At 38.7% G+C, this 144,179-nt stretch overlaps 5 protein-coding genes across 11 annotated transcripts; 2 read left to right on the top strand and 3 right to left on the bottom strand.

The window, feature by feature from the left end:
• Positions 1–2,404: 2,404 nt before the first annotated feature.
• mpl (MPL proto-oncogene, thrombopoietin receptor) lies at positions 2,405–22,127 on the bottom strand. Of its 2 annotated transcripts, none has more exons than XM_023954335.1 (12): positions 21,713–22,127; positions 21,350–21,470; positions 21,064–21,230; positions 18,631–18,785; positions 18,367–18,511; positions 17,081–17,195; positions 15,868–16,037; positions 15,386–15,528; positions 4,825–4,978; positions 4,660–4,741; positions 4,397–4,484; positions 2,405–4,262 (listed from the first exon to the last, which is right to left on the bottom strand). In XM_023954335.1, the coding sequence occupies exons 1-12, from the start codon at positions 21,795–21,797 to the stop codon at positions 3,795–3,797; spliced, it is 1,893 nt and encodes a 630-aa protein (XP_023810103.1). In that variant the 5' UTR covers positions 21,798–22,127; the 3' UTR covers positions 2,405–3,794. The 2 variants fall into 2 exon arrangements, with proteins under 2 accessions (XP_023810103.1, XP_023810102.1); XM_023954334.1 differs by having other exon boundaries at positions 2,405–4,265; positions 21,713–22,123.
• Positions 22,128–30,575: 8,448 nt separating this feature from the next.
• tie1 (tyrosine kinase with immunoglobulin like and EGF like domains 1) lies at positions 30,576–55,491 on the bottom strand. Of its 2 annotated transcripts, XM_023954331.1 has the most exons (24): positions 55,216–55,491; positions 53,952–54,248; positions 53,702–53,812; positions 53,417–53,572; positions 49,052–49,183; positions 46,910–47,056; positions 46,705–46,833; positions 46,288–46,433; positions 45,133–45,277; positions 43,910–44,068; positions 43,640–43,777; positions 41,832–42,134; positions 40,479–40,769; positions 39,789–39,982; positions 39,551–39,697; positions 39,400–39,463; positions 39,181–39,291; positions 36,602–36,792; positions 36,269–36,382; positions 35,264–35,334; positions 34,537–34,577; positions 32,807–32,903; positions 32,632–32,731; positions 30,576–31,261 (listed from the first exon to the last, which is right to left on the bottom strand). In XM_023954331.1, exons 1-24 carry the CDS (start codon positions 55,259–55,261, stop codon positions 31,190–31,192), a joined length of 3,402 nt encoding a protein of 1,133 aa, XP_023810099.1. In that variant the 5' UTR covers positions 55,262–55,491; the 3' UTR covers positions 30,576–31,189. The 2 variants fall into 2 exon arrangements, with proteins under 2 accessions (XP_023810099.1, XP_023810100.1); XM_023954332.1 differs by lacking the exon at positions 41,832–42,134.
• A 15,616-nt stretch (positions 55,492–71,107) lies between these two features.
• c4h1orf210 (chromosome 4 C1orf210 homolog) lies at positions 71,108–82,493 on the top strand. 4 transcript variants are annotated; one of them, XR_002289985.2, is made up of 5 exons: positions 71,108–71,246; positions 78,246–78,496; positions 78,617–78,714; positions 78,787–78,972; positions 79,428–82,493. XR_002289985.2 is itself a non-coding variant. In XM_011474159.3 (5 exons), exons 2-5 carry the CDS (start codon positions 78,494–78,496, stop codon positions 79,628–79,630), a joined length of 468 nt encoding a protein of 155 aa, XP_011472461.1. In that variant the 5' UTR covers positions 71,111–71,246; positions 78,246–78,493; the 3' UTR covers positions 79,631–82,493. The 4 variants fall into 4 exon arrangements, 1 of the variants encoding a protein (XP_011472461.1); XR_002289986.2 differs by having other exon boundaries at positions 78,246–78,547; positions 78,639–78,714; XR_002289984.2 differs by having other exon boundaries at positions 78,246–78,547.
• A 366-nt stretch (positions 82,494–82,859) lies between these two features.
• LOC101157045 (AP-1 complex subunit mu-1) lies at positions 82,860–119,228 on the top strand. The gene is made up of 12 exons (XM_023954330.1): positions 82,860–83,082; positions 91,143–91,299; positions 91,725–91,792; positions 92,234–92,364; positions 107,106–107,253; positions 108,296–108,422; positions 112,485–112,627; positions 113,613–113,684; positions 113,874–114,032; positions 115,157–115,282; positions 116,132–116,207; positions 118,111–119,228. The coding sequence occupies exons 1-12, from the start codon at positions 83,041–83,043 to the stop codon at positions 118,131–118,133; spliced, it is 1,272 nt and encodes a 423-aa protein (XP_023810098.1). The 5' UTR covers positions 82,860–83,040; the 3' UTR covers positions 118,134–119,228.
• A 3,229-nt stretch (positions 119,229–122,457) lies between these two features.
• On the bottom strand, positions 122,458–138,233 carry tmem125 (transmembrane protein 125). 2 transcript variants are annotated; one of them, XM_020702487.2, is made up of 4 exons: positions 137,973–138,233; positions 132,048–132,992; positions 129,508–129,649; positions 122,458–124,399 (listed from the first exon to the last, which is right to left on the bottom strand). In XM_020702487.2, the coding sequence occupies exon 4, from the start codon at positions 123,980–123,982 to the stop codon at positions 123,290–123,292; it is 693 nt and encodes a 230-aa protein (XP_020558146.1). In that variant the 5' UTR covers positions 123,983–124,399; positions 129,508–129,649; positions 132,048–132,992; positions 137,973–138,233; the 3' UTR covers positions 122,458–123,289. The 2 variants fall into 2 exon arrangements, with proteins under 2 accessions (XP_020558146.1, XP_011472460.1); XM_011474158.3 differs by lacking the exon at positions 129,508–129,649.
• Positions 138,234–144,179: the final 5,946 nt, after the last annotated feature.

Raw genomic sequence — 144,179 nt, 5'->3', positions numbered from 1 at the left:
TTGTGATCTCATTTTTTTTTTTGGCTTGGATGCTCTGTGTATAGGCTTGACCTCTGTAGACTTTAGTCCAAACTTTAGTGGGTGTGCATTTCAGGCTCAACAACTTTGCAGAAACCTGCAAAAATGTTATTTCAAATATGATTTTGTTAACAATGGAGTCTGTGTTAGGAGTTTGCTTTGGGCATTGCATTTCCTTGCTTGCTTGTACATGAAGTTAGACTCAGTGAGTACAAAAATGCCTAGGCTTTGGAAGTAACTAAATCATCATTCCACCACCACCATGCCTGACCATTGGTATGAATAATTTCAAGTTTAGAATTTAAAGCTTACCAAACATTGTTACTTATGGGTCTGTAACTTAAGTGTCATCTGTTTAAAATGTGTGCTGTTGGGATTAAACAGGCTTTCTTCAGGCGATCTCTCCATGTAAACACACTTTGTCATTAGAATTTTTGATATTTCACTTTTTAATCTAGGCTTGTGAAGCCTGAGATGAGGCTCTTCTCTTTTTTTGGGTGAAACCTTTGTCACTTCTCCCTATTGACATTAAAATTAACAGACATGAACTATAAGCAGTTTTGATTTACTTTTAGTGGCCAATTCCTCTTGATAATTACATGTTTGTAATTTGTAACAACACAAAAGGGTAATTTATTAAAAAAACAATTTCACACTCACTCAGGATTTTTCAGCTTTAGACCTGTCAAACATCAGTGTCTCTAAATCATGTTTGAAATCACCGTGAAACCTAAGGAGGGTGTTCATTCTTTGATACATGACTGCATAATTTAGTGGACAATTATCCTCGTTTTATTTTTATTTTTACAGTTTATTCAGTTTGTGCTGTCAGGATTTGACACGACCCAAGTTAAGAACTTAGTTAATATGGTTGCTGGGAGTTTTAAATTCCAGAAGTCACTTGGATAAACTCAGTTTGGGAATTTTGAAACAATACTGCAGAAGTTGTAAATGCCCTTGTCATTATGTGTATCAGTATTTTCCTTTACATCATTAGTTTTGCCTTGGGAAGAGCACTGAGAAAGTGGGTTAAACTTTCATTGATTACAAAATGACCTTTGACAAAAAAATCAATTTGTTCAATAGAAACTCTGACAGATTTAGAATTTATGTAATGTTACTTATTTAAACCCCCTATATTGCCAAATCAGCCACTCGGTTGTGTCTATACGCCCTGCACTCCAGTCATGGAAAGTCAAACCCTAAATGGAGCTCTTGGCTCATTAGTCTAAATATAACAACGTGCATTCTTGTGTGATGGCAAAGACACAAACCTGAGATAAAAACTGTCAAATAACTCTGTCTTCTTCATCGAAGCTTCAGCAGGAGGGGTTGTTGGAAAAATGCAGATGTGAGTCATTCCACTGAAACCAGGGAACACACAGTAAACAGATGAGAAGCAATAGATGGAGTAATAAGGGAATGCAAAAGGTTTAAAGTGTGCAGGCTGCAACATTTCACGGATGCAGCAAAGAAGAGAAGCAGCATTGTCACATGTTTTTGTTTAAAAATTGAAAACAGTATTGATGAATTGGCCAGTGATTGCTTTTTATTGTTACTAAAATGATTAAACTCCTCACAGTGTCCCCCCTCTGGTACTGACACGACTACTGCTGTGAAACTGCTCCACAAACTCCTCTGGAGACAAAGCTGTCTGCTGTTTGCTTGCACACAGAACAAGCTCTTAACAAGCCCCTGTTTGATCTGTTTCCAGAAGGACTTGGCAGCCTTTTCTACTGCTTTAGTGCCCTTATCTCTGATTTCTGGGAGTTCAACCTAAAGGCCAGTAAACAGGTCAAACAGCTGTGCCATCACGCAGCGACTCCCCCCGTTACACTCCATCACATCTGAGGCCGTTCTGCTTTCAGTCCAACTGCGTCTAAAAGTTGAGGAAATGACATCATGAGGTGACTCAACCTACCCCCATAGACATTAGCGTTTGGGCAAGTGGGCAGTGATGAAACATGGAAAGAATTCATGTCGAGAGGAGAGGCCTGAACGCCAGTAAACACTCTTTAAAATCTGTTCCTTTCTTTTTCTCATTTCGCCCAGTGAATGCTCCCTCCATCTCCTTTTTTTGTCTCATGGGTGACTGTGGGTTAATTTATGGCCATGATGTCATGCGCTCTGGTGAACGCAGTAGACGTGATGACCTGTCGTAAAAGTGTGACAGCGGTATGCTTTACTGAAGGTGGCAGACAGGAGCTGCACTGACAGCAAACAGTATATTAGTTCTGATTTCTGAAGAAATCAGAACTAACATTTCTTCAAAGTTTTCCTCTAATATTCACAATCATTCATTGTTATTAGGAAAAAAGGGGAAAGTGTTGAAACATTTAACATCTTTCTGACATCTGAACATTTACCAGCATTATAAAACCTCCACAAAAGTGCATGTTTTTATTTTTATTTTAGTTTAACAGATATATGTACATTTAAGTGATAAAGACCCAGATGCTCACTTTATAGACCTTGCTGCTCATTTCTCCTAAAAGCAGGCAAAAATATAGACTGGTTAAACATACAGCAAGTGTCTGTCTCTTTGTCCATTTGAACAAAGAGATATGTTAACCCAGAGATATGTGGCTTTCAGCTCATGTAATGCAGTTTTTATTTCAAAGTGCAGCAGGGACCTCTGATGAGTAGAAAAACTGCAATGTAGTATAGCTCAAGTGTCATCTGTAAATCCCTGATTTGAATATTTCTACACTATAGTATACAAATATTTTATGCAACAGTAAACCTTTTTAATGTTTACTTTACAGAAGACAGTGTACTAGATCTGCACTGACAGCAAACAGTAAATGCAGAGCAGTTTTGATTTCTGCAAATCTTTAAAATTTCCCCCATTTTTCCCATTTACAATCATCAATATATGCCTTCCATGAAGATGAAAACAATCTTGAATCAATATGAAGCCTGGAATTTCTTCTAATGATCCTTTCAGCAACAGCCATGATGTAACTCTTCCATGGGGTCTTATTTTAGATTTTGCAAGTTGTGATAATTATTGTTATCACCCTAAATTAGGCATTTTGACTGTTATTGTTTGTTAAATAAACAATTTAACGACTCAGTGTTTTATTAGATTTATATATTTATGTTATCATGACACAAAAGTCACTATAATCCAGGCTCACAAACAACTCAAGAACAATTTACGTCTATTCTTTGTTAATCTCTACTGCCCTCTGGTGGTGCGAAACGCGTAAAACAGATTTCAGGAGTTGGAGCAGGAGAAATATTACAATTTATTGGAAAATAAAAGCTCAACATACATGTTTTAAAAGTTAAGTAAAACATATAAAAACGTTATACAGTGTATATTTATTTATATATAAATATATATAAATATATAATATTTTCGATGGATAACCTTCTCATCTTCCTTTTTTCCTTTACATACAAAAATATCCTCAGTTGGTTTAAACATATATCAACAATAAGAAAATCCTCTCTAAAGTTTTGTTTTTAGAATATATGATAAAAAACACTGATGAAATACTACATAAAGTATTACAAAAACAATTTGAACTAATTATGTTGTGTTTAAAAGCATCTATATTAAGGAATGCTCTCAGAGCGCTGTTTAAATGCAAAAAAATAAACACTTTTATGTTTACATCAAAATTGTCAATAGTCAATTTTTTATTATTATTTTTTAAATGAGGTTTAGAGTTTTGAACAGACATCTGCATTTATATGCAGTGAGGTATGGTGTGTTTCTTTAAGCACTCTGTGTGAACTGCATGCTAAGTACTTTGATTGAACTGCTTTTAGGTGTATGACACATCTGTGTAAATGTTGCCTGGAAATTCTCTATCATCCATTCTGCCCTTGCTGCTCTCCAGAGGGTCAGCCATTGGCAAATAGGAATCATTCAGAAAGTAATTTTCTGCATAAAGGCTGACGTAAGATGAGCCATCAGGGCAAAAGCAGACACACCTTTGGGGATGTTTGGGACCCTCATCAGGACCTCCTTTCTCCGTAACCTGATCATACAGGTAAAAATTTACACCGAGGCAAAGAAGGGGCAGCTCTTTTTCAAGGGTCACATAATCCATGAAGACTTCTGTTGCAGGACTTCCAATGACCTGCCTTTCAGTGAAAAAGCTTTCGGTAGATGACAGTAGTTTGGAAGGTTCTTCTAACAACTTCTCCGATTGGAGGGCATCACTTTCAGACAGTATCTCCACCACTGATGAAGTGGTTTCTTCAAAGCACTGCTTTACTGTGAGGGGAGGCTGCTGATATCACAGGAAAACATTTATTAGCAAATAAATGTTGATTCTCTTACAGTTAAAGTGAATACATTTGAAAATGAACTGTTTTGTGTGTCAAAATAACACAAATAGTAATGTGAAATAGTGTCATTTACCAGTTTCTGCCCGCTGATTTCTGTCAGAAAGCCTTGGAGAACTTTTTCCAGGTTGGGCACAGGGGGCCAAAAATACTGCTTGAGTTTACTTAAAAAAAAAAAAAAAAAAAAAAACATTTGTATGGTTTAACATAAAAAGTTATGTCTCAGGAGATGGTTAACAAAATTCGTGCAGGAAACACAAAATGCTCCCAACTTGGCTTGTTTCACCCCACAAATAAATGTGTCCGGAAATCGTTTGACTTAAGTTTTACAAATATTACCTGCGATAAAGTAAAAGGACTGAGATGAGGATGACTCCTGTGATCAGTGTAGGAACAAGGATCCACCAGACAAGGAAAATGTCTGGAAAAGGCACAAGGATTTAAAAAGAAAGATCAGCTTTGAAATGTTTTTTGTGTTTGTATACAATTTTGTTTAAAGCTTACTCGTGTCTGGTGTCATCTCGCCAGTGAATGCATCTGACCAGTCACTCCAGTTTCCAGAGTATGTCAGCCCATCTGGTTTAGCTCTGATCTTTACTATGAAACGACTGCTGCCTGGAAGCTTCATGCATGTGTGGGTCTCTCTTTCTTTAACCTTCTGGAGACACAAATTAAAAGAAACAGACAAATTTGGGTTTAGTGTCCCATTACATAAACACATTGCATAAGTTCAGACTAGCAGGACTTTAACCCTTGTGCTATCCTAGGCACTTTAACATTGGGGGTTGGGTCATCTAGACCCACTAGACAGGGCTCTGAACCTTTTTTCTTCAATGATTTGTGATCTTCACTGGTGTCCATGGATTCCATGAAATCTTTCCACCTTTATCCACCTTTGTCATGGTAGGGAGAACACGTCAATGTATGGGTGGGGTCATCTAAGATAGCACAAGGGTTAAATCATATCTATGAAACATTTGGAATTCCATATTTTGGCTTCATCTAGTGGTGAGTTGAAGAAGTACATCATGGACAGCTTTTGAGAGAAGCCTTTTCTATTATATAAGTGCTTAAAGTTTTTTGTTTCAATTAAAACTTCCTCAGTGTTGATTATTAACCACGTCTAACTGAAGCCACTGTTTCCAAAATCCCTTCTACATGGGCGTGGCCACTGGTGCTGACCCGAGTAGCCCTGCCCTTGATCCCCCCCTTTCTGCAAGCTGTGTATTGCATAAGTGAAGAGCTTGACACAAGGGGGAAGGGGGGTGGGGGGCACAAACGTCTGACAGTCTCTTTTCTCAAAAGTATGAGGGGCCGTATAAGACATTATTTATTCTGAACCATTCACATTCATACATTCTTGCTCTCACAGTCATATATACTCTCTTTCGCATACATATATTCTCTTACGCATCCATATATTCTCTCTCTCACATTCATACATTCTTGCTCTCACAGTCATATATACTCTCTTTCGCATACATATATTCTCACTTGCACATTCATATATTCTCTCTCTCGCATGCATATATATTACTTTACACATACATACATTCTCACTCTCATTGTCACTCTTAAAAAAGAATGTATGTATGTGAAAGACAAGTATATATGAACGTGTGAGGAAGAGTTTATATGTGTGTGTGAGAGAGGAGTATGCATGAAACGGAAGTGACTTTGGATGAAAAGGAAGGCACTTTGAATGAAAAGGAAGGCACTTTGCATGAAACGGAAGGCAGATGATTTCTCGTGCTCTGATTGGACGAGAGGCCGCCACCTCCCATTTTGAACACACTCTAAACCCTATCACTTGTACTGACTCATAACTATTAAGGTTACACAACTTAAATGTCATTTTGTAGTTGATTCAACTATAAAGTATTAAGCTCTATCAAGATTTTTTCAAATTTAACTTAACAGTGCTAAATATTTTAAAGCTTATTTGTATCTAGCACTCAAAAATTTTAAGATCCCTGAAGTAGCGTCATGACGTCATCACGTACTGGTGGGAGGGTCTTTCGTTTTCTCTACGTTAGCTCAGGTGGCCATGTTGGATTTGCCGAATGCGAGTATGCGACGTTTGAAATTGAAAGTCGAGCATTTTATTTTTCTGCAAAGCGTTGCGATTTCGTCCCGCTTCAAGACGCCCCAACCTCGGGTTTTTTTTTTCATCCGCCTCATCGCTGATGGTGCCGTCTTGTCTTCAGCCCTGATTTAATTTGGTAAGTATCGTTCATGGTTTATTTTGAATGAATGCTTTAAGAATGCTCTTATACTACCGTAAATGTGGTTTACTGTTGTTTAAACATATGTGTGTTACGATTGTTTTAGAGCTTAATGTGGCAATGCATACATGATTAGAATGTTGATGGAAAAGTACAGAGAAGGTCAGAAGGAGCTGCATTGTGTGTTCGTAGATTTAGAGAAGGCGTATGACAGGGTGCCGAGGGAGGAGCTGTGGTACTGTATGAGGTCGTCTGGAGTGGCAGAAAAGTATGTCAGAGTAGTTCAGGACATGTATGAGAGAAGTATGACGGTGGTGAGATGTGCTGTAGGTCAGACAGAGGAGTTCAAGGTGGAGGTGGGACTACACCAAGGATCAGCTTTGAGTCCTTTTTTGTTTGCTATGCTGATGGACAGGCTGACAGACGAGGTAAGACAGGAATCTCCCTGGACAATGATGTTTGCGGATGACATTGTAATTTGCAGTGAGAGTAGAGAGCAGGTGGAGGAACAGCTAGAGAGGTGGAGGTTTGCTCTGGAAAGAAGAGGTATGAAGGTCAGTCGTAGTAAGACAGAATACATGTGTCTGAACGAGAGGGATCAAGGTAGAAGCGTTAGGTTACAGGGGACTGAGGTGAAGAAGGTGCAGGAGTTTAAGTACTTGGGGTCAACAGTTCAGTGTGATGGGGATTGTGGAAAAGAGGTGAAGAGGCGAGTGCAGGCAGGTTGGAGCGGTTGGAGGAAAGTGTCAGGAGTGTTGTGTGACAGAAGAGTGTCAGCAAGACTCAAAGGAAAGGTGTACAAGACAGTGGTGAGACCAGCTCTGCTCTATGGGTTAGAGACGGTAGCAGTGAGACAGAGACAAGAGGCTGAGATGGAGGTAGCGGAGATGAAGATGTTGAGGTTCTCCTTAGGAGTGACCAGGTTAGACAGGATAAGGAACGAGTACATCAGAGGGACGGCTCATGTTGCCTGTGTCAGCGACAAAGTCAGAGAAGCCAGACTGAGATGGTTTGGACATGTTCAGAGGAGGGATAGTGGATATATTGGTAGAAGGATGTTGGAGATGGAGCTGCCTGGCAGGAGGGCAAGAGGACGGCCAAAGAGGAGATACATGGATGTCTTAACAGAGGACATGAAGTTGGCTAATGTTAGGGTAGAAGATGTCCATGATAGAGTGAGGTGGAAAAGGATGATTCGCTGTGGCGACCCCTGATGGGAAAAGCCGAAAGAGAAAGAAGAAGATACATGATTAGTTTGTCATATTAGCAGACCGAGCCAAACCCAAAATGCATTTCTGCCCGTAAGTTACGACAGTGATGAGGTGTTTTTTTTTTTCAGAGGTAGAAATGATCTGTTATGCTGCAATCACACTAAACATGATCCGCGTGTGAAATTCGCGTTGGAGGCCTCTGTCTGTGGCTAAAGTTTGCTGCTGGACATTTGTCCAAAAATGTCACTCAAAGCCTCTAACGGTTGTGTGGGAGGAGCTACCGCCAACAGTTTTAAGCCTGGTGGCTACATGGAAGCATTGGGTTTTGAATGCAGCTTTAAGCTTTTATAAATCACTGATCTCCGTTATAAAAAAGGTTTTTGTAAAAATAAATTAATCAACGTGCTCGTGTTGTGTTCAGGTACCGAACTACAGAGTGTTCAGTGTTTCACCTCCAGGTAGACGCCAAGGCCAGCGAGGTAACTTGTCTCAGTTATTTGTCTAGAGCTATTTTAAAAAAACAAAAAATGCAATAGGTTGTGTAGTGCAATAAATGTTTTTTGATCAGAATATAATTGAAACATTTTTTAACATTGAAAAATCTCTCTTGGACTTTTTCAGATACTGAACTTCAGAAAGTTCACCAGAAAGTCACCATTTCACCAGAAAAGACCTGTCAGTGGGTGAGTTTTATACTTATTTAATATATTCATCCTGAACTATTACCATTATTAGATTTATACGGCAGCATGGAAACATATATGCACATTTTAACTAGCCAAAGGTCTAAATAGAGCTGAAATTATTTACATTTGAACTAAACATATTTAGATTGCAGGCTGAAGGTGGCACAATGGAATGGAGGTGCAAGTTGTGTTCTGCTACTTTGGCACTATGCAGTACTACATATAATACTGCAGTACTACATAGCAAATATTCCAAAGTGTTTCCACTGCCATGTATGTGGAAACACTTTGGAATATTGTCATGTCTTTATGACAGTATATTACAATAATAAAATGATGTTGCATTAGCACCATTCCATCATTTGAAACCATGAAAACTCATCTGTCAAGATCTGAAATGGATTTATGTAGAGTAGATGCAGTCAGAGGAAATTGTGCAGTTTGTGTAACTTAAAGCTGCCCTTTTCTGAGACTAAGTCCACCAAAACAGACAGGAACTGGCCAGCTTGGTTAGGATTTATGACCTCTAGGTGAATTTCTAATGTGCATAATTCAAAAACGGATAACAGCTGTAAGAAGCCACGGTGTAACTTGCCTTCAAATGACTTTGGGTCTTTGACCTGAAGTGGATCATGCCATGAACACTGTATTGTACTCTCACTAGAAATAGACATCTAGAAAAGGTATCATTTTATTATTTCTTAAAGTTCCTTAAATAAATATTGGAAGTGTTTGCTCTGCATTTGCTTCAAAGGTAATGGATATTTCTTTTTATTCTTTTAGGACCAGCGTGACGTGAACATGAGACGGGCACTTGTCCTCCTTGCACTTCCTGTTTATCTGCATGAAGATGCCTCCAACTTCTTCAAGACCTGTACAGTAAGTGCAAACGACTCCCTGTCAATGGTTTTCACTAATCCTTTAATATTGATTGAGATTTTATTGAGTGACATAATAAATAGGCAATTGTTTGTAGTTTGTAAACTGAGTGATATTTTTAAATGGTTTTAAAAATGAGATGGAAGATGAGACGAACATCAGGGACTCCTGATTGGAAGGAGTGGGAACATTTTCGTTTACCTTTTTCTGCTCCTGATCCATCATTATTTGAATAAAGAAAAATGAAGCTTTAGTCTTAAATTATTTTATAAATGTCCTCCTTCAGAAAAATGCTAAAGAACTTTTTAAAAACACAATTTTAATTGGAGTTGGTCCTTAAAACATCATAGCCAGTTGATTAAAAGCTAACAGAATGTTAGCATGAAAAGATTCCCATTGACAGATGGCAGGAATGTCAGTTTTGGACATTAGTGTGATGAATATCTTTAAGGGTCTGAACTCATCTGTGTTTTTTGTTTTGTATTTTCCAGAATACCAGACCTCACAGACACTGCTGTGGGTATCTTCTCAGTTGTCGTGGTGACGCTCCTGATGCTGCCGTCAGTGGTCCCACACATCTGGCTGACTAATCTCTTCTACTCTTTGGGGACATCTATGCTCTGGACCTACAGCACCCCAAAAAACTTGAACTTGCCTTCATATTTATTCAGAATGCTGTCTTGAATCTTGAGGACAGCAAACCACTGAAAGGACATTTATTGACGCTGAAGAATGTTTCGTTGAGTGAGTCTTCCAGAATGGACTATTTGTTGGTTTAAGTGTTATGTAACTAATGTGTTTTGTTGTGATCATATGCTTTTTCTGCCATACAATACAAAACCAACTCTTTTTGTCAATATGTTGTGTGGCACTCTTATAATGCAGTTTTATTGCACTTATTGTTTCTTCATCCTCTTGATATTTGTGCTTTTTTTTAAAGAGCAATTAAAAAAAGTGTATTATGCAATCACTATTGTGTGGCCTTCACGTTTGTTGGTTTTTATCAATGTTAGCCTTTAAAATGTAGTGGGGCAGTATCAATATCTCTGTTTAGAATACATTTTAAGCTGAAGAATTTTAAATATTTTCAATGCTACACATTTAATGAGTTAAAGAATTTATAAAGCATTTGAGTGAATTTTACATATTTTATGAGTTGAGTAATATAAAAATATAGTTAGTTAAAGCGTTTTTTAGTTGGAAAATATTAAAAACTTTAAGTAAATAATCTCTCTTTTATAAGTTGAGGAATCTTAATATTTTTTATATGAAATAATACAAATGTAAGCCAACTGACAATATGAATTTTAATAAATGTTAACTTAAAAGTTTTAATAATATAACTTAACTGTTGCGTAATCTGTTACACAATAATTTTTAAGTTCAGTCAACTCGCTAGGGATTACAGTGCAGACGCTAACATGAACCAGCAAGAAATCCCAAATTAACAGACTTGTGGTGTGGAAAGGTATGTTTTTCAGCTAGCAGGAATAATCAAAGTATCCGTTCTCTGTTTCAAAATGAGATTGCCACAAAACCGTATGTTATCTCATACTGGAACAGCTTTGGATGTAGAATTCACTGGGAAAAGGTTTGGACCCTGCCACAAAAGTATTTCATCACCAATAAAATCAGAGAAATTTCTTTCAAAATTCTTCACAAATTTTATCCAGTGAAACATTTCTTTACTAAGTTTAAAAAAGATCTGGACATAAACTGTTCATTCTGTCATTCCTCACCAGAAACTGTGCCTCATCTTTTTTTGGTTTTGCTCTTTCACTCAACTATTTTGGAAAGATGTGATACATTTTATAAGAACTCATCTATGTGAAGATTATAGATTATTTTACGAGCATATTATTTTTGGATATTTTACACAAGAAAGACTTAATGCAGAAAAGATATATGTAGTTAATTTACTTATAATTATGGCTAAATACTTTATACACAAGTGTAAATATGCCAACAAAAAAAACGTGTTTTATGTTTTTCAGAAAGAAATGGTTTTGTATGTGAACAGTATTAAATCTTCCACTAACAAAAAAGCTGTCAGAACAGTTGAAACATGGTCTCTCCTGAAACTTTAACAGATTCCTTTGCCTTATTATTTTTGTTTTCTTTTTGCATAACCTGTTTTACATGGTTATCATTATGTTTTTTTTGTTCATTCTCATGGCGAACGTGAAGATTGTATTTTGCACACAGTGGAGTTTTGTGTTTGGTATTTTGTATGTGCAAGATATTGTTAATAAAGTTTATTTTAAAAAAAAAACGAACCGGCAAGAAGTAGCCACGGGGGTCCTGCAGCCATCGGAACCTTAACAAATATTTCATCTCCACCTCACCGTTGCCTTTTTTAAGAAATGACAGCTGGTTTTTCCCACATTTATATGTAGTTATGGATCGAAAACAAGAGGAATTTGTTTTAATGTAAATGCGTGTTCCAGCGTCTACAGGAAGTGTCGCCCATAATTCACGCAAAGGCTCATGGGGGCTAGGAATAAGGTGGATACGGATTTTCTGTTTCGGTGGCACTTCTATTACCATTATTGGTATTTGAGACATTCCTTTGTGTCTCTAGAGATGCAGACAGATTTGTGACCACTTGAGGTGAAGATAAAATATTTCTTAAGGTTCCGATGGCCTTCTTATTGGTTCGTGTTAGCGTCTGTTCAAAATGGGAGGTGGCGGCCTCTCGTCCAATCAGAGCACGAGAAATCATCTGCCTTCCGTTTCATGCAAAGTGCCTTCCTTTTCATTCAAAGTGCCTTCCTTTTCATCCAAAGTCACTTCCGTTTCATGCATACTCCTCTCTCACACACACATATAAACTCTTCCTCACACGTTCATATATACTTGTCTTTCACATACATACATTCTTTTTTAAGAGTGACAATGAGAGTGAGAATGTATGTATGTGTAAAGTAATATATATGCATGCGAGAGAGAGAATATATGGATGCGAAAGAGAGTATATATGACTGTGAGAGCAAGAATGTATGAATGTGAATGGTTCAGAATAAATAATGTCTTATACGGCCCCTCATACAAAAGTGTGTATCTTTAGCGATAAGGAAACTTTTTGAATAATGTGCAAATGTTTTTTGCCAGACCCTGCTGTTCAATAAAATTTCACTTGAAAAAGAACTTTGATAATCCAATGAAAAATGCCTTGAATAACATTATAATTTAATATTATATATTATATATAATATTTATATTCAGGCTGCCTATGAGCCCAGGCTGTGGCTCATAACTGATTTGATGCCAGCACATGCAGATTGTTGGATTAACTTGCACAGCAAATAAAATGAAACGCCATAAAGAAAGTGACTATTCATATGGAGCAATCCTGATCACTATGGAGGCGATCTTAACATAGCAAATGCATTCTCTCCTCTCACTTTAACCATTCTCAGGTCCTCGTACATCCATGAACCTCCTCTTTGGTCGTTCTCGGTTCCTCATAAATGTGTCCTAAACATCTCGATCTGCTGCCCTGCATTTGTCTCTAAGATATGGAGAGAAATTAGACTCAGTTTGATTTGTGCGTGCGTAATTCTTGATTTGTGCGTAAATTAGGATTTGTGTATGCATATTCTTGCTTTGTGCGTGCGTAAATTAGGATTTGTGCATAAATTTGGATTTGTGCGTGATTTGTTACTCACATAATACGTTTTGTGTATAAGTTAAAAAAAATATAAAATGAAAAAAATACAAAATGCAACTTATGTGTGCACAAATTAAGATTACAACAGCTTGAAACTACTTACACACACACATCTTTAAAAGACACGCACGAATCCCTTGTTACGCACACACGAAGCCAAAGTTACGCACGGATCTACCGTGAGACTGTTTTCACTTCTCAAAAATTCGTCCGTAAGTGCTGCGTTTAAATACCAGTGGAATGCTCGGTCATTAGAATTTTCCTATCAGCCTTCCCTTCTAAACGTATTTTCTTCAGTGGGTGTAGCAGGGCTTAAAAAAAACTGTAAAGGAAAATAAAAACTATTATCTGAGAATATGACGTTCACTTTTAAACGCTAATATATATATTAAAAGTATATTATTCTCCGAGACACCGAATTAATACAAAATGCGTAACAGGAACGACCAGTAGGGGGCACTGTTTTTTTTCTTCCGGAAAAATCAAAGGCAGTCAGACTGAGAGAGTCACGGAAGAATGGCGGCCCGTCTCGGTGGTCAGCGCCCCGAAGTAAGTAGCCTCTATGTTCAACACTAACATCTACTGTCTTCATGTATTGATTGAGTCATTGTCTGGATACGTTTAGAAGGGAAGGCTGATAGGAAAATTCTAATGACCGAGCATTCCACTGGTATTTAAACGCAGCACTTACGGACGAATTTTTGAGTCTCACGGTAGATCCGTGCGTAACTTTGGCTTCGTGTGTGCGTAACAAGGGATTCGTGCGTGTTTTTTAAAGATGTGTGTGTGTAAGTAGTTTCAAGCTGTTGTAATCTTAATTTGTGCACACATAAGTTGCATTTTGTATTTTTTTCATTTTATATTTTTTTAACTTATACACAAAACGTATTATGTGAGTAACAAATCACGCACAAATCCAAATTTATGCACAAATCCTAATTTACGCACGCACAAAGCAAGAATATGCATACACAAATCCTAATTTACGCACAAATCAAGAATTACGCACGCACAAATCAAACTGAGTCTAATTTCTCTCCATACTAAGACATCTAACACGAGCTGTTCCTCTGATGGATTCATTCCTAATTCCTGATCCTCTCCATCCTCATCACTCACAGACAACCTCAACATCTTCACCTCTGCGACCTCCTACTTAGGGATGGGTATCGTTAAGGTTTTAACGGTACTACTACTCTTATCGATACTGCTTATCGATCCGGTATTTTAACGGTACTCTTATCGATACTTTTTAAGGACGAAAAATAAATAAATAAATAACAAATTGAGAACATAAAGTGATTTATTTCCTCATTTTGCAACATTGTTTTTTTAACAAAACATTTTACTTTATACATGAGAATGTTCCAGACAGGATATTTATTTAATTATTTAATTCATTATTTTTTTTCTTTATAAGCGTGATATTTCCTTTAATCTTTTGTCCATTTTCCACAACCTTGAACAGACTTTTCTGTCTGTCAAACACCAGAGTTCAGTTAAGTGAGATGATGGAAACAAATTCACTTTGATGCAGATTAGCTTTTATTTTTTTATTTTTCTTTAAATCCAGTAAACCCAATAAATTATATTAACTTTATATACGATGAATATCATTAGCTATTAAGTATTATTAAGTTCTAGAAAGCAGCCGTTAGTTTGTCGCGGGTCTGGAACGGTTTGTCGCGTGCAGCCCCCCCCCCGCGCAGCGTGTTCACAGACAGCTCAACATACGGTCATCGTAGCAGCAAGGTGACAGGATGGTGGGGACTCCTTGACGCAAACTTCATTAATTTTACACGGAAATGGGTGTTCTTAGAGTAGAGGGGGATAGAAGGATTTTTTCGGGGGCGCTCACGTGTCCCCTACAAAACCACCACTGATGAGTTACTTGATGAGTTACCTATGCCAGATAACGTTTCTATTTTGTGGGACACAAAAAATAAAGCGACTTCTCCAGTACCGATAGCAGAACCGTTGAGGTCAGATCTTAACGATACTGCGGTCTTGAAGAATGTGGCCCCGGGGCTCGTTCAATACCGGGGCTCGGTACCCATCCCTACTCCTACTCTGCCTCCTGTCTCTTTCTTAGTCTCTAAACCAACAACATGGCTGCTGTCACTGCAGTCTTCTACACCTTTCCTTTCCACCTTTTGTCACACATCACAGTCTACATCTATTTGATACCTTCTGTTCTCACCAGCTTTTACACGCCTCTTCACCTCTTTGCAATAAATATCTTTTGAAACAATGAAACCACAGCTTCTCTGTTTTCACCCAATTCAAATGGTCAAAGAAAAACAAGAAAAAACACAACATTTTGTCTTCACCAAAATGCTGCTTTAACCACACAATAATGTGAGTCAAAGGCTTCATGCATATTCTGGAACTCACCTTCCATCCTTCACCTCCTCTGATCTTAATGTCAACTTCATACTGCAGATGGGTTTCCAATGCAAAACGAGGAGCTTCCCAGTCCAAACACAGCTCTCCTTTCTTCAGCGTTCCTCTCAGATGGCTCGGTGGAAACGTTTTGACTGCAAACAAAAAGGTGCCCAAAATATTTTGTAGAGAAAGTTGTAAAACTCTATTGTTGGTTAAGAACATTGAGTGTTCAATAGTGTTTTGACCGCTTGGGGAATACACCATGAAACAAAGTCTACCTAGTTCAGTCATTATAATTATAAAATAAACCACTGTATGAAAATTGGTTTCTAAAATTGAACTAAACTTGCCATTTCTTATTGTTTACAAAAAACAGAACATTGTTTGACTCTGGTGCATAAAATTAATATTCCATTGAGTAAATTAGAAAGAAAGAAACTTAAGACAGAAAAATGTTGATATTTCTGACAAAAAAAAGGACGATCACTCACTAGAGTTTTTGACCTTGAAGGCTTCGGTGAAAAAAGTTCTGTTGGATGCAGCTGAAGTGCTGACGAGCTTGACCATAACTTTTTTAGACTCATCTCCATGAAAGTGACACACATTAGTTATGTTCCCACTCCAAACACACTCAGACCAGGGCGTCCAGTATGGAGGTTCTCTGAAACAGGTACAGAAAAAAAAACAGAAAAATTCATAAATATATGCCTCTCTTTAAACAGAAAGTCATTTTACTGCCACACATCCTGGCAATACATTTAAAAACAATTCAATAAAAGACGATATTTTTGAGTTTACTTTTAATACTTTTACGTTTTTAAAGTGATGGTAAAAGCAAAAAGTTTAAAAAAAAATATTTTTAAAAGAATCTTTTAACTAAACCCCTTTCTGGTACAATTTTGAGGTAATTAGCAAATCATTCATGAAAGACTGAAAGCACAAAGATTGAAATCTTCTGTGATAGATGGAGGTCATGTGATACAATTCACCAATTTAGGATTATTTTTTTTCTATTTGGCATCAAAATCTTTTTGTCTTCACTGTTAATGTTAATTTAAAGACCCACTCCGATGAAAATGTTTTTTTTTTGTGTTTTTGAATTGTTCTTGTGGTATGTCTCTCACGATGGAGGGCATTAAAAATGCATTTCTGAGTATTTCTTTATTCAAATTATTTTAAATCAGGAGCAGACAAAAAAATGCAGTTTGACAAAGCTTGTATCTGTAACATAGGTACTACAATTGGCAGGCCACAAGCTCTCTGCTCCGCTTCATTCTGATACATCCACTTGTACAACGACTAGATCCATGTACGTCTTTGTTTTCCTCGCCTGAGCTGGCATCTCTCTCTCAAAACTGTACGGCTGAAATGTTTGCCACTTTTGTGGCACTGGTAATACTAGGTTGGGGTGTGAGGAGCTGTAAGCCAGTAGGAGAGAGTGTTAACAAATAAGTGATGTGGGGGCAGGCTTACTCCGCGCCAAGGGTCCTCTGCCGCTCTGCAAAAACTATGTCCTAGAGAATGACACGGGCTTTTTGATTTTGGCTAAAAACAGCACAATCATAGCACAAAGTCCACTTGCAACGCTTTTACTATTGCTCAAATATAGTTTGAGTGGGACTTTCAGAAAAAGAACTTTGCTTCTGCCTTTCTTAAGCAGAGTGATAAAGATCAGTGTTAAAAGGAAGCAAACAAATGTGTTACTTGATATCCATCTTGTAGAACAGTTTGTTTTCACTTTCTTCAGAAGCCATGACGTCATTCCAATGACAGGTGACACTTTTCAGATCAAATGTGCTGCATGTTAGTGAGATGTCATCTGCAAAGAAACAAAACTTTATCAATAGAATTTCACATTTTAATATTTTTGTGATCCTTAAATATACAGCTTGCATTCTATTTGTAATGAATACTGCATAGGTATTCTAATAATACATGGCAAGTATGGCATATGGTATGAATGTTGATGGCACTGTGCAACAACAGTGGATAGCCTACAGGACAATGGCACACAAAAAGAAAGATCTGGAAAACTATTTCATAAGTGACAGCTAGTTTTTTCTTCTATTCCCATAAGGTGCTTACCACAATATCCTGGATGTTTATACGCATCTATCACTGCGCAGCTGTCATTTCTTTACTGTAAACGTTTTCAGTTACTATGAGTTAAATGGGCGGTAGTCAGGGAAAGATTATGGGAATTATGCTTCAATTGTATGGAAAAATTTAGCGAACATTGCTGTGGATAATGTGCAGAATCAGGTGTCCTTCACAGGAGCGCTTAAGGTCTGTCTTCCACCAGCAAAAAGACCCCCCACACACGCACACTCCCGATCCCACTGCTGGCAACTTGTCAGTTATTCAATCACTGATAAAGTACATCTATTTTTCTCAGGAAGCAGCTTTTAACCAGCAGAACCATTCGTCATGATGGCCCTGAAGTGCTCTATATATCCATCCATCTATCATTCTCAGGAGCTATCCAAATAGCAGGGAGACCTCACAGTGCAGCAAATCAACAGTTAAGTTAAATGCTCTACTTACTAGGTTCAACCTGTTTTGAACCTGCGTTCTGTTGACCTACATCCAACAGAACAAAGGATGAACACATTACCTAGATGACTGTAAAAAAATCACATGTAAGTGGAGTCTTTGTAACATTTTATGGGCAGTAGAAATCAGAGTAATTGGGAGTAATGACTCATGCAGTTAAAGGGTAACTAAAGGTTTAAGGGCTATGATCTAAAGCAGATCCCCCAGTAGGTAAAAAATAATTAGGGTGGAGACCTTCCATGTACTGTCTTTTTTGTCAACCGCCTCTTATGCACTATACCTACAACATTCTTACCCCGCATTTTAAGTACATCATAATTGCAAAATAATGTCACCATACCAAGCAGTGATCATTGGGTAATGTGTGTATTCCAAAGCATAATAAATCTTTAATTGTCATTTTTATATTCATTCATTTGGTCTGAAGGAGGCCTCACCTGCACTTTGGGGAACTGTGGCATGGACAGGTTGGGTCCAGCTGCTCCAGTGTCCTACATTTTCATCATAACCACATTTAACAGCAAGCTGGATCTCAACCTCCTCACCTGGAACCAGAGAAAGCTCCAGACTTGTCTTCTCAATCTGAAATCATTAAAAAGAGATAGTCAGTCATGACTGTTATGCTCACATTGTGTCAGAATAACTCTGTTTGCTTCCAAACAAAGAATTTTTATTTAGCCTTTCTGAAAAAAAAAAATCACCTCTATTGTTCTTTCTTTTTGGGTTCTGGTGAAGTATCGAATTTTGTAAGTCGTATACTCGGGGTCCAGCAGCTTTCCTTTTGCCAACCATGAGACCTGCAGTTGTCCTGGGCCATTTGGTTGCAATACCACACTAAATCGGGGATCTGGAAGATCTATAGAAAAAGAAACAATTCTTATATTTCATTGCCCCTACTTTGAGAACGACCCGGATTGTGACCATTCTTTCTTTTTTGGTGTTTATGAAACAAATTTTCCATGAACCTGAAAAAAGCAAAAATCTGAAATCCAAAGAATTTTCTCAGTCAATAGTTCTTACCATACATCCAAACATCCAGCTTTATCAAATGTGATAGAAATACTGCCTCTCAACTGTCTCTTTTGTTACCACAATGGCCTTCTAGAGTCCAATCCTTTTCTTTTGTATTCTCCAGTGGAAAAAAAACAATCTACCCATCGCAAAATTGATGATGATTTCCTGAGGTAGGACCATGTGGCCTGATAGAGTTTACTCCTTATTATAGTTTTAACCAAGAGGTCTAGGACCACACATACTCCACTGCCTATGGTGGCTTAACCTCTAAATGTAGTTTTATGGATTCATAAATATGGGAATAGTGTTTACATGTTTGGTTTTACATTTCAGACGTTGTTGCTTTTTTGTGAGGATATGTGTGTTTTAATTTGGTTTTCTTGACTACTTGAGGTTTGCTGGATTTATGCTAAACCCCTGTCGAACCACATTTCAATTGTGATTATCCACAACTGTTTTGTTATCCTTTAAGTCGGTTTAAGTCAATAATTATATGAAGTTATAAGTTTAGGTGCCTAAAAAGCCATAGAGGAAGTGTGCTGTGTTGCTTTCCAGGAGGAGCTGAAACATGCTTTGGGAGATCAGGAGATTCTTCCAGACGACTTAACAGTTACAGTTAAAGTGAACAGAGAGACTGGGAGGTAGGTATTGGTGAGCCAAAAGAAATGAGAAAATCGGGTAAGAAGAATTAACGATGGAATGTAAAAGTTCAGGAGAATGTTAAAAGGGAAATGTTAGTAAAGAAAAAGTGAGACTCTAAAAGGGCAGAAGACAGGAGAGCAGAGAGATGCAGCACAAGGTGACAAGGGCCAAACAAAGGGTGACAACTTGAATAATGGGTCACAATTGTGTGATAGAAATGTGTTGACAGGTTCCACATGTGTGAGAAAACTTGAAAGAGCTGATGAATTAGAAAAATGTTCAAGATCACAAAATGGAAGTGGTGGATGTGGTTGGAGCAGGACGTTGAGTAATGATGATGATGCAAAGAGTGGGGTGGTGTCTCCTGGTGTTTGTGGGGACCACCCGTTCAAACACAGATTAGACTCTAGGTGGGGCTAAAGCAATTCTTATTTTGCCTTCTCTTTTAAAAAGGTTGCTTATTTTCACAAGCACTTGGTACAAAAATCTTTTTTTTAGTTGATGAGCCCCTGCTCCCTGCCCTGCTAACCTAAAAAAAGGTTCTCATTGATAAAATTATAAACATTTTAGAGTGGAGTAAAAATCCGAATAAAACAAAGCTGTTGGTGCTGAATTTCTGTATTTTGTCAGAACACAAAGCACACCTCATTTTAGCCCATTGTTTGCAGAACACACTATCCTCAAATGTATGTGGCTCCAAGAGTACAGCGCTGGATTACAATGTTTGCTATATCTGTAGCACAACTTGTAGCCCTGCTGGCCAAAAGTAGCAGTTCAGAGTGCTGTTTATTTGGTGAGTCACACTTTAAGGAATTTACTAAAATGTAAAGTGGCGAGTTTGTTTTGGATCTGGGTTTTATTTTTTGAAAATGAGAAAAAAAAAATTTACAGAGCAAGCTTCAGTTATGAAAATTGAAAATTGATTAGTTCAAAACAATAAATAAAGGAGCCGGGCCTGTTTTACCATCTTTATGAATTGCTTTCCTGATTATTTAAAGTATCTTAAACAAGTTTCAAACAAGAAAATAACCTTAACTTTTCAAAGTATTGCAAGTTGTTTCTTGCCTTGCCTCTGCCAATTAGTTATCTATTTGTTTTTTCAATCCATCATTTTTTGTCATTGTATGCTCATTTCTGATAAATGCTTTACCCTGACTTGTTTTTTAAATTGATAATTGTGTTTTTTTTATTTATTTTTTTATTAAGTGCCTGTCGGAATAATTTTCTGTTTAAGCACCAATTCACAGTTAAAAGGCATAACATGTCATCAGATAATAATTCAGGTTCTTTCAGCACCAACAGATCTTCATAAAAACACTTTGAGTTTATTTTGATCCCCTCTTTTGTGTAACCCTTGTGCTATCCTAGGCAGTTTAACATTGGGAGTTGGGTCATCTAGACCCACTAGACAGTCAGCTGAACCTTTTTTCTTCACAAGGGTTAAAGCATAAAATAAGTGACAAATATGAGATTCTTACAGTTGTCTTCCACACAGACAGTCCGATTGTAGAGAATGGTGTTTTTGGCAGGTTCTACCACCATGATGTCCATCTTAACGTATACATAGACATCGGAAAATGAACATATGTGCAGGAAAGACCCGTTTTGTGTCCTCTGGACTGACATAGCACATTTTGAGGGATTGCTTGAACACATAGAGAAATAAACAAAAACGGATAAAGATGTTAAAAAGTGAAAACAGACGACAAGACCACAACATCCTGAGTGAAACAAAAGAACTGAAATCAATGTTTCCATACATACCTATCATAACTGTAGAGCAAATCATAAGTTTCATTGTCAAATGTCTCAAAGAAGCAGGTGAAATCATTAAGGGTTCGAGTGAAACACTTGGGGTCCTGCACATCCTTCAAGAGGAACATATCTGCCCGAGAAAATAATGAGAATAAGAGAAATGCTTACCCCCTTTTCTCCACAAACACAACATTTATTTTTTTGAAAGTGCAACAGACCACGAAACATGTATTTCACACATTCCAATATTGGCAAGCACAGTATTTGAAACGCCAACTGCTTTTTTTCTGCATTTGCAAAAACATTACAGCTACAGAACAAACAATGTTCATTCTGCAGCAAATCAAAATATGTAACACTGGCATGTCATACCTTCCTCCGATACATAATTGACAAGTCCACTGGAACAATGAATGCACAAAACAACAGGCACCATCCACCTGCACAGCAAACTCATGGTAAACAGCAGTATTGTGCTCAGGAGCACGGCGGCAGTTGAAAAGCAACAACACACGCTTGTGTGTTGTGTTTATCACATTGCATATGCATGGGGGGTGGCTCAGTTTGACTAATTATGCTCAAAGAAGGAAGTGAGTTCTACGTTCAGTGGAAACTGGCACCCAAAAGGACTAAAAGGGGAGTGGTTAACATCCAATATTAATTTTAGACTTTAGATTTTGTTTTGTTTTTTCCCTGTAAGTTGAAACGATTCATCATCGTTGCTTTTATCCAATTGTGACTAAATTCATCTGCATTTTTCAGTACAGCTTCATTCTCTGCTCTGTCACATCTGGATCATTGGATGTACACACCTGGTTTCTGTTTTTACTACTGAACTAGTTTCCAAGTTTCAGCTGCTGCTTGTAAAATCTTCATGAAAAAGTTCATCTTAGGGTCGTACGTTATTACTTCCCCTATTCCCCTATTACTTCTAGGTCGTGTCCTCTTTGAAGTTATTCTACACTCACGGACATTTTAGCTTTCCTGGAGGAAAAATCTCTTCTCATCCTGTATGATTTCAAAGCTTTTGCTTTTTTTCATGTCATTTTAGACAAGTTTAGAAAACAAAAGTAAATAGTTACTGTCTTAAATGGGGAACTGCACACCATGAATAGCTGTGTGATGTAATTATGAACCAAAATACAGGACAGATACAGTATTCAGTCATTATTACATGCACATAAACCTCTCCACAGGCAAATGAAAAAATAGTAAAAGTATGAGTCGATGCTCAGAATGTCCTAATTATTGTTGCCTCAGTAGCAAACAGTCCATGTGCTGATTTATCACATCTCGACACAGTTCAGCAACATGGGCAAACAAAAACAGTTGTCATCCATTAAGGCTTTTTTAAATGAGCTAGTTGACAGTTTACTTTTGAAAGGTGCAAAAATTGACTGACTGCAACAAACACCATAATTTTAGCATGTCATTTGAACCTTATAATCAAATGTATAATACTTTATCAAATTCATTCAAAGTAAGTCATGTTACAAACACCTGCCAATTCCGATTCTAGCAGATCTGCTGTTTAGACAAATATTAAACACTTTATACTATTCTGTTCATCCCTTTTAAATTTGTTTAAAACAAAACTCAGTAAAAAAAAAAAAAAAAACTATTTTAATGAATACATGTAATGTATCCCCTAAGCCAGGGGTGTCAAACTAATTTTCACCGAGGGCCACATCAGCATAGTGGTTGTCCTCAAAGGGCCAGATGTAACTTATACATGTAACTAAATGAAATGTAAAATAAATGTAGCTACTCCTTAATGTTAAATAACTCTTTATTTGTTCATCATAACTTTTTGAAGTGACAATGACAGTTGCATAGAAAACATATGTTTGCTTGTTACTCTAGCATAAATCCTTTTAACTCTTGGGCTATCTTAGATGACCCCACCCTTACATTGACGTGTTATTCCTACCATGACAAAGGTGGATAAAGGTGGAAAGATTTCATGTAATCCATGGACACCAGTGAAGATCACAAATCATTGAAGAAAAAAGGTTCAGGGCACTGTCTAGTGGGTCTAGATGACCCAACTCCCAATGTTAAAGTGCCTAGGATAGCACAAGGGTTAAATTTGATTCTGACAGGTTAGATTATATGGACAGTGTTTAAATCCTAATGTATTGTTGCCCAATCCGATATTTCAAGTCTGATTCCCCCAAGATATGAATAAATACAGAACAATTTTTCTTTTTTCTTATAAGAAATTAAAAACTTTTATGCTCTCTCGGGCCACATAAAATGACATGGCGGGCCTCATTTGGCTTGAGTTTGACACATGTACCCTAAACAGTTTTCTTCTTTGTGTCTTACCTATTTAGTACCAAGGAACAAATCATAAAAAATGTTGATTATTTTCAAATGAATACATCAAAAATGCCCCGTAAAGGTTCATTAGAACTATTCTTTATTATGTTTGAAGCATTTTTATAATCATACATGAGAAAAGGGGCTTTTATGCTGTTAACATGTGGTTTCTTTCTTTTTCTATGCTTGCTTCTATGCTATCTTCATCTGTAGATAAGTCTTTATCAGCGTTTGGTAAATTTACTGGAGGTACTGAAGCTGTGCGCAGGGCACGCTAACTTCTCAGAAACCTGTAATATTTCAGTGTGTGCAATGCAGGTAGAGCATGGTCTGATGTTACTGCATGAGACAAAGATCTATTCTTTTGTGAGATAACCGATTCTGTCTGATCTGTGCACCCATGTGAACTCTAGTGCAATACATTTTTGCAAAATAGATTACGAACTTTTTGACCTTATCTGTAATGAATAACAGTCTACACACCACTGCACGTCTACTTTTACAAACTGTCTGTAAACAGGACATTGGCACAACCACGCCTGACCATGGTATAGACTTTGACAAGCATAAAAAAACTGTCTATCAGGACAACAGTTCAGCTTTACTAAGCTAACCACTCCACAAAACAACATCTACAAGGTAGGAAGTAACTTTTGGGTTTATGAACAATTTTGTTTTTGTCTTTCTTTCTTGCCTCAAGGGCAATACCGTCAGTTCTCACCAACAAGACACATTTTCTTGTTATCTGGGCTGCATTCTGCCTGTGTGGAGTTTGCATCTTCTCATGGTGCATGCACAAGTCGTCTTCAGGGACTCTTGCTTCCTCCCACAGTTCAAAAACCTCCTTCACAGGTTAACCCTTGTGCTATCCTAGGCACTTCAACATTGGGAGTTGGGTCATCCAGACCCACTAGGCCAGGGATGGCTAACCCTGGTCCTCAAGAGCCTCAACCCCTCAGCAACCCCATTACCCAGCACACCTCGTTCGTTTTTCCTCAAATACAAAAAGGGTTTATATACAAATGTATACCTCATGTATCCGGAGATCCATTATCCTCTTTTCTTGTAACAGTAAAATCTGTCCAACAAGAGGCCTTCAGCTCTCGTCTGTTTGCTCAGCTGCTGCATAAGAAAAGAAAAGAAAAGAAAACTTCTGCATTTATGGTGCATTTATCTCATTTTGCAAGATATACATTTCAATGCTCATAAAAACACTATTTAGATTTTTTTTTGTTGCAAATTTGCATTTGCACCAGAAAAAAAGAACAGCTTATAATTCAAATCTATGAAGTGCCACATACTGTTGAATCATCCACTGATGGTTTATCAAGATATAGAAACTGTTACTCCCCCAAATGGGATACAGAGGGTTAAGAAAATGGATGGAAGGATAAAAACTGTCTCTTATCTGGCCAAATTACCTGGTTGGGACAAATTGTTGCAGAAGCGGTTTATTGATCCAACAATTTTATTAAAATCTAATAAATGAAGGATATAAATATCAAATCAGTAAAGCTTCCATTCTCGTGAAGCAGATATCAAGACTAAAGGAAATCTTCAGCTTAGGCTCCATAATTCGACCTGCTTTCAAACCTTTATGGATTTTGAAAATCTTATTTGAAAACTCAATTAAAAAGTATAAGTCCTCCTGGTGGAAGTAAACTACATTTTGAAAGCAAAGCTGCCATTTTTAACCCCCCTGTACACTTCCACCCCAATGACTGAAACATCGCATGGCAGTTTGTAAGAAAATAAGTCTGGGAAGGGTCTGAACTGCTTTCTCTTTCTAAAACACAGTTTCTTTAAACTACATGGGCTAAAAATATATTCAAGTGCCCCCATCCTGCTTCCTTACCACAAACGTAATAGAGACTTCAAAAAGCTGGCTCACTGTGTCAATGTTTGACAGACAGTTCCAGGCCTGTGGTTGGTTGGTGGAGGAAATCCAGTGACAGATCAGCTTCATGCAGCTGGACAGATCAGGAGCTCCTTAAGCCCCCCAAGTTGCACAAAAGATATATTTCCTCATGAAAGTCAACACATTCTATAAAAAACAACAACAACAACAACAATTAAACATAAATTCGATAGAATTAAGTGTTTACCGAGTAAAAAAAAATATTTTACCAACTTAAGAAATACCATATTATTCAGTGGTGTGATGGTAATATGTAACAGCCAGCTGGATCAGTTTAATCACCAGGCTTGTTCTGTGAATTTTATCTTTTTGAAATTTGATTGAGAAATTAGCATTAAATTAGCCCGTTGCAAACCAAAGTATGAAGTCATCACATGCACTGTCTACTTATATAAAATGTTTGGTTTTAGCCCATTTTTTATTATGTTTTTTCCAATAATAAAGATTTTTGGGTAGGTTGAGCATGGAGGTGTACCTATTTGAAATGTAGTCTTTATACAGATATACAGATGTATGTAGTCCCTCTCCAATCATCTTTTGATCGATTGTATGAGTGTTCCCAGAGGTCTGTAATTATGGTTATGGAGTTTTTAGCAACAACAAAAAAAAACAAAAATTGAAAACTGTGTTGTTTTCGAGGACAAAGTTTCTGCAGAGCGGCAGTAGTTCAGAGTTTACCCCTGTTGAGTTGTGGGTGGGATGGGTGGGAGTGTTGATGTGAGGTTGGCCCACCTCTACTTCCCAACATCCATCTGTTTACACTCTCTCCCATTAGTTTACAACCCCAATATGGCATAACTATTGCAACAAAAAGTGGAACGCAATATTGGAGCTATCCAGCTGTTTAGAACCAGATGTCAGCTCAGACAAGCAAAACGAAGACGTACATGGATCTATTTATCTGCAAGTGGACGCATCAGAATGAAGTGGAGCAGGGAGCTTGTGGCCAGCCATTGTACCTTCTACTAGGGCTTGGTTGATGAAATTGATTAATCAATCTGAATCGATCCAAGCACTATACTGTCCATAAGCAGAATGTTTGTTTGTAATATGGAAAAAAAATAATAATAATTTCGTACAAAGTTTTTGTAAAGCAGCTAAGTGGTTAATTCAACTAAACTGGACATCCTGCCCTTAGACCCCCCTTCGCGGTAAGGAAAAACTCCTAAAAAAACGGATTCCGGAAAAAACGAAGAAACCTCAGGGGTGCCCACATGAAGGAGGGATCCTCCCCCAGGACGGACAGGCGATTTACCAGAACTCATAGAGAAGAATTAACTTATCAAGCTCTACAACTACATATTTAAAGTCCAGCAGACGAGCTTCATCCAGATGAAGTTGGGGGACGGCCGGGGTGCGAGTCGAGCCGGAGACAGGATCCACAGCCAGGTGTAGGAGCAGGAGCAGAGACGAGGTACACGGCCAGGTACAGAGCAGAGACGAGCCAGAGGCAGGATCTAAAGCCAGGTGTGGGAGCAGGAGCAGAGACGAGGTCAGTGGCGGTTCTACACTAACTTACTCCCTGGGCGAGTAACCCCACCAGCCCCCCCCCCCGCACACATACAAAATTTGACATCATCCTGTTGTGTTCCCTATCTTCTATTTAACCATTTTACTCAAAAAATGCATGAATTTTCTAGACTCATATTACAGGGGGGTCAAACTCAGTCACACAGGGGCCTAAGTTAAAAACACGCTTAAGGTTTTGGGCCGAAGAAGATAAACATTTACTGAACACACTAAAGCTAAAATTTTAAACCTTTTAAACTGAACTTTTTGAACATAAATATGAATAAAAACAGGAACATTAATCCAGTATAACTCAAGTTAAACCTTAAATAACTTGTAATATTTTGTTCTCCATAGAAATATGTTCTGTCAAAATTATACAAATATGAACATGCTGCAGGACAAAACAAAGAAAGCCTGGAAATATTAATAAGAAATTACATATCAAATAATTTTTTAGCAATAATTTCTTAATGTGTGACGTCCTGTGTGTGTCTTTGTGAAACATATCAGAGGGATTAGATCTAAAAAATAAAACTTATTGTGATTAATATGTTTAGGTCTTATAAAACATTAAAGACTAAATCTTAGAACTCATCAGTGGGATTACTCCAAAAATATTTGGCATTTCCCTAAATTTGTGCAACACCAACAGTAGAAATCCTCCAAAAAAACTCAATCCATAAAAAATGGTCTGCGCTCATCCCCCCTCCCCCTCCCCTTCCCTCTGACACACGCGGCTCCGTCTCTATGACGGGAGGCGCAGCTGCGGCTCAGAGTTGATTGTCAGATAGAAAAAGACTCCCAATAACCTGTTAGTGTGATTCAGCCAGCCACCGGAGAATTGCGCTCCCCTCTCGAGTTTTTTGACTTATGTTCCAAAGACTACCGCAAAGAGGTGTGGCCGCAAGCGTCTTGCAGCAGAGGGCGGTGGTCACGTGCGCATCGTGTCTGCTGTGTCGGAGCAAAGAATTGTGGGAAATAATCCCCATTGCCTGCTTTTTTCGAAATTGGGTTGAGCACGAATGTTTGTTATGCCTAAATCCTTTTCATGTGCCTGTTTTACGTTGTTTCACTCTGAATTATTCTTTTTTTTTTTTTTTTTTGCACCATAAGTGTGAAGAGGAAATAGGAGGAAGACATTATTAAGAGTCTGATGTGTCAAAGTAAAAGCATTAAGTGTCGGCTACTGAAGCAATTTCATCTTAAAAGTTTCAAGCTACCTCGTTGAATATAGTACGTACCACATAACGCATCGGGCACGGCAAATGCCGCCCCCTATGCAGTGCCGCCCTGGGCGACCGCCCACATCGCCCATATCAAAAACCGCCACTGGACGAGGTACACGGCCAGGTACAGAGCAGAGACGAGCCAGAGGCAGGATTCAAAGCCAGGTGTAGGAGCAGGAGCAGAGTCGAGCCGGAGACGAGGTACACTGTAGAGCCCTGCGCGGGACTATTTTCTTCATCCCGCTCCCGCCCGCGCCCGCTGAATTTCTGACCAATCCCGCCCGCTCCCGCAACGTATGCGTTACACTCCCGCCTGCTCCCGCAATATGTATGTCCACTCCCGCCCGCACCCGCAAAACTCATAGAATTAAGTCCCGCACAGTAATAGAGATGCATTGATTTTGTATCGTCTCCCGTCCCGCAGGAAAAAAACACGTATTTTGTTTTGATGATATTAAAGTTTAATTAAGAGATTCGTGTCCCTCCTCCAGCCTCATATTTTCATGCATTCCTCTTTTTTGAAATTTGCAACTTAATTATTAAATATATTTTTACAAATTATGTTCGGTTAAAAGTGTGCGTGTGTCCGCGCGCAGACAGACGGCCTGAAGCGCGCTGAACCAGCCGGTAAAGATGCAGGTCAAAGTCATTTGAATTTATGGAGGAAAAAAACATTAATGGTTCAACAGATCTGAAAATCTATGAATTATATTTTTCCTGACAGAAAAATACTTTTAGCTTCAGCCTTTTCCAGTTTTGCTGATTCGCAGATCTGAGAACCATGCGTGACTCACGATGAACCTCATTTGAGGTTCTTTTCTGCTTCATCCATTGACATCATGTCACTGCCAGGTAACCTGATCCATCCTTATCCGCGCAGTGTTGCCGGATAGATTGACAGCTCTTTCATCCGTGTGCTGCGCTATCTACCCTGACTATCGTGTTAACCTATGATGACCGTATTTTGCGCTCTCTCTGTAGAATACACTGGGAGCGCGGGGAAAAACAACTGTCAGCTACAGAGTATATGAACAGGTGAACAGGTAGAGAGGAAAAGCAGGTAAAGAGGCGGAGGAGGGGCTTTGGCTTCAAACTCTGTCAGAGAGATGGAAACACGGGCGTCAGATTCAGACGCAGCTTTCACTGCGGGAGTTGAAGCAGACTTTCGCTGGGATGATTTTATAAACCCAAACATGGAAACATGATTACCAAGTAGAACTCTTCAAAATTATAAACCTGATCTCTCCACATTCTTGGTGTCTATCATGCATTTTTGCACACATCGCTCCATGCAGCGATCAGACCAGAACCTCTAGCTGGTAGCTCCGCCTACACGGGACCGCGGTATCAGGCTTTAAAGAACACACTAAGAGGCGGGGCGGGGCGTTGCACACCCCCAACAACAGGTTAGATGACAGAGGCCATTGGGCGTCTCTACCTGGTGCGTTCACGGAGCTTCAGTACATAAGAATCCAACAGCCGCTCAGCCTAACGTAGTCTGCTAATATATATTCACGAGATATTCATGGCAGCACTGATCCCGCGGGGTTTTTTTTCTGCCGCCCGCTCCCGCCCGCAGCACAATTGAAACCGCCCAATCCCGCGAGATTTGGGTTGGGTCCCGCGGGACCCGGCGGGACCCAATCCCAATGCAGCCCTCTAGTACACTGTCAGGTACAGGAGCACAGATGAGCCAACTGGGATCTGGAAGCACTCCCACTCCCCAGGAGGGGGGAGGGAAAGAGGGAAAGTACATGAATCGCACTGCACCAAACAGCGGCATGGAGAACTAAATGATGAATCAAGAATAGAGAAGAGAGGAAGGGTAGAAGTAGATGAGAAAAGAGAAAAGATGACAGAACCCTAGTGCACCATAGCTACCCCAGCTTCAACTTCTAGCAGCCTCCTAAAAACAAATAGTTATTGTTATTAAGTTCAATTTAAACACATTAACATTAAGTTAAATAATTTCTGAATCCTAACTAGTCTGACAATAAGCCTGTCCAAAGAGGAATGCTTTCAGTCTAACTTTGAATGTAGAAACTGTGTCGGCCTGTCTTACATGAGCTGGGAGCTTATTCCATAAAACAGGGGCTTGGTGGCTAAACCCTCCACTCCCAACCGTACTTTTGCTAATTCTAGGAACCACACTACTACTTGACACCTAAAACATTAATTTGAATGAAAACATTTACTATCATTGGTTATCTTCAAGTTTTTTGTGCTGCTAATATCTCGAACCGGACATCACAGAATATTTTGTTTTAATACATTTATTTATATCTCAAAATAATTTTACATAAACTCATTGCTGTTCTTTACTGGCAGTGATAGGCAATTTACACATGAAAACAATTGTAGACAAATATGGCACAAATGAGGCTACTTTTAAGTGCTATACTATTTAAAAGATGATCAACTTGATCGGAAACAGTCCAAGACTTTATCCAGTCTGTGTCCTTTACATTCTCCTTCAGATAAAGGCATTTTCCAAAGAAATGAAAGTTCTGGCTCTGTTACCCCACAGACCCTGTGGTTTGTCTGCATGTCCCACAGCTCCATATTTGGTAGATCCTCCAAACCAGTACTGAAATCTTTTTGGAGGAAATGTGTTTGTGTTTCTTATTCCTGGGGTTGCTACATTTGATAGTGAAAGCACTCCAATTGATGGTCCAGCCATACTCCAAATGTCTTGATATCTTTAGCGAGTGTCCTTTCATCATCCTTCATCTATAGCTGGGTGGTTGCAGTGCGGCGTCCAGGTCGCCTATGCCGTCTTTGAGCAGCAGGGAGGCGGCAGTAGCGCGACGATGCCCTGCGAGACTTTCTCCTTGAGCTATGTGGGATGCGAGGGTCTGGGGGGGCTGGTAGTCAGGCCTTCTCTGCGGTGGCATCTATTCCAGCATAGGTGAAGTTCTCAAACAAAGCCATGTTCACATAAGCCTAAAGATGGATAAACATTTGCAGTTTAGAACAAAGAAATAAAAACATTATTCACATGTGTAAGAATTTTCAAAGCCCTAATTCATAGTCAGGATTCAGTCATTATTTCCCACTCATAAATGTTAATAATGTCAATAATTGCAGAAATGTTCATCACTTTATTTCCGTGTCAGTGTGAAAACTTATAGTTGCTGCTTTATTAGCGCCATTTCTGATGTCTTTACTAATTCCACTATGGGCTTTTTGGAGATTCATATTAATTATTATTTGTAGCAATAGGATCTTTGCACCCCTGAGATTTCTTTATTTTTTCTGGAATCCGTTTTTTGTCTTAGGAGTTTTTCCTTACTGCAAAGGAGGGTCTAAGGGCAGGGATGCCTAGTTTACTTTAGTCTGTTTATTTTAGTTTAGTCATTACTTATTGAACTGTATGACTTTATGTTCTTTATGGTTCATGTTTATTACCCAACTACCGGTTTGAAGCCCCTTGAGATGACTTTTGTTGTAATATTGGGCTATATAAATAAAATTTGATTTAATTTAATTTAATTTAATTTAATTTAATTTAATTTAATTTAATTTAACTTAATTTAATTTAATTTAATTTAATTTAATTTAATTTAATTTAATTTAATTTAATTTAATTTAATTTAATTTAAGTTATTAAGGTTAAATTATTATGTACCGATGGTTAAGGTTTAGAAATGGCAAAGCACATGAACAACCCTGGTCATCAAGATCTACCACTTAATTTCCATAAATCTTTGTGCCTACTGATAAACTACATCCAATAAATCAGATTGATCAGATTGATTAAATGGACCTAATCCAGGTATCCACAAGTTTGGCTTGGATAAAGCTGTAGAAAAAAATCTTGGTGTGATTGTGTGTGTATTATTTTTTTTGTTGTCTTTTTAAGACCTGCTCTGGTACAACCCCAAGCTTTTTTGGGCCGAATGGTTTTTATGAGACAAAGGGCAAGTCCTAATAAAATGTGTGTTCAGTGCTCCCAGTGATGAGTCAGCAACCAAGTTGGTAAAAATTAGGCCAAGATCATAGTTTTTAATTGAATATTTACAAAAGAAAAGCAGATATATTATCTAGAAAGAAGACTTTTCTTTTTAGATTAATTGCAGTAGCAGGCAACAAAGGTCAGTTTGTTTCATTTTTGTGAAAACACGATCTCTTGCATATCCAGAGATAAAAAGACAGGAAAAAAATCACTTTGTACTTTTGGAAAAAATTGTGTTTAGCTCTTAACTAAAAAGAAAAATAAACTACTAAAACAGAAAAAAAAACTATTTTCTTAAAATGCTAAGAACTCAACAAAATAGCATTCTTTCAACAAAAATAATGAACTGAATTCACACCTTTCTTGCTTCTTGCATCCGGCTGAGTTGAAGGGAGATTTGGGAAAAGGGGGGTCTCTCATACGGACGGTCTCTCCAGCATTGCTTCATCAGCTCATAGCTGGACAGTCAGAAGTTATTATTGGCTAAAATTCAGTAATTAATCAATCCCACTGACAAATGAGAGAATACTTACACCTCATCATCACAGTTTTTGGGTTTCTCCATTCTGTAACCCTGTGGCAGTTTTTCATAGAGCTCAGCACAGGTCATCCCACAGTATGGTGTGCCACCTACATTCAAAATAGAGGCAAGAGTCATTAACTGGGCACCTTTATTCTTCTTCCATGTTTAAGCATCCTTCCATCATGTATGGTTACATCCAATCTGATGTAATCATAAAATGTGTATGTGGAGACTAACAACCTTAACATCATTTAAACAAACATTTTTGAGAACCTGGTGGCACATCAGGGGCCTTTTTTCTTCTAGATTCACCTCCATGCTACACTGAGGCTCATGGAGAACTTGAGTACCTAGAGAACAATGCTCTTTTTAGCGACTAATGTGTACTGTATATGTAAAACAGGATGACTTTCCCATGTAACCCTGGTGCTTTCCTAGCCACTTTGACATTGGGAGTTGGGTCATCTAGACCCCACAAGACAATGATTTGTGATCTTCACTGGATTCCATGGACTACATGAAATCCTCTCCTCCTTTATCCACCTTTGTCATGCTAGGAATAACACGTCAATGTAAGGGTGGGTTCATAGGATAGCACAAGGGTTAAAGAGCAAGCTGTGAAGATCATTGTCAATTTCACCTCACCCAACACCCACAGCACAGTTCCGAGTTCAGTTTCCAAACCTCCAGCACATGACTATAAACAAACTCAATTCATAAATTATAAAATATAAATATATAATCTAAAAATGTGAAATACAACACAACGTTGTAGGTAAGATGATATTGTGTTCAGGGGTGTGACACTTTAACACTATTAAGAGGGTGAAGTCATCAGCTGATTTTGTTAACATACAGGAGCATTCAGGTTTTCAGAGGTTGCAGCATGAAAGTTAACTGACCACGAATTTGGACATCATTACTCGCTGTGACACAGTTGTAGCCAAATGTTTTTCATCCAACATGGTGACACAAATAATTAGCATGTGATTTGACTGTTTCTTAACATCTTACGCAAGTTTTTAAGCATGATTTCTTTGGCTCTATGTGCAAAACGTGCAGTCAAACCAGTTGAACTTCGATCGATTAGAAACTCTTGATTTGGTAGTTTTTCCAAACATGGGAATACCGATTGTTGAAAATAAAATAAAAATAAAAAGTTTGTGTCTGCCAGAATTATATCATATATTGGACTAGAATTGTGGGGGAAAAAAAGCCTGAAGCAAGATTTGCATCACTTCGACATTTTGCACCAAGCTTCTTCCAACTGTGAGTACATGCTAGTATTGGGTAGCGACAGTCCAGTGACAGTGTGAACACTGTATGCTAAAAGCAAGTTCACGAATGCCAGTTTAGCGCATTCTTGAATGCGCATTACAGACTGAGAATTTTTTTAGTAATGAGAAGCGTCATTGCTGCAAGTAAGTCATTGAAATATTTGACCACGGTTGTCTTCATGGTATCATTTATGTATTTATAACTGGTTACATGCAGCACTTTGAAAGTTGTTGTACTATATATATTATAGTTAATTTCAACCAAACAAAACTCAGAGGAAAATTTGACACGTTCTTCTATTTATTGTTATGTTTCCAGATGTTAAGAATAAACCTTAATGTAAATCGTGACTATTCTGGGCCTCGTACTGAAAGACAGGGTGATGTGTGATCTAAATTGCAAAACAGTTTCAAAAACATTTTAAAACATTTAAGACATCGTTTTGTTTGCATAAGAACTTACCTAAGCTTACAATTTCCCACAGAAGAACACCAAAAGACCACCTGGGGGGAGGGCATAAGAAAGGAGACGGAAATGTTAGTGAGTACAAGTGAGCGCAATCTGATAAACAAAATTCTCTGAAGAGATATACCCGCACATCACACGCCACAGTCTACTGTGGTAGATAGCAAGCATGTCACTCATGCTTAAGGCTTGTTGTTTAGTCTGACTTTATCTTGTTCTGCACTTTGTTTTGCACATCTCACTTGCTCGGTTCCTCCTAATGTTTACAACTTTCTCACTTCTAATTGTAGCTCCACACTTCTTCTGTTAGCTGTTCTGTTCTCGTTTGTGCAAAAATAGGCTGCAGTTGACACCACATCAATGTCTGTCCGCTAAGCTGTACCCAGGGCTTCCTGGCTGTGCTTATCAGTCACCCTCCACACTGTGAGCACTCCAACTGTGACAGTGGGATGATTTGTTGTTCTCTGGGAAAAAGCAATTTGTGGCATTCAAAGTGAAATCTGCTCAGGGCATTTACTATGGTTAATATAAAAAAATAACAGAGAAAAAAATGGAATTTGTTGTTAAAAACAGAAATTTGGTTAAAATGGTACAAATTTGGTGAATACAGTACATCCTGAAGGATAAATAATAAAAAAGTTTTTTTTTGCAGACAGAACAAAAACATTAATAAGATTCTTTCATTTGTGTTTTCTAAAAAATAAGAATCTATTGCGTAACTCACACATCACTCTTGGTTGTGTATACACTGTAATTTAGGGATTCAATGGCCATCCAGCGCACTGGTAGCCTCCCCTGGAAGTAAAAAAATATGCAGTTATTTGTTGAATGGGAATTCAGTGTTCCCTCATCACGGGGGTTACCTTAAAAAAATTACCTGTAATATGTGAACTCCATATATATATATATATATATATATATATATATATATATATATATATATATATATATATATATATATATATATATATATATATATATATATATATATATATATATATTTACGTTTTAAGGCTTTATAACTCCAAACTTAACACTTTGTACTTTCCTTTGACAAGTATGAACATTATTTTCACATTTTCCTCTTTTGTTTGGACTCTTAAAGTTCAAACCTTTACAGGAAAATCATTCCAGCATTATAGAATAAAATATCTGCGAGGGATTGAAGATTTATCTCAATTTGGCAAGCTGAATGCATATTATGCTGTACATGAGACATGGCATGGATTAATTGGCAATTTTCACTGCCAGTCGGAATACAGAAGACAATGTACTATTAAAAAAAAAAGAGAGCAAAGTTGTACTAAAAATCAGTGAGACAGCAAAAGGTGAACCACAATAAAGCGAGGGACCACTAAACAGCATTCTGATTATTTTTTGATTACTTATGATTGAAGAAGATGGAGTTTTTGTTGTAAGACCTTCCTTAGGTAAAACTTAATGGAAATGCCCAAACAAAAATGTGGGCCTATTGACACGAAAGACATCAACAGCATAATGGAGTTAAAGTCTCCAAGTTCTTGAAGCCAAATAGTTTTGGAATTGATTTAATTTTAAACCAACTGAGCTAAGTAAAAAATTGCTTTGAAATATTTGCATATTTTTTCCCCCCAAACTGTTTAACTGCACTTTCAGAGAATCGTTTGAAATTTGCTTTCTATTACCACAAAGTCAGATTCACTTCCAAACAAACACTGCCCCCTGTTGTTTGGATCTTTGACTTGCTCACCATTGTCTTCTTCACATAAACTTCCTCACCGCGGGACAGACCAAAATCCGCTATCTTTGCCACAAGGTTGTCCCCCACAAGAACATTCCTTGCTGCCAAATCCCTGTGGATGAACTAATGGGAAGACAACAAAAGGGAACACAGTAGCAAACTCATCAACAAATACAATAATATTGCATCACATATGTCAAACTTATGGCCCTAAAACTATATTTAACGATTTAATTAATTCTGTAAATCTGGCATCTCAGATTAATCCACCAGAACACTGAAAAGGTAAATTTGAGCCAAGATCTCAAGACCATGATCATATTTTCAGGTTTTTCTACTCACCTGTTTATCACTGAGGTAATGCATCCCAGTAGCTACGTCCACAGCAAACTGTAGAAGCTGCTGAGATGTAAGTGTGGAAGCTGTCCCGTGCTCTTTGGCAAAAGCAGGGTCAGTCTCCAGCACTCTGCTCTTCCTTAGGAAATCAAGCAGGTTACCGTAGGGAGCATATTCTATAGCGATGTACAGATAGCCTGGAAAAAACATGGAAAAACATCCAGCTTCAGCATCTGCTAAATATAGTTACTTTAACAGGATGTTTGGAGGTTAGACAGAAGTGATACTTATGCATCCAAATTTCTGACTGGGCTCAGAGATGAGGAGAACCTTGGCTCATTTCAACTGGAACACCAGAACTTTAGATTCAGTTAAAGTATGGACATTTTTAGCTGTTAGGTCTTGCTTTGGTTTAGAAAACATTTGACGTAACCCATCCATAAAATGGTCAAAAAGATTTAAATGTGGTGCTTAGTCTCCTGGTAATTAAAGTAAGTGTAACCAAAATATTAAATGTATTCAATCATTTTATCCATGCTAGAATTGAGAAAAGCATTTTACATTTCCTTGAGCTCTCTTTTTTATCCCATTCTCATCCAAAACATTTAATTAGTTCCAAACGTATTGTTAAAGAAAAAAAAATCAGTTCTCAAGATTTATTCAATCCCATTTAGGGTCAACGGGTTGCTGGAGCCTGTCCCAGCCACTGGTGGCAAAAGGCAGGGTACACCCTGGACAGGCTGCTATGCCGTCATAGTGTCATACAACAACACACATCATCCATCACACCTAACAGACAATATAGAGTGACCAATTAACTCATGATGCATGTTTTTTGGACTATAGGAAAAAACACACACAGACACAGGGAGAACAAGCAAACTCCACATAGAAAGGACCCAGCTGGGATTTGAACCAGGTGCATCTCTATGTGAGAAAAATGTGGTAACCACTGCACAGCCTCTTAACTTTTATTTTTGCTTTTGATAAGAACATTCATCAAAGCAAGAATTTTCAAAACTTAACAATTTAAGATATGGCCAACCATTAGAAACATCCTATTTCTTAAGATTTATGGAATTTGTTTTTATAAAATGTGTTTTTATTGTGTAATTACTAAAATATCATGCTAATGAGCCTGGGAGGTAGCCCAAAAGACAAACATGATCCGCTTCCAGATAGCCTTCAACAAACTTTTGTTTTTCTTGTCCTTTTCTAACATGTTTAATTGCCTGCTTTCCCTCTTCTATTTTCCCACCCTTCACTTCCTTCCCCACTGCTCACCCTTTCCTTCCTCCATTGGTTTTCAAAAAGTCAAAGTGAAGTGAAGGTTCTCTGATGCTGAACTGCATTGATGTCCAGAACTGTTTTATTCTGCCTGTAACAAAATGCTTGATCTCAAGCGGCATCTTATTTCTCATTTAAAAAAGAAGTATGAAGAAAACCAGGTCAAGGTTGAGAACTGGCAGAGCACCAAAAACTCAGAATCCGCCAAGTGTTTGATTTCAGTTTGGCATTAAAACTCTCAAGTACTTGCAACACAACATTTCCTTTGTCAGATGTTTTTCTGCTCTGAGCGGAGAAAATTAATTTATTCATTTAATTTAGAAGGCATCAGATATAACAGATGGAAACTGAAACTGCTTAGTAAAAACGGACCTTAAGGAAACCTCGTCCAGATACATAAACACATGTCACAGCAGCTTGACTTAAGTGCTAGGACAATTCAAACAAACGTCATAAAGGACAAAAATCTGTCAGGCTATGATTATTTGGTATGGGTGCTGTTTTTGTCTTTTTAGAGACGATTAAAGCCTAATGGGAGGTGGTTTGTTTCAGTTTCATTCAAGAATCTTACATATGCAAATAAAACTTCAAGGTGGGGTGTTTTAAATGCACTAGTAATTACTTTGACGTCTTGAAGCTTGACAAAAAAGATTGATATTTAGGTGACAATGTACTGAGATCTATAGTAAAGAGCGTACAATTCTGAGCACGAGCAGATAGATTGTCCATGATGTGTAATTAAGATTTGAGAATGATTGGTCTACAGTATACAGCAGAATTTACATGAGGACATGGCATTGTCTATAGTTTGCAGCACATTAAATTAGTACAATGATGAGTAGAGAAATAAAGCAAGTGTCGGAGTTCTTTTGGATTAAAGGAAATCAAATAAAGATGCTCTGACATCTATTAGACCCGAGATGTTTGCTGTTCAAAGCCAATGACTGCGACTAATCTGCATAAAGTCGGGCTCCTATCTGTCTTTCAGACATTGTTAATACAGAAGCAAAACAGACAATCGTATTTCCCTTTTCAAAAATATAATTGTGCTGCTACATTGACCAAGTTGCTTCTGCTCCAACAAAAATAGCCACACAAACAATTTGAACAGATTAATAGGTGCAATCCTTAGTGTATCTGGATTTAAAAACAAGTCCAAGTGTGCTATCAAGCTTGCCCATATTTATACTAATTTCAATATTTAGTAAATCACACCTTTAGGGCATAGTAAGCCATGACCTACCACTATTTTCTAACAAAACAGATACATTGAAGGCCACTAGATGTTGCTCACTCACCCCTGTTTTCACAGGCTCCAATCAAATTAATGATGTTGGGATGATGTCCTAGTTTGCAAAGCACCTCCAGCTCTCCTGCAAAGTCTCTGTGGTCATTCTCTGAAGCAAACTCTGTAGTGGAAGCACAACCCAATGTTTAAACAAATTCCAGGTGAAGCAAGCTTGAACAGCAGTTGCTGAAAATATGGGGTGTAAAACCTTTAGTAAAGTGTAACTTACCCTTTAGCATCTTGATTGCTGCACTTATTTTGCTGCCATCCTTTTTAATCATGGCTTTAATGACCTGTTGCAAAACAGTTGTTAGCCTAAATATTGAAATTTAAGCAAAGAAGAATTTGAAAAGAAGGAATCAAATGAAAGATCTAAGTACTTGGCCAAAATTGCCCTCCCCAATGACATCTTCAAATTTTATGTCCTCCCACTCAAGAATTGGATAGGTGAGAGGTTCCGGCGTTGGCTTAGGCCTTCTGGAGAGGGTCAAAGTTCCTGAGTTAAACTGCAAAATAGTTTCTTCTCCCTGGTGATAAAAAAAATGTCCGGATTCAATAAAAAATGTTTCAAATGTTTAAGGCTCGAAATTTCTACAGTGAAGCAAAAAGCATCCTCACCGATCCAGACTGGTAGGTGAACGTACGCCGGCGATTGACCAGGGTTTTCCTGATGAAGAACAGAGCTAGCAGTACCAGCATTATGACCGCGGAGGTAACAGTCACCGAGCCCACCACTGCCAACAGCAGCTGGTAACCATCTCCAGCAGGCTTACCAGCAACACCCTGGGTGGTGGGAATTGAATTCTCATAGTCTATCCAGCAGCGTGGAGAAAAGAATAGAAAAAAGGAAAATGGGGAAAGAAGGAGAAAGCAACTATAAGACAGATAGTGATGATAATTCACTCAAGACAAATTTATTAGTTGAGTTATTGAAATCTTTCAGTGTGGGTGGTCCTGTTTAATGCCATCTGGGAAAAGCCAAACACTGGCCACAACTGTGGAAATATTACAATCTTATTCCTCCTACTCTTTTTAAATTGAAAAGAAAATACATATGACACATAGGAATGCATCAATATCAATGATCAATTTGGTTGAGCAGAATAATGTAAGTCTGCAGTCCTATTGGCTGGTCTAATAATGCAATCAATCAATGAGGATTTGCCAGCTTTTCAAGATTATTTGGTTAAAGATTTGAGATTTGGTCAAAGTAAAAAAACATGTCAAGTTAATATCAAATGTTAATCTGTTCTCTATATTGTATTGGTGGCCTGTCAGATTCCACCACATCAAAATCTTATAACTCACCATCCCCTTGAGTTGTTGCTTTCACAAACTTGCTCCACTCTCCAGGCACTTTGGAGAAAGCCCTTACTCTAAATTGATAGACCGTGCTGCTGTTTAGGGCTGTCACATCCTTGGTGGTCTTGTTACCATCATCTGTATCCACCCAGGGGTGAGGATTTCCTTGACCAATGGCCTGGTACTCAATGATGTACTTAATGATGCCTCCGTTTGGATTCTCAGGGGGCAGCCACTTCACCTGGATGGAGGACATGGAGAGGGGCAGGGCTTCAACGTTGCGTGGGGACGACGGTCCTGGGACACAGAGAAATCAAATATAACATCAAACACACATTTATGTTACATTCAATAAAGTGTTTTCAGAATGCTTGCACTGAGAAAGAACAACTACCTAAAAACTACAAAAGGGGGTTACATTTTTTTTTCACAATTTAGTTAGTTAGTTACTACATCCAAATGCAGTCAGGTGTAGACATTGTTTTTGTCCATTTTGAAATCAAGAAACACTTATAAAAACTGTAGAAACAAAACATCCCCAAGTCATCATTCTTTCATTACTGTGCTTCATTACAGGAAATGTTTTCAAGTCTTTAAGCTTCTCTTTTCTTCCAACACCTATGCAGTTTTAGTCTAGTAAAAATGTTTTAATATTTCAAATATGTGACTTTTTACACATATGTATATATTTTTTTTTTTGCATAGAAATTCTTAAAGCATTTACACTTATTACTAAACTCAATAATATATATTTCATGACCTTGTTAACATGTTACAATAGCAGTAAAACATTTTCTTTCTTTTTTTTTTTTTTAACAATATCTTGTCTATGAAGACTCTCATTCATCCAGGTTGATTCCATCGTAGTAGTAGGTTTAGGGGCTGAACTAAGACCAGATGACGGCCTCTAAACCTACTACTACGATTAACAATATCTGACATGACTAAAACTTAGTTATAATGACTGGAAACCATGTGAGACTGGCTTTTGCCAAATTTGAGCTGAGATTAGCCCCAAGTGACTCTTAACTGGTGGGTTCAGAATTAAGTGGATCCAAAGAAATAAATGAAATGAAAATGTGACCATTTAATTTTGAAAATTTTTTAAATTTGGCATATATGGACTGACTATTTCAGGTTTTGAAAACATTTTGTCATCTATTTCAAGGAAATGTGCCATAGCTCCTAGGGGCTGGTTATTTTGTTCTACTTTAAGTTTACTAGAATTACTGTGAATATTTCTCCCAATTATTGGAAAAACCGTGGGCATTGGAAAGCCTATTAAATATTAAATGGTTACATGTTTAAAAGAAACTTGTCTGGCAGTTTTTTCCCCGTCTATCGGGAGATGTCTGTTACCCTGGCTGTTGATGCGGAAGCGGTAGGGCTTGGAGAGTGGCCCGTGGCTGCCACAGTTGACGAGGCGCACCACCACAGTGTAGGTTTGATGATACTCCAGGTTGTGGAACTTGGTGGAGAGCACCTTGAGCAAAGTGGTCTCCTCCAGCAGTTTCTCATTGTGGGGTGGAGGAGTGGAGAGCTGCACTAAAAAGCCGGTTGCTGTGTCGGAAGTAATGACGGTGTTGGGGGGAAGTCGCCATCGAACAGTAACATTGCGGCCCTCCACTGAGCTGGTGTCAATCTCAGGTTGAATTGTGGGCTCTGCAGCGACAGAGAACACAGAATTAGCTTGATGGAGTATCTGCCTGTTGCAGCCCACTCTAATTGTTTTTTTCTTCCAGTTAGCATTAAGCTGCATCACATAGAGCAGGAATGGTTAGGATATTTAGCTTACTAGTTGTCTCAAATATAGTTCACTGTCGGATCAGGCAGAACCTGCATCAAAATATTCAGGACATGTTGAATTTTATTAAAATATGCTGAACTGTCCTTAGCCAATTTTTTCCAAGGTTATAAACATACTACATTTGAAAGAAATTTTGAATTTTTTTCATTTTCCTGGATTTTTGGGGGGATATTTCAACTTTTATCACAGAGAATTTTGAAAAGTAAATCATCAGATGTTTTTAAAAAAGCTTTGATAAGTCTGTTGTTATGTTAATACCGACCTCAGCAATAAGCATTCAAGCGACTAATTTAAATCAAAAGTCTATGTAAATGCGTGTTCCGGGCTTCTGCATACAAAACTCCAGCGTTGATGTGTTGCTACTTACATTTTTATGACTGGTTTGGGCTCTACTTGCCATTGAACACATGTTGAAAGTTAAACCAGTTGATCTTTGACCAATCAGGGACTCAGATTTGGTAGTAATGTATGGATGGCATTCTTTTCAATTCACAGAGGTGCCAACCCTTTTAATTCATGGAGAAAGATTTTTGAGGTGTGCACCGCTTCGATTTTTTGCACCAAGCCTCTTCCAACTGTGAGTACATGCGCTAGTATTGGGTGGAAACAGTCCTGTGTGAACATCTTGCTAAAAGCAAAGCATTCTGAAACGCGCGTCACATGGGTGGGTACGTAGCATAAAACTTAGAGCATGTCACTGGAACTAAATTTTGTCCCATTAATGGTTCCCAGATCATCAGTTTTTTATTTGGTACCCCTTGACACAAAACAAAAAAGAAAGTAGTTCCGTCAAATTTATCTGCAGCTGTTAACACATAACATGTTGTTCATGTTAAATCACATGAAACAATTAAGGTATCAATGAGGGAAATTGAACTATTACTAGATTTAGGTCCTTAGGTTACGATTTGGTGGAAATATTTCTATTTCATGTTTAGCAGTTTTAGCTTTAGCCTGGGGATTTATTCCAGGTTTCAAAGCCAGGTTGGATTTTAAACACGACAAAAAAATACATTGTACTAAACCGTCAAAGTTTATAGGTTAGAAATCTTACTTTTACTTAGCTGTCATATTTCATTTCTCCCTCTGCGCCACAGTCAAAGTGCCTTAACATCACATTCTAACCTTGACACATTTTATGACTCCTGGTCTGCTAGCAATAAATCGCTATATTTTTGTTTGCAATGTCTGTCTTTATTCAAGCCAATAAAACTATTTATTTCATCACATATCTAAATACAGATCTCTGGGCCACAGTTTGTTTCTGTTAAGCACAAACTTGTACTTTCTTTGGCACCAAAACAAGCCCTAAAGTCCAATAGTTGTGTTGTGTTTCTAGAGCAGGTGTTGGTGATCTCACCGGGACAGTCCGTCTCCATGGTTTCCTCTGGCCCTTCAGCCCCCTCTCCTCCAGCCCCAGGACGACTCAGCTGGACCCGAATGCGGTATTTTGTGGAAGGCTCCAGATTCATCAGCGTGATGGGCTCTTTGTTATAAACTTATAGAAAACGTTGGCAAGACAAGATGATTATGAATCCTATTATGAAGGTTTTTGACCAAAACAGGCAAAGCGTTCTCAAGTCTGGGAAAAAGCTACACAATTATAACAGTTGTCTTTCAGTCTGCTCACCTATGACTGAGGACCAAGAGTCTCCATTGGTGTCCGGCTTGTAAAGGACTCTTGTTGAGATTATGGGGCCATCTCCTTTGTGGGATGTTGCTGGCAACACCAGCAGCTGCTTACTACCCCTCTCTAACAGTTTGGGAGGACCAATAGGAACTGGGGGCTCTGTGTGGGACACAATAGTTGCACTCATTAGTGTCAAAGAAAACTGTCTCTCTACAGTCACCGGCTACTGCATTAGGTACACCTGTCCAACTGCTCATTAAAGCAAATTTAAATTCAGCCACTAGCATGGCAGCAACTGAATACATTTAGGCATATATAGACATGATCAAAACGATCTGCTGCAATTCTAACCAGGCATCAGTATAGAAAAAAAAAGGTTTTTGAAGTGACTTTGAACGTGGCATGGTTGTTAGTGACAGACGGGTTGGTCTGAGTTCTTCTGAAACTGCTGATCTACTGAGATTTTCATCCACAACCAACTCTGGGGTTTACAGAGAATGGTCCAAAAAAGAGAAAATATCAAGTGAGTGGCAGTTCTGTTGGTTGGAAATGCCTTGTTGATGCCTGAGATCATAGGAGAATGGCCAAACTGGTCACAGTTTATTGAAAGGCAACACTCAAATAACCACTGGTTGGAACCGAGGTCTCCAGAAGAGCATCTCTGAACGCACAACAAGTCCAACCTGGAGGCAGATGGGGCTACAGCAGCAGAAGACCAAACCAGATGTCACTCTTGTCAGCTAAGAACAGGAAACTGAGGCTACAATTCACACAGGCCGGTGGTAGGGTCAGAATTTGGCATCAACAACATGAAAGTGTAGATCCGTCCTGCCTCATTTCAATGGTTTAGGCTGTGGTGGGGGTGTATCCCTTTATGACCACAATGTTCCCATCTTCTGATGGCCACTTCCAGCAGGATAACGCATCGTCATAAAGCTGGCTGTACTCAAATGGCCTCCACAGTCACCAGTTCCCAAATCTAATAGAGTACCTTTGGGATGCAGTGGGACGGCAGATTGGCATCATGTATGTGTAGGCGACAAATCTGCAGAAACTGTGTGATGCTATCATGTCACCATAGACCAAACTGACTGAGGAATGTTTCTAGTACCCAGTTGAATCTATGCCCCCAAGGATTAAGGCAGCTCTGAAGGCAAGATGTACCGAATAAAGTAGCCGGTGACCGTATGTTTAATTATTTCAAACAGAAATCACTCTGGGACCTTTAATAGTAAGATTGAACTTTAGTGAGTCTTGACCCCCATTGGTGGAGACCCTACACTCCCACAGGCCTTGCTCCTTTGCACTCAGGTGAGGGATTTCAAACAGGGCTATGCTCTTGTTTGAGTCCATGGTTGTTCTTGTTGGCTAAGAGAGAGAAAAACATAACAGACAGGAAAGGGGAAACAGACTGTGAAAAGTAGTTTTATTTCCTGTATTCAATTACTGGACAGCAGTGCTTGAACTTTGTCCAAAAATTGTCTCATACTGATAAATTTATTTGTTCTTGTCGGAAACCCTGATACAGTTCTTTATCAGATTGACTTCTTTTTTTCCTCAATGTAACAGCATAGAAACAATACACAGAAAGTGAATATATCACTTTCAAGCATTGCATGGGAGCCGGTGCACTGTAGAGTGATGCAGCCTTATCTGGATGGACCAATGTGGCGTTGACTTCCTTGAAATGTTTCTTAGCATCTCAATCATGCAGTTTCATACAGGTTTTGTAAACACACTCATGTAGTCTGAGGCTGCAAAGATTACAATGCTGTGATGGGAGGGTCCACTCCTGTGGTGTGTCTTGGCAAAGAACAAAGAATATTTAACATGTATTCAAAATTTATAACTTAGTTTATAACTTAGGGAACCAGATACAGCAGTTTTGAGTCGCAAAAAACAGCCCAAATGTTTGGATGTAATAACTACCTTTAATTGCAATCTACAGATCACTATCTGAATTTCTATTACTCAAAAAACTTGGATTTGTGCCATGTTTTGTGATGTGTTGCGATACTGTGGTTTTTTTTAAAACCTAAACTTCAGTTTTCTTTATTTGAGGCCCAACTAAGGTCAGGGTCTTGGTTGGGCCCCCAACTTTTCATTACCTGCCTCCATTCACTTAGCTTTATTTTCTGTAAAACTGATATTCATTTAAATGGAACAATGATAAAACAGAAGCTTCAACTTTCATTTTTTGCCATGTTTGGAAAACTGAAAGTCAAAACATTACCTTCACATTCATAAGACCCATTCCTCCTATGTGGTCTTGCAGTCAAACCTTTCCTTAACTACACAGACATAAATTATCACTCCCATTGTTTAATCTACTTTGTCTCTTTTTTTACTCTGCTTCCTGCAACTTCTCGACCTCCTACCTTGAGCACAATATTGTCCGATCGACGCAGCTCAATGCTGTTGTGGCTGGGCGGTGGGTTGCCTGTGGCCAAACAAGAGATCTTGGGGCTGGAGTTCAGATTCCACTCCGGATCAGAATCCAAGCCTAAAATCTGAGGAGCCCGGTCTAAAAAAAAGTATGGAAATGAGAAGAAAACATCTGCTTTTACAGATAGACAGGATAGACAAAGTAGCAAAAAGAATGATTGAGGAGATGGGTTACAAAAAACAAAGAAAATGTATGAATTTTTAAAAGGTTGTCAGGTAAAAAATGTTGATAAAAATTGAAAGTTGCGATACTTTTTGGGGTATTTGAGTGAGGAACAAATGAATTTTGAAAAAAAGGGTTAATGACAGGAAAATGGAGGGCCAAAATGATTATTGCGTATCATACACACCTGACTTCTCACAGTTCTGCCCTCGCCATCCTGCCGGACACTGACATCCTCTAAAACGACTGCAGATCCCTCCGTTCTGGCATTTGCAACTCAGCCTGCAGTCTGGTCCATACCTGTCATTAAGACAGGCTGACCAAAGCAAAATACATTACTTAGTTTACAGCATGTTGTTAATATTTTTAGTTCACATGAAAAAGAAGTTCACCTTTTTCACAGCGGTGTCCAAACCAACCGCTGGCACAGGAGCAACCATATGGATCTGGTAGGCAGAAACGAAGCCCTCTGCAGTTATTGTTTGAGTCAGACCTGCAGGACTCCTGGCAGTTTTGACCAAACATTCCTTCCCTGCAGGCTGTAACGGATCAGAGAAAAACAAATCCACTGAGCTTTGTTTGAGTTCCTAGAGTTTTGCTGCATCATCTGCCTTCCAGAACACTCTCCAGGTTTTTATTTAAAGGAGTGTGACTACGTTTTAAAATGGCTGAAAATCCTTTAGTGGCACTAAGTTTAAAAAAAATGGTCCATGCCAACTGTAAAGGGACTCAAACTTCAGTTGTGTAGAATTTGGCAGATTGTAAAGATCTACAGTTAGACGCAGAAATGATGGAAAACTCATGGAATAGAGCAAAGCTAGCGTTTGGATTGGAAAAAAAGTCACACATTCGCATTTTTGCTTCTATGAAAAGAAGCAGTCCCACGTGTGTACCACTAAAAAAAAAAACACTCCCCTCCAGCAGAAAAACAACCTGGATTCTGGATTAGTGGGACAAATGTACGTTAAAACAAATGTAAAAGTCAACACATAAGATACTGACTGTCTCAGATTACAGCCTGTATGGGGTGGGTTTTTTTTGTCTTTTTTTATCTTTATAAATATCTTTTCTGACAATTGAAAAAAATGCACATCTTCTGTCAGACTTTTCAAATAAATTCCTGTGTGTGTACAATCTAGATTTTTAATTGTAGCTGTGAAAATTATGAAGAAACATTGATTTTTCGCTGCATTCTCATGCCAATATGCATATACTGATCTGGTTCCTTGTGAAGTCTGCCCCAATGACTCAGGAGTCATATAGAGCTTCTAAAAAAACATGTTTTTCAGTGGATGACAGCAGATCGTGTTAAACTATCTGTACGATAACAAATTGAGTAACTGAAGCAACTGTCATTTGTATTCTTTTGTGTAATTACATTAGGGTGATATAATGTATTTCCACCCATGGGTTATATGGTGTGTTGACTTAATCTGGTAATGCACTGGTGCAAAGTGGATTATAGTGAGGACCCATGATGAAGCAATAATCTTCTAGCCAAGGGATAGTAATTATAAAGAGCTGGTAATACCAATTTGTCATTCTTTTTTGTCGTTATAATAATATTAAAAAAGACAATTGCAACTTTTTTTTTTGAGAAATGAACTTAGATTTCAAAGCAGTGAAACTTTAAAAAAATAAACTCCCTTTGCTTCATGGGAGAAGAGTAAAGCACACCAATGCCACTCCTGTTCTAAAAATAATATTCATTTGATAAGTCCCTTATTATCTCATTGTGAACATTTTATTTCAGAAAATGTTTTAAACATCCTCTTATGATAGCTAACACTTAAACATTCAGATAGAGGTGGCCTGAGAGTAAAACATGACAGCATAGGGATGTAGTCCTTTTACTGCAATGTCTTCCTTACTTAGGTCATTTTAAGAAAAAATGTTGTGTGGAAAAGTATTTTAGATCAAATATAAAATAAGAAAGATATTTATGCTTTCATTTTTCATACGAGCATGATTATAAAGACCAGAGCTAAGCTTGTTTTGTAGCTAAAGCACCTAAATAAAAACTCCTGCAGAACTGTATAAACATAGTTTACGGCAAGACCATATCCTTTACGAGTAAACTTTATAAGTACAAAACAAATTGAGTTAAAACCAACAGAGCAGTAGTAATTTCGTATAGGAGTGCACCAAAGCTCTATTTTAGGGCCCTTGCTTGTCAGTTGCGATTACAGTATTCTTACATCAACATCATATATATGAAGACACACAGATGACACTGTTCACTACACTTGTGGTAAACAGAGGTCAACATGAATCTAAGGAGTATGGTGAAAAAAAAGTTCAAGAGTGGCTTCAAAAATATTCTATGTCTATTTTTGTCTTTTTTTCTTTCTTCAATGTAGAAGAAAAAAAAGACATAAATAGACATAGACTTTCAGAACTTTCATACATTGGTATGGAAAAAACAGAGAACGTAATGTCAGGTTACACATCACAGAAAGCATTATAATTGAATTTTTTTAGAAAGATTTTTCTTCTCTGTTCATAAGCAGTCAAAAAACGTAGCATTTTCTTACCTGTCTCACAGCGTGTTCCCATGAATCCTGGAGGACACACACAGTCTCCTTCTGCATCGTGACAAATTCCACCATTGAGACAGTCTGGACAATCCCTCTCACAGTAGGAACCCCACTTCTTACTGGGACAATCTGCAGAGACAAAGGTATTTTTTTGTTTTCAGCGTAGAGGCTTCTTCATAGTAAACCCCAAACATACAGATTTTTTCAAAAGTGAGACTTTCAGAATCCTTTTCTGACATTAGATTTGTAGTTTACATCTGTTTTAGCACACATTGCTTGTTTAAACTGCAAAAACATCGCATGATGCATTCTTCATAGCAAGTAACTGTCAAATGCAAAAAACACTCATGCATCTGGCAAACAGAAAGAGATCTAATTTGTCCTTTTTTTAACCAAGAAGTAGGAAATGACACAAACATTCCATTTGTCAGCCGCCAAAAATGAGCATGTGTAAAACTGAAACTGTCTTGTGGGATTTGTTAATCAGTTAGTCGAAGAAGTCCAACTCTTACAGATGTGGAGAGAATTGCTGCTTCGCCTCTGTTAATGAAATTTAAACCTCAGAATGGTTGCTGTAATAATTTTAAACATTAAAAAAAATCACGCACAAAGATTTAGTGAAATTTATCCAATAAAAATCAGAGATTGTTTTTGAAAATGAATTCAATAAAATTGTTTTTTTTTTTTTTTTACTTGTCCTGTCCAGCATCTGAGCAAATAAGATCTGTGGCCTCTTGTTTTCCGACAGATTTTATTGTCGCATTCAGGGGTTCTGTGATTTTTTTTTAACACACCAGTTACATATGTGTATGAACCTTTTTATGTAATGAAAGCTTAACCCTCCTGTTATGTTACGGGTCAAATTGACCCGTTTTAAAGTTTGAACATCTAGGAAAAATAGTTAAAAGTATTTTTCCAGCATGAAACTTCTTCTGCTTGCCTTAATTAGTGTAATCAACATATATTATGAAAATGGTTCATTTCACATATATGCAACCCCCCCTGCATGTTTATATCACATAGATACTGTTCGGGTCAATTTGACCCGGCAGTCAAACTGGAGGTACAAGGATGTCTTATTATTATTAGTTTTCCTTTATTTGCAGCTGTGACACATATTTCACCCCAATCACACACACAGACAAACAAACACACACACACAGGTGCATAGGTGTTATGACTTTTGATAGGAACCATTTATGTTCTAGCAGGAAAACTCAACCCACATTGAGTGGACACTCAACAGGGGAGGGGGCAAAACAAATAAAAGATTCTCTGCATGGGAGTCTTTCCAACATTACACAGGCAAACCTTTGGAAATGAGCAGCAGAAGCAGAAAGATGACATTCCAGGAGATTCTGGTAGTCATCACTGATCATGATCAGAAGAAGACTATCTTGAGCTAAATTGTGATTCTAATGATTCGGATTTTGAACCAGATGAGGGAATTGCTATTCCTGTTCCTCCAAGCAAGACATTCATGTCAAAGAATGGTGAAATACATTGGTCTTCATCCTCAAATATGCGTCAGACAAACCTGTCTGCAGAAAACATAATAAAGATGGTACCAGGGCCCACTAGGATGGCAGTGACTCATGTGGCCATGTCAATTCATTCAATCTAATTCAGTTCAATTCAATTCAATTCAATTTTATTTTTATAGCCCAAATTCACAACAACTGTCGTCTCGATGGGCTTCGTATCGGTAATTGAAAAAGTAAAACATAAAATCAAAAGAATCATGAATACATAGAATTCAATAGGAAAAAACTAAATTGATCTAACTAAACAGACTAAACTAAACTGGACATCCCTGCCCTTAGATCCCCCTTCGCAGTAAGGAAAACTCCTACTAAAAAAAATGGATTCCGGAAAAAACTAATAAACCTCAGGGGTGCCCACATGAAGAAGGGATCCTCCCCCAGGACGGACAGGCGATTTACCAGAACTCATAAAGAGGAATAAGTTTATCTAACTCTACAACTACATATTTAAAGTCCAGCAGACGAGCTTCATCCAACGGAGTTGGGGGGACAGTCGGGGGCGCGGGTCGAGCCGGAGACAGGATCTAGGTCAAGACAAGCATGACCTGTGCGAAATGTGCAAAATGAATTTGCACAAAGCACAGTGAGATGACTGGTCACTCTTGTGCTGTGTAGATGTACAGACCCACATACAACTTCATATTGTGATTGCTTGTCTGTTGTTTTGTGATTTTGTTTTTTTTCTGGTTTACAGAGCATGTATGTAAAACCAAGATTCAAGATTATGTTTCAATGTTTTGTAAAACTATTGTATTTTATATGGTAGTCTTTCAAAAGTAATACAGTAGTGAAAAATTCAAAAAAAGTGAGAACATGTATATTTTGAAGAAAAACAAGTGAATTATCTAATAATTGAACCACTACCTGTTAGAGGTAAGGAACACCATTTAACTAAGTTTTTAAAAGAATAATTGGTAATGGAGTTAGTGATGATATATTCACACTGCTTGTTACGATTTTGTGGGTTTCAGACATTTTTTAATTAATAAAACATGCACCGGGTCAAATTGACCCAGGAACATCATCTCTGTTCCTCACAAATGAACATAACAGGAGGGTTAACTTGATATTTTTGTTGTCTTATTTATGTGAGACAATCCAGCAGAATACCACTGCAGACAGAAACTACGTCCCAGAAACCGACATATCATTTTGGATAAAAATGTAATTTAAATTAATGTAAAATTTTAGTTTATAGTTAAAAAAAAAAACACTGGGAATGCTTTTAGAATTTATTAAAAGATGATCCAAAAAATATTTTGTTTTGTTTTGTTTACAATAATTCTGATAAACAACCATGTGGTAGCAATGCCTGGTTTCCCTTTAGTTGATTTTAACTACATTTTCATTTGATTAATTTGTCTTCTGTCAGTCAAATAATTTTAATGACTATAATGTTGTTTTCTTTTACATCAACCTGCAATACTTTCCCCACGTGTATGCATCACTTCATGTTTTTAACCAATATTACACATATACATGCATCATTTGTTCTTTTTTTATGAAAAAGATGTGCAAATGAGAGACAAAACAATGAGTGTCAGTCTTATTTCCTAGTTTTTTGTCATGTTCTGTGTTCAAGGTTTTCCTCTGTCAGTCACACCAGGTACTAGTTGTTAATGGTCCACAGCTGTCTTCATTTCCGGTAATGATCCTCAGGGTATTTAAGAATGCAGTTCTGCCTTGTCAGGTTATCTGTGCTGTCACCCTTTTGCTGCTCCCAAGATTTTTCCATGTTGGATCTAGTTCTGATTCTTTTGAATTTGTCTCTTGAATTGTAGGCCCTTCGCTGCCAGTTCCTGACAAAAAACGAATGCATCCAAGTCATTCTAATCAGTGAAAGAATACTAGGGACAGACCAGGGCCCATGTCGTATTTAAAGAGATTCATCATGTGAAGAGTTTATATCTTTACATGTCCAGAGGAGGTACAAAGGAGGGATGTGGAAGATACTCATCAGGACGAGTTTAAAGACTGAACCAGAAGGTCTCCAGTACAGCTAATTGTATACAAATGGAGGAAGTTTGAGCTCTAAATGTCTTCCAAAAGCACAGCTTGTAAGTGTTTACAAAGAAGAGGAACTGAAGGTATTTTATAAACAAACAGAGCTCTTGCACACGCTGATAAATATTACTGCTTCAGCTATCAGTCTGGAAGAATTTACTAATATTTTGCAGGTTTAAATGTGTAGCCTGAAGAGAAAAGCCTCAAGCTCTTAAAAGCAAAGATTGCTGATTACCTTCAATTGGGAGTTCCTAAATAAACCAGAGAAATGAATATACATTTTAAACAGAATTTGGTTAAAATGAGAAATGTGGCAGAAAACAAACCTTAAGGGTTTGATGCAACTGCCATGGGTAGTGGCACTATCATGATTTGAGGCTGCTTGGGAATTTTGTATCATTGACTAAGAAAAATATCTAAATTTTGCCAAGGGAGCTGTTTAAATAGATTTTATTATTTTCAGATAAAGTATGTGCTATATATCTGTAAAAATATCCTTAAAGTAAGCTTTTCGGGAAAACAATAGTGGTTAACATCTTAAAGATTAGTCTATTAATTGCCTGGAATGTTTTCTAAATGAAAGTCGACGATGAATAAATAGCTGGTAGTATAATCAGTGATAAAATAATTGTGTGTTCATTTGTGTGATGCAAAGCTAAGAAAGTTCATCGATTTGCAAGTTTGAATTTCTTAGATGCTTTAATGAGATCAACCAACTTTCTTAAAAGCTGCATTTCTTTTCTTCTATAAATGTGTGGCTGAAGGCATTTGTTTTCATGAAAATGTCATTTATGCATGCAAGAGTCACACCAACCTCTGACAATAAGCCTCATCCAGGCGCCATGCAGAGGACTGTCCCCGACGTAGCTGGCGCTGTAGATGCCTTGATTGGCGAATGCAGCGTTCTCCACAGTCAGTGTTGCAGTGCGATTGAGCACATCATTCCAGTGAGTCATGTAATAGTAATTTCCTGGATGAAACATTGAGAAACACCAGTAACTGTTGATTAGTAATCAGAATTGTTAGTCTTTCTATGTTTTGAACTGTCTAGTTTCTAAATCAGGTTTGGACTTTATGGTGAATGTGTATGCTGTCTTACCATTGTACTTCCAAGTCACATCTCTCTTTTCAGAGCTGAGGAGCAGCATGTTTAGGTGAACCGTCTCTCCTTTGTTTACAGTCATTGTAAGGGATGTTGGAACAAAATTAGCTGTTAGGAACACAGAATATAAAGTTACTCTCTGGAGGTAACTTGCCTTCCACTATTCCAGAGGAAATAGGTCAGTGGTCCAAACAGGATTTTTTTTCTTTAAAAAGCTGAAAAAATGTTGCAAGAAAGTTTTACATACTTGTGCCAAAGTTGTTGATCATGGTGACTTTCTCAAGTGGAGAATTGCTTTGGGTAGATTCACAATAGAAGATGCCAATATTATCTAGTGCCCGGAAATCTCTGGCAATCACATGCCTGTTGTCCTGCTTGTGTACTTTAAAACTTGTCTCTTTAGACAAAATGAGAATCTTGTTGTCCCTCTTGATATCCAGCTTGACCTGAGCCGAGCTGTGTTCTCCATTTATGCATGATATGGTGAAGTGGTTGACCCGGATGACCTCTGCTGTGGAGATCATGGTCAAGTCGATCACAGCATCTAAAGGACAGGTTGAAGCAAGTGTCAAGATTGATGTTTTACTAAAAAAAATATATAAAATTAATTAAGACCTAAGACCTCATACATAAAAATACAAGATTTTTTGGGAAAATGACTGTATTGATTTTAAATTCACTTCTCTTTAATTTTTACTTTTCTCAGATCCTAATCCTATGTTTCTGTTTTCTTTTTTCATTTGTAACCTCATGCATGTATTAGAAAACACATCTGGTTTGATCTAATTGATAATAGCTTTCTAAAAGGTAAAATAAAAAGATCTCAAAACAAGATTTTAGATAACCCTAGTTCTGTTTGTTTTTTGAAGAAATTGCAAATTATAACTTTGTGAATAATGTAGAATCAACATTAAATTGGTTAAACTGGGAAAGAGATGCATATTTTTTTAACCAATGTTACATTACACTGCAAGAACCTGCCTCTTAGAAATAAGTCAAAAACTCTTATCCCATTGCCAGATTTTCTTTAAGTAAGCAGAAGAAAAAAAATCTGCCGATGGGGTAGTAAAAATACAATTCTACTCAATGCAACATGTTTTCTCAAACTAAGATTATTTTGCTATTGAAATACTTTCTTGATAAGATTTTTTTTTTCAGACAAGACACAAAATAAGACATTTTTTGTAGGGTCTTTTTACTCTTGAGATTCAGCTTTTGCAGTACCAGCAACAAACTTATGCCTACATTTACCAATTGACACCAGAAAGACATTTGAATATCTCTTTTTAAAGGTGGCAACGTAAACAGCTTAACCAACATTTAAGTTTTCTCATTCTAAAATTCCCCAAATCCACAGAACAATGGGAGGAAACATGGATGAGCTCCTTTTTTTCCCTTCGGGATCACACACAAGAATGTTGCACTGGCAGAGGAATATAGGAACACAGCATTCCTGGAAAACATCTTTCTTTTCCTCAGTTAAAAAAGTTTTTTTTAACGTTCAGTCTTACCTGATAAAGGAAAAAGACAAAACACAAACACCCTTAGAATCGTCATGTCTACAAGTATCGTTGTTTTAATGGATGATCACGTGTTTGCTCCTTGCTGAAGTCTACATCCAAAGCGGTGGCGCTGCGTTGTGGCAGTGCGCCTTTTTACGCATACTACAAAGCTTTTGTCCAGGTGTCAAATCTGGTCCGAATCAAGGTAGCTGTAAGGGACGTTATCCCTCTGCTGCCGCGCGCAGTTCCAGCAGCGGGAAAGCTCTGCCTCTTTAGGGTGGGAAAGGAAGGAAGAGCGTCGCCAGACAGCGGCGGACTGCTGGCGCGCTGGACATTACCCCTATCCCTTTATGTTGGACTTCAGCTTAGTCTCTGTTTGCTCCAGTCTTTTGCAAATTGCTCATGCATAGTTGCATCTGTGAAATAATGCACAAAGCTAGAAACAAATGTTGAGGAAAAAAGTTTTTATAACGAAAATTATTATTTATTGCATTGCTTGTTATCTCAACAATCTTTACTATTTGTTTGAGTTATTTTTCCTAAAACATCATAAAACATTTTATTAATGCCTATTAACGTGCATCTGCCAATGGTAAATCCTTGCTAAGCTCAGTCTTGTCTTGTTTCTAAAGTGTTTAAAAGGAAGCAACTCTTTGAAAGCGGTTTAGACTCTTAGGGAGACAGGTTACAATAACAATTTAATCACACAACCCTTAGCCTCAAGACTCTTTGCCATGAAGCCAAACAGAATAACTTAAAACAAAACAGTTTTAACCAGTGTTTAAGATCATTTTTATTGCATCCTACTTTCCTCACATCTGCTGAAGAATCTTTAAATACATTTACAACTTTGACTTAGTGATTGGTTGACTTTTATCCAAGTAGCCATCAGTTATCCACTTACTTTTCTTACATTTTCAGATGCTTTCAATTGAATCTGCCTTGTTAGGCAAAGAAACCCATGTCAGCTCCCAAAGTTGAAAACAGGAAGTCTCAAACAATAAGAAGTTGTGTCAACTTCAAGGCGAATGTATGAAGCCTCAAGGAAATGTAAGAGAAAATGAAAAAAAGAAAAGAAATAAAAACTGGCTGTTCCAATAGCTCAGAGTAAGACAGTGCAGCGCTTTAGAAGATGTGGGCAGAAATAGACACAACAAGCATATTGTTCTTCATTTCCTGAGACTGACTGATTATGAGGGAAAAGGGGAGTCTGGCTAGCCATAAAAGCTGCAGGGATTTGAAGCAGCTCATCGAAGTGAAAGAACAAAGCTGTTGCATTTGGCAAAACTTGACTCCGACTGCAACAGTTGGTGCTCTAAAACATGTCTGCAGTACAAGTGTGGAGTGGGGCTCACGGAGTATTAATGGTTCACGTGTAATTATTAACAAAGACAGTTTAACAGACTAGATTTGTATCATTTTGTTATTTTAATGCTTTTTTTTGCTGTTCAGGGACAAAAGCAAAGAGGACAGTAAAAAAAGGCAAAGGCCATGTTGAATGTTGCAAACAGTTTGGTGGAGTCAGCATAGGAAGCCAAGGGGGAAAATAAGGCGAGGTCAGGACAGATACTTGAGCATGTAGCTGTGCTGAGTCCGTGAAAAGCCCAAATCCGCTATTTTTATGACTGTATCTGTACATAAACTCTGTGTGTTTGTAAAAGGAGGGAGAATAAGACTGGAAACAGGTCAGAGTAGTAGAACTGCATTTGTGCACAGAAAGTTGTGTCTGTAAATGTAAAGTAAATGTGAAGGAAATGGTGCTGGTATGGAGAACATGCAGGGTGGAGGTGTCTGTCTGTGCTCGGCAGGATTTTACCATTGTATCCAATAATTCTTATTGTTCTAAAGTAATCCTAAAGTAGCCTCTTAAAGAATAGACGAACACTTCCGTAATGACAGCAGCAGGCTCTGTAGAACCCTGGCCAAGCTAAAACAAAGAGTTGAATGTACAGTTTTGTTTTAAAAACTTTAAATTGCTTTCATATATATTTCATTTTCTTCATGACAACAAACCATTTGATCATGTTCTGGACGTCTAAATTTGGCCTTTGTGGTCGTTTTGATTACCCAAAACTCCTCATTCCTCCTTTTTTGAATCTTCGCCTTCTTTAAATTGTATGATCAAAAATCCCATTTAAAAAACTTATTGTGGTTAGCCCAGATCTTTGGGGAAACCCTGTGACTGTAAGTTTACAGCTGCACACTTGTCGGCTTGTTTTAGTAGTTTCTGAGTTTTTGTTGTGGTCAGGCTGAAAGAGGTGGTGATGGTGGTGTCTGGAAGCGGGGAACAGAGGCGGGAGGTCTGAGAGACTTTGTGAGAAAGTTTGTATTAAATTCCCATTTCCCCTCATTGTGTGGCGAGCTGGCCTGGCTCCACATGCAGTCATCCTGCTGGGCTTTGGGAGCCGAAGAAAAGGTGTCACTCACACCTCTCAGGCCTTAAAACTCGCTTCCCCTCCGATTGCAGCCCCTCTGCAGTTACAAAATGCCTGACCTCCCCTTTAACAACCCCGTAACATAAGATTAAGAAACTTTTCAGAGAAGGATACACGGATAAGAGTTGGAGCATGAACTGTTTGTGTGTGTTTAAGAGAAAAACAGCGAAAGTGCTGGTGAACGGAATGATGACAGACAAAGGCACTCTGAGATAAAGTATGTGTGAGAAAATTATTGGCAAAGTTTAGAAACGTTTCCATTCCCTGAAGATAAGAAGCTGTTAGGCCTCAATACCTTTTTTAATTAATCGACTGTATAAATGTACCCCCTCATGCGGGGAATCTGTTAACACCTTTTGAATAAGAAAATAAACAAACCGTGATGGCAAACTGACAGGTTAACACAACATTATCGCAAATGCAATCATGCTGCAGTGGAAATTCCTTGTGTGGGGTGTCTGGGTTTTCTCAAAGGAAAACGTGAAAAATAATTATTTGTTGTTGGTTTTATTCTCATTTTGAAGATTGAAGGGGTACCCCAAGGCTCTGTGCTGTACCCCCTTATTTTTGTAAATGAAGTTTTGGCCTTTTCCTCCAAAAATGTATAGTAACTAAGAAATCTAAAAGCCTACTAATCGATTTAAACATATGTGTAGCATTTTTATAGTGTACTAAATATATATTTCATTTCATTCATGCCATTTATTCACTCATCCAGTTGAAGTATAGCTGAATGTAATTTAGAATTTCTCTTCAAACTTCAGTTATGTCTGTTCTTTGGTTGCCTGAAGGCCCGTACACACCGGGACGAATATTCGCCAGGCGTTATTCGCCAGCGTTTTTCGCCACGTCTTTTGTGTTCACACCCAGGCGATTTTCGCTGACGATGAGCCGAGCGAACATGCAATTTCCTTCCCTGACATTAGATGGCGCTTAATGTAAACAGAAATACTCCTGTACACAAGGTGGCGCTGCGCAACTTTACGATTCTTAAAGTCGCTTTTCACTCAGAAGAAGAGAGCAAGTATTTACGCGCTTGTCAGAATCATACAAAGAAAACATGACTATTTCAAGCATCAGTAGCTCCAACTGGTACTTGGTAAGGGGATATTTAAGAATGTCCGTCATTATTTCTTCGCGGCAGTGTAGACGCTACTTGGCGTCTAACTTCTTCGCTGGTATGTGTGCTCAGCAAGGCAGTTTTGTGTTTGAGCGCCCCCAAGTTGTGTTTTACTGTAACTTCAGAAGCTCCAGACACGTGTGCAAAAGCGCCGTTCTCATTGGTCGAATAGATTTCGACGCGACGCGTCGAAAAAAAAAACGAACCCGAGGCGTTTTTTTTTTTTTTGACGCTTTGGCGCGTGGCGTTTTTTCGCCTCGGTGTGCACACTCACATTGGTGCCCTTTGTTTAGTCACGAGGCGTTAAACACCGGCGAAATTCGCCGGCGAAATTCGTCCCGGTGTGAACAGGCCTTGAGACTGGGATTTTTCTTTATCAAGTGATGGATTTGTAGAATGTGATGCAATTACTGATTAGATATATTCAGAAGGAAAAAAATCTATCAAACCCTGGTAATACCACAGCCTCAGTCCCATGCACCCATACTGTATATTGGGTTGACCTGTTATGGTGCTTCGGGTTTTTGGGCTGTCTGGGCTTGCGGTGGGTCGCAGAGAGGAGTGTCTGCATCTTGAGGGTAGCGCAGGTGTGTCTTGCCCCTTGAGGATCACGTGGTTACTTTAAGGGATGCCATGAAAATGGAACGTACCATTGTTGTGCACGTTGTAAGTATATTGTGAAGTAATTGTAGGGATAGTGTAAGCTGCACACACTTATGATGAGGATGCTGTGGAAAGGTGCCCTTGTGCCATTTGCTAGTCATTAAAAAGGTAATAAGGCCTCCTCATTGACCGCCTGCAATGCTGCACACATGGGGTGTGCACAGGATACACAAGTGCTTGTAGGATACCCACACAAATTACACTCTGTCTAATTTCCTAATTTCTAACGTGCTTGCCTGCATCTCACCTACTTCAACCCTTACATATGATTAGCAGAGAAAAAAACAATTCTCCAGTCAAACTGTTTTCAAATCTACAAAAACTACAATTCCCAGAGCTCCACCCCTTCACATTTGGTATCATCGAAAAGCCCCAAATGTCTTCTATAGATATACCATAGATGGAGTTATTACAGTATGTTATGGTGGGGAGAAATTCAAGTTTAGAAGTATCCCCTACAGAAGACAAAACTTAAATTGCTAGCATTTAGGATGATGTCTTTTTGTGTTATTTCATTGTTCGCTACAACATGTCGCTCGCAGCATGTCAATAGGAATAAATGGCCATGGACATTTCTGTTCTACGGGATCACCGAGTGGTCTGCAGCTTAAATTTTCCCTGTGGGCTACCTGCTATCCCTGTACAGGTTTGCCCATCTTCTGCCTACAGACTAATGTCATCATAACTTCGGCTTTAAGATGTAGTTGATTGGGATGAATAAAAAGTTCTGGTGTTCCTTTCCAATTGACTGCTGATGCACAAAACACAAAAAAGAAACATGTTGCGCAATGAAATAGTTTCCAATCGGATCCAGACACATATTGACCAAACAATTTTCAAGCACGCAAAGTGAGATGTTTCCATACCTTTGGTTCTAACTGATGCAGCTGAAAAATCGTCTGTAAACATTTTTGCACCTCCATGGCCAATGTATATAAAAACAAATGTGTGTCCCATCATTCCATGCTGTTTGCTTTTCTTTCCCTTATTTCCTGTCACTCTCTTCAGCCTATAGAGAAGAGGTGGCTTTTAAGAAAACATTAAAAAAAAGCGTCCAAATTACAGACTGGAAATTGTCATCAGGAGTCAAAAGTAATGTCGGTAAGAAAACAGATGGGAAAGTTTTCATGAAACTGTGAGAGTTTTCCAGGATTTATTTGTCTTTACTTTCGCATGTGCTTTCGGATGTACATCAACTCGATTTCAGTAACTTCTTTGCAGCTAACACGCACGCCAGCAGGCACATAAAACTGCATGCACACCCTGTCCTGTGGGAAGGGAGGAAAGAAACAAGTGACTGACAGAATTAAGGGCCTTTGATTCAGTTTTAAAGTTCAGGAAGACTTTCCATCCATGCCTCCCGTTTCCTCAGACTCCACCAGCAGATCCCACCATAAAGCAGTTACGGAGGCTTGAAGGTTAATACTAAACCCCAATGCCTTTACTCCTAAAACATTGGGGGTAATTTAAACATCCGCACATCCTTAGTCACCATGACCCAAGAAGGAGTGCTGTTGACCCCAACAAGGCAAGGTCAAATGCATTGTAAACAAGTGTCTCAAACAAAAAAAAAATACTGCGATTTACCAGCTAAAAGACTAAATATTTATACCTCAGTGTTTTAAAAACAAATGACTAGTGAAAGTGACTAAGCAGAAGATGGGATGGATCAAAGTTTCTGCTCCAGCTTTTTGGGCTTAAGCTCTAACAATGTATTCAGCTACACTCAACACTTTATTGTAATAAAGAAGTTCAATTCAATTCAATTTTATTTGTATAGCCCAAATTCACAACAACAGTCGTCTCAATGGGCTTCAGTAGTATATAGTAAAGAGTTAGTATAGAAGTATAGTGAAGTATAGTGTTTTATGTAATAATCCCAGATGGATATGCATTTTCTTCTCTATTATTACATAAACATAAGATGATCCAGCTCTTAACCCTGGGATACACCAGCAGATATATTTTGAATGAGGAAATTTGTCCATAAAATGAAACTTTGAGACACACACAAGTTCTGTATTTTGATGCAAACGCTGTTCAGAATTTTTTGCTTTATAGTGGCTTTATTTTACTTTTAGAAATATGTTTTGTGTGTAAGGGTTTAAACTTTAAAAAGAACTGGAGGCTGATTTAAAAGATCAAATAAAGAACAAACAGGACAGCACATTGTGAAACGTGAGAATAAAAAGTGATATCTGTTCGCAGATAAATAATTGTTGATCGGCGATTGCCAAGTTAATGAATAACAAATTAACAAGCAGAGGTTAGAAATATAGCTAAACATTTAAATTAATAGTTTCTTAAATTCTTATTGAGCAATGGTCTTTTTGTAACCGACTTGTGTTTTTTATCACTTTTTGTCTTAAAAAAATGCAACACTTGAACCAGTGATCCATCCATTTGTCCGTCTGTCCATCCATCCATCCATCCATCCATCCATCCATCCATCCATCCATCCATCCATCTGTTCGTCCGTCCGTTCGTCCGTCCGTCCGCCGTCCGCCCGTCCTTCCGTCCGTCCATCCATCCATCCATCCATCCATCCATCCATCTTCTTCTGCTCATCCGGGACCGGGTTGCGGTGGCAGCAGTTTAAGCAAAGTTTCCCAGCCTTCCCTCTCCTCTGCATCTTCCTTCAGCTCCTCTGAGGGGACCCTGAGGCGTTCCCAGGCTAACGTTCCCAGGGGGACATGCCCTGAACACGTCTACAGGGTGGCGTTTAGGAGGCATCCAGACGATGTGAATAACAATGTGGTGGAGAGGTTTGAAGGCTTGAGTGATCCCAGGAGCTGAGCTGTCCGGGGCATTTGCCCATGGAAGGGTATCCCGTCTCAGACAAGTCCCAGGTGAAAAGAGCAGTTCAGAACATCCTTTAGGAGTGATAAACTGCAAGATTCTGTTGCGTCGTCCAGAGTGGCATCTCTGGAGCCAGCCTCCCACTGGCCCCGGCCAAGTCCAGCCCGAAGTAACAACATGGGATCACTCTCCTGTAGGCCCATCACCTGCAGGATAGGTTGAAAGGTACTGGTGAAATGTGGTTTAGCTGGCTGTTGAAGGTGGATGTCTCAGCAGCCCAAACCCCGGACATGTAACTTGGCTTTTGGGACACGGAACGTCATGTGGACATACTGTATTTTGAACTTGAACTGTAAAAATGCTGCAGAAACTAATTTAACAATGAATTCTCACTGGAAAGTAAATACATTTCCAAGGGGTTTATTGTTATAAACCATTTGCTTTCATACCATGTTTGCATAAACATCAACGTTTGTTTATTTTCATGTTTTGTGGGTACTCCTTATTGTTCTGCTTCTACGAAGTTGTGTGCAAATTAAAAAAAAACATACAAAGACATCACCCACACTGGGCTAAGGGGACTTGCCTATAAACGTCGCTTTCCTCTGCATTCTCTAGTCCCACACTGGGGAAAAAAAAGGTGAGGCTGAGTGAGCCACCTACAACCCTTCCAACCCCACTCCCGCCAGACTGTCTGTCCTGGAAGCTAGAGAATTGGACTGAGGTGAACTGGGTCTAACACCAGAAACAAAGCACGGTCACCCACTCGTCTGCCACAGTACAAAGCGTCCATGTTAGGGGGATGTTGATTTGTCAGACAGAGCTGACCCTGCACAGGTAGATGTTCTGTGTCCTCAGGCATGCATTCCACTAACAGTGTTGTGGGAAACATGAGCGTTGGACCGAGAAAGCTTTCCTTATATTTGCTCAGTAAGAACTTGGAGGTTTTCTGTGAAAAAGCACACAGGAAAAATGAGAGAGTAATTTTTTCGGAGTTACCATCATTTTGTTCTAATAGAGTATTTTTTACTCCTTTTAGACTACAATCATTTCGATTGGCAGCTAAAGTAGGTGTAAAAACGTAGAGGAAATATATTGGAGTAAACCAGCAAGACCACGCCCACTCGAATTTCTTAAGTTTCGTTTCTTCCACCATTTTGTTATCCCGCAGTGGACGGAGAAACACGGAGGCTGTGAACGAGGTAAGTCTGCTAATTGCTAATTGTAATGCTGCTATTCTGCCGTGTATGTGGCTGTAAGGAGATTGAAAACTTCGAGCGGGAATTTGCTAACGGTTAGCCTCATTTGAACCTCTGCTAAACTAAATATAGCCATTTTAAATAAGTTAAGATGTTTTTTATATTGGGGTCGTACCACGTTCCGTTAAATGCATTTAAATATATACATTTTTTTCACTAGATATTAATTCTGTCGCTACCCTCCACCTTTTTTCCTTTCTTTTTTTTAAGTAACTTGGCAGCCACTTTTGAAACGACAGCTCCATAATACCTATTAATATATCGATTAGTTTATCAGGTCCATCGAATTCAATGTGTTAATGCTAATGTTTTGGAGCCCATGGTCAACTTTTTTTTGCCGCGCGGTGAAAAAATGGCAGTCCTTAAAAATTGTCAGCCTGTCTTAGCTGCTGTGGGCGGGCAGCCACCATTTCTCAAATGCAAAAAAGAAGTTCGCACTGTGCAGTATCGATTCTGATAAATCTCCTGCGGTCCGTGTTTCCAGATAATCTTCACGATTTCCCATGCCAAAAACTCATCATCAATAAACCAGCAAGAAATAATAATAATAATGATAATAAATAAATGAATTTCCAAAAAAATAAACCTGCTGGCTGTTTAGAAGTCAGTGCATTGCGGTCAGTGTTGTTAGCAGCAGTTCTGCAAATTTAGCAACATTGCTGTGTCAGCTAGTGTGAACTGTATTAGCTATACTATTTTAAAATCTATTAATATATTTGGAAAACGGGATAATTCTGAATAAAATTTTGGTTTGGTACCTTTTGGTTTTGTAATGTTTTTTTATTTTTTGTAATGAATTATTTTTTTCACACCAGGAAAGATGCAAGCTGTGCGTGTGAAACACGGTGAACGGCAGAAATATGTCTGTTTTGAAGGTCAGCTGACCTACAAATCCTTTCTGGAATGCGGTGAGTGGAGACATCACAATTTCCCGCATGCTGTGATACAAACTGATTTGTTCTAAACATAATCTTGCTTTGTTCACAGTGGCCAAAAAGTTCAACATCCCAACCTGTGTGTGCACACATGTTGAGGAAAGAAGAAGGGTGGAATATATTTTAATGACCAGGAAATGTTAATAATTTCCAATGTGGTACTTTTAAAATAATAATTAAAAAATCCTTAATGTAATTTCATTTTGTTCCTGGGTAAGTAAGAAATTTAAAAGGAAGAACATATTACCACTGAATCCAAAATATATCTCTAAGTCAGATCTTTTTTCCCCCCTTTTTTTTTGAGGAAAATAACTGCACAATCTTAAAAAAAGAAAATAAAAAGGATGGCATTCCTTTAAACCTAATCAAAATCAAAGAAAATGCAGATAGTTTTGTTGTGTGAGAAAAACTTTAAAAAAATGCTTAACTTTACTCTTTTAACTGTGGTTAAACTGTAGTTAAGGTGGAGTGGTCAAAATCACAAAAGAAAAGCAACAACATCCTTGGAAAAATTATACATTTGCAAAAATTGCAGACCTTAATCACTAACGAAGATTACATGTCAATTAAACCTCGTAAATTTTTAATCAAAAAAAGTCAACATTACTATGGATGCATATATGAAAAATTGCCTATTCAAAAATAAATAATAAATAAGGTGAAATAAGGATAAAATTGTGGTTCATAGCTGATAAGTACAAGCCCAAACGTTTTCTATCAGAAAATAATGAAAACACTTTTTAACCCTTGTGCTATCTTAGATGACCTCACCCTTACATTGACGTGTTCTCCCTACCATGACAAAGGGGGATAAAGGTGGAAAAATTTCATGTAATCCATGGACACCAGTGAAGATCACAAATCATTGAAGAAAAAAGGTTCAATGCACTGTCTAGTGGGTCTAGATGACCCAACTCCCAATGTTAAAGTGCCTAGGATAGCACAAGGGTTAAAAGCAAAATAAAAGCAAGCATGTTATAAAAAAAAAACGTGTTGAAGTTTCAAAGATGATTTCCTTTATCTCTGATACCATTTTCTATTGAATATCAGTAACCTCATAAAATCCTGCTTATGCTATGAAATACATTTAGTCAGTGGCAGAGCTAAAACATTTTCTATGGGAGGACGAGAGGGAAGTTGAAGACTTTGGAAGGGTGGCAAAGAGGAACAGCAGCGAAGTAGGCCGTTATAAATGAAATGATTCAAATTATGTATTTCCAACAGTTTTATTTATTTAATGCTTAAAGAAGCTTGTATTGATTCTTTTTTCAATAATGACACTAATACTGAGACAAAATTCTTTGTCCTTAAGCTTTGTTGTTTGCAAGTGGGGACAAAGCTTTTTGCTGAAGGGGGGGGGGGGGGGGATTTTAGAACTGTCACTGCGTTTAGTGCACAAAATTATGGAAGGAAAGCTATAAAATATGTTTTTTGTGGCTTGATCAAAAGCTAAAAGTTCCATCTAAAAAAGAGAAAGCATAAAAGAATCAGAAGGCCGTTAGCTCTATCTTTATTCTCTCCTAGGTGTTTAACATGTTGGTATTATTTTCTGATCAAAAAAAACTGCTTTGAATTTTCACATTTCAAAAATAGAACATTGGCCCTATTGTAGCGTGGGTATCAAAGAAATACAGGAAAGTGAGTCTGGCTCTGTATGTGAGGATTTTTTTCTTCAGGAAGCCAAAAAAACTGCCTTGGACTGCTGCTGAGCTGCAAGGCTGACTTTTGTCCAAGTGTGTAATGAAGATACAGTTGCAACAAAGCAATTGAGCAATGCATTACCTGGTTTCATTATTAAAGATAAATAGCTTGAGAATGCTGTGAGAGGTGATGGTGCAGAAATCAAGAGATGGATGAGCTGTTTTTGCCCGTCCACTTTGTCCACAGGACTTGAGCCAGATTCAGGAAAAGGTACGGCTGCTGAAGCCTGATAAGTGTGTGAAGGAAGTGGAGAGAGCGCAAGGGCAGGAATCACCCTACAGGCAGGAAAAGAACTGTGGAGGTGATGGCTGGTGGAGGTGGAGGGGGCCTCGGCTCCTGTCTGATAGCCTGTTCAACTAACGGAGACAAAAACACGCTCTGCTCTGCAGGGCAGAGGTTCTTGTTCCCATCGGCTATTGTAGGGAAAGAGCACAGCAAGAGAGGAGTTGGAGCCAAAAGAGAAAAAAAAAATGTACACACATGTAGTTGTAGGTGCAACATTGCTAAAATATCTTTAATCACATGCAGCAGGGCTGCTGGAAGTGCAAGCAGGCAGCCAAACGCAGAGACAAAAACCACCTCTTACTTCAAACATTGTTTTGGAAAGAACCAGGAAGCTCCAAGAAAATTATTTACTGTCTCAAGCCTAATGTTTTATTCAAAAACGTTTTTCTCTGGAGTCATGGGAACACTCAGATGTGCTGCTTTCCACTCTGCAAAGGAGCAAAGGATTATGGGCATTCAACCTAAGCATACGGGCTTGCGTGCTGTGATCCAAACAGCTAACAGAGCTTTGACCTCAGCGATGAAGCTACAGATGGTTTAAATGTCAGCCTGAGTAAAACAAACGTGTATCTGAGACCACCAACACAACAGGATTGATGGTGTTCACGTGTTTTCTGGTTTCTTTCAATACCTGTCAGATCAAGAATCAAAGACGAATAGAAAATCTGAATTGCATATTCTTAAACACACTTTTTTTCCTGCACTGTAATAAAAAAAGGCAGAACCATTGGATCTTTTGGAAAATATCAGCCGTCCAGTTGTGCTCATTTGGTAATTTTTCTAACAGCAGACATTAAACAGAATCAGTCATATTCCATAGTTAAAAAGCAATGTCACTCAACAGTCTTTTGTTTTGAGTCACTTGAGAAAAATCTGATTAAACATTCTAGGAAAATAATTGGGCTGCATGCAGTGATTCCGCTCCTTGGAGCTTTCATCCAACACTGACGGCACTGAAACCCTTACACACTTATTTCAGCCAACACCAATATTTGGAGCAAAAAAAGGACATACCCCTTTATAATTTGTTGAAGGCTGAATACAGATTTTTTTTTTTTGTCCTGCAGGCAAAAGTAATAAAAGCTATCTCAATGTTGTGTCATTACCTGCCTCTGCACTCTGTCTCACTATAATGGATTTACAGCATCCATAAAAACTGCAGAAAAAACAGCAGTAGCGGCTCAGAGAGGAAAATAAGTTACTTTTATGCTAATCTCCCACAGACAAATCTTTGGTGCAAAACTATAAATGTGTTTTTAATGCAGGCTTATTTTTTATTTTCCTTCCATCTGGGTTTTTTCTGCCAACAGGACATTTTGCATTTCAAGCTCTTACTGATTAACACATCATTTGGAGAAGCCATTTTTTTAATCAAGACAAGTAATAATAACTAAATCAATGTATTTCCAGCTATGATTAAAAAAGTTCAAATTTTTGTTTGTCTCTTGGAGCATGGGTTTAAACACTTTTTTTGTGGTACCTCAAAATAAAATTACCTCAAAGACAAAAACACGTACAGAACCTCCTCCATCCCTTTTTTGCATTATACAAGGCGCATCACACTTGCAAGAAGAGGCTACAGATCAAATACAAAAAAATAAAAGATCATTTATAACATTAGAACTACTGATACTGTGCTCTTATAGTGATAGATAAAACATGAAGGAAGCCCATGTTGAAAGTAGATCATCAAAATAGCACAATCAAAGGTCAGAAATACGAAAAATGTCTCCTGGAGAGTCAATACACACCCGTAAGACCTCTGATGCTGTGTTCAGTGTAACAGAGGGAACAACTCAAGTCCCAATTTTGAATGAATATTCTGCAGTTTTATTCACAGGTCTTCAGATGTAAAGCAGATGTTTAAAGAGCCCCTCACACTTGATCCTGTTTCCACATGGAGGTCACACATGGACATGAAAACTCAAAAGAATGTGAAAAATGTGAAGCTATCACCTTGTAAAATTTACACTGTGATCTGTCTCTGCAGGGAATATAATATGTGAAGCAAAGAAGACAAATTTTCTGCAGTCTACAGTTCCCCTCTGGAAGCATAATGGCCACTCACCATCTTGTTTGTCACATCGCTCTTCCTCCCCAAGTGTAACTGGCTATTGTTGTAGCAGCGCGCCACGTGTTGTTATTTCCCATTCTTAAAGGGCCTTGCCAGGTTTTCCCATCTTCTCTGCGCGGTCATGACCTCAGACCTTCAGCATTTTACTTTTAGGACAAAGAGTAAACAGCCAAAGGCAGCAAATATGGGGAAAGCCCCCAGAGCCTTAACAAGACTTAACAAGCTACAGAATGAACCCACTAATGACCTTAACTTTGTTTATGTTGACATGCATTAGATAATTTCCTGAAGTTGCCAGAAAAACATGTGACATTTTCCAAATCTTTTTGCACAATCTATAAAATGTGTTATCACTGTTTTGTGAAAGGCTCAATCAGAAATGTTCTCATCTATTATCTAGGTGTTTGAAAATTTAGGGATGTAAAATTTATTTTGATTTATGATAAAATAGTCACTGTCTGTGTGCAAGTGTACTTGCATTTAACCATCAAGACTACTTTGTGATTGAATTATTACTGAATGAAAAAGAGAACAAATACTGAATTTGAAACCTGTCTGATATTCATGGGTCTGAATGTTTTTTCTCAGGGGATTTGCTTATTGCGTTGATAAGTAACTATTCTATCACAACCTAAAAGTTGGTTAGCCTGTTTCTGTGATTCCCAAACATCGACACATGACTGTAAATAAATGACATCTATAACAAGTTTTACCTATGTTTGCCTTAAATTCAACCACCTTGAGCTCTGTACAGTGAGTGTAATTAACCCTTGTGCTATCCTAGGCACTTTAACATTGGGAGTTGGGTCATATTGACCCACTAGACAGTGCACTGAACCTTTTTCCTTCAATGATTTGTGATCTTCACTGGTGTCCATAGATTACATGAAATCTTTCCACCTTTATCCACCTTTGTCATGGTAGGGAGAACACGTCAATGTAAGGGTGGGGTCATCTAAGATAGCACAAGGGTTACAATGTAACCTTTTGGGTAAATCAGTCATTTAGCATGCACTGTAAAGCACCGAAAAGCTATGGAACATACAGTATAAAGCTAAGGAGGAACAGCTACAGGAAGAAACCCTTCCTGTACCCTCCAGATGATGCTGACTTATCATTTTACTGTCTCAACCCATCTGTGCCTCAAGACATGCAGCTTAAGCATCCTGGAACATAAAGTGTAAAGGAGGAAGAGTAAGGGAGGGCAATGTTAAGATGCAGAGCTGCCAGGAAGTTGGCCCTATTGTTCTCCACGCCAACAGAGAGTTGCTCTCTCCACTCCGATTCTTACACAAACAACACTCCGTTTCACTTCAAATATATCTTGTCCTACTTTCTGAATCATCTCGCAAAAGGATTTATGTATCAAATAACATAGGGCATGAGAGGACGTTAAACAGCAAATCCACACATCATCTTCCAAGCAGCACGCGTATTGACGAGGACCAGGGTGCGGGAACACATTACACCAATTTTAAAATCGCTGCATTGGCTCCCTGTGCAATTCACAATTGGTTTTAAAGTTCTTTTATTGGTTTACAAATGTTTTTATGGTCTCGGGCCTTCATATTTATCTGACATGATTTTAAAGTATGAGCCCTCGCGGACCCTGAGGTCCTCTGATACAGGCCTTTTGGTTTTACCAAAAGTCAGAACAAAAACATACGGCGAGGCCTCATTCAGTTTTTACGGACCTCGCCTGTGGAACAGCCTCCCAGAGAGCCTCAGAGACTGTTCATGTTTTTAAAGGAAGGCTTAAGACCTACCTTTTTAATTTAGCTTTTAGTTGAATTTTAGGAATTTATTTGATATTTTAATTATTTATTTTCTCTTTTTACTAGTTTTATATGTGTATGTATATACATTTATTTATTTATTTTATTCATTTATTTTTAATTTTTTAGTCACACCATATTTTAACTATTTTATAAATCACTATTATTCCTTTTACATTTTATTTGTAACTCCAGTGTTTTCCTCTGAGGGATCCTCCACATCGGTTCCCAGTGAACGGGGTCGCTGCAATGGGATCTCCCGGGTCTGAGTCTTTTGATCGGATCTGGGGGGTTCTGTGGTAGTGTTCTCCGTGAACTTGGGTGGGGGGTCACTGATGTGGACATGTCCCCAAAATATCGTTTCCCTACTTCAGGAGGAAGCCAGGTCTCTGCATTCATCATTTTATCACTTTTTTATCATGGCGTGTGTACATGTGTGTGTGTGGGTTTGGGGGGTTGTTGGCACTGTTTGTATTGTCATCTTGTTTTTAAATTTTATCGTATTTTATGCACAGCAATTTGAGTGACGTGTTGTTGTAAAAGTGCTATATAAATAAAGGTTGATTTGATTTGATTTAATTTGATATTAGTGGTAAAAGGTACATGAAATAAGTCATAAACGTTATTGAATGTATTTTAAACCTGATTATTGTCTCCTCTATAGCTCACACAGGTAGTCATTATAGGAAGCACAGCATCATAACTCACGTTTCACCTTTTCCTGGTTTGTTAAAGCTGAGAGACAGCCCTCCCTCTGTACGGGTCTGCTGTGCCATTGGACAGGGAAAATGAAGAAGAGGCGGAGGAGAGCACACCTTGGTTAATGGTTAACTTGCCCTTCTAGGAAGTAGTGACAGAGAACACCCGATTCAACCTTTGCTCAACATTTCGCCATGACACAGGCAAAGCAACAACAAGAATGTTAATTCTGACGCAATGTTTGCAGATCGACCCAAAGCAAAGTCTTAAATAAAAGGGAATTTTCAGAGAACAGGTAAGACATTTTATCTAAACCCATGTTCCAGTGAATGAAACTGTTCTGACACTATTATCCATGATGTAATATTCTCGCAGCTGAACTAGGAAGTGTACAAAACATCTAAGTCAGTTCAGTAGATGCAGGGTAAAGTTTATTTAAAGCAATTCACCAGAAGACTCATCTAAGATTGACAACCCTGTTTTAAATTTAATAATTTTGCTTGTAAAAACAGAATTTTAAAAGAGTCAACTTTAAAAAACGTCGAACATTGTTCCACTGCAGCATTCATTGTGCTTTGCTGGTGAAAGGCTGTTCTTCCTTCTTTCAGTAAAACACCTGACCAGAATATTTGCATTTCAGTGCTCTGCAAAACAACCTGAATGAACCAATACAGACTAACACAAAATCTAACAACATAACCAAGACCCTGTGTCTATTTGTGTGTTGGTTTGTACACCTGGATAGAAGCGTCTGTGGAATGACAAATGTAAAACAATAATGATCTAAACACAATTCTATTTTTTTTTTGTAATTTAATTGTATTAATCTTTAGACATATAATCTAATGGCCCACTGCTATTTCTGGCTCAGATGTTTTAAAGGCTTACAACACCTGCCATGTTGATAAAAATGCCTGATAAAAGAGTAAACTCAGATGCGACACAACACTGTGATGCTACATTCATTCCAGCATGTGCTGAGCAATCAAGATTGTGCTATACGGGATTTCATGAAAGCACATCAGCCCATGGTGCTCCCACCGGAAAAGCAGGGACCAGCAGGAAGGAACTTCTTTTGTTTTTTAGAGTACACAAGCACATGTCTGCCACCTACAGTTGGAGGAGTGCAACATGTTGAAGCGGTGGAAATCTCGTGAATCTTGCTCCAGGCGTTTTCTATCACAGCTCTATTCCCATATATGAAAGACTTGGTGTCAAGTTCATCTTTTTGATGTTCCAGCAGTAGAAAGTTCAGCTAGTTGAACTTTCAGCGTGCGTTCAATATTCGCCTAGCATGTGGAGCCCAAGAACTGATTTAGAAATTCACATAGCTATGCGTAAACGCCAGGGTTTTTAACACGGAAGCTCGGAACGAGGGTTTACAGGCGTTTACATAGACGTTTCATTAAAAGTGGTGGCTTGAACGCGAGTTGCTATGAGCGGTGTGAATGCAGCTTGACCAAAGGCCAATCAAAAAAAATGTACAATAGCATGTATTTTTTGCAATACACCTTAAACACGGAACATCTATGCAAATGTTACTTGCCAGACAAATTTAGCTAGGCTTAGATACATTTTCTGTACTTCTTTTTCCTCCACCTGCAGTTGTTATGAAATGATTTTTAGTACATGTCTCCTTAATGTGACAAGCAGGGATGAAAATATGGGTTATCTATTGTTTCCACACTAAACAATCACACACCTTTTGCTGCTAACACTTGGTGGATATTTTACATGGTGAATAATTCGATGGAAAAGCCCATTTTTCCACTATTGTTGAAAAGTTGGTGAGGTTGAAAGGTTAAAACTTAACATGAAAGCAAACAAACCATAAACTTCAGTTTAGAGTAAATAAGCAAAACCTTTTTCTTTGTTTACCAAGTAGTTTTTAAGTTTAAGTGTTCATATGACTTGTTGAGGTGAAGGTCAACTGAAAGACTTTTAGAGTTTAGTTGTGAAAATTTGTGATCCTGAAAGAACATGGAGAAAAATAACCTTCCTTGGAACAGTAGAACTTCTAAAGGTTACTTTTATTGTTAAGAGTCTGATCACACCCCATGAACAGAATGCATTTCTGCTGTTTAATTCAGTTTGATGACAGAAGCAACATTTCTCCCCCTCAGGCCATCATTAGTGTCTATAAACTGACACTCAACTCATAATTGGGAGCATTGAAACAAAAGAAATGACTAACACAAACCGCCTTCAGGCTTCTGAGGCATATATTTCTGTCTCGCCAAGCTCTCTCTGCTACTTTGATTGTGTGTGTTTTGCTGTGCATTTGTCTATGTGAGGACAGAGCAGGAAGAGATAAAGGCTGCCCGGTTGCAGTGTTTACAGCTAACAGCTCTGTAGGAGAAAAGCTTGAGAAGGTGAAGCGGAAGGAGCTTAATGGCTGGGCTCCGCAGCAAGACATCTCTTACTGTGAAAAATCTCCTAAGGGCCAGGAACGCAAGTTAAACATACAGAGATTGTACAAGGCCTAGGAAAACAAAACCCACTTTTTGGGATAGGTATGGTTACCATTAAAGACCCACTCCAAAGAAAATCCTGTTTTTGGTGTTTTTAATGTGTACTTGAAGCATTTTTCTCATGATGGAGGTCACATATAAAAAACATTTGAATTAAAATTGCACTTCTGACTTACAGTTCCTTATTCAAACTGTTGTGAATGAGGAACAGACAAAGAAATGCCATCGGAAAGAGCTTGTAGCTGTTATCTACAAACTGTGGGCCGCAAACTCCCTGCTCTGCTCCATTCTGTTACATCCACTTGTAGACAAATAGATCCATGTATGTCTTTGTTTTCCTGGCATCTGGTTCAAAACCGTATGGCTGAATTGCTCCGACATTGCTCGCCATTTTTTTTGCATCGCTATTGTTAGGTTGGGGTTGTGAGGGCCTGTAAGCTAGCGAGAGAGCGTAAACTAAGGTATGATGGGAAATGAGCACAGGCTTTTTCTTGCCCACAACTTAGAGGTGAATTTTTGATGAACTCCTGCCGCCTAAAAACCGAATGATCATAATAAAATGGCAAAATCTACAGCAACAATATTTCTCTGAATAGATAAAAAACTTTTCATAAGCAGTTTGAAAATGGCATTAAAAATAACATGTAATTTCACCCAAATGATCCTTGAAACAAAAACGTTTTGATCAATAAGGTGGGCAGCCGAGAAAGAAACCTGATTCCAAGGTTTTAGACACATTCTTATCAAACATTTCAACTGCAGTTTTCACCATTTCATTTCTTTGGTCTTTATTTATAAAGACCAAATATTTATAAAATACCGTATTTTCCGGACTATAAGTCGCTGCGGAGTATAAGTCGCACCAGCCCAAAAATTCCATTATAAAGTAGAAAAAAACACAGATAAGTCGCACTGGACTATAAGTCGCATTTTGACGGGAAATTTATTTGACAAAATCTGAGACCAAGATCTAATAAGTTCCACAACCTCATATGACACAATCATAGCAAACTGTTTATCTCATAATTTCACAGTAATTCTTTCTCATACCTATTTATTTATTCCTTTCATGAAGCATCATTGGCCAACTAATACTCTGTTTTCATCCTGTATTTGTAGAATGTAGTCATTTTTATTGCATTTCTGAATCTATGAAATCATTGGAAAATAGAATATTATGTTGTTAGCCTTCAAGATCTTACTGTAAAAAAAGTAAACTGATTCTCTGAGTCACTTAACATACTCTTAACACTTGACCCTGGAACATCATCTCTGTTCCTCACAAATGAACATAACAGGAGGGTTAACAATGTATTTATTTCAATTTAGTTCTAATACAAGTCGCTGCGGAGTATAAGTCGCACCCCTTGCCAAACTATGAAAAAAAAGGGCGACTTATAGTCCGGAAAATACAGTAATTTCCATTGGAATCTAGAGTAATGTGTGGTCTGAGAGTATTAGCATTTACAGAAAAGACCTTTGTCAAAAGCTCTGTGTTTTGCATGGTGTGATAACCTTTGCATGGGAGACCCGACGCGATGTTCTTCATGCAAATATAAACAAGTTTTTTACAATGGCTTGTGCTTACATGACAGACGACTTCTATGTATACATATTTGCAAAATGGCAAGATGTTTGCATGCAGGAGTGACCAGGAAGGCTCCTAGTTTAGTGAACAGTGAAACATGAAAAAAGCAGTGTTCAAGCCATGTTTTATGCACATGGTAATGTGCTAACTTTATACATCTTTCTTTAGACAGCTGCAGTTGAATGCTGGATCACCTCACATAACTGGATTTAGCTTGGTTTTTTGTATTTTTGAGAGACAAAATTTCTCATCATTCAAATGATCCAGCTTTGAGTTCATCCCTGCTGGCTTTTTTTGCAGGGTTGGCCAACACCGGTCCTCAAGATCAACCAACCTTCCTGTTTTCTAGCCCTCCCTGCCCCGCTTGCTGCTGATTAGTTGCCTCAGGTATTTTCATGTTCTGACTGACTGAATACACGTGATTCAGGCAAACGGCAGCAAGGACTGCAGGAAGGGCCTGAAAACTGGCAAGGTGGTAAATCTTGAGGACCAAAGTTGTCCAGCATGGCTTTACAGACAGGACTGGTTCTAAAACAGCTCCTAATTCACTTCAGCTGACAAATTATTCTTCAAATCTTTCCATAAATATGACCTCATCTCAAACCAATACTAATACTCTTTGCAGGACCACCTGGTGCATGTCAAAGAACTTTCCTTTTTTTGACTTTACCACTCAATGCCACCAGCTGTCTTTTCTAAATTAGATTTGTTTAAGTAAATGAAACAATCAGAGCCAGGCAGCAAAAGGAAGCAGAAATACAATAGTCTTGCAGCTTTTTCTCAGGAATCCAAACCACCTTTTCTTTCCTAAAGGTGAAGTAAACTGGATTAAAAAAAAAAAACTCCCACTAGTACTTACACATCTGGATTTTGTCTTTTACAGAAAAGTATAATTGGCAGTTATTCTGGTATCAAATGACCGAAGAAACAAGGGAACATTTTTTTCCTTTCCAGCTCTGATCAGTGGTGACCTACACATAAGCTTTTTAAGGCCAAACACTCCCAGGAGGTTACTGAGAGTTGGAGGGATTGGGAGCTCCCAGAATGACATTTTTTATGAGGCTTCTTTTAAAAGAAATCCTACAAACGGAAAAAGAGAGCCAGATGACTTTTTGCCAAGGTTACAAACAGATCTCCACTTGGGTCAATTAAAGTACACCCTTAAGCACTTTTAAAGTGCCCAACATCTACATGGGCGTTCAATGAGACGTTTGGTCCCTTCACTTACATACAGATTTGTCCAGTTTCTCTAAATACTAAATTCATTTCAGGCCCTGAAATGGCACAGTCTGACACTGCATGTATGCATCAAAAACAATGAATGAGTCTAGGAGTACAGCCAAAAACTGTTGGTAAACATGACCTGCAGATACTGAAGCTCCAATATGCTAAAAGAAGAAGCTATTTTTGAACATGATCGACATGCACACTTGTGTCCTGTGAGCCAAGACTTATTTAAAATGAACTGTTTCAGGTTTGGAAAGAGTTTTTAGCTCAGATTTCAAATGTGTCTTTCATGTTAATCTTAAAAGGCTACATCCTCCAGACCACATGTGTCAAAGTCAAGGCCCGAGGGCCATATCCGGGCTGCCATGTCATTTTATCTAGCCTGCAAGACCATTTCAAGACCATTGTATTTTTTATTCGTATTACTGGCCCAACGACATGTAGGGCTTGTAACATATTCACTACAGATCCCAAAATGCAGAGCGTTAGCTGCCCGGCGAGACGTAATGATGTAGAAACTGCACGTGTGCATACGCATGTGGAGCTGTTTGAGCTGCAGTGAAATGACACACTGAAGGCAAAGTACAACACTGCAGGGCTGCACAGTTTATTCTCTCAATTCCTGCATAAATGCCCCAACCTTGTAGCTCCAACCTTGTGCATGTTTGGTCGCACTTTTCCGGTTGAGAAGCTCTTCTCAGTGATGAAGACTAACAAAACAGCTCACAGGTGTCATCTCACTGATGAGTACCTGCAGTCCATCCTGAGAATCACAAACACAAACCAACTTGTTAAAAAAAATGATGCCGGGCGTCCAGCTCTGATAAAACGACTCGGAGCAAAGAAAACAGATTATTTTGCTGTGAAGCACAAATTTGATTTATATTTCCAGATTATTTTGGTTTTTGTAATGCAGCATATTCCTAATTTGAATTTGTATAATTTTGACTGGATATATTTTCATGGAAAACAAAATCTTATGCTGTATTTTGATTTTAAGTTTATTTTTTTTTTACATAAAATGACAGAGTAAACAAAACATCAATGTTTTTTCTTTTAATGTTTATTTCCAACTTGTATAATTTGGAAAGGATATATTTTTATGGAGAGAAAAATATATGTTATTGAAGGTTTAAGTAGATTTATTCCAGACTGTCTTTTTTATTCATATTTATGTTTTACAAAGTTACGTTTTAAAAGTTTAGCTTTAGTCTGTTCAGCAAAAGTTTATGCTGTGCGGCCCACGGCATTCAGAGCGTTTTGGATTTTGGACTGTTGAGCAATTGAGTTTGACACCCCTGCTTCAGACCAAAGAGAGTGTTTTAGCGTTTAGTTCAAAAGCCAGCATATTAGTGACATGGAGTGCTGAGGTGCAACAACAGCTTTTTATGTTTTGGTAGGAGCTTAGGATGATAAAAAAGATGCATCTGATTAGATAGATCAATTCCTGTGTGTTGCCTTTTCAGAATTGCGATGCATGCATTTAACCTATTACAATGAACATTCACTGTGTTTTACTTTGAAGGAGCAAAGCAAAGAAGTTCTTTGAAACACAGAAGTGTTTTTTGCATGTTTTCTTTTTGTCTGTTTCTTTATTTCATCAACACTATCGTCTAGGGGAACCTCTGGGATACACAAGATTGTTATTTGCAAAACAGTTGGTGTGATGGATCTTTTCTGACAGCTTGTACTCAGTAATCACGTTTGGGTTAAAAGGGATCCTTCTGGCATTCCTCTTTTTGTGGCAACAAACTCTATCCCTGAAGAAAAAGTGAAAAATTCAGGTCATTTGTTGTCAGTGTTGTTTCTGTGCGGCACAATTATGAAATATGCAAAGAAATCCCAGAAACTGAGCTAATTGGGTTAAATAGCATCATATATTTACTGTGACTCTACATATCTAAAGTAGTTTTGGGGTATTTTAAGGAAAAACTTTTTTGTTGTTTGCAAAGTACAAAGATTCCCTTTAAGTTTTAATTTCTATTTATCTCTCTTCTATTTCCTGCAGAGACTCATTTGATTGTGACAGCAGGACTGTGGGCAGTATTCAGGTTTCACATCCCCCCCAACCTTCAGCTGCCTTCCAAGGAGGTTCCTGCCGCTCAATACTGCCTCCTGGTGGAGCTTTCAGGATTTGCCTCCTTGGTGGAGAACAAAAACCTCAGAGAGACTCCCCTCATCCGGGAAAATGCGTGCCCTATAGCATCTCCTTCACATCTCATTTCAGCTCTGCCTATTAACCAGAACAAAACCCAGATGGTGAGAAAAATGAAACCCATCAATCCAAAGCTCCCCTGGATCTTATAGAAAGTGAGACATATTCAGCAGATCGTCTCACAGTTTAGGAATTTATGAAAATCTTGAAGTAATAGATTGCAGGCCTCATCTTTCTCTGGTGCAGACGACACCTAAAAGCCAGATGGCTCTATCAAGAAATGCAACGACTTTACCAACAGCAACACCAACAACACTAAATGGTAAAATCCTCAAAAATCAGTGCATGCCACAAATTTCATGTTTTGTAAATGCTTGAATATTCTCTCTGGCAGTAACTACACTCGACCCATCCAGCAGTCATAAGTGGGAGTTCTTGGTGGCGGTTGTGGTCGCAGCCATTTTCATCTCCATTATTATTGCACTTCTGGCCAAGTGCCAGGTGATCCGGCAGTACCTGGCCAGCTACAGGCACAAACGGCTGAGAGATGCAGACGTTAGCAGCCAAGCTGAGCCATCAGGTTTGAAGCTCTGAAATTAAAGATTCCATTTTAAACATTGCTAAAATAATTGAGTAACACTGTAATGTGAGTTAACTAAAATCATTTAACATAACAATTTTTATTTTGATAGATTTCTTTGGAAAAAAAAAAGGTTTTCATTATTTTTTAACCTCATTTGGAGGAAAATGAATTTTCATGACACTGAAAATCTTTCTGGTCAATTTGTAAAACGTTAGACACAATATATATATATATATATATATATATATATATATATATATATATATATATATATATATATATATATATATATATATATATATATATATATATATATGTGCACCGTATTTACTAATATAAACTATTAAAATACTCATGATTTTATTGTAAGGAGACATTTATCCCAAAAAAAATAAGTGACCAAAACGAAAGCCACACAGCATAAACTGGATTGTTTTGTGTTTTAATTTTAGATTTTGCGGCAGGATTTGACATGCGAGGACGCTATGGAATGGACCGTAACTGTATCCCACGCATGACTGAGGAGGATGATGATGGCTTCATTGAAGACAATTACATTCCCACCAGTGAGAGAGCCAGAGCTGAGAGAGCAGCAGAGAGCTTGGATACAGACACAGAGGATGACACGGATGAGATAGAGTTTTCCATTGGTTAGTGCTGGAAAAAGCTTTTGGCTGAACCGCAAACCAGAAGCCACCACTTCCACTTGTTCTTCTTTGTGTCTTCATTAGAAATTAAACACTTGAAGAACAAAAGCTAAGTATGGTTAAATTAATTTAATACTCTAGCAGTGTTAAATTCTGTGTATGGGGTTTGGATTTGGAAGCTTGGAAAAATCTCCTTTTATTTTTCAAACAGGTTGTTAGCTCCACACACATCAAAAACACATTTTCCAAAAGTTTTGAACCAATCTACAGAATTTCACACAGCTTTTACCTCTTTTTTTGGAACCCTATACCTGATCCAACTGACTTGAATTTAGTGCTTTATTTGCTTCAGTTCAATTTAAAGGCCTTTTTTTTTCTTCTAACACATTATGAGACCATGCATACATCAAACAATGAAAAAAAGTTGCAAAAATGTCTGTCGTGCTCAGTAACACCTAATCATAGTATTTCCACTACCGTGCTTTAGATTCCATTATTTCCTTGGGTGTATTTATTTTGCATGTTCCTGCACACAAAATGTCTGAAAGACATAGGCATTGAGCATGTGGAGTTATATATTAAAACTACAAAAATGAAATTAGACAAAATGAATTCATCAACATACATATCCAAGTAGGTGTTTAAAAGAGAAACTCTTATTTGCAAATAAGTTAATTGTTTTTAATAAAAGGAAAACAGAGTAACAGGAAAGGTTTAGTTATCTTTTCAAATAAGGTGTATCATGAATGGCTTTGTATAAGAGAGAATAGATGGTAATCTAGCCTGATTTTATGGAGCAATACAGAATAATTTTACAAATAGTTCTGCAAAATTAAAAAAAATTATGCATTAGCAGTAATTATAAAGGTTGTGAAGTGGTTCATTTGCAAAGAATGTGCCATTTTTGTATGTTTTTTAAATGTACTATTTTCAAAGGCGAGGCGTTATAGCATACATAAAAATATCAGGCACTTCAAATGACATTTCTTGATTGTTTTTCACGTTTGTTACTTTTTCTTTTCTAACATTTTATGACTCGGTGACCTGTGATGTTGCACGATTTCTAGTGTTGTTTTATTGTCAAATAAAAAAACCTTTAAAAAGATTTTTGTTCAAAATACCATATCTTACGGCGACTATGCTGAAAGTAAATTTCAGAAAAGCTGCATTTATTAAAAAAATCAATTCAGAAAAAAAGGCAGAATAGTATGCATAAATATTAAAAGTAGATTAAATCTATATTTTATGCTGCAAATAAATTTGAATTAAATTTTTACACTCGGGTTGAAAGGGATCCTTGTGGCTTTCCTCTTTTTGTGGCCACAAACAACCTATTCCTAAAGATAAAGTGAAAAATTCAGGTCATTTGTTGTTACTAAATGTTCAGTGCTCTAAACAAAATAAGAATTGTATGATTGATGCTCAGGTTTATTTTTCTTTTTTTTTGAAGAATGGTTAAATCTGTCCTCCTTGTTGTTACCTTACCTGCGCATTCACTAAGTTTTCAGTCTTTAATCTTGGTGTACTGACCCAAAATAATCATTTTAACTTTTAAAAAAAATCACTATCAACTTAAGACTAAGCACAAACTCATCGCAGTTGCTCTTTCTGAACACCAACATGAATCATAATCAACACCGATTCATCGAAACGTTGGAATAAACTACAGTAAACCAGTTTGACGCCGCGTCTGGTGGAAGAGCCTGAAGCGTTGGAGATCCTGTAAGACCAGGCGAGGCGGCTGATGAGAGCTGTCTGACAGGTCTGCGTGGAGCTGGCAGGCGAGGCTTCACCAGGAAACACGGCGCGTGAAGTTGACTGCAAAACCGGAAAATGATCAACGTGTACTTCAAAATAAAAGCTCTCTTTTGATATTCAAAAAATAAATGAAAAAATAAACATGCATAAACAAACAAAAAAATAAAATTATATACTGTATAATTATGTACATATGTTAGAGCTATTCAAGAACCTTAGGATAAAAAACAACATTGTATTATGAGTATAAAAATATGTGTTTTTGAAGATGTGTTGATAACTTTTGAGATAGTTTTTAAGAGGGTTTGATTAAGAGGATTTATGGCCATGGTAAATTTGAACATAACAAAAGAAAGCTTAATACACGGATTATATTAGACCACATCCTTGGAGGTATAATATTACTGTGACTTAAATGCTACTACAAATCCTTAAAACCTTATGTACAAACATAAAATTGAGCATCAATTTGTTTAGTGACTTTAACAATGACAAGGATTTGACTGATGCAAAGAAAAAAACTGGGATGTAAATGTGTGTATTTTAGTCAATGTTGTATAGATACAAACTAATATGCAATTGTTTGTGTTTGTTGCAAATGCAAACTTATGTCAACTAAAAATAAGAATGGTATTGCAGCTAAACGACTTTTTCAGATGTATTTTTTCCTTTTTGTTTTTTCTACAAGAAACTATTTCAAAACAATGTTTGTTTTGTTTTTTGCTTTTTTGCTAAATTATGCTAGCTGCTTAAATAAGAGGAGTCTTTTTTACAGGTAAAATATTTGGAAACCCTGTATCACAGTTTTGGTTGAATGGGAAATATGGGACGGTATTTTAACACAATTAAACAAAACATCCTCAATAATTATTGCTAGTATTTTTCTTTTAAGGATCCTGAAATAGAATTCTTCATTTGAATTTTATTTTTTACTTTTCTTTCCGTGTACAATACACACATTTGATGGTATTTTTGGGATGGGATTTTTATGCAACCTTATGAAGAATGGGGAAACTAGGGTGTCCTGTCAGAAAATTCTGTCCACCCTAAAAAATTACAAAAAGGAATGTGTCAGACTGTTTTATAATTCTTTAAAATAAAAATAAATTAATTTAAAAAAGTGTTTTTGTCTTTAAAGCAGCATTGTGTTTTGGTCATTTAAATAAAAAATATTATCAAGTGACTATTTAAACTTGTAATGAATTAATGAATTAACTGTTACTCCAGTACATTTAATTATTACTTATTTATTTGAGATTTTCTTCTTTGCTTTGGCTGGAGGTTATGAAACTGAAACCAACATGTTTTTTTTTAATAAAAACATGCTGACGATCAAAACAAACAAAAATATTGATAGAAATCCGAAAAACCTAAGAATATTTTAGTGTTCTATGAAGAACGGACTATAACAAAAAAAGTGTAAGAAGATTGTTTTTAAAGAAGACCAAGTGAGAACCGGAAGTGGGTTTTTCGTCATTGCGGCGCGTTTGACGATCCTCTCCGGAACAGCAGTGAGTCCGAGAGATCCGCACCGAGCTGCGAGAGTGGAGGAGAGGAGGAGGATGGGAGCGAGTTTTAGCCCGTTTTGGTGACCCAAAGCTTACAGTAGAGCAGGATTTTATTCAACCTCATCGTAGTTTAGGAAAAGTGTCCCGCAGAGATGTCGGCGTCGGCGATATTCATCCTGGACCTTAAAGGAAAGGTAAGTTTGAGACTAGTAAGTGGAGGGGAAGTTGCCTGCGAAGCAAGCACCTGCTGCTGCTGCAAAGAGAAGACTTATACGGAAATGGTTCGCCTCAAGGACAGTGTCAGCTGCTCTGTTAGTGAATCTCTGGAAGTCAAACGTGAATTAAATGAACACGTCGCTAACTTGGCGGAGGTTACCCTGAAGTGGACAGGAAGAGCAGCGGAACTTGCCAAACTCGTTTGCAGATATGAGGCGGTGCACAGACACAGACAGACAGACAGACAGAGCGCTTGTTCTTGTGCGGCCATGCAGCCCTTATTGAACGCGATGTGTGCCATTGCAAAGTAAAATGCATCACTTTGTTTAGGCTCAACAAGCTGTCCCATAGGGGTCATAGAGCCCCACTTACGCTGGATCACATATATGCATCATTATGGAAATAACAGTCATTATTTCATTGCTCTAACAATGTGTTCAATCTTTAGTGTTTGGGTCTGAATGACTGAAATGTCCTATGATGACAATTACAGTGTTAAGGTAAATGAACTTATGCACTAGAGTTGTGTTTATTTGCTTATTTGTTCTATGCAAGGAAAGACTTTACTGTTTTTTTAATTGACATTAATTATTTATCCTAAAATGAAACAACTCAGTTTTGTTTTTTCTCTATTTAAAAAAATAAATAAAATCATTTTTACTATTTTTAATCTTCTTTATCCTTATCTTCCCATAGCATGTGTTCAAGAACGTGCTACACATGCACTTTTGGTCACGGGTATAACCCCATGGTGTTCACACTGGACAAGCAGGGAGGGGCTTCTTCTTTTTCCACTGTTTACTAGCGCATTGAAAACAGGATTTTTTTTTTTCATCTGTCTTGCCTGGATAAATAAAGGTTAAATAAAATAGTATAATTATGTTCGCCACCTACAATAAAAAAAAAAAAAATTGATTTGAAATGTCTAAAGCTAATCTTGCAAAACTTGCGTCAGGCTTTGTCTTTCAAGCTCTATTCCGATATATAAAAGACTTTGGCGCAATCCGAATTCTTCCCCTACCCCTCCAGCTTCTCCTTATCCATCCAATTATAGGGGCATTTGGAGGGACAGGGGTGCCCGAAATAGTTTTTTGAAGGGCCTTTCCTTGGGGCGAAGGGCTACAGCGTTTCGCTGTGCTGTTAAGGAGAAACACATTTCTTCACATGGGTTTGCTCTGAAGCACAGAAGTTTACATGTAAATGTAAGTAATAGCCTTTTGTTTTAGCATGACTTTTTAAAGTTATAAAAATGATTTGAAGACACTATTTTTCTATACCTCTCCGTCTGGTGGGCTAAATGTAGGGGTAGGGAGAAGAATTCGGAATCAGCCTTTGTGTCGTATAATTTTTTCCGGGCACAAATTGCATTCAGTCATTTTATCTCTATGATCAATTTTCAAACAGTTGCCACTTGTGTGAACTAAAAAGAATGCCATCAAAACATCACTACCAAATCCGAGCCCCTGATTGGTCAAAGTTTGACCTGCTTTAACCTTTAATAAGCTTTGTAATGCCGCACTTTTTCTACGTAGAGCCCGAGAGTGGCGGTAGAAACTTGCGTAGTGAACGCGAGAATTCTGAACACGGAATGCGAATTAATGCAAATTTATATAGACTATTCATTGGAAATGCTCATTTGAACACACAGTGTCCAAGGCGGTGTAAACTTAGCTTAAAGAACAAAACAATAACACGCCCCCGCATTCCCGTTTCTGATACTATTGAATGCCTTTCTGTGCGTTTGTTTTATTTTTTTTGTTGTGCCCTGTGGTACTGATGGTCCACCACACTGACATTTCATCCTGTTCCCTCTTCCTCTCCTGCCTTCTGCAGGTGGATGCACATGATCCAATCAGGGTTTACTGTCTCCTCAAGCTGAAGAAATGGCCTTTGAAGCTGGCCAGCTTGCTTTGAGACATCTGATGTGTTATTGTAAAGAAAACACCACCAGATTCTGATGATCACCGGTTTGTGTCATGTGGGCCGTTCAAATATTGTCAGTTAAATTGGTTTGGTCAGACAAAAAAAAAAGAAGAAGGTAAAACAGATTTGAACACGTTATGTGTAGATTTTTGTTTAAATAATTCTGCCAGATTTACTGATGGAAGAAAACACGAGCGGGCGTTTGATTAAAGTTGAAACCTTCCTGGAGTCTTTAGGAGGGCAAGAGAAGTGCTGAAGAAGCTGAACAACCAAACCCATCAGAGAGAAGGATCTGTCCCTCACAGCCTGGATGTCTGATTGCAAAGATTAAAGGGTTTTTCTTTCTCACTGTTGTTATCTATTTATCTAAGCCCTGGGGCAATTCAGCAGCGCTTCATCTTCAAATCCTACCCTTCTCCTGTCTTTGCCTCTGTCCTGACCAGATGAAGTCCCATCTAATGCCGCTGAAAAAGAGAAAACTGCGCCCAACTTAAAATAAAAAGATTGAAAATAGAGTAGAAAGTAGAGTGAAAAATATTCAACGTGACATGGATAAGTATCATTATTCAGTCTTGAAGGCAGTAAAGCAAGCTACAAGGAGACGGGCTACTTTGGTATTCAAAGAGGTTCTTGAAAACACAAAGCTACTGCGGGAGCCACGTTCCACCCGGGGCCTTCGTCCTCCCACTGCCATCTCTGCCTCTTTCCATCATTCCTTCTGGCCATCAGACCGCACGCCATGGCACGCCTGGGACCAGCCGCGCTCCCTGAAATGTCAGTCAATTGAAACCACCATGCCGCCGTTTGTTCCCGCCGCCTCCTTATAGGGTTTCTGAGAGGTGTGCAAACTCAACTTGAAGCTTAGAGGTTGTCAGGAATCATTAGCTGAATCTAAAATTGTGGTTAATCTGAAGCTATAACACCTTCCATGTCAGTGTAAATAAGACTTTAGACTTATTTACACTTTAGACCAAGTCTTTCAAATATCGGAATAGAGCTGTGAAGGAAAAAGCCTAGAGCAGGATTTCCCTTTTGCATTGATGTGTTCTCCCTACCATGACAAAGGTGGATAAAGGTGGAAAGATTTCATGTAATCCATGGACACCAATGAAGATCACAAATCATTGAAGAAAAAAGTTCAGCGGACTGTCTTTTGGGGTCAAAACGTCAAACTGCCTTGGATAGCACAAGGTTTAATACTGCTTTGACCTTTTGGACCAAGCCTCTTCTTACTGTAGGTTACTGACATGCACTAGTAAAAAAAAAGAGAGAGAAGAAGCCCCTCCCTACTTGTTCAGTGTCTATGGTGTGAACACCATGGGCTTAAATGCACATTCAGCGTGTTCTTGAACGCATGTCACATTACCCAGTGTGAACGTAGCTTTAGACCAAGGACACGTGATCGTTAAGTGGAGATACATTTTTTTTTGAAAGGCGTTGTTTATTGGATACGTTTCTGTAAGCAAACTGATTATTTGTCCTAATCCTTTAGTCAATCAAAACCGCTGTTAATTGACTTCTACAAGTGGAGTTGATAGCTCTATGATCTCTTTTAAAAGCCTAGACAGAAGTCAATTCAAACGTCTTCAGAACCATCACGTTTCTGTCTGATCTGCTGGTGCAGGATCTTTGGTAAAGTCTAGTAATGATTTCTTTGTTTGGATAAGCTCCCACTTGAACTGGACTCCTGCTGAGTTCATTTTTACTCTGAAAATATATTAGTTATTTGCCTAAAATTCTATTTTTTTTTATCTGTTAATCTCAGAAGCAGCCATCCAGACTTTTTATGTTACATTTTATGGCTTTGAAATCGCTTTGAGCTGGAAATCCAACAATTGTGGAGAAACTGTATGCTGTATGTTTAACATTTTGTGTAAACACAATGGCATAACCGTTTTTTTTGTTTTGTTTTTCTGTTGTTGTTTTTCTGGCTTGTACTAAGTACCAGAAGTTCTGTTTTTGCTTGGTACTATCCTAACGAAAGAGCAACTTAAATAATGCAGCTGTGCAGCTAAAGTGCACATCTTAGTTTGAGGGTCTTCAGTTAAGGATCTTTTATCTTCAATTAAAAGGAATAGCAAGTCTAAAGAATTTTTATTAAAAATCAGGAAAACTTGTGATTATAACATGGGTGACCTGGGGCTTGGGTTTAGAAAATCTAAACAAAACTTCTAAAACGTGAGCATACAGTGTTGCTGATGTGACTGTCACTTCTTGACGAACTTCTCCAGATCTCAAACTGAGCAGAAAATCAACCGCTGTGACCGTCGCTAAATGGTTGCAATTGACCGTCCAGCTCTGTGGCCTCTTTATCCATTTTCAATGCGCCATTATCTGAAGGAAGCTCCAGTTCATCCCAGCAGCTCGTCGCTGTGCAGCCCACAGGCAGATTGATTTGGGAGGGACTGCGTTGGATCTGCACAGTGTTCTAAAGAGTCAATGGGAAATATAGGCATTTTATTTATTAGTTGTTTTAGACTTCGTCAAGCGATCGGAGGACATGATTCTTACTGTTTACTTTTAAAAGTCAAGAGTGAGCGGATCTTTCACAGTCTTCCCTGTATATTTTGTGTCTGTGTTTGTCTTTTTCCCCCTATTTCCTTAGTGCTGCTACTGCAACTAAATTTCCCTTCGGGGATTAATAAAGTTGTTCTTGAATCTTGAATGTTGAGTCTCTTAGTAAAGCAAATGAAACTTGGATTATTAACAAAAGTCAATTTTAGTTTTTAGGCTCTTATTTTTTACAAGTGTGTTGTTTTCCTGGAGTCCCAGCAATGTGCTGTTTGGATTATTAAAGAAGGTTAGGTTATTGTTTTAGTGGAAATAAAGTAAAATTTCCAGTTCCTTTTGAAACTACCTTCTAACAGGTTCTGAGTTCTCTGTATTGAACTTCCTGTTCTCATAAGTGCAAATTCTGCCTGACTAACTCTGGAGTCATCCTCATTTTAAATGACATTTTCATTTTAAAGTTTGTGTGTTTAAAAAAGAAAATTCAAGTGTTGTTTGTGCAATTGGTGACATTTACAGAACATTTTAGGACAGATGAGATGACATCCTTTGTGGCACAATGATAATAGCATGACTTTCTTAATTTTTCCTTAAAATGATCAGACACATTTATATCTCCTTGTTTTCCTTGAGGCAACCTTTTATCTCATTAAAAAAATCCTTTGCATAAATGTGTCCATCTGCCTCTCAACTGTAATTTTTTTTCTGTCTTTTTAAACCAAATACCTTCATTTTTTAATAATAGTAAAGATCGTGAAGAAAAAAAAATTGTAAAGATTTGCTTCATTGCAGTCCTGAATGCTGAATCTTGAAAAAGGATTCAAAAAACACACAGGCACACCTTATCTATATGCAGTGAAATGGTGCAACACATTGACTTAATGAGCCCTGGATTATTTCTGCTTTGTGGCTTGGTTGGAATATGCTAACTATTTGCACGAGGTGTCCCGTTTGATGTGTCCCGTCTCTGCAGAGTTCTCTCCACAGGCTGATGTTTTTACGACTGAAAATGACATGCTTCTGAACGGGCAAATGGAAATAAATGTCAAAAACATGCTGCTGCCTGGCAAAGAGAAGGCTACGCGCACCCATTAATTTTATTTCAGAGAAATGGAAGCAGTAAACTGGGGGGAAAAAAACGACACATCACAGCAGATGGGTCTGATTTTATTTGAGGAGCATTCAATCATGGTGAATGTTTATCCTCTCAGAGGTCATATTAGCAGAAAATCATGTTTTTAATGAGTTTTAAATACAATTTATAGCAGTTTTAGGTTGAATCACCAAACCGCACGTGTTAAGGTTGGTTTTGACTTTCCTCATTTTTCTATCAAAGTTTGGCTTCACCAGTGCAGACCAAATCTCTGAACTCTTCTTTTTTCTTTTCTTAGAGTCCTCCAATATCGCATCTTCTTTTGTCAAAGATTTTCTTCCATCTAATCCTCTCCATCGGGTGACCCCTGAACTATTCGCTACACAGTTTCATCTCTTCTCAGTGAACCTGAGCAGTGGCCTGTCTTCATCCCGTATCTCCCCAGATTGCTTTACCTGGGTGGAATTTTCTTTTTTTTTATTTCCCATTTCCTCCTACCTTTGTGGCATCTGCCCCCGTGTCACCCCCCCCCCCCCCCCCTTGCCTATCTCCTCTTCTGCACAACAGATTTATCAAATAAAACGCAGGAAGGAGGCAAAGTGTGTGAGAAGTGTCATGTAGATCCCTGAAGCGCAAAAGCGTTTCATCTCTTTCTGGAGTGGAGCAAAACTGCTGAACCATCCTGCTGTTTGTGTGTGTTATGTGCTCTTTTCTATATCTCTACACAACGCAATACCCTCCAATATTGACCCAAAAGCGAGTTGCGTATTTTTGTCAGGGTGAAGCTACGGACGCACCGGGCATGCTAGGCACAGGTTGTTGAACACGCTTTTAGCCCATAGTGTTCACACTGGACAAGCAGGGAGGGGCTTCTTTTTCTTTTCTTTTGCTACTGTTTACTAGCAGATGTCTGCCACCGACAGTTGGAAGAGTTTTGGTGCGAAATTTGGAAACTGTGCAAATCTCGTGAATCTCGCTTCAGGTTTTTTCTTTCACAGCTCTATTCCGATATATGGAAGATTTGATGTCAAATAATTCTGGCTTTGCACAAAAAATGATCAATTTTCAAACGGTTGGCACTTGAAGGACATCATCCATACATCAGTACCAAATCTGAGTCCCTGACTGGTAAAAGTTCAACCTGGTTTAACTTGCAACCTGCGTTCAATGGCCGTGTGTTTTATATGTTGAGCACAAAAACAGTCAAAAAAATGTTCGCAGCTACGCGTGAACACGAAAGTTTTACATAGATTTTCATTGGAAGTGGTCGCTTTAACGCATGTTGATGATGAAGACATGAGTGTAGCTTCAGGCTTGAGCTGTTTTTCTCCAGAATATAAATGTTAAATCAGAACACAGAGGTTACTGCTTCTTCTCTGCAGACTGGGTATAATCAACATTTAAAAAGTTCTTAGAAAGGGGAAGTGTTTTACAGAAGAAAAAAAAATGAAAGAGACTCGTACCTTGATTAAATGCTGTGTCACAAAAGGGAAATTGTTCTACATTGGCTTTTCATCGCCTCACAGAAGAGCTTTCAGCATTGCAAGAGGCTTTATGCATCCTGGTCACAGCCTGTTAGAGCCACTATTTCCCTTTATGTTGAGTCCTGCATACAATGACAGTAATATGTTTGAAACTAGAAGTGATTTTAAGAATACCTCCACATCAATAGTGCAAACTAAAGTCAAAAACTTTAAAGGCACTGTAAGTGCAAGTAAATAATAGAGAAAAGTTCTAGTGGATTTTTCTGATGATAAACAAATTAAGAAAATTAAACTTGAATTGCATTTCTCAGTATTTCTTTATTCAGATTGTTGTAAATCAGCAGCAGATGAAGAAATGCAGTTTGAAAAAGATTGTGTGTTACGTAGAAAATACTCTGGACAGGCCTCAAGCTTAGATTAATCCACTCATCGACAATTAGATCAATGTTCATTTTCATTATTACATTTGTTGCTTGTTTAAAAAAAAACATTTGAGAGTACAGACTTTTTACAGCAAGTTAAAATGTGTTTTTTTGGTACCTTTTTATTTCTGATCATCTATAATGTTTTAAAAAAGTGCAGCTGTAAAGCACATAGAGGTGAAGTTGAGATCACATAGCCTGCAGCCACTAAATCTACTTCACATTTCTTGAGCCATAACAGAGGGATTTGTTCAGATTTTGAACCCTTCTGAATCTTCTGAACCCTATCCGCTCCGATTCTTCTTTCATCTGGAGAAGCGGGTCATTCATCATTCATGATGAAATATCCATCAGTGCATTAAAGCTACACAGACGTCAAGGCTTGAAACACAGTTTGTACATTTCCACTGGGTGAGAGCTGACAAAAAAAGTGAGGGTTCGGTGATTTTTCCTTTTTTTTTTTTTCTTTTTCTAGTGGTTCCCAAAGATTACTTAAGCCAGAGTGCAGGTTCGGTATCTCAGCCAAAAAGCTTTACATCTTTAATGACTGAGTCAATTCACTGATACCCCAGGCTCAGGATTGTTTTGTTTTTATGTTGTCTTTCCAGGTCCTAATTTGCCGTAACTACATGGGAAACATGGACATGAACGAGATTGACCACTTTATGCCCATCCTGATGAAGAGGGAGGAAGATGCAGAGATGACACCGCTGGTCAGCCACGGCTCCACACACTTCCTGTGGATCAAACACAGCAACCTGTACCGTATCCGAAGAGACATCACCTCTGAGTGATGCATGTACACACACAGACACGATGCTCATCATTGAAGCTTCCCTTGCCGATCTGTAATCCAGGTCAGTGCAGCAGGCAGCTCCTGAGAACCTCGCCTTCAGTTTTATCACAGGTAGAGCTGCTCTCTGTACAGTATTGGCCCACTTCCTGCATCCTTATTCCCCCCACACACACACATTATTAATTCAGCATCACACTGCCGTCGCATGTAACTGTTATTCCCAGTGCATTGCATTACGCAGCTGAGCTGTTATACCTCCCCGTAGTTACTAATTGCTTTTAAATCTGAAGTCTTTTGTTAACGTCAGTGATTCGTTCATCTCCCGAGCCTTGTGCAGATTTCTGTTATTTCCCTTGGAGATGCACAATTTTCCTCTTAACAGTAAGTTCCTCAGTGGTGGCGATGACTAAGAAGAACGGCAACGCTGCTCTCGTGTACTCCTTCCTGTATAAAATAATCCAGGTGAGTGTGCTGCGCCTCTTAGATCACGAGGATTGCCTCAAACGTCCAAAAAGTTTTTTTTTTTCTCCACTGTTCAAATTCTCATAAATATTTAAAGGTTGAAGTTTACCATAAGTTTCCACACTAACTAATCACATTTCATTTCTTTTAATGGCGTTTTCTCTCCTCTGTGCATGGTGAAGTGTTATGCGTGCATAGTAACCCACTACCCTGCTTGTTTACTTCTAAATGAATGATGAAACATCAATCCTGTTATTCTCCATGCATCTAAAACATTGTCTGTTTTGGTTCTGGAAGAGTTCTCTTAACAAATCTTTTTGGGTTCTGAAAAAAAAAGATGTCAAACATTACAAGACATCTCTGTACCTCCAAATGCTAAAAACCTGATTATGTTTTTAATCAACCAAGGATTACCACCTTTTCAAACTAAATGTTTTGTAGGTTTTTAAGGAGTACTTTAAGGAGCTGGAGGAGGAGAGTATCCGTGACAACTTTGTGACTGTGTACGAACTGCTGGATGAAGTGATGGACTTTGGATTCCCCCAAACCACAGAGAGCAAGATCCTCCAAGAGTAAGAGTCCCAAATAGGGTTGTGCCGATGGACGATATCATCGTCCATCGTGATGGGTGACTGACATCCCGATGGAGAGACCACCATCGTGATGCCACGCCCCCGCCACGTTGCGCGTCGACATCATAAGCCGCGGTTACATGTACAAAATATCTTGATGGGATCAATGGTCGGATTAGTATCCAACCGTGTAGATGGGCCCAGAAAAATGTTTTCAGAATATAAAAACGTTCACTAAGGTCACAATTTCGGTCGGAATAAATCATTCGCACACGCGCAGTATTCGCACATGCGCAGTTTGAAAACCGGAAGAGGATACAACTTCCAGCGAGCGGCTTTTTTTCCAAACTTTATTGAAGGTAACAATTCAATACAAAACGATAACAGCGGCGAGCAGCTATATACATTGACATGTCAGCTCGGTAAAATACGAGACGATCTTCTAAACGTGCTTTTAATAATGTTACGGTTATTATGAAACACCTGTTCGCTCATCATTTGAATTTTAATCCGTGTGGTCAGTGCTTTTTCTGAACGTAGCCAGGATTAGCAGTATGCTAACACGGGCTAACAACATTAGCTTTGGGTGGCGCTGCATCCTGTGAATATCATCAGCCTTTATTTAGTCGGGACACGACTGGAAACACAAATCCACGTGATTGATTGAATGTTTTCTAAGGACTGAGCGACATTTCTGCTTTGAAGCTCAAACCGCTGTGTGTCTGCTGACGATCCGAACTGTGCTCAGACACACGTTTAGACCCGGTTCTGAGTTTGATAGCTCGTACCCCTAGAGCTGCGGGACGGATCGCAGTCTTAAATCTCCCACACATACCGCTCATGTACCCCCCCCCTTCCCATCAAACATAAAGCTGTAAATCCGCCCTCCGCCGGTCCACTTCGCTAGTTAAGTGCGGGAGCGGACCACTTCTTTTCTATTTTGCTTGTTACTTTTTCTGTTAAAGTCACTTCCCTCAGTTTATACTGGATCATCGCGGATTAACCATTAGTTGGGAAATAAAATGAAAAAAGCAAAATAACGAATAGCAGTTATATAAGAACGAAAAATGTAAAAATACCCCCCCCCTGACGATGTCAGCGTCCATCCCGATGGTTGACAGCAAACATCGTCAACGGCCAAATTAGGGGACATCGCCCAACCCTAGTCCCAAAACTATCTTTCATCCTGTGTGTGTCTGTGGGTAAAGATGTTGTACGAGTCATGAAACAACAATACCCATAACATCATCACTGGCCTTGATATTCCAGCTTGGTGATGTCTACATACCCTAATTTGGATTTTACCACAATTTTTAATGCTGTAAGCAAGAAACTGAGGGTTTTTAGTGAGTTAAAAGACAGTTTTTTTTTAGAAAAGGAAGGCCTAAGATTACTTTTATGTTTCTAAAGAATGACACATTGTTTACAATCCACAAAATTACAGATCCTGAAATTCAAAATCTTTATTTCAATATTTTTGCCAATAATTTAAAACAATTTGTTATGGTTGCTGTCAAATGTCCTCCAATGTGGCAATGTCTTAAGAATACCAGACAAGATTGTATTTATAATCATAGATTCGATAATTTTCCCAATTTTCATTTGAAAACCAACCTCGAAGTAAAACAAAAAAGTTGGTAACTCAAAGCATGATTTGTCAAAAAATGTAATAAATGAAAGCCAGAAAGGACTAATAGAAAAAAAATATGTTTTGTACATGAATTCTTTTAACCACGAAGACATAAATGACATCCTGTTGTTGATGAGGGTTGTGGTCAGAAGACGTTTGTCCCCAGTTCCAATATGACACCTTAAAAAACCCAGCTTATAATGGACTGGAAGAGATTTACTTTAATTTACTGTTTTTCACTAATGCAAAACATATTTCTAGCTACTGGGATATTACAATTCATTTTATCAATGATTCGATTCATATCATAATTTGTGGTTAATGATACGATTCAATTCATATTGGTTCATTTTGAGCAATCCGATTCACTGACCCAAAGTGGATCCAGGACATCTTTAGCCAAAACTTTAACCAATGTGACTCAGATAAATACCTGGATACTGAACAGTGCAGAGGAAGGTTTCCAGATTCCTTTTATTTCTTGCAAGATAATCAAGTGTAGATTAAATATGTGTACAAACAACCAATAATCAAGATTTAAAGGCAAATTCAGTTCAGTCCATTTTTTTTTCCAGATACCGGTAAATATAATGAAAAGGGAACATTATTAGAACATTCTACTTCACTGTATAGACAGGTCTTTGCAAAATTAGTGTTTCCACACATTGGACTGGAATGATGGCTTGATCCTTTTTTTTTACCACCATATGTTGTCTGATGTGATGCACTTGGTCATTTTTAGTTATAGTAAAATAAACATACCATGTCTCAGTCCAAATGGTATTTTTCAAAATTAATATAATCAATTTATTTCATTTGAAAACAATATTATAATGGTATATGTCGATGCAATTGACAACTTGCCTCAATTAATTAAGACGATACGGGTTATATTTACACTAGAGGTAAAGTAGTATATCATAAATGTGTTTCCTTTTTTGTGGACTACTATCATGTTTCTATTTCTGCTGTCTTCAAGTATTTGTTTGGAAACCACATGATCCATGTTCTGCAGAAGGGAGAAGACGAATAGAATAGAAAAGAAAAGTCTTTATTTTTCATTGCACACTTATACAATGAAATTAAAAAGCAATCCCCTTTTCCAAGTGCAGGAAGCAATAACAATAAAATATGAATTAAGTATAAAACAAAGTGCTGGTGTTAGATTAAAATGATAATCATATTAAAATAACATATGAATATATAAATAGTCAAATTAAATGCTCATCTCCCATTCTGTATACATCATACATACTATTGCACAGACACTTCAAGCTGAATTCAAAGACACTATTGCTCTTGGATAAAAACTGTTCTAAAACCGATCTGCACTTTATTGTCCGGTATCTTTTTCCAGAGGACAGCAGTTCAAACAGTTCATGTCCTTGGCGTGATGTAGTACTGTTGATAGTTTTAGCTGTCTTGTTACCCCCGATGTACAGTGGCTCTATGCTTTCAGCCACAATTGGCTCCTTTGTTTTAGTGGCGTTGAGGATCAGGTTGTCTTTACAACACCCAGTCAACTGCTCCACCTTCACCCTATATGCAGACTCATTTACGTCTGAAATGAGTCCAACCATTGTGGTGTCCTCTGCGAATTTCACTATAGTGTTCCTAGAGTGGGACGGGGTGCAATCATGTGTGTAAATGATATATAAGAGAGGGCTCAGCACACACCCCTGTGGGGAGCCTGTGCTAAGGCTGATATTGATAGTGAGGCTTTAAAATGTAGAATTTTGGTTCTAACTTTGGATGGCAAAAAATTATTATAGCAGTACAATGATTTTTTTGTCAGTATATTGTATTCATATAAATAGTATTTTAGAAAACCACATGTTTACACTGCAAAAGGAGATGGCCTAAAAAAAGTAATAAACACTAATCTTTAGAAGAAAATCACAAGAAAGTAGTAAAATGATCTGAACATGCAGTAAATCTTACATAAATATAGCTAATTGTAGAAATAAGGATTTCCACACAAGCATTCAAAAAGAGAAAGGTACGTTTAAAAACCTAACTGTTCGATAGAAAATGTCATACAGGCCAATAAGTATCTTTTGCTAGTTCTAAACAATGAATTCTATTTATGTACCGACTTACTACTTTATAGTGTAAAAAGAGGAAATAAATAATGATAATACGATCTTAGAACAAGTTGGACCATTTTAATAAATCCTCATAAAATTTTAAAACCTAGCCCTTATTCTTTGAACACAAATCTAAAGTTTTGCATTCAATGAATGCCAGACTAACTTGCCAACATTTATTTAACTTTAAAATAACATCCTTAAAATTGTTTGAAAAAATACTGTATAATTTGAGTTTTTTCTCAAATCTTATTTCAGTCAGACAACTCTTGCAGTAAGAAATATTTATTTGACATTTTTCCACATTCTTTAAGTTGGCATTCACATATTTTCGTTTGGCATAAGGCTCCGTTCAATTCCATAAAACTTCCATAAAATTCCATAAAATTTCCATAAAACTTTCGGGTAACAAAACCCCCCATTACGGAGCCCACAGGTGGAAGCCGGGGAGGAGGGTGGGGCGAAGAATGAGCGCTGAAGGTAAGAAAGAATGAACAACTGCGCACCTGGCTTAAATAGGAGGCTGAGCAGGTGAGTTAATTAACTGAACCGCCCTGGGGTATTTACCTGAAAACACTGCTTCGAGTATCTGCCCGAAATACGATAAATCGTCATTTCAGTCAGACAACTCTTGCAGTAAGAAATATTTATTTGACATTTTTCCACATTCTTTAAGTTGGCATTCACATATTTTCGTTTGGCATAAGGCTCCGTTCAATTCCATAAAACTTCCATAAAATTCCATAAAATTTCCATAAAACTTTCGGGTAACAAAACCCCCAACACTAAAATCATCCAGAAGAAGAGAAAATGTGAATGTATAATCAGTGTGTAATAAAATGGGGTGTGTTTTCGGCAGCATTCCATTTTCATTTCATTTCCCAGTATGACTGCTATGTGTGACCCGGCACCATTGACCGTTTGGGCCGCCCCCGTTCGAGTACAGCGCCACGAAGGGAACATGCTATCTAGTGGATCTGCTATGTGTGACCCGGCACCATTGACCGTTTGGGCCGCCCCCGTTCGAGTACAGCGCCACGAAGGGAACATGCTATCTAGTGGATCTGCTATGTGTGACCCGGCACCATTGACCGTTTGGGCCGCCCCCGTTCGAGTACAGCGCCACGAAGGGAACATGCTAACTAGTGGATCTACTATGTGTGACCCGGCACCATTGACCGTTGGGCCGCCCCCGTTCGAGTACAGCGCCACGAAGGGAACATGCTATCTAGTGGATTTGCTATGTGTGACCCGGCACCATTGACCGTTGGGCCGCCCCCGTTCGAGTACAGCGCCACGAAGGGGACATGCTATCTAGTGGATCTGCTATGTGTGACCCGGCACCATTGACCGTTGGGCCGCCCCGTTCGAGTACAGCGCCACGAAGGGGACATGCTATCTAGTGGATCTGCTATGTGTGACCCGGCACCATTGACCGTAGGGTCGCTCCCGTTCGTGGAAACCACTAGAGGAACATACTATCTGAAAGAGAGAGGGAAAGAAACAAAAGGGGAGCCAACATAAAATTACTTATACGTGATCTTAGAACGTAAGCTCACTTCCGCAAAACGCTGTGCAGAACTATAATTTAAACCGCCAAACAACCCGTATGATACACTAACTTAACATCCAATCCAAAGCTTCCGATGGCGTATGACATGCTTAACAGCCATTATTGGAACTTCTATTAAACCAAGAACAAGTTTGATGGCCATAAACTCTTCCATTTTGGCAACTATATATACACGCGCTTAAGTAACATCCATTATTTCGAAGCTCCCAACGACAGTACCACGAACGAGCTTAATAGCCATAATTTTCTCCATTTGGCATACCAATTATAAGCGCTCAAGGAACATCCATATAATGAGGTTCCATCCCAATATTAAGAACGAGTTCAACGCCCATAATTACTATGCTTCTTCGGCATACTACAAACAAATGAGCTTAAGAACCAGATTCGAGCTCCTCGCAGACTATGATACAACTTAGAGCAACCTAAATTTTGAGGCTTCCACCTGGCTATAATTTTCTTTTAACATCTATAATCGAAGAATTTACATTCATTCTGCGGTTGACATTGATTAATTAATTCAGTCAGAAGTGTCATTGGAATGCAGAGGAGGTCCAACGCCCCGTCACTTTCAGTGCAGCAATAGGTACGTCGAGCAGTCATCGTTGCAGCACCAGATCAAGGAATGCATGGGTGACATCATTTCCTGGAAACGGAGAAGCTGATCGGGGCGCAGGTGTTCGCAGGCTCAGGATGCGATGCATAGATAAAAACAAAGCAGTATTAGTCTTGACAAGAATATATAAATAACCCAGAAACTGAACAGTTTCAAAATGATTGAGATAAATTAAATAACAGTGCTTTTAAAAAACAAATCTGAGAAAGTGAAATTTAGTAGATAGTAAAGGTAAAGACCCATTGTGGATTTATCGCACCCTAGAAACCACCATAATTACAAATTCCAACAGTGAAATGATAGTGAAATATATGACCTGCACGAAATCTTAACACCAATTTTTTATATATTCCAATGATGAGAAAAGTAACCTTTGACAGTTTCAGAGGGACGCACCTTCAGGAGGCCATCGAGGAGTAGTAGATGGGAAGAGTAGCCAAGGAGATTTGTAGATGAGGAAGGTCAACATCCCACGTGGCAAAGGATTACAGCTCGGCTGGATTTGATGCCTTGTATTTGATATAAGTGGTTCTCAAATTTTTTAATTAGCCAAGGGCGACTGGATACTGCAAAAGAGAACTTGAGAGCCATGAGGGATCATAGGTTTTGATAGTATTTTTGCTAGACTGAACCTTAAGCATTTAGAGGCGGAGTATAACAAGCCTCTAAATGGGGATGCATCTAGCAGAGTGTCATCTGCTTAAAAAAAGCAGATAGAAGACTGACTTGTGGACACAAGATTTAACTCTTGAACTAAGCTTGAGAGCGCAAGTGATATATATTTCCTACGGTCAGGGTAGAAGTTGCTCAAGGTGTTATTTAAACATTAACCAAGTCAACCGATGACACAATACTATCATTTAATATTGAAACAGCCTTAATATAATCTCCAAGGATGAAATAACCGGACGACCCCTTAAGAACCATCAGAGCCGTAGATTCTGGCGGCCGGACAAACACAAACCACTCTTCTTAAATCCTTTTCCCCCAAACCAGAAGGCGCAGACTCAGGAGAACAAGTGGAGGGAGCCTGAAGACACAACAGGTATCACAAAACCACTCCAGGCATAGAGAGGGAAAGATCAAACAAAACACGAAAATCCAGAACAGGAACACGTGGCCCAGGATCGAACAACCCAGAACAAGAACACAAGATGAACGGATGACCATAGGACCAAAGCTACAGCAAATGTCAGGTGGCCCAATCATTGACGAATCATATCCAACCAAAATTTGAATAAACGACATGCTGCACAAAAGCTAGAGATGACATAATGGGGAGAGACAAGCATCAATGAACCACCCAAATCTATAGAAGAAAAAGAAATCCGGACGGGTGGAGGACCGTACATTATAGATAACGTGGAAACCCAATTTTGAAAATAAAGTTTTTTCACAGAGATTCAAAAGACCAGGGATACAGAGGAAAGTTGGCCACCAAGAAATCATCGATAACATGCAAAATGAAGGGCACCCGTCGCCTACAAATATCCAGTACAGGGCGATAAAGTCGATTTTATGAGGACTGCCACGACAACGGAAAGGTAAACCGGCAAACACCTCGAGCGCCAACTGAAGGCCAAGAGACGCCACTGAGAGGCATAGAGGCAGAACAGTGAGACCATCAGTGACAGTCATCCTCAGCCTTATATCGCGTTCGGAGGAAAATCGTGGAGACAGCATGGGGAGCTGAAGAAAATGTATACTAATCCTGAAGGCGCATGGGGAACCAGGCCACTGATGCCCAGAAGATTAACTGCGAGGCGCTAACAGGTCCAGATCAAGTCACGTCAACCTGAACACTTCCTAGGGGCCACCCTCAGTGGCGGCTTTGAAAACGATGCCCCGGAAGAATCCATCACATAGCCCCCACAAACCTCCAACCAAACTAGAGAGAGAATAACAAATTAACTGTCCAGCCGAGAAAACAAGGCCGCGACGAGACCGACACACTCACTAATGCGGCCGACGCAAGTCCCTGAGGACAGGGCAGGACCCACTGGGGTACACAGAGCGGGGAAAAACAGGCGAAGCAGAACCAGATGCAGAATGTGCGGGGGCAACGAACGAGGATCGCTGAGTGAATAAAATGAGCCATAGACGCTGCATAAGAGAGACCAATCATAGGGAAAAATGTCCACAGAGCAGAGACGGGTCCAAGAGACACTGATTCACATTCTAACTAACCAGCAGCTACAACAACGAAGAAAACAAACAGAAGAAACGCCATAATAATAAAGCCAGCATCAAATTAAAGATAAGATTTACACACAGCTCCCAAAGAACAAAACAGCAACAGAAAACAAATGCTAAAAGCCACGATAAATTCAGCCAGCATGAGAAACCTGTCCAAACGAGGACTGCCAGCCTTCACAACCACAGAAAGGACCCCACAACCCCTGAAAAAAACAACCGGACGACAAAGAACTACGCAGCAGAAAAGGAATCAGAAGCGCATCATGAAGGACCCGGAGTCAAAACCACAATTCCCAGGGTCCTTAGGGGCGTGACGTCACCGAAGTAAACAGGAAGTGAGACGCAGCCATAGAAAACTACACGGGAAAAGTACCGCATGACGCTCACCGTGGATAATTGGGGTGACCACGGCAGACGAGAAGACCCGGACTACTCCTGATCGGGGGGCACGGACATCCAGAACATCGCGGAAAGCACACCCCTTGCAGATGCACGCGACTGCGGCGAAACGAATGCGCTGTGCGCCGTCAGCCGCCCGCGGATCGGAGGAGAAATTAAGGAGAGCAGACGCGGCGAAACGAAAAACCCCACATCAGAAAGATGGGGATCATCCATCCGAAGGACGGGGGAACACAGCAAGACGCCGAAAGAGACGGAGACCCGCGGCCTCGGAGACCGGCGAAGAATGAGCGCTGAAGGTAAGAAAGAATGAACAACTGCGCACCTGGCTTAAATAGGAGGCTGAGCAGGTGAGTTAATTAACTGAACCGCCCTGGGGTATTTACCTGAAAACACTGCTTCGAGTATCTGCCCGAAATACGATAAATCGTCATTTCACGTTTTTACATTGTCAAGAGTATGATACAAAATGATGTTGATTCATTTAATAATAATTTAATAATTTCTAGATCCTAGCTCTTAATGAGACAAAAAGTAACAATTGTGCTGAGAGTAAAAATAAGTTAAAAATACTTATAAAATATATATAGCATCTTGAATGTCAAAAAAATGTCAAAAAGTTTTCAATCTTTGCAAGTGTCAAATACTGTAGTTTGCAGAGTACGGTAGTCAGTTTTGTCTTTCCTTTTCTACTTGCCGCCTTCAATTGCTTCCATTGTTTTGTGTGTTAGTTCTGTGTTTTGGCATCAGACTGGAGAAGTGGTGAGATGAACTGAGGTTCCCTTTTGATTTTAGCAAAATTATATATTTTTAATTTTTGGGGGATAATGCTTCAAACTAAGAGTTCTTCACTCAGACAGTAGCTTCTGTTTTCTTACTTATTTTCCTTTTTTTTCTTACTTCTCGGCAGAAATAACTAAAGAATACAAAAAAACCGCCACCCCTGTTGTTATGGGGGGTTGTGTTGTAAGTGTACACAGAGTTGCTTCATGAGCACTTTCCATAGAAAGACTAACGTTCCCTTTTCATCTGTAAATGTACTTGAGTTCTCTGTACCCACTTTGCTTTCCCATGACGCCGGGCGTTCTGTCTGTACCACTTACATGTTTATGACTCTTTAACTCTATTCTGTCTCAAGTGTAAGAGTGTGTGTGTGTATAGGTGTCTGAATAGTGTTGATAATTACCAGGCTCCTATTGGCACTCCAACACAATGACACCATCAGTTGGACACATTTAAAGCTCTCAGACAGAAAAGCCCTGCTCTCCTCTTCAAGTAGACGTGTAGTCATCGTCTCTTTTTCGACACGCATCACCAATGGGCGCACGCACACACACCCCTTCTCTGTGTCTGTCTCTGGAGGCTGTTCTTGTTCTCTAACCTCTTTATGACCCAGCCTCAACAAAACACTTCTTACGTTGCTGCACTGCTTACCTGGAGAGCGTGTCAATGTACGAGCGTAGGTGGAAGCAAACGAGGCTGGAAGGACTCACATGCTCCGGATTCTTATTCTATTTCAGCTTAAAATTCCACATTTCCATTTTACCTTGGCAGCTCAGAATTTGAAGTCCTCTCGGAGCACGTGGTAATGTCATGCTGGTTCAACGCTGCCGTGGAAAATCTCTGAGTTGTGCGCAGTTCTTTCTTATGACTGCTCTTGTTATGTTAATGTGTCAGTTTGCTGCCAAGCCCGTTTCCAGATTCCTTCATTAGCACTTCTGAGGCCAATCAGGGCAAAAAAAAGCCCAGCGGAACAACAAAAACAAGCCGAAAATCGAACCCCAGCCCACTTGCCTTTCATCTCTCCGCATTTGCAGACTCTCCTGCTTGTCAAATGACATTCAAGAGCCTGTAGTTAAAAAGAACTGGGGCAGAAAACGAGGGAAAAATCTCTATGCCAATCACTTTTGAACTTTTTTTTTTTTTCTTGTTAAGGCCCGTACACACAACATGCAATTTCATTTCCTGACATTAGATGGCGAGCAAGTATTTACGCGCTTGTCAGAATCATACAAAGAAAACATGAATATTTCAAGCACCAGTTGCTCCAACTGGTGCTTGGTTCGGGGATATTTTAGAATGTCCGTCATTATTTCTTCGCGGCAGTGTTGACGCTACTTGCCGTCTATCTTCTTCGCTGGTATATGTGCTCAGAAAGGGAGTTTGATGTTTGAGCGCCCCCAAGTTGTGTTTTACTGTAACTTCAGAAGCTCCAGACACGTGTGCAAAAGCGCCACTCTCATTGGTCGTATAGTTTTCGACGCGGCGCGTCAAACCAAAAAAACGAACCCGAGGCGTTTTTTAAAAAGTGACGCTTTGACGCGTGGCGTTTTTTCGCGTCGGTATGCACACTCACATCGGTGCCCTTTTGTTTAGTCACGAGGCGTTAAACGTTGGTGAATATTGCGGGCGAAATTCGGTGTTAACAGGCCTTTATGTTGTTGACGTGTCAAAGTTCTTCTTCGTGGATCATGATCCAGCTTTTTCATTTATCGCTGCTGGTCGAGTGATGATGAGAGCCACGGCACAAATCAAACAGTCATTCTAGATTCTGATGATTTCAGAGATGGCTGCAGCTCATTGTTAAGCAGGAGACGTGTTGTTTGTTCTGGCTGCTCTCCGAGTCATTGTGAGAAAACCCAAGCAGCCAGATGTTTCCTTGGGAAGGTAGTGGAACACAAAGCTGTTTACATGCATATTTGCTTATTGTGCAGAAACAAAACTTTTCCACATAATGTACCTCAGGTATTGTTTCGCGACTTTCAACTGTAATTTGAACTGTGAGCTTTCTACCTTTTTGATGATAAAGAATTACTGTCAGAGTGACTACCTGGGACTTTCAAAGAAAAACATTTACCTGAAAAATTTGCTTCAGTACAGATAAAATCAGAACAACATATAGAAGAAACAAATATTATTAAAATTAAATAATGTATAAAGATTCATGTTAGGGCTGCACGATATGAGAAAAACTCGCGATATGCGATATTGGTGATTAATATTGCGATAACGATATAATTCGCGGTATATAAACAAACAGCAAAACGACCAAAAACATCATTTCCATTTCACTGCAACAGTTTAAAAATTATACTCCAACTGACCATTGTCGACGTAGGAGGCAAACATCAAACATAAAAGGGCTCATCTGATTGATCAACAACGTAAACGGGTCCTTCCGATTGGTTAAATGCATAAAGGGATTTATTTCATTTGTTTTATATTTCAAGCTGCCATGAGATTGTTTTAGCACATTTAAGTTAACCATTTATTGCGATTTTCGCCGTCTTTTGCGGTATGCATATTGCACAGCTTAATGTCGCGATAACGATAAATTTGCGGTATATTGTGCAGGCCTAATTCATGTTTAATGAAATTTGAAAAGTTTTCTTGTTGAAGTGCTGCCACATTTGTGAGGAATCTGCATTTCTAAAATGAGGAAACTGACCTTAAAGTGACCTGGCTCCAGTTAACTTTATGTAAAGACCCACTCCTATAATCTTTTAAGGTAGAATTTTCAAGGCGCTATAGGGCGCACTGGATTATAGGGCACACCGTCAATGAATAGGCTATTTTTAAAATTGTCATCTATAAGGCGCAATGAAACAGAAGGGGCATTAAGCAAGACAAAAGTCAGATAAGTCCATCAGTCCAACTTTACTACCTGCATTCAGCAAAATCTCCAGAACTTGTTTGTAACCCGCTACAGGTTTGCCACGTTAGCGTATTCAAAATGCCTGCAACACATAAAAAACAAGACAGACTGATACCACAAAACAAATGTTACCACGACTACGCTAACTCCCAGCCTTGTTAATTTCATGTAAAAAAAAAAAAACAGCTATATGTTAGTGTATTTACAACAACACCCAACCTTGTTTGGGACTCATAAAAATACAGATTAACATTTTGGCAGACCACCGTGTACCTTTCAAAATTGCTTCAACATCAGTAAAGAGATAATCCATATATTAGGCGCTTGGGTTGTTTTGTGAAAAGAATTAAGGCTTTTAAGTGCCCCTTATAGTGTGGAAAAGACGGTATTTGAAAAACATTCCCAGAGGTCTTCTTAATTAGGATTGTAGTGTTTTTAGCCTAAATCAAAAAGCCTGTTTCGTTTTCTTGGACATAGCTTCTGCAGAGCGGCAGAAATTCTGGAGTTAAATCAGAAATTCATCTCTGAGTTTGTGTTCCACTACCTTCCCAAGGAAACACTGTTGGTGTTGGAGCAAGCCCACCCCCCTTCCCCTTCCTCGGAGTAGGGAGCTTGTGGCCCGCCCAGCATATTCTCTGTCCCAAATGAGCTCTTTTTCAAATGGCATTTTTTTTGTCTGCACCTGATTCACAACAATTTGATCAAATAAATACTCAGAAATGCAATTTTTCATGTAATTGTCTTTATATATATGTCGTCCATCATCAGAAAAAGGCCACAAGAACATGTTAAAAAATAAATTTTAATAGGAATGCATCTTGAACAGGTCGGCTTTTGATCATAGTTAATGAGTTTGAACAAGATTTCTTCATTGCACATAAAAAATAGCAATTAACTACAAAAATAAGCAATAAAAAAACATTACAAGTTACCGGTAATATATAAATTCATTTACAATGTACCCTGGCTTTAAAATCTTTCACAGATTTCAACACGTAAACAATATTATACTAAATTTCCCCTTGTGGGATTAATAAAGTTTATTGATTGATTGATAAATACACGTTAGTTCAATTCCAGTTCCAATTTAAAAAGAATTTAAACAAATATTGATGAGTTTATTTTTCTTATTTTGTCTTTGCTTGGACTCAATGTGAAATGGTGGACAAGTTGTTGGAGGTATGAGGGAGTTGGAGATGAGAAAAGACATGATTGAAATTACCAGAGAAAGAAGAGAAAGAGGTCAGCAGAGCGATCAGAGTGAAAGGAGAAGAGAGCAGACGTCTTCAAAGAGTGCAGTTTGCATCACTTTTTTTTCTTCTTTTGTGTGTAAGGTACTTTTCAGTGGAGTTTTCGTTAATCCAGGGCGAAGGCGTGCAGCTGCACAGTGTCTGTATCAAAGCCTCTGGTGAATATTAGGTAAATCTCCGGTGTAAGTTCAAGTGCAGGCCAACGGCACGAGTTCAAAAGGTTTCCGCCAAAGCGATCGATTTCCACGCCATTAGTAGAATTGTCCGCTCTGCTGCCTGCACAATGATTTGCTGTTTTGTCATTCATTATAAATTCCTGACATTCAGAGCTTTCCTTATTTTATTATTTCTCCCAGTCATACAAAAAGTTGATGTTCTGGATGATTGCAAATAAAAGAACTCCATGCTGCTCTGCAGAGGAAATGAGGCTGGTGAAGAGGGATGCTGGGGGCGGTGAAGGGCAGGTGCTTTGGTGAAAACAAGGCTGTCACATGCTGCTTATTTACATGAATCTTCTTTTTATTCTCATGACGAGCCATTATATCTCCCCGGAATAACGAGCTCACTGAGGACGATGATGTAAACTGGAGCACAGTTCCTGGAAAAGCAGACGGATCCGCTCGCTTTAGCGCCGAACAAATCGAGTAAACAGATTTATTTTTGTTGCAGGCTGCTAAACATAGCGTAGTTTACTACTAGTTAACAAAGGGACACTTTTATGCTGCACGATCAATAGTTAAAAATGACTAAAGGATGCCAGTAAGAATGGATTTCTTTTGACAATGCAGCTAGTAAATAGAATTTTCAAATACATCAAAGCTGTTGCTGTTCACGGCTCAATACTTCCCAAAAGACTTCTTATTTATTTACCGTGTCATTTTAATACCTGTGTAAATCTTTGATGTTTAATTACATCAATGAATAGATTGAATTTGGAATTTATCTACTCAGGAAGGATTTTTTTTTTCTTTCCTGAAAGGTTTCCTCAGGAGACGTGTGCTTGCAGCTGCGAGATAAACGCTCATCCCCTTTGTTACAATTTCCCAGTCAGATTAGTTTTTGTTTATAATCCTATTATTCCTGGATTTTTATTGTTTGCTGCTTCTCAAACTGTTGAAGATTAGGAGATTGTGCTATAATTAAAGAGAGGAGTTCACCATCGTTATGTAATTCTGCCTTCTTTAACGGCCATAACTCTTTGCAGAAAGATGATAAATATGCTTGATTGAATTCAGGGGTCACACTCAGCAGGAGTGCAGACTGACTTTGGACTCAGCAGGAGCTGTTTTACACTTTTTCTCCATTTTTAATATTTTTTTTTCTTGCCTCTTCCAGGTACATCACCCAGCAGGGCCATAAATTAGAGGTGGGGGCACCTCGACCGCCCGCCACCGTCACCAATGCCGTTTCATGGCGTTCAGAGGGCATCAAGTACAGAAAGAATGAAGTTTTCATGGATGTTATTGAGTCAGTAAATCTGCTGGTGAGAGCTTTATTCATTTTAGAGCCTTCATTAAACGCCGGGCCTGAGGAGTTTTCATCGCATGCACAGCTTTATGGCTCAGGCATGTTTATCTAAAAATTGATATACTTTTCAGATGCAAAAAGAGAATTGAGACATAAACGGTGAGACTATGAAACATTTCAGAAAGTTTGGGGTTTTTTTTCTTACAAAGTCTTTTTTTTTTTTAAATGAACATTTGTGTTCCCTCTTATTTTGAAATGGTTCTGACGTTCCCTAAAAGCTTGCAAAGAACCACAGTGTGTTTGGATGTTCCTCTTTCTTTTGATTTGATTTGCTCAGAAAATCATCTCTTTTTTAAATCGGCTAATATTCTCTTTTCTTTAATTAAGATATGCTTATGTTTGCCTTTTCCTGCGCTCTGTGGATGATGACATTTTACAAGAGTGCAGGGGACCAGCAGGATTTCAAAATTTTAAACATGAATTTTAAACATGTTCTCTCAATTATCCTTAAACCTTTTTTTAAAGGAACCTTTTTAAGGTGTTCTTGAATTCAGATTAAGATCTTTTGAAGGTCGTTACTATTTGTGTAGTTTTGTTTCTGTGGAACAGCATAATAATGTTGTATTATTAGGACATGTACCCCAGCAGATCTAATGGGGGGGGGGGGGGTCTTTACACCTTCTTCAAGGTCAGAATTTACCTCCAGCAATAGAAAAAGGGCACTTTTATGTGCACAGATATGCTTTTTTCTTTATCAGATGAACAAAATCTTGTTTTTTAAGCTGTCGTCCTTGAAGGAAGATTTCAGGGGCAGCTGAACTCAAAGAAGCCAGGAAGAAGCTAATGAGGGAGGCCATTTATTTAACTGATGTGATGCTGCACTTGGAGATGTTCCTGTTTCATTAACTCCCTAAATGTGTATTTTTTGTAGCAAAAGTACTTCGGTTTGATCTTTCTCAAGATTAAATGATGATTATGTTACATTTTCTATTCATAATTGTTATGTTTTATGTTTAGATAGTTATCACTAACGCCTATCATTCACTTTGTTTTGCCAGGTGAGTGCCAACGGCAGCGTCCTGCGCAGCGAAATCGTCGGCAGCATCAAACTGAAAGTGGTCTTGTCTGGGATGCCGGAGCTGAGACTGGGCCTCAATGACAAAGTGCTGTTTGAGATCACCGGCCGTGAGTTATTTTACATCCATCGTGTGTCTAGAACAGTGTTGTTCAACCTTTTTTGAGCCACGGCACACTTTAACCTTGACAAAAATCCCGCGGCACACCAGCATACAAAAAAATAAAAAGGAAAAGCTCATAGTCTGTACAGTCCCTCTGCAATCTCACGTGCATTTCACAGACGAGCTTTAGCTGGTATTTTTGTTGGAACTGAGAGACTTATGTGCTAAATCGAAACAAGGAAGTGAAGACTTTAACCACTTCTGATTGGTCAGACTGATGACATGTGAGTAAACCTTCAAGAATGATTAGAGGAGACAGTTAAAGGGGCGGGACTTTTCCGAAAACAGCTGAAGCTACGGCTAAATCGCGGTACCGTCATTCTTATCAAAATGTCTTTAATAGAATCAAATAAACACAAAGAAAAAAGTATTTTTTGATCTTTTATATTCCTAAATACTCAGTGTTTGATCAGGGTTTGTTTGGATGAACACAGAGCTGATATTATAGAGATGGTAAATGTTTTCAGATCAGTTAATGAGGGCAATTTCCCACGGCACACTACTGTGCCGCGTCACACTGGTTGAAAAACACTGGTCTAGAAGGACAGAGCAGCAACACAGCAAAAGAAAAACACATCAAAAGATTCCTCCAAATATTTGTGCCTCATCAAACCGCTTCGGGGTTCAGTGAAAGGAACATTTGCTGAGAACAAAACTTTTATAAATTTTATTTTATTTTTTCAACTATTGAAATTATTTTTTTTGCAATTTTCTTGAGTTGATTTAAAAAAATCTTGTGGCTGTTTCTAAAAATATATTTCAATTTATAAGTTATACCTTGTTATAGTTTTAGAATGCAAAAGTGCTATATCTATGCAATACATTTTAAAACTGAATTCAAAAAAATGTAATCCATCAGATTCAGTTGCATATATAAATTCCGAATTGGTGTCTGTATATTCTGATCATGTTTCCCGCCTTTATAAGTCGAATAATTCAGTTCATTTTCTGAGCAGACAGTGACACAGTGTTGTGTTTTACTGACAGGAAATTTTCTCAGGTTAACATAAATTGACAGTTTACAAAACTAACATCTCCTCGTCTTTACTGAATGCCAAGTGAACTTCCAACTTTTTTGCTGCAGATCATTCCCACCTTGAACTCACCCTCACACCTCCTCTGCACGTCTGTCTTATGCTCGTCTCTCATCCTCCCCCCTCCTCTCCCATCTCTGATTTTTTGCAGCAGTGTTTTTTCACCGATTGGTTTTTCCTCTCCTATCCCCCATGAATCCTTCCTTTCCTCCGTCTCTCCTACACACACATCTCCTCAACATGTCCCTCACTTCTCACACGCTGTTCCCCATTGAAGGGGAAAGGCTCCATCACTGTCTGGCCTCTATGCCTCTGAGTTAATCCTCACCCTGGGCTACAGCCCTGCACATGAAAGGTGAGGTTCTGTGCCGGTGCAAACCTCCTCAACCCACCCCTGCTGTCTGTAGCAGTGTGGGAAACACCACATCCTCTGGAAAGCTCATTCCTCATGATGATCGACAAACGCCGTCAGACTTGGAAGGGAGATTATTCCACTGCCTTTTTCCATTTTTTTCTTCTTCCACCTCTTGTCGTGGCATATTTTAAAATATACTTTCTAACTAATGTCTTTCCATCATAGTTGGACTTTAGGGGTTGTCTCAGCTGGCTCCAGACAAAGTGTGGCAGGATAAATCATGTGATGCTGCCCTCTACTGGCAGAAGTTGAGAACTATAATAACAGGAATTTTCTCATAAATTTAAAGTTTGTGCAGCGTTTCCTGCTTCTTTTTTCATCATATACTGATGCACAGATCATTTAAAGTAAAATATTTCCATCTGCTTTTAGTCTCTAAAAAAATTAAAAACGTATTTTCAAATAGACAATCATTAACGATCATTTAAACCCAATCTGTTAGTTTCTTTCATTTAGCCAGTTGAGTCATTTTTGGCATGATTATTAATTTAACACCAGAAACAGGCTATCAGGATTAAACCAGCAGCTTACCTTCATTTTCTAATTTAATCTAATATAATTCTTAGGTGTAAATGTAGAATTTAACGTAAATGTCAGAACGTGTCATTTGATGTTCAGTGAAAGAAATAAGAGCCAGATGTGTTCACATCAATAACAATTGAAGCAACCCAAAGCTTGATGAACTGCTAGATATGTGTGGTATTTATTAAATGCCCCTGTGAACTGGCTTCACGTGTCCGAGAATATAAATGAGATACCAGCTGTCTGCTGCTGTACATTAAAAACAAGGAAACCGGTGAGGATGGTCTTGAAGGTACACCCGCAGGGGAATCTGCTGCATCTTTCATCCTCCTCTGACACCAACACACCTTTCCCGGCTCCTGAGGCGCAACCAAGGCGCCGAATGTCCCACATGACCTTTTCCTCTCGTGTTGTGTTGATGAGGCTTGGGCGCTCGTTGGTTATTAAAGTCCCACTCCGATCATCTTTTGATCTATTTTTAAAGTGTCCCCACTGGTCTTTTGATTATGATTATGCGTTTTTGCTCAAAAAAAGTGAATCCAGTGTTGTTTTCTAGGACGTCGTTTCTGCAGAGCCGCAGTAGTTCAGTAGAAACTCACCTCTGAGTTGTGGGTGGGACTGTTGGTGCCGAGTAAGCCTGCGCTTTTTTCCCCATCATCCCTTTTGTTTGCACTCTCTCCTGCCGGATTACAGCCCCTCACAACCTCAGCCTAACATTAGAGGTGCTACATAATTGCCGAGCAATATAAGCAATCCAGCCGCACAGTTTTTAGCCAGATACCAGCTCAGATGAGGAAAACAAAGACATACATCGATCTATTTGTCTGCGAGTGGATGCATCGGAATCATGTGGAGCACAGAGCTTGTTGCCCGTCGACTGTAGTTTATATGTCACAACTGCAATCTTTTCCAGCAGCATTTTTTTGTCTGCTCCTGATTCACCACAATTTGAATAAAACAATACTTAGAAATGCAATTTTATTCTTAATTTTCTTTATATATGTCCTCCATCTTGAGAAGAATGTCACAAGAACATCTTAAAAACACCAAAAACATGATTTTTATTGGAGTGGATCTTTAACAGAAAACAGGTGGAAGGAATCGCAAATCTAAGAGTTCAGAATCGCTACCAGTCAATGGAGGGAAAACGATAGCCGCCCACACAAACCTGAGCATATCTGTGAAGGTGAGAGGAAAACGATGGAGAAAAATGCACGCACACACGTGCTCGCACAGACACAGTCTCTGCTACGGCCTCTGCTCTGCATTCAGCGACGGAAATGCTGATCACTAAATAGGAGGATTTAGCAGGAAGCCCCGTTTTCCAGTACTCAGCAGAACTGCAGTGGATGTGAGACCATCCACTTTCTCAAGCAAACCACTGAGGGCTTAAGAGAAATGTTTTACACGTCATAAAAGTTTGGATCGATCGGATAAAGTTCCTAGATATCCTTAAAAGTATACATCAACTTTTTTAAAGACCAAATTAGGTGATGAATGGGATGAAATCTAAGATGCAGCAAAATGGAGAAACGAGATTTAGTGCCTTTGCTCATGAAGTGCAAGTACATAAACCACAATGAGAGAGTTTGTTCTTGGATGATAAATGAACTGCTCAAACTTTACATAAAGCTTTTCAAAATAAATCTTTTTGACAGAGTGATAAAACAGGCACATTGAAAAGTCTCACTTATGAGTAATCCTGAAATATTCATCAGTTTGCTGGTGCAGGTGTGACTGTGTTTGGGAGACAGCTGATTGCACTCCTGTGGGGGAGACGGGGGATGCTGGTGGAAGGTATTGAGGGCAAACGGCGTGTACGCTCGTGTTTGGCAGGAAAATAATTGTTCAGTAGGGGACCAGAGGAGGGCAGATGGATGTGACAGCGTGCTGTTTCTGCAGTGTTTGCGAGCGCAGGAGACGGAGGGAATTGTTTGTCAGTCATTATTACCTTGACCTTGATTTCCCTCCTGGCTGCGTGGAAAAGCTCTCAATCTTTTCTTGGTTTAAACCAGCGAGCATTTGTGTGTCTCGTTAGGAGAGAAGAGCAAAGCTGTGGAGCTGGAGGACGTGAAGTTTCATCAGTGCGTCCGTCTGTCCCGTTTCGAGAACGACCGCACCATCTCTTTCATTCCACCGGATGGCGAGAGTGAGCTCATGTCGTACCGCCTCAACACAACAGTGAGTGGAATCCACACACATCTGTCACATATTGTCAGATGGAAGCCATTTTTTGTCTCACTAACTTAGAGCATTTGTCTTTTTTGCTCACATAGCCTCCTTGTTACTGAGGATATGAATATGATTCCAAAAGTTATCAGATGAAGGACTTAAAATGTTTAAAATGGGAATCTGTCATTGAGGTTAGGACTTTTCTACCTGCTGTTGCAGATTAAACCTATACTTCCCCCTCAATACATCCTATTGTAAGTGTCACAACTATCCAACTGTCCTTTTTTCTTACCCAGAACCATCTTAAAGTGAGACTAGAATTACACGGTTTATTATAAATCTGTTTAAAAATAATATGTAAATTATGAGTCAAATAACAATTTTCAGTTTCCAAAGAAATGACTCAGAATTTTCAAAATTTGTCTTAAAAAGGTTACTAGTGAGTTAGTCTTGTTTTAGATCAAGTGCAGTAGGATATTTAAACTATAACACATAAAGACATAAATACTTGCTAAGACTTTGTGGGTTTTTTGTGTAGAAACACACTTTTTTTGCAGGCTTTTTGCTTGACCAGTAGAAGTACTTCCTGATTTGAGAACCACATCCATCCAACTTTGTTCCCAAACTCAAACAAAGTCGTCATTCACGGCGTTGTTTCTGAGTTCAGAACGGAAACTGACAAAACTCTAAACTGCATCCAAGAAAGATCGATTCCTCTGAAAAGTCTGGATGTTACTCCACAGCAACACAGCCGATGTGCTGCCCTCTGGGTTAAGAAATCATTGAAATCATTTGGATAACAGACCAAGTCCGGCTCCGACTATAAATAGCACAGAGATGAGCAAATCATGTTTCCCACCTTCAAACAAGATCAAATGTTTGTGTGTCGTTTCACCACCACAGCTTGTTGTTTCTCTGTTCTCTGCTGTCACGGTCCCATTGATGCTGGCCCTCTGACCCCGCCTCATTCTGTCTCTTGTTCTGTCGATGCCAGGTGAAGCCTCTCATATGGATTGAGAGCATGATTGAAAAGTTTTCTCACAGCCGTGTGGAGATCAAAGTCAAGGTAAGGATAGGTCGCACTTCAACACACTGTCCTGGGTATTTAATTGTAAATCAGCTAAACAGTCAAAACTACAAGCTGAAATGGGTATTATTATTATTATTATTATTTCAACCTTCCCAAGTTAATAAGTGCTGCTTTGTGTCATCGATAAAAGATCTCAACTGAACTGTGTCCTGTCACCTCTTGCAGGCTCGAAGTCAGTTTAAGAGCCGCTCCACTGCCAACAATGTGTCCATCATGGTGCCAGTGCCCAGTGATGCTGACTCACCCAAGTTCAAGACCAGCACAGGCAGCGCCAAGTGGGTGCCCGAGAAAAACGCCGTTCTGTGGACTATCAAGTCTTTTCCTGTGAGTACAACATGTAGCCAGCGATGCTAGTAGTTTTAGTTTTTAAATGAAATTTAAATGTCTTATTCTAGAGTTTTTTCCCATTAACTAACTGTATAAGAGATCTGGGCTGAGTGAGAGTAACTCAGAGAGTCACTCAGTCCACTTCTCATATACAGTCAATGGTTTTGTTACATCTTTTTTTTTTACAGCATTTTTTACTGAAACCTTTGCTTCATATTGATCAGATATGCCGTGAAGACTGACTCTCATCATACTAAAAACATTTAAGAGCTGTTTGCTTTAGGAGCCAAACCCTGCCTTTTAGACTCTGCAAACATAAGTCTCACCACCTCGGGAAACAAAGAGAAGTCATTACACATTAATTCAGGCCAAGTTTCCTTTTAAAGCACCTGTCATGAACTGATATTGGCTGGGTAATTCATTACACCTCTACCCTGACAGGAAGCGTGACTGACGATCTTTTGTCATCCAGCTCTTGTGTGAATTTGCAGAGCAGTTGTCTGTGCCTCCTACCACCTTAAAAGTCTACAAAAGACGTGTTTTCAAAAGCAATCTAGGCAAACATGTAACTAATAAAACTCCAAGCACTCATTCGATCTTTTTATTTTAAAACAATTGTGCAAAATAGTGTTTTGTTTTTTTTTTTACAGAATTATATGGTCTAAGTATAAGAGTGTCTTTTTTTGCAATTGAATGCTGTCAAATAAAAGCCTGCATGAATTAAACTTCCATTTAAATCTAGGATAGTTGTCCATAAATCAGCTTTTAATCTGGGAAGTATCACTTAGACAGAAGTGACGGGAAATGCTTGTTTGAGAGACTATTAAGTCATAAATGCCAGGAACTAATGCAGAGCAAACAAAATAAATATAATTTTTTACTTGCATTGCCTTCCAAAGAAATGATTTTCCTGGTTCTGTGTTTCCAGAGGAGCTGGCTTTGTCTCAGGTGTGACCCCAAACAAGACATTCACCTTGACATCTTGTCATTGTTATTTGAAGTGTTAACACACAGAAATGGGGTGTTTCTGTTTTTTTGTTTTTTTAGAGCTACTGCAGATAAAGGTGAAAGAGACTAACAGCTTTGCAGCTCTGACTTTGTTTTGCTTGTGCGTTTCCTAGGGGGGTAAGGAGTATGTGATGCGTGCACACTTTGGGCTCCCCAGCGTGGAGAGTGATGAACTGGAGGCAAAGCGGCCAATCACAGTCGACTTTGAGATCCCTTATTTTACGGTGTCTGGCATCCAGGTAGAAAGCTTCACTCTATTGCTTCTCACACTGAAGAGTTGGACACTAAACCACGGGGAAATCTGTCCTCTGCTGATGCCACTGGATCTATGAAATTGTAGTGTCTCCATTCTGAGCAGCTCCTTCCAAAAAGCTTTAATAATTTATGGAATGACCTGTAAATGAATTATAGAGGTTCCTTTTTCCCAGAATGCTTTTGTTGTTGCCCGATAATTCAAACATTGTTAGGAGAGAACCGTTTTCCAGCTGGAATCCAGCTCTTTTTTTTTTTTTAGATTTAGGGGGTTTTGCTCCAGCTCTGATTGAAAAAGTAACTGCACCCTGATGAGTTCATCAAGTAACCACTAGGGTGGATTATTGGACAAGTAAGTAAACCTAAATTTAGTCAAATTTACTAAAAAAATAAAGATTTGCTGTCTGCTTTGGACAACTGCATTCCCTTCTATGGATAGTTTAAGGATAGTTGTACAGGGGAGAAATTTTTGTGTTCCTCAAATTTTTTTAAAGTTTTTAGATTAAAATCTCAAACATAGTTTTTTCATTGAGGATTCATCAAATCCTCAGATGCAGAACAGCATTAATGCCCTCTGTCCACATATTTCTTTTTATTTATTTAAAACAAAAGACTACAAGTTGGCAACAATCGCAGAGCTGGAAACAGGTTTCAGATCAAACTAATGACTCATCTAAGCACATCCCTCCCCTCTATATACAATCAATGGTTAGGATTTAAAGGCTATTTGACATAACAAGGAAGAAATGAATCCAAAAGAGGGTCAAAACATAGCATCTTTACTCTCTCATCTAAGTGAAGCATTTTTTTGTGTTTTTTTTTTTTGCCGTTTGCAGGTGCGATACCTGAAGATCATAGAAAAAAGCGGCTATCAGGCGTTGCCGTGGGTACGCTACATCACACAAAGCGGAGGTGAGAAAACAAGCACTTTGTGGAGAGAATTTCAACAAAAAAAATAGAAAGGAGTAAAACTTAAAGAAATCTAGATTCAGATTACTGTGCGTTATAATGGATTTTATGTTTCTTTAAAGCCGATTGGTTCAGTCTGCACTATTTTTTTGTTAAATAGACCGTGTTTCCAGAGAGATCAGAATTTGAAATCAGAGATCAGAATTTGTAGATCATTACCGGTTGTAGAACATTACCGGTAATTGCTCGCCCACCCCGGTGAGTCCAGCCATACAACATTCATCAGATCTGTTACCCAGCTCTGGCATCAGAGCTTCAGACGGACTCAGAGCAGGTAGCCAAAGATAGAAACTTTACAAACTGTCTGGTTTGTTCAGGCTTGGTTAAATGCCAGTTAGATTTGTGTCGCAGCACAACCACCTGGGATCCGGAGATGCAGTTGCTGCCCCGAGAATGAACCCAGATCTGTCAAACTCAAAGGTGACACCAAGGACAGCGAGGGGTATTTGTCAAGCTTGAGCTCCCGTCAGTCCCTAAGATTTCCCCTGAACAGCCTGTAAATGTGTTCCCAAAGATCACATCGTTTCCATTTGTTACATATGGACACATTCAAACCACAGCATGCTGGTAAAACTGCTGCAGAATCCTCCTTGATAGCAGATGATTTTCAATAGAAATGATATGGAGACGGAAGAGTGAATTCTTCCCCCTGAACTGGGGTAAAAAAAATCCTTAAGTTTCTCACCTGCTCTCAGCAGGTGAGAAACTTAAGGATTTTTTTTACCCCTTCTCACGCAGCCACAGACGTCGAGCTCCTGCTTATTTTGCTTTAACATCATCTGGAAAACAAATGAGGGAAAGAGGAGGACAAACGTTGAGTCCAGGTTACAGGAAGGAGCCTGAGGAAATTCTGCCACTTCGGGGAAAGCTTTTTACGTCTTTCACTTTTGTCATCAGCAACAGAGGGAGGGAGGTGCTCCCGGATCTAATTTCACTGAATCCTCTGTTCATGCTGATAAAGTGAAACCCTGCAACTGCAGCCTGACGGCGCTGACTTTAATGACGGAACAAGTTGTACAAGAAAACAGCTGTCATATCTGATTGTTTGGTGGGATGGGCCCCATCATTTGTTGCTCGAAGGGTGTTTCCCCTGTTGATCTATGATCAGCGTTAAATCCCGTTTTGCAGAGAAAAGGCCTCACTCTGAGGTGCTTCGGCTCTGTTTTAAGTTCTTCTTGACCATACTACGAAGCGCTCAAGTGAAGGAAGTTTCACCCCCCCCCCTTTTTACCTTTTTATCTCCTCAATTATTCACAACGCCATCCTCTCTGAAAAAGAGCTTTTTAACAAGAAAGTGACACCTCTGTGATTTTGCTGCTGCATAAAGTCTTCTTTGTGTGGCTGCTGTTGCGAGTCGTGGCTCCGTTGAGCCCTGAGGTGTCTTTTTTTTCATTATGTAGAGCAAAGCGGAGCATTAGTAGGTTTTACCTACCACACAACTGTGGAGGAAAAATGTGTTTTATGGATGTTTACAGCTATATCTAAAAGTATCATTTAGAATACGATTGTTTTTAGAAAGAAGCTAAAAGCCATAATTGAAGGTGATGTTTTTTTTCCCAATTTTCCATTTTGCTGTTTAATAACAGAGAAAGGAAATGTTTTTGTGGGATAAAATTTAAATAAACTGAAATGTAGGGCTATAAAAGCTCTGTTTAGCTGGTCTTCACGGGTTAAGAAGACTCTTATGAGTTGATCATTGATTGTGTTATTCCAACGATCCTGCACATATCTTTTTTACAAACTCTTGAGGCCTGAACAGAGCCTCCATTGTCATTGATGTTTGCTGCTGGGGCAGTGGGAGGAGGAAAGGTGTGCTTTAATGCTGTGCTGTTACCTTTCTTGGCAGATTACCAGCTCCGGACAAACTAAAGGGCACAGATGCGTCTAGACAAATGGATATTTTCTCCCTCTGTCCGTCTTCATCGCCCCCCTCCCCGGCGCCCTGTCTGCAGACGACAGGTGCGGGGCAACATCTATGAAATGCATCCCCAGCAAGTCCAAACAGCCTCTTCCTTTTTTGTTCTCGGTCAGGAAAGAGTGGCGCATCACCTCTGACCTGTAATAAGAGTTCCTGGGGACTCCAATTTTAATATCTGAATAATGAAGGGACCGTCTGTGACCCCATCTGGTTCTGGGAAGCTCTCATTTCTTCCCTTTTTATTGCCATATTCACCTAGATTTATTTAGTTCATAATATTTAACATTATACTTTTGGAAACCATCAATACATCCAATATGAGATATGATGATAATGAAAGGAAATCAAGTGGTTTTTATAGTTTTGGCATTAAATGGCTTTGGGGAATTTTTCAGGAACAAATATTGCTGACTTTGTACATTTATTGTTGTTTTTTTTATATGATGTCACAATTTCTCTTTCTTAAACCAGTTTTTTTTATTCCTAATGACTTGCCCCTCTCCTTTATACCCAAGAAACGTTCTGTTTAGTCATCTTCAACCTCTCAATGTTGAGTTTTTCCAGCACTCTTAACACTGTGACCATACATCCAAGAGCACAGGAACACCAGCAACCCTGTCAATGATTAATAAGGCCCAACATTGTCAGAGCCTGTGACAGTGTAACATAATAACAGAGACCCATGGGGCTTATAACCTTGTCCTTGTTTTGAAAATCAGCTGTGCAGCTTCGCTGTAAAGACGCCAGGAGCAAGCCCACTTTTTTTAAAGAATTATCTTTATTCCAGCTCATGCGGGCTTCTGTACTTTATCAGAAGCGTTTTTGTCTAAGTTCACTTGCTCTGTACTGTACTTCATCACTTCAGTTCAGCCACACCGCCGAAAACAGCCCAGTCTGTTGTGGGGGTTCAGTTCAGATAGCAGCGGGGAGGTGGTTGTGTCTTCTTTTTAAAATTGTGTATGTTCATAATTAATGTATCTGCTGCTGTTTGTCCATGGGGAATTGAAGGGATATATTTGGAAATAAACTTGTTTTTGTTAATGGTTTTGGAGTTTTTTTTTCTCTTTCTTATTTTTACATTTGACCATATTTTGTGCATAAAAAATAAAATTAAAAAATGTTATCTTTAGGTTTCTAAATACAAATTTCTTACGTTTTTTAAAGTTTACTAACAAGCACAGGATAGCCATAGAATGTGGATTTATTCCCACCAGTTTGTCTTCTCAGTTAATATGCCTTCCTGATGCTTTTCATTGCAGATTACACCTCTGTATAAATGTGTTTTTTTGTCACCAAATTCTTGTTGACTCTCAAGGTTGCTTTAAGAAAAGTTTAGACTTTCCTCCAGTTAAGTTTAACACCCACGTTATCGGAGCAGTATGATTTATTGTACCAAAAAAAAGCTGTAACGTGAGCTGTGATCTTTTGTGTTTGCGTGTGTGAAGAGGAAGAGATGGTACTAGCCTACACCAGCCTGCAAAGATCGCGGCCTTGTTCATTGTCCCTCCACTGTTTGTCATCAACAATGAAGAACTGTGTGATCTCCTTTCAGCTCAAGGCAGCCACTTGTGTTTCTGTGCAGATAAGAGACGTGAATGCAAACTGGCTGAAAGGTTTCACCAACATCTTCAACGTTTTTGTAAAAATTAAAGAAAAAGCGAGATTGATTACAGCAATGCAGACTGTGTAAGTTGATTTTCAATGCAGGTTTAAGTTTTTTTAAAGTAAAATGAGTCAAGATAGCAGGAAAAATATAAGGATCTCGTAAACCTAACATTTTAGATCATAGATATTACTTTTTATCTCTATTTGGTTAAACTTAGAAAATATTATAAAGGCGAATTATATTTGAAGTAGCCTTCTTATTATTAAAAGGTTTGGAACTATGTAAATTCTTTTTTGTTGTTTTTTAAAGGCTTGGAGTATGAACGATGATATTTGCTATGTAAATTGTGAAACACACAGCCACAATGCAGTGGGTCAATCACATTGTTTTAGGGGATATTAATTAACAAGACAAAAATATAGTTAATAAGTTATTGTTCTGCAAGGCTAATTGCAGTTTAATGTCCTGCTTCACAAAAATTGCACAAAAGAACATTTATGGGCATTTATCTTTTTTACACATTTAAAATATATTTATTTCATTTTAAGTACTTTTGCAGTTCTAGTAAAGGGATGTAAATTTGATTATTTTCTCCTCTTTAACTTTTTTTTTTTTATCAGTATTTTGACTTTGTGGACAATCAGAATGCCATAGTGAGATGCAGAATGGACCTTGGGGAGGTTCAGTGTCAGCCATCTGCCAAGAGCCCAACTCAAATCTCATAAAGCACCTGCAAGCCAGTAACAGTGGCACTTGACGCACGGCGAAAACACATCTACAAGGGCAAAGACTTACAAGCTCCATCAAATGTCTTTAAGTTTGGCTAAAAATGACAGGAAGAAGCTGTTGACTGAGTGAGCTAAAGGATATGCAACATGTTACTGATGGAACAAGAAAGTGTGTGATGTGCTAAGTTAGTCTTTCACTCAGTAAAACCCTTGCAAACTCATAGGACAGGTAGCTAATTTCATAAAAAATTTTCCTAACTTAATTTTTACAGTTGAAATTAATTCAAAGTTGGGTCACTATTGATTATGAATCAATACACATTTACAAGTCTTTGTTTATTATTTTTGTAAATCCAGATATTTGTGGGTTGTTTTTTTTTTCTTAAAAACAAGCTTCAGTATTTATCACAGGATAAGTGTAATGTAAGGTTAGTATTTTATGTTATACATTTTCCTTTTTATTAGTTATATAATGCAGCAAAAAAGGGAAAATTTATGCCTACAACCATCAAGAAGTGGCTTCATACCTTAGTATATGTTCCCTTTTACGATAGTTTCTATGTAAGTTATTGCTTTTAAGATAACTCTTTAAATGTCCGCTTTGCATGATATCACTTCTATTCATTTACTAACAGGAGAACAGCTTAGCTTCACTGACATAATTTAGTTTTGAAGAAAAGCTGTTTTTTCTGCCTCATAAAGTGTTGTGTTGTCAGAAATGTGAAGAATTCTAGATGGCATGTCAACATCAGAAATGAAATTAATCGACAAAAATATACCATCTTTTTTTCCCCAACAGAAATGCTCTTTTTTCTGAAGTAAAACAAGTACCTGTAACTGTAAAAAATTATTGTAAGGTAAGCAGACAGTAAGACAGTGAAGGACAAAGTAGTAGTTCTGCTCATTTCAGACTGTATAAGATGTTAAGCCAAAGATTTTTTTTTTTCATTTGCCAACAGTAAACCTTGTGGGGCAACGAATCACAGATCTTTTCTTGGAAAACAGCCATTGCACCAGCTGGGCCACTGACATGTAAGTATTATTAGGAAAACTAATAAAAAAGTGTGTGGTCAAGGACATTAAGACACAAGTGACTTCTTGTAGAGGCTGGCAATGACATGTAGATAAAAATGATCTTGGTTACATCCACACCATTGACTGTATATGAGAACTGGACTTAGTGACCCCCCTTCGGTTCCATACAGGAAGTACCTGCTGGCTCCAAAAAGCCAAAATCCCATAGACCTCTATTAACCCTTGTGCTATCCTAGGCACTTTAACATTTGGAGTTGGGTCATCTAGACCCACTAGTCAGTGCGCTGAACCTATTTTCTTCAATGATTTGTGATCTTCACTGGTGTCCATGGATTACATGAAATCTTTCCGCCTTTATCTACCTTTGTCATGGTAGGGAGAACACGTCAATGTAAGGGTGGGGTGGGGTCATCTAAGATAGCACAAGGGTTATGAAATAAACAGCCATTACTCAGTCATTCTATTTGTCAGAATTACCACTCTTGCTCTGCTACATTTCTTGACATATTCTTACTAATCCTCATTTTTTTTTCTGTTGTGCAAATATTCAGGTTTTAAACTGACCAAACAGATGCCTCTTTAAGAGTATGGTTACACGTCAAACGTTCAAAGTGTTTAATTGACAAATTCTCCCAATTCTCAAGTAGTAGCGGTGTAGAGTTAATGGAAGCATTGACTTAGACTGACTTGGACCAATCACTGCTTACTGACTACGTCTGACTAACATGGCTTGACCATATCGTTCAAAAATTACGACTGTATTTATTGGCACTGGAAACAAGTCATCTTCTATGGTTAATGTCACACTCAGTCCAGTTCTCATTAACAGTCAATTATCCTAACCTACAATGATCAATACTATCCTTTGACCCTTCCGATTCTTAATAAGGACAAAGCTTGCTTTTGTGGGTTTGCCAAGGCTTTAATGAAAAAAATCGTCAATATGAAAACAAGATTTCTCCATTTGGCCTGGTTGCTTGTTTATGATTTCCACACAACGAGCGATCGCCTTACATAAGACCTTTAACGCAATTATATCAAAAACACAACTTAATACTGTTTCCAACATAATAAAGCACTGTGAAATTCACAGTCAACAATACGCTGCTGATCAACAAAAGGAACCAAACAATTTCTTCTAACATCCTGAATTATCCTGATAAGTATTTTGTCCAACAATCATGTTGTCTTTTTGCTGTCTGACAGAAAATCTCCGCTGTGTGTCAACACATGAACCTTCAGAGGGGGGGGAGGGGGGGCTTGTAATCATAAAGATAAAGATTTTTCTTTTTTTTTTGTATTAAGATGTGTGCTTCGAGGTCTTGTGACCTGATATTAATACATACTTTATTATGAATGTCTGCAAAAGAGAAGAACCTTTAAACAGTCCCATGATGGATCTGCTGGATCATTTTCAGTTGACACCCATCAACTGTTCTACATTGCTGCACATTGCAAATTAATCTAAACTTGTGCTTGTCGTTACTGAATATCACTTTTAACTTTTTTGGAACTTTCACACTGCTGCCCACACAAACACTCAAACTACCTTCTACCGCTCTCATAGAGTCCATTTTATGTCAACAGATTTTTTTCTTTTTGTTTCATGCATAGTATGACCACTCTGTGAGGCATGTTAGGTATAAATTTTGTTTAAGACATTGTTTTTTTTTAAATAACTGGGCATAATTAAGCTTAGCCGAGGTCAATATACACACAGCTCTAACAATACTGCAGCTCAAAGGAGATTAGCCAAGCTGGAGGTAGTCTCTCTGCGGGCGTGACGGTCCATGTGTCCTGACACCGTGAAAATGTTCAAAACTCGATCCACAAATCTTCGTCCATGCCTCGTCCTCTCGAGCAGGATCACCACGACTGAGTAAATCCCCACACCCACGACTGCTGCTCCCCCTCCAGCCAGCAAAACCAATCCTGAAATGTACATGTCATTAAGGGCTTGTCCTGGCTTTGGCATATGGTTAACCAGGGCCAGATGTAGGAGAACGCCTCCACAAATCAACAGCGACAGCCCAGTAATCAAAACCACCAGAAGGTCCGATAGGCCACCGCTCTTCAGCATGTCAATCCGCTGTCGGCTTCGAACGCAGTTCATGTCCTGCACAGCAGAGCTGAGCAGCTGTTTGAGGAGGACCCCCAGGGCGAGGAGGCACAGGGCTGTGCCCACGCCCAGCCGCCATTCACTCGACACACTGGTGGTGGTGGAGAGAAGGCCGACGCCGCCAAGCCCGCAGCCCAGGATCAAAAGCACAGCGATGCAGTAGCAGAGTAAAGATTTCCCAGGATCTCTGAACCACCACAGCTCCACCTGCTCCTCCAGGATGCTGTGCTGAATCTGGGCGGGGTTTGCCGGCCCACTGACATCCAACTCAGAGTCTCTGGCTCCTGGTGGGTAATTTTCCAGTTCTGGCATCCTCTTGCCCCCCTAAGCTGACCAAAGGTAGACAAATCCTCCTCAAAGACAACAAAAGTCACCCAAGTATCTCTGTTTTCCACAGCTTCCCAGATGATTGGACCAGTGAAAGATCCAGGTTGGTTTCAAAGAAGATACTTTAGTATTCTTATTTAACGTGGCTAGAGTTGGTGGCAGTCAAGCTTTTTTTCCTCTTCTTTTTCAGAGTGTACTAAAACACTTGACTGAGCCCAGTTTTTAGTGGCTCTGCACTGAAATAACGGGCTCCACAAAGTCAGAAATGTGGCTCCTGTGTGAGAGAAAATCTTTATAGCTCACACTCAATGGATACAAATTGTTCTTTCTGCATCGATATTCAAAGCAAAGAATCCCAGCAGCAGACTTTCCAGTTTGGCTCTCCGCTGTTGCAGCAGTCACCTGGAAGATAAGAAAGACATATTTAGCAGTGTAGGCTTATTTTCTCATGGGTGACCTCTCTGGCACTGGATCTGAGACGATTGTTAGCAAGCTGCAGTGACTGACTGCTACATTTATTCTGCCCCCAGAACAACAATAAATCACAGCAGATGAATAGATTTAGTGCTCCTAAAATTTCTTTTCCTCTAACCAGTTTAATATAATGACACCAGATGAGAACTTTGCACTGACAGTAAAATGAGCAAAAACCATTTTAGTTGAGCTATTGAGAGTCTCCAGATAAGCAATGCGTGTCTGCTCAGCACCTATCAAAACATCCAGACTTTAAGAGAGGATGTAGCTATTTCCACTTTCATTATAGAATGAAACAGGCATGAATTAAAAACGCACTCCAATGAAAATAGGGGATTTTGATGTTTTAATTTTTCTATTGATGGTGGCTTAAAATGGCATCTGAATATTTCTTTATTCAAATTGAATCAGGAGCAGATGAAAAAATGTTGTTGGATAGAGTTTGTAGCTTTGATGTCGACTCCATTCTGATGCATTCACCTGCAGATGATCCATGTACTTCTTTGTTTTTCTGGAAAGCTCAGATATTGCTCGCCATTTTTGTTGCACCAGTTAGGTTAGGTTGGGGCTGTGAGTTGCTGAAAGCTAGCCAAAGAGTGTTCAACAGATGGATGATGGGAAATGGGGACTGGGTTACTCCGTGCCAACAGTCCCACCCACAGCAGAATTTCTGATGAATTACTGCCGCTCTGCAGTAGCTATGTCCTAGAAAACCTGAAAATGGCATAATCATAATTAAAGACCACTGGGACTGCTTTTACAATAGATCATTGAATGATTAGAGTGGGACTAAGCACTTTTTCTGTTTGCATGTCTTGGTTTTAGTTGATCTCCGCTGGATGTTGTGTGTGTTTAGTTTTGTACCCCGTGCTTAGCTAGTGATTTTGATTGATCTGTGCTCTGGTAGACCTGGGGCCTCATTTATAAACGTTGCGTACGCACAAAAGAAGGCGTACGCCACTCTCTACGCAATAGTTGAGATTTATAAAAAGCATCCGCAAGCAATCTGACCCAGGCGTACGCACAAAAACGGTTGAAATGAGAAACGGCGACGCCGTCGGCAGATGGAAGAAACACGTGAAAGTGAAAATGACAATACTGCCTCTCAGAAATTACATGACGACTTCACAAAACAAGTCTTACAATTAACAGCCTACACGAAGACCCATTTGATCGATCAGCAGTGAAACAAATAAAAAAAAAATCAAACGAAAATTACAACAGAAATTCAAATGAACACTTATTTGCAAAAAGAAAAGTGAAATATGTTCTGCAATATTGGCATGTTGTGCAATTCATCCTCATAAATAATAGTTTACAGAACGAAATAATGTACAAAATTGATATTCTCGTCAATGTGTCCGTCTGGCGGAGCAGATATAGCTGCAATCAGACAGACAGATGGATAGATAGAGAGAGATGCATTAATTGTCCACTGGGGAAAGTTGTTTACATAGTAAAACATTTCTTCATAAGCTACAGAATTATGGTATTCATGCATATGCCTTTAGTTTGTTTTATTTTTGATAAAACATGTCTCAACCATTCAGAAAGCAACAAGAAATTACATTTGCGCTGAACAATTTCCCATTTCCACGTCGATTATTACCGACATCTGTAGCTTGTCAGATGTAATTAAATGGAAGGAAATAAAATTCCCCATCACAATGCGTAATGACGCACAATGGCTGATCTTGCGCTCTTAGAAGATGTGGCAAATGGAAGAATTCGGAGTGAACGCATCTCTAGACAGCAAGGAGACTTGCTGGCAAACGAGGACGAGTGGCTTATGACCCGGTTCCGACTTCCTCTGCGGGCTTTTGGGGGGGTGTCATCCGGTGCATCTGGTGCGTCGGCGTCCCCCTGCGCCTCAGTCACCACTCCACTAAGGGATTCCCCAATTCTTGCCGCCAGTCTCTCATCAAGAGGGGTCAGCTCCGGTGTCCCCCCACCCCCCCACCCCACCCGTGGCAGACACACTCTGGCGATGCAGCGCCAGACGTTTTTTTGCCTCGACTTTGATGTCCGACCATTTCTTTTTTATTTCGGCCACGGTCCGAGGTTGTGAGGCCACAGCATTACGGCGTCTGCCACTCACGTGGCTTTTTGGCATTAGTAATGCCCACACTGTGCCCTCCAAACAACATTATTCTCCTCTTTTCCACCTCGCCAACGATAACTTCTACTTCACATTGAGTGAAGTTACGTTTTTTTGATTTCCTCTCTGTGTTTGCCATGGTTTCGCAATCAATGAATATTCATTTGTGGGCGTTTCACGGACTATTTATGGGCAACTATGGGCGTGTCATGAAGCCGCAAAAGCTGTGCAGCATTTAGAATTCGTTGTGGTTTATTAAGGGAAAGATGCGTAGGATGTGCGTGCGCACGGTTTTATAAATCCGAATATTTCTGTGCGTACGCACGTCCTATGTTTCATCCGTACGCCACTTCTGACGCAAATCCTACGCAAAGTTTTATAAATGAGGCCCCAGATCTTTAGTTTCCTGCATCTCCGTCCATCTGGAGTTCAAGTCAACTATGAAAATACGGAACACTAAGAATGTGGTTGGTGGGAAAGAAAATAAAAGATGACAACAATAATGGATTAATTTTTACATAAAAACTCTTGTCACATTTTTCAGGCCTATAATTTGTGAGCTTCTCAACTTCCAACCACAGCCTCCAACAAAAATAAAATTGAATAGAAATTCACATGCATCATTTATTGTTGTTTCATAATTTTATGAATTTAACTACTGTTTTATTCTTGTAATTCTGTTATATTTTTTCTCTACTTGTACGGGAATCTTGGGTGCCCATAAGGGTGCTGTATAAATAAAATGTATAATTAATATTATTATGGATTGCCAACAAAATAAAATGATATGGTGTTATTTCTTTTAGAATTCCAATCCAAGCACACACTAAGATTTGAACAATTTCACTGAAATTAAGGCTATTGAAGTTGTATATTTATATATATATATATATATATATATATATATACATTTTTTTCTTTTTTTTTTCTAATCCCTTAGAATCATGGGTTTGTTTAAAAGAGAGGATCTCTAAAGCTGTTCAACTTTTTAGTTAACCTTATAGTCAAAATGCATGATGGAAAAGATTTTCCGACAGTTTGTCCCTAATTACAAACTTGCATGTGCAGTTCTCTTGTTTCCACCCTGGTAACGTGGTGAGGCGGTGGCTTTTTAAAAAGAAGCATCAGCTGTCAGTACAACAAACCATACCTATCTAAGCACACGTGCAGCAAATCCAGCAGCTAATGCACAAATGCAAATTGTTTTTTAATCCTTCACAACAAACACCCACACAAACACACCTGATCCCACTTTCTGTGTTTCAGTTAATCATCATTGTCCTCCCCTGGTGGTTCATTAATATCCTATATCTGATGTTTTATCACGTATCAGGTAAAGTCTCATTATATGGCCCCTCTCGCTTTTCTTTACCTCAGCATTTTTGGTGTCGGCAGCACAGTTTGTAAACTCATCACTCCCCCTGAACACTCATGTTAATATATTCAGCACGTACTCACACACACACATGCACTCAAACAAATATTCTTGACGTTGGGGCAGCAGGCGGCTTCTCTTTAAAACTTGTTATTGACTGGATTCCTATCACAGCCAGCATGAGCTCCAACAGATGCTGACAGGAGTCATGGTTCATTCTCTCCAACCAACCAGCAAAGTAACGCTGATCGAACCTAAAGATCCTTTTGCGGTTCTGAATCACTTTATTTCCCTCCATATAACTTGTCATGTCAAATAAAATGAAAATGTAAAGATGTAACTATTCATTTTCAACAATTCAATTCATATAATAATTTGTGGTTGCTGATATGAATTATTGTCGACATTGTTTCATTTTGAACAACCTGATTTGATCCGATTCGCTGACCTGAAATGGATCCAGGACATCTTTAGCCAGAAATTCCGTTTGACTCAGTGATAAATACCTGGTATGGAACAATGCAGGTGACGTTTTCCTAATTCCTCGTATTTCTATAATTAAGTGTAAGTTAAACATGCTTATAAACAAATAAGTAAATAAGAATTAATGGCAAATCCATTTACATTTTCAAGTTCAGTCCACTGTTTTTTTTTCCACATGAAATATTCCAGACAGAGCATTATTAGAACATCATGCCACACTGTATGATCTCATGACTTTGCAAATGTGACTTATCTGCTGTGATGACACTGTCATTTTTATGTTTTAGTGAAATAAACCTTCTGTGCCTCAACCTAAATGATATTTTCCAAGATTTATATAATTCATTTATTTAATTTTGCAACAATTTTATAACGATATAGGTTGATTTAATTAACAGCTTGCCTCAGACAGATCGATCTGATTAATCAATTAGGATTGATATAGTCGGATAATCGTTACACCATTACAAAAATAGGTTATTTCGGGCTTGGAAAACGCTCAACTGAGACTGTTTCTTGGCGCATGCAGGTGTGATCTCTCAGAAAAGTAGAGCAGCACCGCCCTGACTTAGGGTTATGGGGCGAACGCACAAGGAGTCAAAAGAAGAGGGAGGTAATTACAGCGGAGGAGGGGGAGGGTGTTTATTGGCAACATGCAGCGTACGTGTGTACTCACCCAGTGTTTACAAGAGTCGCAGATGTATAAAGGATGCACAGATTTATTTTTTTATGTGTGGTGTGGTGCATGTCTCTCACAAAACTAAGGAGATGAAGAGGTGTGAGTCACTAATTAATCTCATCAAGTTTGAGCCCACAGTCAATGACAGGTACACCCAACAGAAATAGCACTGTGAATGAAGTGTGTGTGTGTTTTTTTGGTGTCAGTTTGGACTTTTACAGAAATTTTAGAATCACTTTATTTATTTAGAATGTAGTATGAAATGTTTTTTTGTTTTGTTTTTCTGTTTTGCACAAGTCTCCCAGATTCGTGAAACATCCAGAGGATCGAATTAGAGGCAGTGGCACACAACAGAGATCATCAGATGAAATCGAACTCTTAATGGCACAGCTTCATCTTACTTCTTGTTGTGTTTGTCGCTCTGATCTTCAGATGCATTTCCAGAGACAGAGGCGCTGGACTGTGTCTGCCCCTCCGCCTGCATGACTTCTTTGACCTCTAAACTCTGTCATTTTGTCCATGTTGTGTTGGCTCCATAAATATCTGTTGAAAAGCATTAACTCAATGCTTCGCTCTCCACTGAGCATCTTTTACAGAACTCATAGTGAGACAATTTAGACAAAACACGCTTTCCCCAATAAAAGCTCATCCTGGAGTGCATTCATTGTATAAAGTCCACAGGTTCATCTAAATAAATTTTTTCCCCCATCTCATCAGTCAATGCAGAGCATCATCTCTAAAGTATCGGCAAAGTGAAACATGATAAAAACAGAGATGTCATGTTTAAGAGTTTGAACCTAGAGGAAGGTAAAAAAATAAATAAAAAAAATACACTGGTACCCATAGTTTTTTTTAGGTAGCAGATAAAGTCTCATGAGGATGCATGGTGGAGCAGTGGTTAGCGCTCCTGCCTCACTGCATGATAGCCTTGGTTCAAATCCCAACTGAGACTTTTCTGTGGGGCGTTTGCATGTTCTTCCCATGCATGGGTTCTCTGTAGGCCCTCTGACTTCCTCCCACAGTCCAACATCATGGTTAATTGGTTACTCTAAACTGTCCTATGTGCGTATGTAAGTGCATGGCCCTGCGGCAGACTGGAGACCTGTTCAGAGTGTACCCCACCTGCCTTTTCCAGTAGCTGGGTTGGCTTCTGTAGCCCAAATACCCCAAATAGGATTCAGTGGAAGAAGGATGGATGTAGCCTTTGTTAGGATCCAAACACCATAACAACCTTGATACATTTACATGTCGATAACTACCATATTCTTTTTGTGTGTGCATAGTTTGGCTAGGGGTGCGACTTATGCTCAAAAGTGACATATGTGATTTTTTAAATAATCTCACATTTGTTTTGTTTTCTAATAACAACTGGTTGCCCTTTAGTGGTTGTTTCCTGCTAACAATCACTAGAGGGCTCTGCAGGTGTGTGTATCAGTCTTAGCTACTGGCAGCACAGGACAAAAAAAAAACATGGAGGAGAATCTGATCGTTCTCCTCCTGAAACTGACATTTTGCTTATTTGCTTTAAAACATTATTATTCTTGTTTTTCATTTTTCCCTCCTTGGACTAATGTGGGACAGCAAGTCATCAAACTGGATAACAGAGACACAGAAGTACCGCTGAAAGCGCCGTCATGCAGACACTGGCTCCTGCGGTAGAAGGTAACCCTCACTTAAAAAAATAAACTGAACGATCCCATGAACCCAGACATGGAGATGTGATTACCGATGTTTTTGTAAAACCCCTTAAAAAAGAATTAAACCTGATCTTTCAACATCATCCATGTCTTCTGCACATTGTAAATGAGATAAACAAACAATGCTTTGAAGTAGCGATAAGGCTGAATAACTTTTTGGGCACATAATCATGTAGTCCACTTAATACAGCATCACCTCTTGGTGGAAAAAACACTGAGGAATATTTTTCAAATAATTTGAAGTACATTGGAAGTTTGAGGGGTTAAAAAAAACACAAAACATTAATCTCAGATTAAAAAGAAAATTTGCTTGTATTCTAATCCCTACAACCTGTAAATAAAATTGATGGAAAAATAAGAAAAAGTGGCATGACTACTGCCTTTAGATCAACAAAATAGAAAGGTATTTTGCAGTGTTTGTACAAAATGAAGTATATGATTTCCAATTAGACACTGTGAAACCTCAAATGCAGTCCGACAGCCACAACTCGGCTATAAGAGGCCGATAATGTGGAGTCTGAGCTGAAATAAAAATCAAGCAATGTCTTCATATATATGCCCTGTTATATATTCAACATCGATTGTTGACAGCATTAAAAAAAGTTTTCAAAAAAGGCAAATAAAATAGCAATAAAAGCTTATTACTGCTGATTTCGGCAGAAAAGTGTTACAAAAATCGACTTGCATTCCTTCTCTTGAGCTGACAATCCCTCTTCTGCTGTAGGTTTTACAATCAGACTGACAGTAATCATGTTACAAGAACAGAGATAGTCTTTTTCTTTAAAGGAAAAAACTTCTCAATCTCTTTTAAGTGACAAAAAAAATTGGATAACAGAGCATTTATGATGAAAACGCCCAAACACAATGTAACTGCAAATCTCTAACACAGTCTCCTTTCCATCTCCCTTTTTTTTTTACCGGCCTACGCCTGCAAGGTCACTAGAGGAGCTGTGCTTCAGAGTAAAAAATTGTATACCACACTCCAATTACCCAGGAAGCTTTGGGACGCTGGTATTCCCCCCTCTGATATGTTGGCCGGCTGAATTCATTACACCTGCTATTAGTGGCTCATTTTAGCATTGATGCTTGGATCTTTTTCAATTGTTTTTCTGGCATTATGTGCTAGTTGGGAAGCTGATCTGGATTTAAAAAAAATAAAAAAAGAAAGGAGTCTATGGGAAGGCAGAAGGCAAGCAGGTAACAAACAATGAGAACTAACAAACAGGAAAAGTGTAGAAGCTTACCATAGGTGCTCCCAAAGGCAGATTGACGGAAGTTTGTTTTGCTTTTTAGGAAGTTCTGCTTGTTCTTTTCTTGGGAAACAGAATACCCTTGTCTGCTGGCTTGCTCTTGGTTGGGCCACTCCAACTTTCACCAAATTATTTAGATCACTGATCAAGGAAAATGTCTGAAAGATGTGCTCTGAATGAAAATTCAACTCAAGTTTTCCTTTTTCTGTGTTTGTGATACTCAGATTATTATGTTCACATCTTGTCTTTGAGGGAAAAAAAAAATACACAGACTGAGATGTCTGACGGACAATCAAAGGGGGGGGACCATGAGGTCCTTCTGTTCCCGCCCGCTGCGCTTCCTGCCGCGCGTGGTTTTATCCGATAGCCTCGTCTGCGGATGAAGTGGCATCCAGGAGTTTGTCGGATGTGTTGCCGTGGCGACGGAGCAACGGTCTACTTCCCCCCCCCCCCCCCCCGTGCCTCTCCCTTCGCACTTGCGCTTACTCCCCTCTCCTCCAGTCAGGCGCTGATTCTCTTGGCGTCCCCGTGGGCGAGGAGAGGGGTCAGGGTTGGCTCCATCTGTCTATGTGATGGGCACTGAAGCCAAGCACTACAGGGGATGGAGGGAGAGGAAAGAAGACTCGCGTGGAGTGGGAGAATAGCGGATGTTTCTGACTTGTCATGTGGGACTCCGAATTGTGCTGAACTAAAGATGAGGAAGGGGCAAAGTAATGAAGGACCAGGATAAGGGAGTGGTGGGATGAAGGGGAGGAGGATGACGGATAGAGCTCAGATTTAAGCACTCTTCCTGGTCTGGCAGTTGTGGCTGGCAAACAGAAACGGTAAGCTGGATGTCTCTTTCTGTCACAATGGACAGTCAAGGCACTTGGGGAGAAACAGCCCTGGGACAATAGAAGAGTCGATGTACTTGCTTTGTCATGGATCACAAGGAAAAATCTAAGAGAAGGAGAAAAAACACAAAGATTTTTTTTTTAGATCTTATGTTTGATTTTTTGTTTTTGTTTTTGTAACATGCTTTATATTTATTCCTTCCCTATAATTTTCTTTAACATACAATGAATCATGTTTTTTTTTGAAGTATCAGAGTTATTAAAGAGCCACGTCAATGAAAATCTTGTTTTTGGGGTTTATTAACATGTTTTTGTAGTTTTATTCTGATGATGGAGGACATTTATCAAAATAATTTAGCTTAAAGTTCCATTTCTGAGTATTTCTTTGATTAAATTGTGAATTAGGAGCAGACAAATAATGCAGTTGGAAAGAATGCAAATTTGTGACGGAGAAAATAAGCTGGGCGGACCACAAGCTCCCTGCTCTGCTCCAATCAGATGCATTACTTGCAGACAAATATATGCATATATGTCTTTCTTGACATTTTTGTTGCACCTGTAATGTTAGCTAGCGGGAGAGGGTGTGAACAGATGGATGATGGGGAAGTGAGGTGAGTTTACTCCACACCAACCTACCCACATTTCAGGGGTGATTGTTTTTTTAAATGAACTTATGCCGCTCTGCAGAAACTATCCCCAAGAAAACATCACACGTTTTTTGTTTTTTTGGCTAAAATGGCATCATTATAATTAAAAGACCACGGGGAACATTTTAGAATAGATCAAATGATGATCAGAGTAGAACATTAAAGGTCAAAATCCCAAACTACAGATTTGTCCTCAGCAGTCACAATCAAAATAAGGAGCTATTCCAACCCATGAGCAACACTTTTTTTGTGGTGATATCATTTATCTGGAGGTTGTGTGGCTCTGAAGACAGTTGTATTGCTCATTTTGTTGGTTTAATTTACATTAAATTATTTCTAACCACAAGATCCTTTGTGTGGTCTCTGATGTTAAGTGCAGACTGGACTTAATATGCAAAGCTACAAAAAAAATTCTTTAGAAGTTATAGTTTTTTGAGAAACAACAATGCTGGTGGATCTTTTCTCTAAACAGGGTCAGTCGATAAATTGGAATCTATTGTGGGGTTTTTTAACATTAACATTTAACATTAAGCTGATGGCATGACTACACATTCTCCCATCTTTAAATGCATGTGGGACCAGATCCTTGTCAATTCAGGAGTTCTGAATCACTCGTTTGTATCTCTACTTTTGAACGGCACAGTTCAGTTTGGTTCAGAACGATGTGCCTTTAGAACAACATGACTCACACTTTTCAGCACCAAGTGTGCAGGTCGGATTACAGTAGCTGTGTCAGCTATGCAGCGAGTGGGGCATGGTGTCTGCATGACCCTGTGTGGCCTGCCAATACGTTCAACAAGAACACAAACAGGCTTAAGAACAACAGGGGGGAACATTCGGCACTTCCTGTCTGCTTCTCATGTGTTTTCCCACGCTGCACTGTCATGAAGATCCCCCATTAGTCAACCACTTACTGAACTTCAGTGTCTTTCTCCCCTGAGGCATGTTGCATCTCAACTAGGGCTGTCAAAAATCATTGACGCTAATATAGTATTGTCAACGCATTATTATTTTGTTTGGTTGTTTTTTTTTGGGTCATTTCAGTTTTTAAACGTGCATCCAGTCGGTTGTTTACATCGGACAAGCACAGGACATGCAGGTAGCAAAAGGTTCTTCTTCTTTTCACAGCTCTGTTCCAAAAAATGTATTTCTAGGATTCATTTTTATCCGACCGTACACAAACCGCAATTGTTAATGTCTCCTTCATGATCATCGCGCCACCCACATGCATGTCACTACTCAATCCAAGTCCCTGATTGGTCACAGTGCTGCAATTCAGAGTGAAAAAGTACAACCGGTTGAACTGTCAGCGCGCAATCAATGAACGCCCGATATATACATGGAGCTCGCAACCGAAATTAAAAACTTGCGTACCGACCCGCGATCATGGATGTTTTGGACGCAGAAGCTCGAAATTCTGTTCTGAGCCATTGGTGGCAGACTGGGGAGGAGCCAGTGCACACCAGAGATGGCTGCAAGGCGTACACAGAGCATCCTTAACGTGTTTCTAAAAGGAATGAGACCTCTGTCAGTGGTTGAAGAGGAAAGATTTAAAGACATGATGAAGGGGGGGGGGGGGGGGGGGGGGGCTGGCTGCACCCTGGCTACCACTTAATCATTTTTGCTAACTAATGAAGGAAAAGTTTTCGTAAAATATTTTACTGTTCACTAATTGCAATACAGTAAAAACTTGGTACAAAAAATATTTTTTGCTTACTATTTTTTTGGGATGTTTAGACAATGAATAAGTGCGGTGATCAGCAACCCTAACATAAGTGAGGATGAAGAAAGATGATTCATTTTAATCTAATAGATCTTTCAGGCAATCTTTTTTCAACGAACCACCCCCTAAATGATTCACAGAGCAGCTAATGTGGCTGCTGACTCTCAATCTTAAGGGTCGCGGAAATAATTACAGGTTTTAATGCATCCTTCACCAATAATTTCCATTATTCAGTATCTTTATGTCTCCCCTCTCGAGCACATTTCTTATCTTAAGATGCAACATCATCCCCAACCAGCCCCGTCCAGCCAGGACCTTTCCCCTGATACTTTTGTCCACACACGTTCATCTCCATCTGCTTTCTCTCTTACCATCCCCTTATCTCTGCTTCTAGACGGACCTTTTCTACAACATTTCTCATCTGCTCCCCTGTCTCACCAGCAGGCCTCCTTTACGTGGCCACATTTTGATCTCACGTCTGTTGGTCGCCGCAATAGAGCCTTGCATAAAAAGGGCCGAGATCACTGCATCTTAGCATCATCCCCTCCGCTGACTCAAATGCCCTTGCAGCATAATGTATGCAAACACCTGTTTTCAAGATGAAGTGACTTAAAAATGCAAAATGCAGCCTGTGTCTACAATAAAAAAAAAAAAATCAAGACTTGTGCACATGTGCTTATTTGGATTTTTCTGCATTGTGGCAGCTATTTAAAAATCCCAAACTGTAGATTTGATTTATTCTTCTACCTGAACACTGGAAGCCAATCAAATGAGTCAAATAAGTAAAAAGTATAAACGATATTTTTGACACCAAATCTTTTGCAAGCAGTAAATGGTAGGTTATATTAAAGTGTGTTCATGTTTTGATTATGTAACTGTAAAATAAAGGGGTAATTTTTCACACACACACATGCACATACACTTACACACACGCACACACACACACAAAGCGGGAATAGCCTCTGGTAAGTCAGTTTCTTTTGGTTGTGCACAGCTGCAAAATTAAAACACTAATCCAATCACCAGTTAACACGCTGGTTCCCTTCTGCTTCACTCCTGCTGACAAGAGGGAACAAATCTTAACTCTTTTCCCTCTTATGTTCTTTTTTTTATTCTTTAACAGATTTTAAAGCAGAACTTTGATAAATTTTGGATGTGTAATAATAAAAATGTTGTGTTTTTCCCCCCAAAAAACTCACAAACAAATTTTCCTATGGAAATATGTTTTAAGAAGATGAGATTGAGGTCAAAAATAGGGGTGGGGGGGGTAATGTTGTTTCTTTAAAGTGCTATCAGTGTGACGAGTCATTTTGCTATGATTAACTAAAGATCAGCTGAACCTTCAATGGTTGGGAGCAGCAGGTATGACCTGATAACAGTGAGAAGATGTGATAACAGCACCAACTTCCTTCTTAGAGAGTAACTACAAGGGACGATTTAAACCTTTTTATTTGCAACATCTGGTGACCAAAAAAAACGTAAACTACAAAGTCGGAGTAAAACTTTTATTTTTCAATCAGACACTTTTCGTTATTTGGGTTTTTCTAACTGAGATGAATTCAAATGGACTAAAATCTGTTTATTTCTGAGAGCAAACAATCTTTCTAAAAGTTGCTTTGCAGGATAATTCATGTGTCAGCTGCTCCAGATGACACCCGACATCTGTTTGGTGCAGAAAAAAGGGCCCCCAAACTTCTGAGATGCTCTTCCACCACTCTCACAGATTCCTGCACATAAAACACTTGCACAACTCCACCCCAGCTACACACACTTTTCTTCCTTTGCTGTTGTCTTCAGGCACTTTTTTTTAATGAGATCTATCACATGTTTGTTTTCAGCCTGACTTGTTTGTAGGTGTTGGATTTCCTCTTAGCAGATCTTGAAAGTGTTCGGACTTTAATGAGAGCACCAGCATGTCATCTACTTCCAATCCCCTGTCACTATTCATCTGTGGCACATTATGGCAGATCCACGTGTGAGCAGCATATTGATCGCCGCCAATTTCACTATTGAACACAGCTTCAGCAACACTTCCTTTATGTGTGTTGGTATGGATTTTCCACGATGCAGCATGGATTGATATGACAGCAGAGTGGTGAACTGCGGGTTTCAGTGTAGGAGCATTTCCTGGAGGAGTGAAGAGCCTTGGACGGGTGCAAAGGTCAGGGTGGAACACCATGACAAACATATTCACTTCCTTGTTTTTTTATGTGAGAAAAACAGATTATCCACTCCTATTAGAAATTCCACTCATTCTGCTTAGACTATAACAACAAAAACATAAAAGTCCCTGCAGGTATGTTTCTTTGTAAACAACTTTTATAAAAGAAAAAAATGTATATGAGCTTTGTTAGATAAGTTCCTGATTTATTACATGGAACTCGGTTTACCTGGTAGGTGAAAACTGAAGGTATTTCCAAAACAGAAACTCAGTCCTCTGGATGACCAAAGAAGTTAACATTTTTAGATTAAGATTAAGTAAATATCATATGGGGACTAAAATGAGTAGTTCATAGTTCATTTTTGCTTTGATTATTAGGTTACATAAATGCAAATAAAACATATTTATGTTTTTTTAAGTGAGAATCATTTTTAATAACTTTAAAAGACACATTTTAGTTTAAACTCTTGGCTTTAAAGGCTGAGATTTTTGACACTCTTGCTCTAAGTTGTTCTAGGGGCAGCTCTATTCTTTTGTATTTTTATTCTTTCTTACCTGCGCGCTCATCCGCTCAGTCTGGATCCGTCGTATCCCCGCTCTGCTCCGTTTCATTTTATTCCTCGGAAGCGCGCGTCTTGAACGCGCCGTCTCCGCCTTTGGGGTCTCGACGGTCGGAGCGCTGCGGATGGATCCGGCGGATGCGCTCTGGTTCTCGGCTCAGCTCTGTCCGCAGCTCCCCGGTCTGCGCGCGCTCTCTTCCTCCTCGGCCGCCGGACGTCCCCACTTTAATGCAGGTGCGGCCGCTCGGCGGCGGTGGCGGCGGCGGGGGGAGGCGCCTGAGACGGGGGAGGGGGTGGAGTGTCAGCGGGGTGTCCACCAAAACACGTTTGTGCTGAGAGCTTTAATGAACACAACGCCGGCTGCATGGGAGATTATTTCTGCAGGGTTTCTCTGCTAAATCTACACGCACGCGGCTGTTAATAACAGCAATAAAGAAAGCCCTGTGACCTTTACTGTCATCTTTCTAATTACCATAGTGATGTAGCTGATTGTGCAAGGACACAGAAGAAGATTCCTTAACTGTAATTACACTCATTTTGCTTAATTAAACACACTTTCATAATACTTATTGGACTTTATGTGTTGTTTTATGAAAACCCAAAGACCCGCTCCAATGAAAATCATGTTTTTGGTTTTTTTAACATGTCATTGTGGCATTTTTATGATGATTGAGGACATAAATAAAGACAATTAGGCACACAATTGCATTTCTCAATAATTCTTTATTCAAATCGTTGTGAATCAGAATCATCAGACAGGTGAAAAAATGGCATTGGAAAAAGCTTGCAGCGATGATGTAGCCACAAAATCTCTGCTCTGCTCCATTCTGAAACATCCACATGCCGACAAAAGTAACATGTACTACTAAATTTTCCTTTGAGATGGCATCTTGATCAAAATGTATTGCTGAATAGCTCCAATATTGATCACCATTTTTGTTGCAACAGGAATGTTGTGTTGGGTTTGTAAGGGACTATAAATTAAGTGAGTAAAAAAAATAGATGGTGGGAAATTAAACTGAGCTTACTATGCGTCAACAGTCCTGCTCACAACTCGGAGCCGATTTCTAGTGATTTTCTGCTGCTTTTCTGAAAATAAGTCCCAGAAAACAACACAACCTTTTTTAAATTTTGGCTAAAAACGAGATAATTGTAATTAAAAAAAACACTGAGAATGCTTTTACATTAGGTTAAAAGATGGCGTGGGACTTTAAAGCTGCAAACGGCGTTGGATGGTCCATATGTGTTACCTGCTCTCGCTGCCACCTTTTGACAGCCTCACTAGGTGAGCTGCTTCTGCACGCTCCTCACTCTCCCTTCTGCCGCTGGCATAATACTCCAAATTAACAAAATACAATTGTTTTCAAAATGGCGGCTTTTCTGTTACTTTCATCTCCATTGGTTGCCTTGGGATGACAGACAGGTCTGTGTAATTTTTAAACTTTTGGATTTCCTTGGCAACTCAAGATTTTTTTGGTAACCACATCCAACAGCCTAATGTGTTCATACCATATGTCATTTTCTTGTGTTTGAGCCAACAACTCATGTATTAAACTTTCACGATATTCCAGTTAAAAAAATGTGCAAGTAACAAGGGAACGCCACTTTTGTGAGCTCGCCATGCCAACACATTTCAAAATGGACCTACTTTAAAACCAGCATTTTTTTCAAGTAGCTTTCCAATGATCTTCGAGGAGTTAGGAGGCGATGGATTGAAATCTCTAGGAGGAGTTTAAATTTGTTGCGTGTACTTAAGATGATTTTATTCGAATATTCAAAATGGCAGCCTTTTCCCGAGATCAAAGGTCAACAAAACTTGGGTTGTGGTTGTCAACTTCACCTGGTGGCATGTGTGGTAAATTACATGATGATCGCTAAAAGCTTTCTTTTCCCATAATGTAGTAAAATGCGAACATCGTCAAATTTCACACTTTGCTACACAATGGCCATCAAGCCTGTGAATATCCCATAATATTTTTAAAAACTTCCTTTGAAAACCCCCAACATAGATGTTTTGGTTTCTTTAATGGATTTTGAGCTTTTTGTTTCTTTCATTTTTTCCCCCGATCCCCATAAGAAATTTGGGCCCCTTTTTTCGGACGTTTTTTCCCGCTCTGGTGTCATTTTTCACAGAGTAGAAGTTCTTGGTGTGTGCAAATTTTGTTAAGGTTTTGAGTATGTTATAGGGGTCATATTTTTGCTCAAAATTGCAGTAAGTAAAAATATGGTGCTTGTAGTCCTTGACTGTTGTGGGCCATAATAATATAAAACATAATCCTACACACAGGGCAGTGTCCTCAACCCAGGATTTTCTAAATCCTGGAATGTATTAAAAACATCTATTTTTTATGTGTAGGTGAGCTCAGTTGCTGTCATTCTAACATTTATTTTTTCCCCCCAGAAAGACTGTTTTGCCTTTCATTCTGGAGTAAAAAATAGGGTAATGTCCCATCTAAAAGAGTCACAGTGGCAGCTCACTGTCAAAAGTTAAACTCTGGATGTTTTCAACCATCAAACTGTCAGTGGAGTTCAAGGAAGAAGAAGAAAAAAAGAAAAATAAGCTCTGCAGACACTGACATCCTTCTGTGTTCAGTATTAGGTTGTGCCTCCTCATCAGCTCAGCATTGAGTCTGGATCATATTCAGCTTTTCAGCAAGTTTTTTTCCTTCTTCTTGTTGCAGTGCAGGCTCCCAACACCACTCCTTTTTCTTCTTCTTCTTTCTTAGGTTTGATTCTTTCATCGCCCTCAGGATTGCAATCCAAAATTAGATCAAGTTCCTCATTCACAGTTAGTTACTTATTGTGGCGCTGCAAAAAAAAAAAAAATGTGCAGACAGAATAGACGTTATTTATAGACCAAAGCCACAGGAAATGATTGGTGTCCTTGTTCTGGATGGATGCATTACTGTATGTGAGCAAGAGAGTGTGAATGTGGAGGTGATGCAACATCTCACTTCACTCATTTAAGCATCACACTCATCTGAACAGCAACTTATGAAGCAGTTTCTGGTTTTTTTGGGGAGGAATCATTTTCTTAACTTTGCTTTGAACAACTTTCCTGTGATCCATTGATCAAAGCAACCAAATGCCTTCCCGTTATTTCAATGTGGCAATGTACATTTATAATAAAGAAATAAAATATAATGTCTTAGAAAAAAATTCAGCAGGTTTGAAAGTGTTTTGCACAAAAATGCACAAAGATCAAGAAGTGGATCATTCTCTTTAGGTGACATTTGAATTTAAATAGAAACTTAGATTCTTCCCAATGTTTAAGTAGATCAGTTTTTTTCTAAATAGAATGATCTGCATCCTACTTCTTCTGGATTGGTAAAGAATAAGTTTCAAACTCTTTTTGCGTTTTCCCCTCTGTGCTGCAACTAAAGTCAATATTTGTTATATAGGAATATAAATACCATGATTTTCAAGGTTTGCTCCCCATTTTGGGTCCAGGTGTGGATTTTTATTATTGAGGTGTCTAAAAAACCCAATTCTCATTATTTTTCTTCTTTTTTGAGAGTCAAAAAAAGTGAAGTGAAATAAAAAAAATTGTGGAATACATTTGTGCAAGGAAAACGTTTTTTTTCTACTAAGGTGTTTCCCACTCCAAACACTAGCTGAATGTTACAATGTTAAAAAAAACTGTTTTATGTGACATCAAATTAGAATAAATTTAAAGTTAAAAGTTTGATTTATATACATGTTTTGCTCTTACAAAAATCGAGGGCAATAATTTATCTCCCATCATTATACAGGTCTTGTAGTTTCAATTGATTTGAAAGAAATCTACTTGATTTCATCCGTTTAATGTTTCAAAGCTGATTTTTTATTTTTTATTTTCATGATCTCCCTTTCCAGAGACATGTGTGTTGATTGAGATGTAACTCCACCACGCAGGAGAAGGAGGATTTTAATGGCCACATCCAGTCTGTCAAAACAAAAGTGACATTCCAATCAAAAATTTTAAAAAGCAGCACGTTCTCCTAAATAGTGAATTAGTGAATTTCCCCATCATGGGATAAATAAAGTTATCTAATCTAAATACAGATTATGATCAGAAAATTCCACTTTAAGTTCTAAAAACATCACTAATATATACAGTGGAACAAATAAGTATTTGTCAGTAACTGGATATACAAGTTGTCCCACAAAAGAACTTGGTCTGTGATAAATAAAATAAAAAACAGAATCCAGAAAATCACTTTGTACAATTATTGAAGAATTTATTTGTAAAATTGTTCAAAAAATGAGTATTTGGTTAATTACAAAATTTCACCTCAATGCTTTGTAAAGTAGTCCTGGTTTCAATGACAGAAGTCAAACATTTGCTGTGGGTCTACACTAGGTTTGCACACACTGTAGCTGCGTTTTCGACCAACCCTTCATGCAAATCATTTAAGAGATCTGTGATATTTTGGGGCCGTCACTGGGCAACACAGACTTTCCACTCCTTCCACTGATTCTCTTTTGAACTGAGGCTCCGAGACTGACTCCAGAACCTTGAAATACCTTTTGTGTAGCCACTCTTTTGTACTCATGGGAGGAGGTTTCTTACCATACATGTTCCCAATAAAGTGGTACTGAATATGGATCATTCCTTTTTTTTCTTTTAACAGAGAAGCAGTACCGAATCATGATGTTTCCACCCTTAAGCTTCATAGTGGGCATGGTTTTCCAGGGATGGAACTCAGCATCCTCCCCCCTCCAAACATGGCGAGTAGCATTTATTCCAAAGGGTTACCATCTTGGTCTCATCTAACCATGTGACATTGGGACAACTTGAAGAGTCAAAGACTGCCAAAAACCTTTTTGGCCCCCTCTATGTCAAGCTTGAAATTATAAAATATATATCAAAACCCCCAATAAAATTGTGCATTTAAAAAAAAAAAACAGCCGTCTTTTAAATAATGAATTGCTGTAGATAAGAAAATAGGTAATGAACTGAAATCAATATAAGTACTGTAGTTTGCTTGAGTGAACCCATATGAACACAAATTTTTATGGAAAGGGATTTCCAATCTTTTGCATTCATGTTATCAATACGAACCGCTAAACACATGTTCTTGAATGTTTGTTTTCATGCTGAACAAACAGGAAGGGGCTTCTTCTTTGTTTTTTTTCTACTGTTTACTGGCGCATGTCCGCCACCTACAGTTGGAAGAAGCTTGGTGCCAAATATCAAAGCGGTGCAAATCTTGTGAATCTTACTCCAGGTTTTTTTCTTTCATGGCTCAGTTCTAATGTATGAAAGACTTGGTGTCATATAAGCCGCAAGTATTAATGGTTTTTCCATGATCAATTTTCAAACACTTGGCACTTCTGTGAATTAAAAGGGACGCCATCAATGCATTACTACCAAATCTGCGTCCCTAATTGGTCAAAGTCCAGCCTGATTTAACTGGCAACCTGCATTTAATGGCCGCACGTTTTGTGCATATACTTGCATAGCTATGAGTGAGCATGAAATCCCTAAAAGTGCATATGCATTTAGGTCAACTTTTCATTGAAAGTGGCTGCTTCTATGCGCTTGACGATGGTGATGTATAGCGTCACAAAAACACACTTAATATTTTAAAAAACATGTGACTGTGTACAAAAACTGTTCCTAACAGTGTATTGATGTAAACCAACATAATATTTTGGGTTTCCAAGTCTTTTAAGTCTTGTCTTTTTAAAAATCGACATATTACAGCTATATTTTTAATATCAAAAACATCATCTTCTATATTTAATGCTTTCACCCTTGACACTACATCTAAATTATGAAATAATATGTTTAAATACACATCTGGTTGCTTTAACTTTACAGATTTGAGACTGAACATCTTAAATTGGTGGCAGCATAAAAGAACACAAGCATGCATACGGAATGAGAGAGGAGGCTGATCAGACACCTGATCCTCAACCTGCAAGGACCAATAACTCATTTCCATTTAAATTAAAGATGCCCATGTTGGCAAGGCGTTACGAGCTATTGCCAATGATGAGGGGAAATAATTGTTTTTTTCCCCGAAATAACAGCAGTAAAAGAGCTCTTATGATCAATAACTGATCTTTTATTTTGTCCGATAGATTTTTGCTGTGAATTTAAAATTGATTGGGAATCACTTTGATGGCTTTTCAGTCCACTTGGATGATCTTATGCAACAGGTGACAAAATGGATTATGTAAAGAGCATGATTGGAAAAGAGACATCATTTAATAT

The sequence above is a fragment of the Oryzias latipes genome, chromosome 4 (assembly GCF_002234675.1).
Source record: "Oryzias latipes chromosome 4, ASM223467v1".
Lineage (NCBI taxonomy): Eukaryota > Metazoa > Chordata > Actinopteri > Beloniformes > Adrianichthyidae > Oryzias > Oryzias latipes.
Note: the sequence above shows the minus strand (reverse complement) of the source record. Positions and strands in the feature narration are given on the sequence as shown.

Bases quoted from the DNA above. Each gene is read 5' to 3' on its own strand.
- mpl (XM_023954334.1), bottom strand. From the start codon at position 21,797: ATGAGTTTGCTGTGCAGGTGGATGGTGCCTGTTGTTTTGTGCATTCAT. The intron at 18,786-21,063 runs GTAAGAATCTCA...CTTTTTCTATAG, and splicing joins TGTCTGTGTGGAAGACAACT to ATCTTCCAGATCCCCGATTT. The intron at 18,512-18,630 runs GTGATTTTTTTT...TAATGATTTCAG, and splicing joins AAAAAGAAAGAACAATAGAG to ATTGAGAAGACAAGTCTGGA.
- tie1 (XM_023954331.1), bottom strand. From the start codon at position 55,261: ATGACGATTCTAAGGGTGTTTGTGTTTTGTCTTTTTCCTTTATCAG. The intron at 53,813-53,951 runs GTATGTAAAACT...TGTTCCTAACAG, and splicing joins GATCAACAACTTTGGCACAA to CTAATTTTGTTCCAACATCC. The intron at 44,069-45,132 runs GTCCCAGAGTGA...TGTCCCACACAG, and splicing joins GTTCAATCTTACTATTAAAG to AGCCCCCAGTTCCTATTGGT.
- c4h1orf210 (XM_011474159.3), top strand. The intron at 78,715-78,786 runs GTAAAATCCTCA...TCTCTCTGGCAG, and splicing joins AACACCAACAACACTAAATG to TAACTACACTCGACCCATCC. The intron at 78,973-79,427 runs GTTTGAAGCTCT...TTTTAATTTTAG, and splicing joins CAGCCAAGCTGAGCCATCAG to ATTTTGCGGCAGGATTTGAC.
- LOC101157045 (XM_023954330.1), top strand. From the start codon at position 83,041: ATGTCGGCGTCGGCGATATTCATCCTGGACCTTAAAGGAAAG. The intron at 91,300-91,724 runs GTATCCGAAGAG...TAAGTTCCTCAG, and splicing joins CAAACACAGCAACCTGTACC to TGGTGGCGATGACTAAGAAG. The intron at 116,208-118,110 runs GTGAGAAAACAA...CTTTCTTGGCAG, and splicing joins CTACATCACACAAAGCGGAG to ATTACCAGCTCCGGACAAAC.
- tmem125 (XM_020702487.2), bottom strand. From the start codon at position 123,982: ATGCCAGAACTGGAAAATTACCCACCAGGAGCCAGAGACTCTGAGTTG.